General features: G+C 37.4%; 4 protein-coding genes across 7 annotated transcripts; 1 reads left to right on the forward strand and 3 right to left on the reverse strand.

Moving 5' to 3' along the window:
- Window positions 1-22,026: 22,026 nt before the first annotated feature.
- Window positions 22,027-26,681, reverse strand: MKKS (MKKS centrosomal shuttling protein). The gene is made up of 4 exons (XM_075035462.1): window positions 25,691-26,681; window positions 24,997-25,172; window positions 24,184-24,294; window positions 22,027-23,683 (listed from the first exon to the last, which is right to left on the reverse strand). The coding sequence occupies exons 1-4, from the start codon at window positions 26,679-26,681 to the stop codon at window positions 23,243-23,245; spliced, it is 1,719 nt and encodes a 572-aa protein (XP_074891563.1). The 3' UTR covers window positions 22,027-23,242.
- LOC142034367 (uncharacterized) lies at window positions 26,676-27,082 on the reverse strand. Its single transcript, XM_075035469.1, has one exon. It carries the CDS (start codon window positions 27,080-27,082, stop codon window positions 26,930-26,932), a length of 153 nt encoding a protein of 50 aa, XP_074891570.1. The 3' UTR covers window positions 26,676-26,929.
- Window positions 26,676-29,782, reverse strand: LOC142034366 (uncharacterized). The gene is made up of 3 exons (XM_075035468.1): window positions 29,578-29,782; window positions 28,096-28,321; window positions 26,676-27,132 (listed from the first exon to the last, which is right to left on the reverse strand). Exons 1-2 carry the CDS (start codon window positions 29,775-29,777, stop codon window positions 28,117-28,119), a joined length of 405 nt encoding a protein of 134 aa, XP_074891569.1. The 5' UTR covers window positions 29,778-29,782; the 3' UTR covers window positions 26,676-27,132; window positions 28,096-28,116.
- A 58-nt stretch (window positions 29,783-29,840) lies between these two features.
- Window positions 29,841-111,335, forward strand: SLX4IP (SLX4 interacting protein). 4 transcript variants are annotated; one of them, XM_075035467.1, is made up of 10 exons: window positions 29,841-30,021; window positions 31,281-31,462; window positions 35,672-35,844; window positions 36,519-36,567; window positions 71,491-71,580; window positions 74,891-75,014; window positions 92,051-92,128; window positions 94,856-94,944; window positions 107,905-108,011; window positions 109,508-111,335. In XM_075035467.1, the coding sequence occupies exons 4-10, from the start codon at window positions 36,541-36,543 to the stop codon at window positions 110,322-110,324; spliced, it is 1,332 nt and encodes a 443-aa protein (XP_074891568.1). In that variant the 5' UTR covers window positions 29,841-30,021; window positions 31,281-31,462; window positions 35,672-35,844; window positions 36,519-36,540; the 3' UTR covers window positions 110,325-111,335. The 4 variants fall into 4 exon arrangements, with proteins under 4 accessions (XP_074891568.1, XP_074891564.1, XP_074891567.1 ...); XM_075035463.1 differs by lacking the exon at window positions 35,672-35,844; XM_075035466.1 differs by lacking the exon at window positions 35,672-35,844 and having other exon boundaries at window positions 30,014-30,147.
- The last annotated feature ends 4,411 nt before the right edge of the window (window positions 111,336-115,746 follow it).

A 115,746-nucleotide genomic window follows, 5' to 3' on the forward strand; every position in this document is an offset into this window, starting at 1 on the left:
AAGAGGTGCAAGATCTGTAATACTCAAAGAAGGGGCTCTGAAGTAGCAGACTGAAATTCAACAATTTCTGTGGGAGTACAGCCTGAGCTCTTAGCTCTTGCTGGCTCCACCTGAGGAACGTATGTTCATTCAGGTGTTCACTGCCATTTAGGAGAGCTCCCATTCTCTGAATGCCAGGAGGCACCTCCTGACAGCACAGGTAAAAAAAAAAGCCAGCAAAAATCCCCTCAACATACACCCCCCTCGCCCCCATACTCTTCCAATTTGCAGAAATTTCTGTGACCCCCCCCCCCACTCACTCTCAGGGAAACAAATAGGATCTCTGGATAGGCATTGGATTTGGCCATGCAGAGATGCAAGGACACACCACGCACCACAATCTGCACTCCCCCAGAGATGTGCTTGTCAGGATTTGTTTTAGAAGTCTCTGATGCAGACTAAGGGCTCTGCCCGTCTTGGCACATCAGCTCTTTGCTTTCAGTGCTGGCTCTCCCAGACACCATGTCTACTTGTGTCGTTGTAGCCTCTGGAGACAGAGGGCTGAGGAGCAAGTCCGGCAGTGCACCCCATGGCTTTCTGCTGCAGCCTTGCCCTGGAGGGCTGCAGCCCTCAGGGATGAACGGAGACCGATGGCTCTGCACACCCTGACTTGACCTCCTCCGAGCTCTGTGCACCACATGCCATCCAGCGGACTGCTAGCCATTAAGGGCTGAGCTGGAAGTGCTGAAGCAAGATTGTTAATGCCGCTCTTCAGGGAAGTGCTGGATTAGCCCAGATTAGCATCTGACATTGTGATTGCACATAATGAATTATGTAAAATGGTCCTGTTGGTGTAAAGCAGATGTACTACCACATGACTTCAGCTGCAGGCACAGCCAGGAATAAAACAGAGTGGATTCAGTTAGGGGGAGGATTAAAAAAATAAAATAAAACAACAAAACAAACAGATTCCATATACTTCCCAACATGCACTGTATCATATTGCTTATTCCAATGATATTTGAAAACAACAACACAATGATTTCAGCATGGAAAGCAAGAGAGAGTTCACCACTTACAATTAGGGGAAGCAGTTTTCCTTTGCCTCTCTCTTCACAGTTACATGACTCAAGAAACACCAAATGAGCCTCCAGGAACAGCAATCAACTATAGCCACTCTTGAAGAGATGCTGAAGATACAGTCTAATCATTTTCCATTTAAACAAAAATGCTTTCACCTAATAAGATTAGTCTATGCATTTTGATAACATGCTTCCCTTCAGAGTTAAGCCTTCTATCAACTTAAACGAACCCAACTTCCAATTAGAAAAAACAGCACAGAGACATTCATCAGCCAGCAAGAATAAATATGGGAAAATTAACCACCAGGAAGAAGGGAAGACAGGACAGCTAATGTTTTCAAAACAAACATAAATTAGATTAATTTAGATTGAAGTGTAGCCAACATCCCCTTTAGATATTACACATGAAAACACTAATATTTGGGGAATATGACCCCACAGTCCAGTGACATCAGACATTTCTTACCACAGGCAAACTTCACAAGAGCAAGTGCTAACTGATGTAAAAATATACGATGAATAGTTTGTCTGCACTGACTAGATAAAATGGCAAAGGCAGCTAGATACTCTGTAGAGTCAGTGAATGTAAAATCATGTCACTTAAGCATTCAGAGAAGAGCCCTTCCCTTCTACTGACAGTTTTGGTGGATGGACCACTCAGAGACCTCCCCAGTTGCTGACCACTACCAAGATTTCCATTCCTGAGCAACCTCATAAATGACCTTGCCAAACCACAGTCACCAGGCCCTCTAAAGCTTATACTTTAGGTCCACCACTGTCTGGGTTTAAGCTGAGGCACAGAACTGAAAATACATTAATATCACTCATGCATTATGTGTTGTCAAAGGAGAAAAGATAGACACCCATCTTTACCTTCTGTGATGCTGCTGCACTACCCAGCAGCAGGAAAAGTGAGAACTTGCTGCGTGTTTGCCAGATATAAGTGGCAGGGCTTTAGGGGAGTGTACTGAAGTGGTTCTAGCCCTTCTGGAGAGAGATTCCTCGCTGTGAAAAGGATGCACACCCTCCACTAGGAAATTCACCTACTGATCACACCAGAATCAAACCTCTTCCTGCTCTTTCAGCACTTACATTCAGCCACTAGATGAGATACACGGACTGAGACCCCACTGCCAGCCATATGCACACATCATTCTTCTATTCCCTTGCATTATACAATTTACTACTAATGCTAGTCATTTAGATAAGGTCAGTTTGTAGATGAAGAACAACGAAAAAATGTGAGGCTGGTGGGAAGAATACAGAAATAAAAAGACTTAGTGCTTGCTTTGTTCAGTCTGCGCTTCATGCTAATGGGAGATATCAGAGGAGAATCCAAGAGAGGCTCTAGAGATTTCATCCCAGCCCAGCTGACAATTTAGACTTGATCACACATACTTTGCAGTATGTTTATACATATTACCTGGCACAGTACTACAATAAAAGCATAACGTGGCAGAAACGAACTAATGGCTAACTAGCATGGGGAACAATGCCAGCATCAACACAGCAGCTGTTAACCAGCCAGGAAGCTGGTTAAACAGCAATAATCCTATATTGCTATCTCACATCTGTGATAGTTTTAGCACATGCAAAGCACTACCAAAAAAAAAATAAAAATATATATCTCAAAGAGAATGTTCAACAATCTGAGCAAGACAAAGCCTTCATATCTGTCTGTTAACATAAATTGTGACAATGAACTATTTTTTCCGCTCCTTCAAAACCATAGGTTTTGGATTTGTTTTTTCCCTTTTAAATTAACTGTTTTCAGAAGAATGTATTTTATATTTTCAAAGTAACCTTCATCCCCTGTATGGGTATGGAAGAGGAAATAGAGAGTATTATTAATGCTGCTCAGTTCAGAATCTAGATATTTGCCTGAAAAAAAATAATAGTACTTTGAGAAAAGATTTATGAACAAGCAAATCAAATGGCACAGAAGTCACCTAGAAATGTATGCTGCAACATTTCATATTGGAGCATTCTGAGCTGCCTATGAGCTCTGTACATTTGGGTGATTTTCACTGAAATTCAGCACACTATGCTGCAGGCAGGGAAGCATGCCAATGATTTTATTTTTAAGATACAAGCAGCTACATGACCCATTTATGCCTTCAACAACTAGCAACTCCCTTAAAAGAGGAAAAACAAACAAACAGACAAAAACCCCACCAGTGCAGATTTGAGTACCTGTCCTGTGTTTTGCTTTCTACCCTTGCCACACAGATGATGTGGAAAAGCAGCAAGGATTGATAGCGGACAGCTACTGAGATCTGGCTGTTTTCCTTCTTCGTTCTTCTGTTTTTAATCTCCTTGTGTCCAGAAGAAAAAGTGAAAGACTATGAGAGAATCTAGTTTGTTAACTGCCAAATAAATCAGCATGTGCCTATTATTTGACAAGGCCCTAACAAAACCAGATCTTATCTGACAGCATCAGGATAACAATGGCGTTCGTGATCCCCTCCAAAACAGCAGGGTCCTCTTCTACCCCCGTACCTCCCAGTTATTGCTTTGGCTGCATGTCAGTCAGCTGGTTCTCTTACCGCAGAGATGGCAGAGGTCTCAGGAGCCCATTATTTATATAACACTACAGTGGAGAACAGGCTGTTCCTTAGGCTTCCTGTGGCTCACACTTCCAGGAAGAATTGTACTCACTGCCCACGGGAAAGAAGAAAAGTGGCTTGTCCAATTCCTCAAGCTGGGATGGACATGGAAAAGTTGGAAAGTGTGAGGGCTGCGGGTTGGGGGAAAAAAAAAAAAAAATTAAAACCCCCACAGCAGCTACAGAGCTAATAGACATGACCAACTGCGCTATGGGAATCTAAGTCTCACTACACACATCAGTGGGGAAAGCAAATGTGCTCCTTATGCTTTTCTGGGACAAAATTAATCATGACTCCCCAGCTGAGTCCCTTAGCATACACACTAATCTAACCTACACTTTTTAAACCAATACTAGTCATGTCAAACCTTTAAACCCCCTCCAATGCTCCCCTCCCCCATTTATTATAAAGTAGACCAAAAGATTGTTTTTGTGGTTACAGTTTTTCATCTGCTTGGAAACTGTCAGATTCATATTTTCAAGTTTCTCTGTACCTCAATCAGTAGTGCAGGTAAGCTTATTTCCACTGCTTCAAGACAGAAATCTCAAGAGTTAAATTTTGTGTATCTTCCAAGTTAAATCAATATATCTGATTATTTAACACTGCAGTAGAGGAGTACTCCAGTCTTCCTAGACAAGAACAGTGGACACTTGCACCATGATTTACAAGGAATTAACCAGACGCACATTAAAACTGCCACTGCCAAAGGGCAGAACTGCTTGTGGCTGTTTATGCACGCTCCAAAACCCCAGAGGACGCTCAAGATCGGTAAATGGGCATTAATGTAAGAGTATCTTTGCAGAATTTAAGGTTACAGATTATCCCAAACCTAGGGATTTGGGACAGGTTTCTTGCTGTATGATGCCTGCATTTGTCCTCTCTTGCACATATAATATCCTCACTGTAATTCTATTAGCTGCACAAGCACACATGTAAAGGAAGAGCTAGGCCTTATTTATGATCCAAATATGTCAAATATAACATCACATTTTTGAGCAGATTAATAAAAGAGTACTTATTTGATTTTCCACTATACTTCTGTAGAGATTATTTGGACTCAACTTGAGATTAACACTTCATGATGGCTGCTTCTCTTGAGTAGAGCTCCAAGTAAAAAACATTTATATACATACATATACATTCATATATACGAAAGCATATTAAAATGTAAAAATTAGGAAGGCCATTGCAGTGTATGGCTTCTCAGGAATGCATTTGGCTGATGTTGTGAAAACTGACAGGACAAGATGAAACAAGGCTAAAGTAAAACAGTCCAACTGAAAGTGAGGGAACCCTCCTAAAATGAAAAGAATCTGAATTAATTCACTTATTACTTCTTGGAGGTTGATTTGGATCTTTACCATTAGTTCCTATCCTAAGCAGCCAGGCTTTTTTTTTTTTTACCTGAGTTCAGCAACTCTGATTTTTTTTTTTTGTTTGATTGATTGCAAAGGGAAATTTCTTAAAGAATTTCTTTTTTAAAGACTAGTGAAATACCTCATCCAAACTCACAAATTCCCCAATTTCCTAATACAGATCTCAGACTCAGTGTTCATCCTCTATCCTAACTCTCAGAGCAGTCTTATGTTCAGAGGCCTTCTGGTGGTCCACACCCTACAGTCACAGTTGTGAAAAGTTGCTTACTGCCTCAAATGTTGCTATGAATAAAATTAAAACCACCTGCATGATATTTCCCTATCAGGCTCTTCCAGCAACTTTCTACTGCATTTGCCACTATAATGGTTAAGAGGCAGCCTTCCTAGGAGCAACAATATACATGCACGATGGGCGTCTGAGAATCCAGATCGTTCAGAATCCTGAACATCACTTGAAGCAGTTCCCTAAAAAGATCAAGGGACATAAAGATCAGTACAACAGGGCTTGGACTAATAACAGTCAATCCACTACTGGGATGAAGAGAATCAGATCTTCAGAGAAGCTCTAACAATTTTTTCAGGCTTTCTATACTGCTGAATGTCTTTCGCAAAGTCGGAATAACGCAAAGAGGAAAAGGAGGACACTGACTCTGGATTCAAGATAGGAAGCACCAAAGTCCTGAAATACAGACAAAACACCTTAGTCACTTTAGAGAAGGAACTGTAGGATTTAAAAATATGTGTCTAAATTCATAAGGTCACCGACAGAGGATTATTTTGGAAAATTTTACTTGAAAAGCTTAGATTGATCTGGATAGAAAGCAGAAGCAACATAGGTAACCAGCTGTAAGAAATAAAGACTGAAGCATACTCAACAGCCATTTCTCCAATAAATCAATGGGCCAGAAATCCTGGTAATTTATTCTGTGATTGCCCAGGAGTTTTTGTGTTCCTGGGGATGCAAGCCAAGGAATTTTGGGGTCTTTGTGCATAGCAGCCTGAACAAAGAATTCCCTCTGTGTTTGTAAGTGTGTGTCGTGGTTTAACCCCAGCCAGCAACTAAGCACCACGCAGCTGCTCACTCACTCCCCCCCCACCCAGTGGGATGAGGGAGAAAATCAGGAAAAAGAAGTAAAACTCGTGGGTTGAGATAAGAACGGTTTAATAGAACAGAAAGGAAGAAACTAATAATGATAATGATAACACTAATAAAATGACAACTGTAGTAATAAAAGGATTGGAATGTACAAATGATGCACAGGGCAATTGCTCACCACCTGCCGACCGACACCCAGCTAGTCCCCGAGCGGCGATTCCCTGCCCCCACTTCCCAGTTCCTAAACTAGATGGGACATCCCATGGTGTGGAATACACCATTGGCCAGTTTGGGTCAGGTGCCCTGGTTGTGTCCCGTCCCAACTTCTTGTGCCCCTCCAGCTTTCTCACTGGCTGGGCATGAGAAGCTGAAAAATCCTTGACTATAGTCTAAACACTATTTAGCAACAACTGAAAACATCAGTGTTATCAACATTCTTCGCATACTGAACTCAAAACATAGCACTGTACCAGCTACTGGGAAGACAGTTAACTCTATCCCAGCTGAAACTAGGACAGTGTGCTTGCTCTTCTTTGCTGTTTTGAGATGGAAGAACAGAATGGAAGTTAATAGCATAGGCTGTGGCACAAATTATTTTGTTAAATCGTCTCCAGCTAACAAAACCATCCTTGCTTTGGCTGGCTAAACCTAGAAATCTCTTGATCAACTACTGGACCTAAGCACACTAAGGAGTCCTGTGAACAGCAAAACTAAGACAATTCTCTGTCCTGCAATCTCTGACTACTCCTTCTATTCCTGTACAATTCTGTTCTCCACAAATTTCTTGCTTGACTTTTAAACAGAATTATACCAAGATTTTCCATTAACTTCAAATATACCTATGAAATATCTTAAAAAAAATAATCCTTGTAATTGCTATATAATAACTTAAGGCAGACACTTAATACTCTTATTGAGTAACCTTTAATTTAATGAGCCCATCTGAAGTGTCTAAACACTCAAATTCCATAGCACCAGTTCTTTTCCTCAAAAACCCTGCAGTAATCCTATTTTCATCATATCCTTGGGAGATCAAGTAATGTTTCATTGTATTTTAACCTAAAACACACTCTGAAAACGAAGATATCACAAAGCAATAGCCTCAAATGGATTCAATCAAGTTCCTGCAGTGAAACTAGTTTAGGTAATGATTACTTTAATCTTATCTATAATTCTTTCACATTGAGCACTCATTTGCTCTGTGCTACTAAAACAACAACAAAAAGACTTCGGTATTTTGTTTTGCTTTTCTTCTTTGTCCAAAACTCCCATATTTTCATTACAAGAACACTTCAGTAACTAAAATACATTTTATTCCCCAGAATGCTTTCTTTTAGCAAGCAGATTATAGTGTTCAATTCTGAAAGCTGGTTAAATAGTTTATCTCTGTCAATTCTGCCCTTAAGATTCCCATATTAATTAACTAAGCTGGTGGAATGAGATGCCCAGGTAAAGTGCAAAGACACTGCTGACACAATACACCAATACAGAAGACATCCAAGCACGGGATCAGCTACAGTCATAAGACACCCTAGGACCACTGGCAAAGGAGAAGCACCCACAGAGAAAACATGCAAGAAATTGGAGAGTAAGAGTGCTTATTTTTTCAGAGGAAACTGTCTGTTGTCTGGCCTGGCTAGCTCCAAGAGAAGTGAGAAAGATCAGCAGGGACAACCTGTCAGCAAGCAAAGAGGATGGGAGTACATAGGAAGGCCACTAACCACTTAACAGCCAACACCTTCCTATTCACAGTAAGCCTAAGACACCCACTAGCCTGTGCAGAGAGCTTCACTAGCTCACCCCACCCAGAGCTTACATCAAGTAATCAAAATATATCAGAACCAAGAGGACTGCCTAGATGTGAATTGACAAAAATACAATGACGAGCATAGCTCTAGGCCAGCCACAGAGGTGCAGAAGCACTTGTGCTGTTGAGTCACAGCAACAGGGAGTTGTGAGTAGGTGTGAAGCAGCTAGAAAACCACAAACCTACCACAGGATGATGATTGTCAGAGATGACTCATGATTTTTTGCTATAAAACAGTTTGTGACTAGTGCAAAAATCTGAACGCTGCCATTTTTTTTAAAAAGATAATGCTTGGCACCTTTTGGAGATAAGGTCCCTTTGGCTATGGCAGGTGACTATAAAGTCAGTGTCACTTTACCTGTGAAATACAGGTGCTCAAGATGACTCAATGTGAGATGTCTTAACAGGACTTACAGCTCATGACCAGCTATTTCCTTTGTAATAAATATGCAAATTTAAGTGCTGAACCACCGTAACGAGTACCTATTGAAGTGACCCCAAACTTTTTATAGTATGCAAAGATCCATTTTAAAACAGAGAACAAATGATGGGTTACATGGAAGGGATTTGCTTGAGCCATGACAATGCTATGTAGTGAGATGCTGCGCGTTATATGGCACTGCTCCAAGACTATATGATTATCCTTAACATGACAGAAGCACTGAACACTCATGTAACTCAGTCTTCTGAATGTCATGACACTTCTGGCTGTGCAATTCAAATAAGTACCAACAGACAAGCATTAAAGAAAGAAGTTTCTCAATTTCCCTAAGTACACAGACCACATCCCTGGCTTTTTGCTACTGGAGATCACTCCTGCTGATCTCACAGAAAAGAAAGTCATTCCCCACACTCTCCATGCCCTATCAAGATTAGGACAGACCAATAGGTGAATCTAGCAAATATATTAGAAAATAAAATAATGGGATCAGAATATTTTCAGACATAGTCCAGGACACATTTGTTTGTATAAGGAAAGCAAGTTTAAAATTTTGTCTTAAAAACAGAAATCCTGAGACACAGTCATGGCCAGATATGGAGGGGAAAGTGATGTGTTTACTAATTTTAAATATAAAACTTACCATACAGACCAATATAGTGCCTGGCACCCCAAAACAATACACTAGCTCGACCTTATGAAAAAAAAAAAAAAAAAGATAGTATTCATACCCCACTCAGCCATTATGGAAAGAACTATTTCCATTCATCCTGGACACACTAGTAAAGTCGAAAATTCAAACCAACCTGGATGTCTAGCTTTTCTGCTTTTAAAACCACAGAAGAAGAATGGTTTTTTACATAGATCTCGGAAGAACAGTAGCATCTGGACACATTGTGCATGACTACATATATTGCTTTTACCCACTGAAAAGGTAAAAAAAAAAAAAGACTAGACATTTCATAAAATGCTTTTAAGCCATCAGGACATCTAGGATACTAGATTTGTTGAAACATATGGCATAACAGTACCTCCTAAACAGAGGTATTTATTAAAGAAAGTGGTTATAAATATAGATCCAAATAAACACTTTCAATGTGAGTAAGACTCCAGCTTCAGCTCCTTTGTTTATCCAGACTAGCTCTTCCTTAGAACACTGTATACCACACAGATAGCTAATAGCTAAATACAGATCATTACAGAGCACCATTATTGTTAGCTTAAAACTGACTTCACACTTTCCCCTAAGGTTATCTGCTTTGGCTCCCTTTTTCAAGAACAATTCTTGCCCATCACGTCATGCCCCCAATGTCACTTTTAGCATGCTGACTATTCTTCTCTAACTTAATCCATTTCACTTGGGGGGGGGGGGGGGGAAGAGCACACACACCCCCCCCAAAATCACCAAAGAACCCAGGAATCCAAACCACTGTTTATTTCAAAGGGGATAATGAGAAAGAGAAAGGATAGACTGACTGCTGTCATGGGCAATGGCCTGAAGAGCTCTCTTCAATGAGCAGACATGGCACAGTGGTCAAGGTTAACAACCCCAATGGGTTGACCCACACCTACTATACAATGGACTGAAACATCTAGGAATTAGCTGTTGAAATCCTCAATTTATAGCACAGCATTGTTTTAGTGTCAGTCATCACTTATTTGCATTAAAAGGCAGTGCATTAAACTGTTGTAGTTCAGCAACAAAAGCACAGGGGCTGGCAAGATTGCTGCAGGGTTTGACCTCTCTTTGGTCTTGCTATTCCTTCCCATCAGCCAGAACCAGATATAGAGAATCCAAGTTCAACAGCTTGTTCTTTAAAAGATTTGCCATGAGTCTTGCATATTTCACTTGCCAGTTTTGTGAACCAACATAAGCAACACTGCAGTGTTTCACTGGTGTATTGGGGGTGGGGGACAAACGCTGCTAAGGCCTGAGCTGCTCTGGAAATAGGTATGTCCAATACCAAGAGAAACGTAAAATGTACATTTGCAACCTAACTTTATCACCATTCCAAATTTCATACGCGTTTTGTGCAAATTAAACCACAGGATTGGGAGTAAGGTGTCTGCCTTACCACAGCAGCCTGACTGCAGTCCCATGACAGTGTTGCAGCAAGACAGAGTAATTGATGACTTAGTCTTATCATAGCAACCAATTTTTTTTATTTTTTTTACTTTGCTAAAATGGGATTGGGTTTGGAAGAATTGGACACCTGCCACTTTCTGTCCTTCACTTATTGCCCATCTGCAGCCGACAAAAGTGTTAAAGTATACAAATAGCAGAGGGAAGAAAAGCAGCAAAAGCAGAGAAGCAGATATTTAATTTGCATAGTTACTCCAGACAAAAATTCACCAAAAGGCACAGATTTCCTCTCTCTTATGCTTGTTTCCCTAGTCCAACAATTTGCCAAAAAGCTACTTCTAGAAGACTGGGGCTTCTCCTTCTCATCCTTGATATCAAGGACATCTCAAAGGTTTCAACCTTTACTGCAACATGAACTTCAGTATTAACTTCACACATAGGTATAGGAAAACTGACACATGTAGAGCTGCAAAATCCCAATGTCCAGATCAAATGAACACTTACTCTTTAATTTATAAGGATGAGGATGTAAAGCAGAAAATCTCAGGCCCTCTGTAGACAAGACATGAGTTTAGGGCTCATGAGACAAAAGATCAAATACCACCTCTTCTCACCTAAGGTGTGACCGACAGCATCTTAAATTAGGCCTCCTCTTCTCATCTATCTGGAAGCCGCATCTCTCCACACCTGCTCTGTTTTAAGGATTACCTAACAATGTGAGCCTGACTCTGCTCTTTATTTTATATGCAGACAGTTCTGACTGAAGAATAGTTTTTTTGCTTTGCTTTTTTATTTAAAAAGAGGAAACACACATGGGTTTTTTTCCTCTCAGAAGACTCAGCCTGGTAGTTAGGGCACTCCCATGGACTGTGGGATGCTGTCACACAGCACAAGGATTTTAACAAGATTCTCAGGTGAATGCCCTAACCAGTAGAATATCAACTACACTCAAGTGGGTGTCTCCTAACTTCCTTCATCCCCATTTAAAAAAAAAAAAAAAAAAAGACAAATAAGGCTTATTTTACTCTATTTGTTATCACAACAGGAAACAAGTCCAAAGCTAAGTCCCCAATGTATGTTAAAAGATCTGTTAAATTCAGTTTGTGGTCTCTTACTACTAGCACTTACTTTATGAATAATTCAAGGATGCTCCTGCCGCAGAGGACAGTACTCCATCATGGGTGGTTTGTCCAGCCTACACTGTACTTTGCAGTTGTATTTTTTAATCTGTGTTTTGCATGCCTGTAACAACTTAGTGCGTTGGTTTACTCAGAGCAATGTGACCACATGGACATGAGGAACCTAAACCATTTTAAATACTTGCTATTACAGAATAGCTAACCAGTCTGGAGTACATTTACTATTAAGTAAGTTCCCTAGGCAACTTCACCCGTAAATCTTTTGTATTCTTAAATCTTTTTATTATGACTGTTACCATCTGATTCCGCGAGCTATAGAAGAGATGGTATTCAGTATGGGTGGGCAGAAGAACAGGGACACCTAGAGAATTCAAGAATAGGAATGCCCATCTTTCAGATTTCTTACCCTGCTGTCTCACAATAAATCTGTTTTGATCTTAAGCTCAGCCCTCCTGCTCTGTCCCCAAAGCAGATAAAAGTGACCTCCATGATCTCATGATTCTTATGAGCAAAGCAGAGCCTGAAAATCTCTCCCTAAAGCATGACCCAGGGCCTCAGAGACAATCCATATAAACACTTTTGTATCTCACCCTGCCATTTCGGTGTTTTCACCATGAATTTTAGGTACTGGTGTTAGTCAGAACTAGCCCAAGCAAGGCTCAGCCCTAGACATACTCCTTTGCAGATCTGAAATAGCAATTGAGCATCTGCTTGCGTTGTCCCCTTATTTTCTTTTGAGCCAGATTTTTAAACAGTTGCTCCAAATACAGACATACCTAAAGAAACACGCATTTAGGCATAACTGAGAAATAGTCCTAACAGTGCCTGTTAAAACGGACAATCTAGATGCAGCCTGACCCAGAAAGTCCTTAAGCTGCGGATTGCTAGAAGCTAAAAGAACAGTCCAGGAGAGTTCTTGCTGTTCTTCCCTCAGCACTTAAATGCCACTGTAGAGAATAAAGATAATTGTATCTCATCTGAGACTGGGCTTACATTGTCTCATCATCAGTCATCTTTTTTGAGGACAGGGACCATCTTTTTGGCCTGTACCTTGTTTTGTGCCTTCTGTACTCAAACAGTGTCAAGGAACAGACCAAATTCTCAACATGGTGGTAGGGAAATGACACTTTTCCACGCTCCTAGGACAATGAGGAGACAAAAGTCTCCTTGACATTCTTGAGTTCTGGCCCAAATTTTGAATATTTCCCTTTTAAAAAAACTGGAATAAAATAAGATTTAGTTTTTCTTACCATACAAGTCACTGTAATCCTCCCATTAAAAAAGGAGAAAAAAAAAAAAAAAAAGAAAAGCTTAACACATCAGACAAAAATAAAAGCGCTAGCTTTTGAAAAGGCAAAAATCTCAACTGCAGCTCTTGCAAGCTAAGCTGAGTGCACAGCACTACAACATCATCCTCCTGGTGCACTGTTTAAGGCCAAAAGAAACCAGTGTTTGTATGAGCTCTGGGAACACAGCAGTTCCTGCACCTACCATCTGGCTGAAGGTGAGAATCTCTTTGGAAGACACTTTTCACACAAAATCTCCAGGTTCTCCAAGGTCTACACACAAAGCACAGCCTGCCATACTCCAATGGTTACCAGAACCACACAGACCTATGACTGTCTTCAAATTCATCACACTAAGAACCTTCTGTTGAGGTAATTTTCTTCAACTCAATTTATTATCATCCTGTCCCTGAGGATTCTGCCAGGAAGAGGCTGAAGCACAGCGCTTCTGCATCTGGATGTCTCCTTATGGCAAAAAGTTAATATTTAAGTGACTTGCCCACAACAAAGATAAGCATCACGTTCAGCTGGACTTCTACTGATAGCCAGATCCCCAGGTAGGACCAATCCTTCCTTCCTAACTGTGACAGCTGCAGAGAGTATGCCTGTGTAGGAATTTCAATCAATTCTTGATTAAACATTACTGAATGCAAGTGACAAGCATATTGGACATAGTTTACCCATCTTTACCAAATAAAGTTCAAGCTTATATACACAATGCAGTAATTTTTTTTTTCAGTTATTCTTTTCACTAAAAGCACAGTAAAGACCATAGTGTACTCACCACACAAACTATTCTATGTTTTTATTACCTGGAAATATCAATCTAATTCTCTGTTCAGGGAGCTTTTCTACACAATTATGATAAAACTGAGCATTTTCTCCCCGCCCCCCCCCCCCCCCCGAAAATAATCTTTTGGCCCGTGGCTCCAAATCTACTTGCTCCTCTGCATTTTTTGGCTGTTTTTTAAATTGTATTTATTACAGCTATGGAATTGATTTTATGCCTTACAATTACTGCTGGGTTTGCCACTCACTATGCCTAGTCATCATTTAGGCTGGCAAATATTCTCTATCTGGAGGTATAAATATAAATACAGATAAGTAAGAAAGACTCGCAATTCTAGCAAGAGCAAGCCAGCGATGGATTGAAGGCAAAACTCATAGTAAGCCAGGCAGCCTTGCCACAAGGCCTCGCAGCAGAAAAAAGAAATATATGATTTCCAAAGCAGATTTGCACTTTTATTTTGAATCCTTTAATATCACCTGCCTGGCACCTTGCAACAACTGCTATGTATGACCAAAGCATCGTGGCAAATAAACTCCTATTTCCCAATAATACAGGTAGTCCTTCTAAGGCTGGTAGGCATATTCAAGAGAGGTTAATATTAACCTGTTAAAAAGGTAACTATCTGCAACACCTTTCACTATGCAATGCTTCAGGCAAAATGTCTGTCAGCAAAATGCAAAATCACCTCTGTTTTATCTCAGAGGTAAAACTATTGCTAGCAAATCTAGATGAAATGTTAAGCCTCGTTTTTTTTGTTCAGTTCACATGGACACCTCTCTTGAAGACCAGGCATTTCATAGTCAACAATTATGTCCCGAAAATTTTCAGACACTGCTCATAGGCACTTTAAGGAACTGTCAAGAACCACTCAAGGAATTCCCCCCCTCCCCAATCTTGTCTAATGCCCAAAAGTAATTCTTACAATCAAGCTCAGGTCTTTTCAATCACTTAATGGAGTTGTGGATTTAAAAGAGGAAACAAAAAAGGGAAAAGACAACCAAGTTCTTCTGTTCCCATCCCTCTCAAAATATCACAAGATTCAAAAAATCAGGGTTTAAAGGTGGAAGGGAAAAATCAGTTACTTAAAATACCAAGACCTAGTAACAAAATTCAGATTGTTCACATACTGGAACAGAGGTTGTATGTGCTTGCAAAGCTTTTAAAACAGCAGAAATTTTAATATTACTAAAATCCATGTCTCGGGAGAGAAACTAATAATTGAGGATTGAACTTACAGGTAAACAAAAAATTTGCACTTTTGTGCAGTGCCAAAGACATCTACAACTCCTAAGCTTCTGTCTTCTGTAACAACACAGGCTCATTAAGTCTAATTTTCTTAAAACAGAATGATGTGGGCTATACTGTTATTTTAATTTAAAAAAAAAAATCAAAACCACCACAGTTCTTTTCCTGTAAAGTGCATTTTGATATTGTAAAACTTTTTTTCTTTTCTTCCCCCAATGCAGGAACAACTCCATCTTCCTTCCCCTACAGGCACTAGATTTAGACAGATGTAGTCCTAGGTGACTTTATGCCCATAAGAGTGTTAAGCAACTAAAAGTAACCTATAAGAAACAAATAGCTTGCTTTCTCCTCTTGTGTCTTTAGAGCCAATAGCAAGGTAGGCTTTAGATCCCTACCAGTGTGCAAAACCAACCAAAACCACCCACACACTGAAAACCACATTCTCAAGATTACACTGAGTACTCACAGCATCTACTACGGAGTTTGTGGATGCTTATGATTCTCTTTGTGATGCAGGAACCTAATTTTGCCACCTTGCCATGAGATTTTTGGCCTATATTTTGCAGCATGCACTGCATATAAAGTCATACAAGATGTACATACTTAAATCAGCACTACTATAAGAACCTTAAGACTTTCATTCTGGGCTCCTACACATACAAATTTTTAACTAATTTAGCAATTATGACCAAGCTATGAACACTGAAGTGAACTGCTCAAACTATTTGCTGCAGTTTGCTTAAAGTATTAACTTTATCCTGAGCTTAAGAATTGTAATGCAATCTTAAAGCGATTGCTTAGAACAATTCAGCCATGCAACTGTATATTTTTCTCAGTTAATAAATAATCCCACTGTCTTAAACATAAGCCATGCATTAGAGAAAGGTATGTGTTGCTACTCATTGCCCACATCTCTTCATAAATTGGTTCCACCCCATGCCAACATTAACAGATCCAATGGAGACAGTCAAGAAACAGTGTTTCTCTAGTACATAAAACAGCAATCCATGGTTAACCTCAGAAATTCTGTAGTGTATCGTATCTATTCCTTTACACACACTATATTAAACATAAGCAATAATGTCATGCACGAGTTATTCTTGTACAGGAGCAAATTCTTCTCTGGCCCACATAGAGAAAGACTGGAGTGACATCTGCTGTTTCACATGCAGTTTTAGGAACAATATTTTTCATTTAGCAACCATTTTGATTAAGCAGATGCAGTGGATCATCTTAACACCTAAAACCAGGATGCATATGCACTGACACTCGTCTCATAATACTGCTATTCTGTTGAACACTGATATGAAGAAGTCCTTGAAGAGATTTTACATTCACAAAGACATCAAGTGCATACAGGTTTTCTTAGTTGACACTATAATATTTCAGTAGTCAAAGGAGGATTTTACAGAGCAATTTTCATTATTAAAAATCTAAACTTATTTCTTTGATGCTTTGCTCTGGTGATGAATACTTTATTTGGAAAGGCCTGCACCATACCAATAAAAAAAAAAAAAAAGACAACTGGATTATTCAATGCAGGGTTCAAGTATTGCAGCTTCTTAGCACTTGGTATTACATTCTTCTAATTCCTCTAATTACCAACACATATAAAACAGTTTATTTCAAAGGTAAGAGACAGCAGGGACATCTTCAACTGTCTTAGCTACTGCCTGATTAATCATGTTTCAGCTGAGAGCAACTTTCAATTAGAAATGTTCCAGGCTGGGGAACATTAACACATTTGAGTGGCCAGACCAAAAACTTCAGTGCCTGTGAATAATACTGAAAAAGCATGATTTACAGACAAATTAATGTTTATAAGTAAAGCATCATGACAGGACAGTTCAAGGCCTGATTCAGTGAAGATATGTGGGACAAACACAAAGTACAGAAGTCATTGCAACACTGATCACAGAATTACATGGCACTTCAGCAATACAGGCACAATTTCAGGAGATGCTTTCTAGGATCGTGATTTTAAATACCCAAAATGAACTCAGGTACAAATTAAAAAAAAAAAATCAATCTAATTTTTCTTTTCTCAACTCCATTTGCTAACCCCAACAAAGAAAAACAGGAGGCCACTGTTAAGGCCTGTAAAACCAAGTGAGGAATTTGTCCTACCTTTGTTAGTTACAGAAGAAATATTTACTTGCTTCATTAAAAATGAAGCAATAGAAAGCAAAAAACAACAAAAAAGGCTGGCATAAACACACAGCCATGCAACACACACTCCTCTTTAGTAGGGACTGTGCTGGTGCAAAGTAAATATAGAAAAACTCACTTTTTGGAGTCACCTTATGGATTGGAACAGGCCACAAGTTGATCCTCTGTCTGTATCACATGCTCATATCCTCAGACCACGCTTAAGGAGGCTTTTATGGGTGTGGGTAGCTGGTCTTCCCATCTGAACTCCAGCCAGGGAGCTCCACACGAAGTGGCTCTTGGGCCATTCCCCTTCTCAAAGATACTGGGAAGTCATCTCAGCCTTCCCAGAAAGCACTCTGAACCCTTGCTTCTCCACAGGTAGGTCCTAGTGACCTGCCTCTTCGGGGAGGATGGCACCCTGCCACACCTGCCCTAAATAACAGCCATCAGCAACCACACCTTTACACCATCCACATCCAACAGAAATTGGGTTTTTCTTTGCTCCTGCCTGTTTTTTGAGGTCAACCCTTTTGGCTGGTTGATCTCCAGGGGTAGCACATGTCCCTCCTGAAGCACTCACCACACAAGCAAAATCTCTTTTTCCCAGCACCTTCTCCAGGATTAGGCTTTGCTAACATCTCTAGTGCTCTTCCTTGGCTCTTCCCCCTCCCCAAGTTTCTTTAAAATCAGCAATTTTTCCACATCCTTCGACAGAGAGTGCTCACAAAATGACCTCCCGTGAGGTATTTCAGAGGTGTCAGCAGGAGGGGCTGTGCAGCCTCTGTGGGGAGAGGCTGGTTCCGGCAGCTGCACCACAGGGCACGGCACAGCCCCTCAGCCATGCCAGCAGCACCTCTGCATAAACAGATTTAAGAAAGGGCAAGCCACCACTTGGCAGTGAGGAATGAGGGGGAGAAGTGTGCAAAACTCAGGGGGAGAAGGTTTATCTCAACCCAGGAGGTTTTTCATCCTGTTTTCTCCCTCTGTTCTGTTGAGGTGGGGAGAGAGCGAGCAGCTGGGTAGGTGCCTGGCAGCTGGCCATGGACAACCCACAGAGATTCACCTGCAAAAGCACACTCGTAATCCAATCAAACATACCAGAAACCCTAAGACAAACCCTGCTAGAGCTTAGGGTCTGCTAGCACAAGAACAAGGAGTAATAAATGAGGATGTAATAGCTTTCCATCTGCCTCTTAAAGTCACAAAGTCTTTCAAGAACTGGGAACTACCACAGTCCCTACAATTCCCTGAAAATCAGTCATCACCATCCATCAGCAGAGGATCCTGCATGCCCCCCCGCCCCCAAGTGAGTCTTTCCAAGTCACTGCTACAGACTAAGGAACTCATTTTTAAATCAGCCTCCCATTTTTTTTACCCAATACTCAGCAGGTGTAACAGATCAGACTAACAATATCATAAGCCTTAAAGGAAAAGATACAAAGGATGGCTTTTAAAGATTATAAAGAGAGGTGATTCAGCTTCTCTACTTGTAAAAAGACTTAACAATTTATACAGGTATTGATAAGGAATAGCTGTTGATGTTGTGGTATGCTGCCACACAAATGCTTAGCAGACAACATGTAGTAGCGTTACAATAATAAGCAGGTAGCATTTAATGTGTACGTGAAGAGAGCTGACGTTGTCAGGACAGAAAATAACAAAAGACACTAGCAATCAGTTTGCAGAAGCCAGACAGTATATAGCTAGGGCCTTCAAGGCACATGATGAAAGCTTGAATTAAAAGGTTTTCATGTGCAAGCAGATTTGAAAGTTCAGGTTTACAAAGATGTTTGTAGTAAGGTATGAAAATAAAATTTTGCAGGAGATATGTCTACAAGACATTTATATATGCTTAATGTACATCTAGGTCAAGAATAAAGGAAGTCAGCACAGTTAAAGATACAAAGTGCCCAGCCCAATCCTGGAACCTATTCTGCAATTAATTTTATTGGTGTCTGGACTAATGACATGGTAGCTCTATTTACATATGCTGTGACTACATTTCTGCTTCCAGCATAAAGAATAAATCTGTATATACTTTTGAGCTTATAATGTGCATGACTAATTTATACAGTGCAATGTATATAGACAAATAGTAAAGGTATTTCTTAACTGAGAATTTAAGATCACAGTGTTACTGGCCAAAAAGTTATTTACTAGTACCGTGCAACTTGTCTCTGCTGAGAAGCAGGTAGAAATAACTTGTATTTACATTACTGGATGAAAGCTACTAAAATTCTTGAAATAAACATTGTAATGTGACTAGCAACTGACTTCTCAAAAAGCCTGTCTGCACAGATTACGAGCATGCTGGAGGCAGTCTCTGCAATAAGAACAGACTGTTTCTGCATCTGCAGAGCAGTAGTAAACGCAAATCCTGTTAAGTTCTTCCTATGACATTGACTGACTCATGGATATTGATTTTTCTGAGATTGAAGAGTGTAGTGCTTACATGACTCAGTTCACGTGGCACTGCTGAAAATGTGACAAATACTACATTTTACTACTCAGTACAGTGAAATAAGGGCACAAGTAAAATTCAAAAGTTCAGGTTTTGGGTAAGGTGAATTGTTTTGTACATGCTCTACTGTGCTTACAATATTCCAGGCAGTGTTTTTCTTAGAAGCTTTGACAACAATAAATACTCTCTTCCCTTACTGGGACAGATGTAACACTATAACAGCTGATTAGCCTAAAAATGGCCCAAACACTTCTGAAAAAAAAAAAAAACAAACCAAAAACCAACCCCCAAAAACCCACCAGTGTTACGCTACCAATATAGTAAGGTTAGGTTTCCCAAACTCCTAAATCTGTTTCTACCCTGTCTTCAAGGATTAGCATCATATGAACACCTGGTCTGAAATACATGCAGAGCACAGACTCTGAAGACATACATGACACAGTAAGGATTGCTGAGGTGTCTGACAACTCTCGTCTTGAAGTTCAAACATTCCTGCACAGGGCTTTAAAGTCACATTTCTCTGGGTGCGTGTACTGAAGATGTAAGGCAATAAAATTAGGTTCCTGTTAGCAACAGTACTATCCTGTTGCCGAAATTTCAGAGAAAAAGAAAATGCATCCAGGTTCAATATACAGGGAGAACAGGGAAGTTTTACCTTGCAGGGTAGTCTAGGGAGTCTACATAAATCCTAGCCGAAGTTCCCTCAGTGAAGTGACTACAATATTTTAGCAAGGATTTGAGTTTGCTTTGAATTAGCTATTTCTTTGATCCTGTGCAGCAAGTAGTTTTCACTTTACATATGGATCTTACTTAGAACTCTTCACCCACAAATTTCCATGCCTTAAGACAACTTATCTTTTTTCCCATTTTATAGATAGGAAAATAGACAGAAAAATACTTCAGATATGGCTCAGAGTAACTCTACAAATTCACAGATCAGTAGCAGAATCAGTGAAAAGCAAGCATTCTGCAGTCTTTGTCAATGCCAAAACAGTAATGTTTAATGGTATGTCTACTTGAAATAGGACGCAGTAGTAGAGATACTAAAGATCCCTAAATTAATCAGCGTTTTCAGGTCTTCTTCACTTTGAAGTTTTAAATACCAAATGGGAACTGAAATACTGAACAAAAACTGAAATACTGAACTGAGGAGCAACTATATTAAAATGCCATCTTACTTAAATATGCTGACCTGAGTGATTATAATATCAGCACTTCTTTTCACTCCTGCTAGGCCTGGAGCACTAACACAGCTGAAAAGGCTGGATATGAATGGTCTTACTTCTTGTGCATTACCAGTAGAATTATTAAAATTGAAATTAATAGCCTCTGAGCAATCTGTGGAAGTCAACAGACACGACTGAGGTCATGATCAGAAAACACCTGTCTCTTAATAATACTTACGTAATACTAATTTTTCCCACTGAACAAACTTTAAATTCCAAGAGGAGCAGGAATAAAAACATAGTGGCTTCTCAGAGGACTTAAATGGGGATATTTCATTTTGCCAATTTCAAGACACGGGGGAAAACCCACCATTTTTGCACCTAAGTTTTATGAGGAAACATGGGAGTTCAGCAAAGTTATTTTTAAGCTGCTCTTGGATTGAGAGTCAAAATTCTATTTACATGCATTTTAAACAGTATCCAAAGTTATATTCCTCCTATGTTACCCATTAACAACAGGGTAACACTAACCACTAAAGGTTCAGGCAGACTGTAGCACAACTGAGAACTGAACCTGAACTGCCCATAAGCAGCAGTACCAGCTGCTTATTTATACTTTTCAGTCACACTGGGAGACAAAAATTCATTGTTATTAAAACTATCTATATATGAAACAATCTTTGGTTCAGGTATAAATGAATTTTTACCTACTCACCAAAAATCAATTTTATTTTTTTTTTTTCACAATTTTCTAATGTCCAATTTTCTTAAAACTTGGGGGGGGCGGGGGGGATATGATCAGAACTAATAACCATTTTATAGCAGCTGTGAACCAACCTTCAGATACCAAGACAAAAGAACACTAGCAACTACTTCTACTTATGTTGTTTTAATTTTCACTTCAGAGCTGTAGTCACTAAACTCAACATTTTTGCACTGCATAACAAGCTGCTATTATAGGAAGTAAAATACTCTAATTCAACACTCTTAGAGACTCATAATTAGATGAAGTATTACCAAGATTCTTCTGTGCCTTAAGATATACACCATCATTTGGCTTCATTATTGCTGACGTTTTCATATGGTTTATGGTACATGGGAGGATCAAGATATGAAAGCAGCCTTTTTAGTAACCAACTTTGAACAGGCTCCATCTCAACCCTTGTAACATTCTTCCACAAATTCCCAAAGGATGCCTTAAAGCACTGAAGCAATCATTTCAGGTCATAAAAAGATAAAGAACTTTAACTTTTCATTTTTTTCCAGCGAGAAAATGATTATTTATGCTCTTAAAATAAAAAGGACTTTGTACAAAAGGTCTGGAAAGATCTGGTTTTAATTACATATTTCAAAACTGAGTTATACAAAACAATTCTACTGCTTATAGTCAGTAAGTATATTAAAAACTTAAGAGACCAGGAAACAAATAAGCAGACTAGTCTATAACTAACTCGGATGTTTTCTGGAAAAGCATGTCATGAGCAATTTGTCCCTTGTGACTGAAAACAGAGGGAAAAGAAAAGGGGCAAAGAAAATGAGTTTAAGCAAGAAACTGTAACATCCCTTTTGATCTTGCATGCAAGCTGAAAATGAGAAAAAGTTTCGATCATTCAGTCCACAATTTTATTTAAAGATCAAAACAAGCCTGAGCAGCTTAAAGCCTTACTTCATTAAAAGAAAAGAAGCTATGCACAAAGAGTTAATTGAATGGTGAGACATTCTTTCTTGCAGCTTTGCTTAAATGATAGAAACATCATTATTTATAAACTCTCCTGTATTCCACAGAAGACAATGAAGGTCCACTTTACGGAAGTTTTTTTCCACGCACATTCTTTTCAAATTTTCTTTTACCTACCTGCTACCTTGAGATCTCCAGACTAAGTATTAATAACATGCTAAATAAATTACATATATGAATTAAAATCTTCCAGCCATTTAGAAACAGCAACTGCTTATAGTATATGGTGACAAGAGCTTCAGAACAAAATTTTGAAAACAAGCAGCTCATGATATTTGCTAAGGAAAGCCTTCTTTTTTACCTACAAAATTAAAAATACCAGTGATAAAGTTCTGCTGCAATATGAAAGCCTGTTTGAATGTGTAAAGCTTTTGCTGAGACTACATAAATTCTAATCTATAACGTGTTTTCTCAGCAAATGAACCCATTTTTCCCATTCCTTTGAAGATGCTACAGAGCTAACAAACATCCAAAACTTTGCTTAATCCAAAGGGAATATCAAAGCGTCATTCATTCTTTTGAATACACTAACTTGAATACTCCTAAGTCATATGTTATTATGATTCATCATATATTTGGCTAATCATTTAACAGTTCCTAGCAAAATGTTAAACATTTGAAAATGCTTGAGGGCACAGTAGAGTAACAATCAGAAGAGTACTTAATGGCCAACTGTTTGATTTTAAATTTCTGTCTGTTGTCCATATTCTAACCATTAAAAGTATCTTAACGTGTTATATATTACTCTGCTTTCAATTAAGTATCTTGCTGTGCAACACAATTCACATAAGATCAGAACTAATTTTGATCTTCAATTACATATGAGAGATCCAAAATAAGATTGGCTGTCTCCAGAGCTACTTGTAGGCCGTTACACTTTGCAGCAAAACAGTCCAATGTGAGAAAGTCAGCAAACTTTACTGACGGCTCTTTAGGGCAGCCCTGTGCAATAGGACAGCCAAATTGGCCTTGCAAAAGCCTCCAGTTGAGGTTCTCAGTGTTACCATTAATCCCACAGCCACATTTTGAAACTACATCTGACCAATTAGACACAGAGGAAAACCCTGATGGAACAAACCAACAGTGTCCATAAAACATGTCCGTAAGAATTTCTCCATCATCGTGATTCAGGGAGCAAGCTACAGACTCCAGGGAACGGCAAAAACCATCAGCAACCAATTGGTATTGTGTCCGAGAACAATCTATTTCTTTAAAACTGCTGGTGGACAGACTATAACTCTAAAACAAAACAAAACAAAACCAGGAGAACAGAAAATTAGAACAGCATTACAGAAATAATTCTAATCAAACATATATTGTACTGTTGTGTTTTTGTTTTTTCCCCCAAACAGATGGTTCAGTCCTAACTAAAAAAAATTGCTCATGTGATTATTCCACAACAGGAAAGATTTCTAGGCAAGTCAAAGCTGAGTTCTGCACGACTATCTTTCAATATAAAAATTCTACACATTTTTATTTTAAGACTTAAAAAACGAGCACTTAGTATAATACATACCTAAAGAAAGATTAACAAGTACAAATACAGTATTAACAAGTCTGAAAGATGTAATTAGCACTGACTGCTTCAAAGAAATCCCTTTGTTTTATACTAGTAGTCAGACAACAAAAATGCAACCTTAATCTAGAAAAGATAAGTGTTTTAACTTTAGGAGTGATTCTACATAAATTCTTGTTTGCTAAGTATATTAAGCAGCTTTAAAAAACCTTGTCTTACATACCTTGTGTCTTATGTATGAAGCAAGGTGAGTTTCTGTACAGCCACCTCCTAATAATGCCAAAGGTTCCTTGATTGTTAACTGTAACACATGTTCTGCAGTTTCACAGATGCGCTGAAAACCATACAGATTTGTCATTTAGACATACCATGATTAATAGGACTTGCCCCATTGAAAAAACCACTGGAATAAAATTTTCAGTAGTTTCTGGTACAGACTTCAAAAACTTGAATTACGTGTGGATATAAAGCTGCTGAGTGACTTCCAAAACCATGTTCACTTAATGAGAGATTGTCTTTATTTGTCCACACTCAGTATAGAAAAGCAGAAATAAAAAGCAGCTGTATTTTATTCCTTCTTTTTGCAAAACAGGGTTATATATAAGAAGTCAATCAGTATCAATGACATTTCTAGAGCAATTATTCAACGCAAAACTACGCTTGACTACCATTGCAAGTATTGCTGCTGGCCTTTTGCTGGGGCAATTTTTATTTTATGCTCTCATAGACCAAGTAATGAGAATAAAAAAGTTTATCCAGCACTGGTCCCAAGAACAGGTGAAAAATGTTTCTGCCTTTAAGCAAGTATTAAAATAGAGGCATTAAATTAACATGACCACTTCAAGGAATTTGAAATTCTGGAAACAAGGGCATTTCTGAATTGTTTTCTTGAAATTGTACATCTACACTCTAACTAAACTTCATTTATGTACTGAAAAATCACTTTTTTAAACTCATCATATCTATATTTCTCACAACTTTATTTTTCTATTAGAAACATAATTTTTCAAAAAAGATTTCAAGGAAACTTGCCTACCTTCAATTCATCCCATGCTGTTTCATTTCTGTTACAGAGTATCAAGCTGCAGACAACTGTGTCATTAGGAATTAGATGCACAAAATGTTTTGAAGCAAAACTCTCAACGCACACATCTTTCAAACTGCCATAACAACTAGGAGACAATGAATGTATGGAAGCTATAGGCTTTGAACCTGTCCAATTAAGAAAAGCAGAGAACATACATATTGCTGCGATCAGAACAGCTATCTGTTGTGTTTCATAATGCATGCACTTTTTTCCTCTTGGCTTTTTAAATTACATTTATTCAATACCTAACATTTCAATCTACTCAGGAAATCACAAACAGAAACCAACAAGTTTTTGAAGTACAAGACTTAGTGATAGTTTAAGATTAAAAAAAGTAATTGTTTTATTCTTATTAGACAAGAATTTAAAAATAATCTACATTTGCAGTTATTATAATTAGATATTCCTCATGCATCAGTTAGTAATCACGTGCAATATGCCATCATTAGAGCCTGCAAAAGACCAGTTTCACCTTAAAAAATGGTTTTCAGACTAGAAAAGAACAACTCTTGCTCAGCTGCTAAGGTAGGATACAGACAGAAATAAGAGAATCCTTACTCTGCAATGACACCAACCTAGATAGGTTTTCATTACGATATGAACATTAAGGGCAACTGATTAGTACAGAAAACTTTCTTGTTACCTGTCATCCGACTCACGGGTTCCATCAGAGATAGCCCGGCTCTGTCCACAGTGATGACATGGCTCTCTTTCAGATACTGTTTTAAGGATGGATGGATAACTTTCTGGCACACTACAACGCCAACCTCATCATTGATCAGCTGCTTTCCTACATTAAGCAACTGATTCAGCTCTGACATTTCAAGAGAAATTCCATGATGGACTGTTATAGTTCCTTCTTCAGGGTTGAAGAGGTCTCCTGACATGGACACAGAGAAAAGTGCTATCTTGATCATGTTTGAACAAGTTCTTTTGATGGTAAGTGGTTCTGCCAACTGAATTTCTGGTGTTTCTATCAGTAGTCCAGGAAGAACTGTAGAATCCACAACTCTTCTACCTTTCACAGGTACTATTACACACTTCCCTAAAACAGCATTAGTCTCAACACAACATGGAATAGTAAACATAAAAGCCTTTAAAATCAGCATGGTGAGATGATCAACTTCTGGTTTATTAAGCATGCAAGCAGGTTTGCTTGTTAATACGCTACGCACCAAACAAAGAAGTGTCTCAACACTGCTAAAATCCACGGATACTCGGCAACCACAGGCCTCAGATTTGAGGTAGTCCATACATAAACTCAAAAGATGCTTGCTTATTTTAATGACAGTGCAAGATGCAACATTTAGGCTTTTAAAATTTTCAATCAAACTACAGCAAAGAATGGCAGTAAATAAGCCACAGTCACTGAAGCAGGATATATGGTTCTGTACAGAGGCCATCAAAACCCTTAATAGGGGATGGCTGACAGAAAGATGACCGAGTATAGCTGAAGATTGTGAAGTTGTACAAACATAGCCTCCAACACCATTGTGGAGATGTTTGAGCCTACCAGCAGGACCATAGCAAGATTTTAATATTCCACTTAGCAGAGACAGTGACTGACTCAGCGTATCTCTCGTTAAAGGTTCACTAATAAATAATGGAGGCTTTTTAGCTTCAAGACGAGACATTTTCAAAGTAAGATTTTAATTCTTGCTAACAAAACAGATCTTATTTTTACTTGGATCTATAATTCATAACACTTTTAAAATTTAAAGCAGTACATTTTAATTCTTTGCAGCTAAGGATTATGATTTTAAATGTGAAACAGTATATACAGTACAGTAACAACATTGCTATGACTGCTCATGATCTACCTCTTACAATGAGGCTTAAATCCTATCATGAAATTGATACATAATGACAGCAGTAAGCTATTTCATTCATGACTATCTCGTTTTTTAGCTTCTGAATGTGACTGAACAGATTTTTTTGCGACAAAGTTTACAAGCATGCTTCCAAAATGGACACCTATAAGTGACAGTCCTGCCACAAGCAGAAAGTTCTTTCTACTCCAGCTAGCTTTCTTCATCTCTTCTTCTGGCAACACTCACAGACGGAAAGCTTCAAAGCTAGTTACACCTACAATAACAACCAGAAAGGTATTAGGATAATCTTCTAGCAATATTGCATAGTTTGAACTACTATTTTATTTTTCACCAAAAAACTCATGTAAGGACAAATACCAAACTATAATGCTATTTAATTGAGAAAACCTATTAATATTATATATAACACAAGCATATAGGTCAAATTATACATGTTTGTCAATAACTTCAATTCTGACCACCAGTTTATATACTGTTTTACCTGTAGGTCTGTAAGTAACAGGCCACTATAAACTGTACTTAATTGTATGAATGTGTCAAAACTGTAGCAATGTTAAGCTGTTTTTACTCATGAACAAAAGAACTGAACTACAGCATTGCTTCCCAGGCAACCACTTCAGAAACAAAAGCTTTTAATATTCAAACAACTTTAAGAAATCCCTGCCTCTGAAATAAAGGTTTCTTACTTCAAGATGCCCCGGATACACAATTTTTTTCAGTTCTTAAACACTTCAAAACTTAAAGGTATATATAATTACATTGCTATGTAAATGTACAGTATTTAGACTTCTCTCATACTTCAGTTTCTTTTCTATTGTAATCACCATCCCTACTAACAACACAGAATATGTTACTATATGAAGTCACAATTATTTCTGAGCGGTTCTGAACCTGAAAGGATACTCCTGCAGACCCAGACAAGAGAGTTTGACTATTGCCTTCAAGTTATTGGAGTTGTTTTTTTTTAAATATCTTTAAGACTTATAATACCATCACTTAATTGATCCTATCACATAGGATTTAGCAGTAGTTTTTTTGAGATGTATGATGCATTTTTTGGCTCCATGTAACTACCAGATTAACTCAGTTGCAAAAAAAGAATAAAATTCTGGAAGACTAAAGTTAGAGTAGCAAGACTGCATCTGTTAGAAAATTCTCATTTAATTGACTCATCTCCTGCCTCAAAGATACAGATACAACTAATTAGGCAACTTACCCACAATACATAGCACTAATGCTATTTTTCTTTATTTTTGTGATCACTTTGCATCACATATGCCACAATCCCAGGTTCTGGAACAAAGTCCTCTGTCTTCACTTGGAAAATAGGACTGGACTTGATGTAAAACCACCCCCAGTGCACCAGCCCAAGGCTAGTTCCCATAACAATCAGAACTTTGTAGTCCTTCCAGATGGTTTTAAGACTCATTGCAAACTGGCATCTACATAAGTAAAGAGAATTTATTATTTTAAATATATTCTAGAAATCCTGGTTTTACTCTACAATAATAGCACAGAGCAGATAAATCTGAGCATTAATATCTTTAATTACAGTGCAGCGGATAATTAAAACACAAAATGACAAAAGGAAGTCTTACTTTATGAACTTAAAAAGAAAAAAGGCTATAAAAATAACCTCAATTCAGACATCTTGAAATGTTAATTGCTACATTTGCATTGAGCTTTGGCATGCTAAACCTTAAAGCTTTGTTAGTTTGTTATGTTTATCTAATTACAAATGTTACTGCTTCAGATGGTAAGTATTTGAAGTCTAAAACAAAGCAGTTTCAAAATACACCATTTTCTTTTTTCCCCATAGTTAATAAAATTCAATGACTAACCGAGCTTGTAACAGAATATGGAACTTTTACCTCGCAGGCCAAACAAGCTGCAGTGTTTCTTACATCACTTGATGTTGGCCAGAGAAGCAGGTATGCCTGACTATCTTAGCCCTTGATCTTTAGGGGCTACAACAGTATCGGTACAAACACAATAAATTCACTTTTATTTAAAAAGAATGTGTAGAAGTCTACTTTCCACAGGGTTTCAATAATAAGTACCTACTATAGGAAACAAAGGTACATATACTCAGGCTTTATATCAAAGTAACATCTTGGTTTCAACAGCTACAAAGGTACAACTCGGAGAGTAAATGTTCCTGCACCTGCCCAAATTCGTCCACCTGACAGGCGTAACGTGTCCTACTAAGTCCCTCTCCATCATGCTGTGGAGAATTCACAGCTTCACACCACTTGGCACGCAAGACAAAGCGGACTCTAAAGCCGCAGAGCCCACCGGTACGCGTGAGGCAGCCGCACTCCGGCTGCGAACGGCTGAGGAGACGCTGAAGCGAGTGGCTGCGGCCCGGCCCAAGCCACCCGTCCTCTGACGGGCGGGCCAGCCGCAGGGACCCCACCGCCCTCAGTCACGCCGCGACGTGTCCCCAGCCGACCTTCCCCTCTATCCCGTGTCCCAGCGACCTTGCAGCGCGGACGCCTGAGGGGGGCAGTGGCTCTCCTCTGGCCAGAGATGTCTGAGGAGAATCGGCGCGGCGGGAGGGACCGGAGTGAGGAAGGAAGGGGGACGGCGCACCTGGGGCTCCTCTGCCCTCTCCTCACGCAGACAAGAAGCGTGACGAAGGTGACGAAGGTGATGAAGGCGCTGCCCAGCCGCCCCCAGCAGCCCTCCCGGCGCTCACCTGGGCTCTCGCCCCGGGAGGCGAGGACAGGACTCAACCGCCGGCGCCTCAGCGGAACAGGCCCCGAGCCGCGCACCCTTCCCTGGACGTTTTAACCCCCAACGACAAGACACGGCGTCGCGCGGCCCGGAAGTGCGGCGCGCGCCGCGCCTCCCCGGAGCTGAGACTAGCGCGGGGGCGTTCCTCCTCTCGCCCGCCATTGGATAAGCTCCCGCCCCCGTCACGTGGCCATGAGATGCGCTCGCTCTCTCGCGGGGCCCCGGTTGGCTTCAGCCACCCGCGTGCGGCTGCCCTGGCGGCCATTTTGTGTTCGGGCAGCGTCAGGGTAGGGCAGGGTGGCGGCCATTTTGGATAGGGGAGAAGAAGCTCGTGCTCGGCAGCCATCTTGCTTGGGGGCAGAGGAGCCGTTAGAACGGCTGGAGGCAGGCGCGGCGCAGGGAGGAGGTACGGCGCGACTACAGCGGCAGCCTTCTCGCCGCCCGGCTGGGACCCTCAGCCGGGCGGCTCTCGGGAGAGAGCGGCCGCGCCTCGGTCTTCAGTCTCGCTTTCCTCTCTAGATAAATGTGCGAGGTGATGTCCTAGTAGAGCGGCGGCGGCGCTAGCCGGCTCCCGCCGCGCCTCCCTCAGGCGCCACCTCGGCTGCTTCCCTCCTGCGCCGCCCCTCGCATCAGCACCCCCTCCCGGCCCGGCGAGGTGCGAGCCGCTAAAGCACCGGCCAGGCTTAAAAATATGTCTGTCTGATTTTTCTTCCTTTCTTAATTCCTGTTGCAGTCACTCCGCGTTACTTCTGCGCGCGCCTTGGCTGAGCCTTCCTGCAGGTGGGCGGTGTTGCCCTGACCAAAAGAAGTTCAAGAAAACTTTGTTGCCTGACCTCTTCTCAATTTTTTCCTTAGTTCTTCTATTCTACGTGTTTTCTGTATTCGCTCTTCTTGCTCCCCCCACTCCTGCAATTGCTGTCGAGAATATTTTGTATCATATTAATGCGTTAATGGATGGGTTTATTTTTAATTTTGTGCATAGTCACAGAGTTTACAACTGTAATCAAAAGACAAGTTTTAAATGCCTAGTCTCCATACAGAAAGGAGTATAATGTTCATTGAATTCAGCTGTTCCACAAAACTTAAAAAAAAAAAAAAGCCATTCAGTAATGCAAAAAGATAATAGTCAGCACCTGTCTGTAATAAGCACTCTGATGTTCCTCAGAATCTCTCATTCCTCTAGTTCTGTATGGTTGTGTGGTGAATGGCTAACATTTTTGAAAGTGAATTGTTGAACTTTAAAGGTGAATTGGCAGTTCACGAATGAAGGAATGTAGATGTCAACGAGCTAAAAATATGTTAACTTGCTGGAAGAGTAGTTTCTAAAGGTTAAGTGAACAAATTTGCAACAGTGGGCCTAAAAATCCTGAAATTGCAAAATGCAAAGATTTTGGTATGTCTTTTCAGAACTACGAACACTTTACTAAATATGCGAGTAGCTGAGTATTACACTGCTCATCCCATTGCTTACTGTCAGCTCTCAGAAACTGACTAGTGCCGGGTCTGGGCTGGACAGGGTTTGGCTCCAATACCCAAGGACTGGAAAGTTCAGAAAAATTCTCTTTTATGTTGTGACAGTTAATTTTGAACTACAAAAATAGTTAATATTAACTTATTCTAGAGTTCCTTAATTAGCATTTGTGTGTTTGTTTCTGCCTTTTTCAGGTGCCCACCTCTCCTCCACACATGGTAAAGGCACCCAAAGATGGGCAGTGTGTAAATGGTTTGCAGCCATTGTGTTAGAAGCTACTGTATCTTCAAGTGGCCATGTGCAACAGGAATTTTCAGTTTCTCATTCCTGCTGAGTTCTAAATTCCCTCACCACAGGAAGCTATTTCTTTGCTAAGGTAAGATGCTCTTCATCAGCTGGCAGAAAACACTTCAGCTTGCTGTCAGGGAGGCCATGTTTCCTGGTTTCTCCCGAGTGTCTACCATTCCACTTAACATCAAATTTAAGAAAGAATGATATTCTGCCACATAATTTTTGAAGCGTGTCTCACTCTAGCTACAGGGAACCTATGTGTTTAATTCTAGATCATGTTTCCTTATATAGACTGTCTATCAAAAATCCAGATGTTGTAATACTACAAATACCATATACATTTTTTTAAAATGTACAAATATATATAGTTTCTGAGAGGCATTTTTCTGCCTTATTGGTTTATCTTCGCCTTTCCTTACGTGCAGTTTCCTTAGAGGTTCACGTTAGTTTGCAGTAGATATGGTATTCAATCAAACAAAGTCTTCTTACCAGATAGCAGCAATTGTAATAGATCTGTGTTTCTTGTGGTTTTTTTTTTTCAACAGAGAAAAAGGCAGAGTGTTTTGGGGCTTGCTGTTTTTTTTAATTTGTACAATTCATGGGTTTTTTTCCTCATTTTCTGACATCTTAGTATTGGGTATTTTTTCATCTGTGACAGTTCAGTGACTTTCCTGATGGTTCACACATTAGGTGTATTCTTTTTTGATTTCTAAGAATTTGCTTACACTTATTCTGTCTGCTGTATTTCCTTTGTCTTATCTTTATGGTCAATGCAAAGAATGGGGTAATTGGCAAACTCCCAAAGTCAGCTTACTCCCATGAAGAGCAAATTGAACCAAAGGTAACTTTTCATATGCATCTTTTTTTTTTCTTCTTCTATTATTTTGTAAATTGGATTTGGAGAGGATTTCTGCCTGCCAGCAGTTCTTCTCTTATCAGTAGTAGCAGACTTGTTGCAACAGTAGTATTCTGGATGGCAAATTGTTACAAAAAAGAGATCCGTGATGCCAGGATAAAGTTCAGCTGATTCATCTATGTGCTTTGTTCTCAAGCAGGACATGAACATTTGGAGAAGAGATGATGCTCTGGCATGTTTTGTTGCAACTCTTCTTCATATTATTGCTACTGTAAGGATTAATGAGAAAACATCAGCAGTCCAAATATTGTTCTCCAGATCACAGGCTGACATCACCATCATGAATTGTATGCCATATGCAGCTCAAAAATTATGTATAATCTAGGTAAACTATGTTCTTGGAAGCATGAAGCAAAGTACCTTGTGTTCTACCATATCCCAAGGTACAGGTAATTCTGTGTAAATGTTAGGTTTGTTCAATATTGTCATTGCTGTTGTAGGAGCTCTTAGTTGATGGTGCATTCCACAGCAAATTGTGTTTGTAATTACAGATTTCCTAACTTCAGGCTATGATTCTAGCTGCTTGGAGAAGAGACTAGCATTTAACGCTCTTCTGCTTTTTGCTGTTTCTTGCCTACTGTTTTTCCTATTTTTTCTTTTTTTTTTTTTTTTTTGGGTTGGGGGGAGGAGGTAGGGATCGTTAGTAAAGTTCTAGATACTAGCCTTTCATTAAACTTAAAAATCCAATCCTGAAATGCTACTGAGACTTTTTTTTAAAGAGAATCTGTTGAGTTGTACATGCCCAGGTTTTGAGATGTTTTGAAAGGAATGTGATGTAATTTACTATTTGCTTTTTGTTCTTTTGCATGATGGGGTGGGTAGTTCTTCCTTGGAGTTCTTGAACACCAAGAATACAGTCTTGTACACCATTACAAGGAATTGAGAAGTGCAGTTGGTTTTCACTTGGTGGCTGCCATTTCCCTTTAGCATCTCTTCTGACCTGGTTCTAGCAGCTGCTGTTTCAAGAATTTCTGCATTTTATCTCCTACTAAGATTCTTTTTATAGTTGTTCTACTGTGTTTATTTCTATAGAGTAGCACCTTACTACCTGACTGAATCGAAACATAAAGTCACAAGTAGTCCAGAGCACTGTTCCTTACATTGTGTTTCTCGAAATTACTATCAGTAAAGTTGACAGAATTTACTCCAATAAGATAGAAAAGTTTCTAGGGCTGTTTTGTGCAAGGGAGAATGATAGTCATGTGGCATGAGTCATGGTATTGCAGCTTCTGTCTGCATGACTGTTATCTGGAAATTCAATTTGCTCTATATAACTTTCTGCTTACTATTACTGTGCAGCTGATAAAAGCTCTAACTTTGAGCTTTTTCAGAACATAGTTGAAACATTTTATTAACTACAATAAAGTTCATTTTCAGTAGTTACTTGCAGAAGGGTTCTCAGTTCAAACTCATTTTAACCTGGTTACAGTAACAACCAGGTTTTACTTCTCACTGTTTACGATCCTTCTACTGTTTCTGTTTCTTCCTGCTTGGATATTGATATGATACATGGAAAAAAATCATTGAAGTAATTGGGAGGTTTTTTTGAGCCAATACATGGAATTGTGCCCTTGTTACTTTCACATTTTCTTATCGTTGTTTTGAAACCTTAGATCTCAGCATTTGGATATTTGGAATGACAGCACTCCATGGAAGTGTTTGTTTAATTCAAAATGATTACTGTTGAATCTTAAGATCAAAATTTTCTGTGCTATGCTATGTAGTTGTAAAGTAGGTCTTTATCTTGTTTTGCACTTTTTTGAAGTTAAATAAGGATAACGACTGCATTTTGAAATGTGTGAGTGTAGTGCCTGAGACACATATCGCCAACCTGACTTGTGTCCTGAAATTTTGACAGCTCTATCGCAGTACTTTACAATTACTTGAAGTATGCAGTGAGAAATGGGTATGACTTCCTGCATTGTTCTTGTTTTCCTATATCATCTTTTACAAAACTGACTAGATTTGTCCATCTTATTAAGAGACTAATCCTTTAGGAAACTTTAGAGTGTAAAAGGCAGCTCTATTCTCAATGTAGTTTCTGTTGCAGTTTGCCTATTGCAGGCAGCAGCTACTAGCACTTGTTTTCTTCTTGATTTTGAAGCTTGAAGTGTATTGTTTGGGTACTCTGTCTTCTGCCGGTATAGTGAGACCCTTGTTCACCTGTTTTTCTGTCAAATCCAAGTCTCTTCCTTGTCAGTTGCCTCTGTTCCTATCCTGGGTGAAAATAGAATGTATCTTAATTTTTTTTTTATTCCTGGGTTTTTGTAGATACTGATTTGGTACAAGAGGGGCCATTCCATGTGTCTTCTGAATCCCAACATTGTGGGGTTAGCTGGAAGGCCTTAATGAATTTAACCTAATTTTTTGCCTTCTGAGAAGTGAATGTTTAGCTCCCATTTATGTGGAGAATGATGAACTTCCCCAGTAGTTTCAGTGCTGTGACCGTAATTGTTGTCAGTTTGGGAGAAAAAAAACCAAAACAAACACTTAAACTGAAATCAGTGTGGAAGAGGACTAGACTTGTGGTTTGGCTTGCAAACCAACTTGAAGCTTGTAGTCATTTGAGTGAGATACAGTGTTGTTCTAAGGAGGGGCGGGGAGAATCTTAGCAATTGATCAAAGGTTTCTTCTTGCACCCCAGGGAGGGCGTGTTTAACTTCCAGCACAAATTAATGCTTCCTGAGTTACTTGCAATAGTCTGAGGCAGGGTCAGGGTCTGTGCAGCTAAACGTACTTCACTTAATATCCCAAATTAAGCAATCTTAATTCCTGTTTGGGATAAGCAAGAGAAGAGCGTGTCCAAAGCTCACTTTACTTCTGTGCAACCACAGTAATGCCCAGGTCATGTTGCTTTATGCATGTAGTAGTCTAAAATTTTAAATATACATAATGTGTGTCTGTGTATATGTGTGTGTATATATATATATACACACATGCGCATACTAGGTGCAGCAGAAGCCATAGCTTCTTATTTAAAAAAAAAAAAAAAGTGACTGTGCTTTGTTCTTGAACTGTTTTAAACTCTGATACCACTGATTACCAGAACTGCAGGTAGTGAACGGGTGTCTCAGTTCTGAATTTTGCTTACTGCTGGTTGGTCTGAAAGCAAATTTTGAAATTTGCTTAGTGTTGCTGAGCCCCTGTTAAGAGAGCATGATGGAGGATATTATTTCTATAGGGCCACTGATGTATGCAGGCTGTTGTGGGCTCCCTAGCTAAGTAGAAATGGAGTATCCACAAGATAGGAAGGGATGAACTTTACGTAGAGAGGTTCGAGGACTCTCTTGACTAGATCAGGTATTATTTAATGTATTAAGGTTGTTCTTTCTTGAAAACAATACCTTTTTAAATTTTGTGTGTTTTATTTCCTTTTAGAATCATAGAATCATTTAGGTTGGAAAAGACCTTCAAGATCGAGTCCAACCATCATCCATGCCCACTAAACCATGTTATGGAGTACCCCATCTACACACTTTTTGAATACCTCCAGGGATGGTGACTCAACCACTTCCCTGGGCAGCCTGTTCCAGTGTCTGACAACCCTTCCAGTAAAGAATTTTTTCCTAATATCTAACCTAATCTCCCTTGCTGCAGCTTGAGGCCATTTCCTCTCATTCTATCTCCAGCCACCTAACAGAAGAGACCATCACCCACCTCACTACCACCTCCCTTCAGGTAGTTGTAGAGAGCTATAAGGTCTCCCCTCAGCCTCCTCTTCTCTAGACTAAACAGCCCCAGCTCCCTCAGCCACTCCTCATAAGACTTTTCTTCATTCTTTCTTTAAGCTATGTGAAGAGGTTTTATGTGAAGCTATTATTTTGAAAGAGAAACTAGGCTAGAGGCCGTATACAAAGGGACCAGTGATTGAGACAGTAGTAAAGGAATATTCCAGGTTTAGTTTGCTGCTCTCTGAAAAGCTTCTTGAGGATCTTAGGTGGGTTTATCTTTGTCTTGGTACTGGTCTGAAAAATAGTTCTAATTTTGTATTTCATGTGTTGCGTGCTAAGTGCCTGAACAGTTACGAGGTTCACTAAAATAAACCAACACAGGTAGCTAAGTAATTCTCATTTAAATAAGAGTTTCCCCAGTTTTTTTTAAAGCAGAGTGTAGGGTTTGACGAAGAGCAATAATGAAAAAAATGAGTAATAGATTTTAAAAATCCTCGGTGTAGAGATCTGAGTTTTTCTCTAGTGCTGATCACTTTTAATTTATATTTTTATAGGACCAGCTGACACTGACCTATCATGGCATCCAACAAATTTGTCATTAAGGTAAGTAGATGTCATAGGTTTCATTAAAAAAAAAAGTAGTCTGTAATACTGCTTAGAATATGTCTACGTTGATTTTGAAAGTTAATGATGAAGAGGTGCATCCTTCAGGCTTCTGGTCATAGCAGTGTATTTTGTATCTGCTTTTCTCTGTCTTTGGAAGCAAACTTCTTGAATTGCTGCTGTATCAGGGCAGAATGTGTCTGAGGTCAGCTGAAGATTAAAATTGTATAGCTACAAGTGGTTAGTTGTATAGTTAGAATTTGAAACTGCATGAATTCTCAGTACAACAGTATTTGCCACCTGAAATAAAATTTAGGGTTGATTCTTCTCTTACTGTAACCTTGCAATATTATTCATGTACTTCCCAGATAAGCTAAGAGTTCCTGGTTTAAGGTGTAGCAATGTTCTTAAAGTATTTATCACACTTGACTTTTTATTTGCATCTTTTTTTGCCTCTTTTCCCATTTTCAGGGATTAGTTGTCTTACATCCAGTAAAATGCCATTGCAGTTTACTCTATAAACAGTTTCTGACTTTTGGTTATGTATCTGAACAGTAATGCTTTTCAAAACATTCTGTAATAAATATAGTGCTTCATAATCTTCTACCATAACTATATCAGCTTATCAATAAATAAAAGCAATTGTTCAGTAAAAATTGTGAAACCTTCTGTTTTGACCTTCTCTCTTGTTTCTCTGTTCCTGTATGTCTAGGGTAGTTTTGGTGATGCATACATTTCAGAGTGATTAGCACAATATATTACTCTCTTGGAAATGTTTTTTCTAGTAGTTTTCTTAACAGGAGAGACTTTTTCCTCTGTGTATTAGCTTGTGTGTTTTGGAGGGCAGCTACAAAAATTTCCTGACTGATGAGGCTGTGGAAGCTGTTGAAGCTTGGTTTTGTGGGTAACCAACCTGTTCAACAAGCAGACCAAACAATTTGTGTGTGCTGTGTTCTTTTCCAAGGAAAACTGCTGTCATTTAGTGGGGCATTTGCTTTAATTTTTTTGCTGTTTAACATGATTGTAAACCTTAAATTGACAGTATCACGTCTATACTACTCACTGCTTCTGAATTCATATAGGAGTTAGGAGAAATATCCTTGATTTTGAGCACATTTTAACTGATACTCTGAGCTACATGCCACTGATGTGGGTAACAACAGGAGCTGAGGCTGAAGGCATGGTTTTTCTCAGCTGAGAACTCTTGATATTGTTGATATTACTGTAAGTGCCCAAGAAAACAAGTGGTGCAAGTTGAAATATCTTCACTAGATAAAAAGCCTTAAGATATTTGATTACTGACCTGTATTATTACAGCTTGCTGATTCAGCACAGGCACTTTACTGGTCTTCAGCATGTACCCTGGCAATCACTAAGTAATTTAACATCGCTGACTATCTGAGCAAATGGATAGGTTTTCATTGAGCATGCATTTCTAGGTGAGCAATATCACAAATAAAACTTTTGGGAGTGTCAATGACATACAACTTTATTTTCTTTCTGATAGTATTTTAGAAATGAGAGTAAGTTTTTGCATTTACCAAATGCTGAAAATTAACTTTGCCTTGACTAAAATGTATCAAATATATAATGTGAATATGTGAAAAGCTGATTGAAATTCACTTTGTGCACAGATGCGTAATGTTTTACTTGTTAGATCAGGGATTTTGTGCGTGAATTTTTGCTGCTTTACATTCACTGGATTTGTATTTAACGTGAATATTCCCTTTCTAAAGACTGTTCAACTTTCACATAAATTTTTCAAGGAAGATCCCTGTGCAGAAGATTCTCCATTAAAAGGCAGAAAATACTCTCACTCCTCTCTGCAAGGGGAGTATAGGAAATACTATATACTTTCTTCTAGGTTCCTCATGTTTGAAATTGATAGGGGTATTTTACTGAGTCTGAAAATGTTTCATGCGTGCCTCATCTTCTACATTCTCTACTTTTAAGTTTTTAGATTTTGTAAGCATGTGTATGTTAATCTTTTTGGCAAGAGAATGAAAAGTACAGCTTATCAGTCTTTCAAGTCTTAGCTGACTGGAACGTAATTAAGAGGAAAACACAATGTGTTTAATGGCTTCGCTTCTTAACAATGTATTTTATATGAGAATCTCTGTACCTCCAATGTAATGGTCAATTATTTTCAGTAGAGGGAGTAGTTGGCCTATTTTTCAAAGGCGAGCCTAAGCTTGGTTTTATTGGCAATTAAGAGCGATTGAAATAAAATAATTGATGCAGTAAAATAGCTTTAAGCCTTAATACAAAAACTACAGTTAGGTCCTAAACACACTTTCTTCACTTGCCGAGTGGCTGGATGCCATAGTGTTCTGATGTGCAATAGATAATATTTTATGCAAGTTAATTTGATCAGCAATTTTCAATTTTAGGGCATATTGATACTTCATAAAATGGTGCATGGTAAAATACCCCCAAATCTGGAAAACAAGACACATGAATTTAATTAAGCTTTCTCTGTATGTTGCAAAAATATTTCATTGCTGTTCTGAGAAATAAATCTTAACTTTAATTGGTGAGGCTTAAAGCAAAATCATGAACTCTATATGGATTTGAAAAATAATATCACTAGGGCCTTGTTTAAAACTTTGGACAAACTAGAAAGAATTGCTCTTGCAGAATTGTGTAAATTGACTTTATTCATGCCAAACTGCAGAACTAAATATAGTAATTTTTATGGCTGTAACAGAAAAATTTCATTTACTGTTTTCTGCAATTCATTCATTTGCCAAACACTGAAGACTTTAAGTTGTTACTAAATTTCAATAGCTCAGCTCAAAGGGAAGCTTTTTTTTACTTTGCTGTTTCCTGCTTTGAGAAATGAAGATCTCTGTTCCGTCTGAGATTTGTAAGCCTTTGCTAGCACATATCTTAGATTAAGATAATTATAGTTTCAGTGTTCCCTCAGGTCATCCAGCACACTGCAATCGATTTTTCAGCAGTGTTCCTTGTTATCAATTTAAATTATTGCATGCAGGAAGTGTATATGAAATTTTTTGGTCCTTCCTCCTTCAAACTTTTTGCTTGCTTTAAATTGCAAGTTCCTTTGAAGCAGTGAGCATATTTTTCTTTTTTGTATTGAAAGCAAAGATGGAAGTACTGGAAATGATTGGACAGAAAAATGACAGTACGACTGTAATGTGGTCAATTTTCCCCTTCATTTTGCTTGTGTATGTATCCTTTACTTTTTTTATGTTGATGTATCTTAATGTAATCATTAAGATACTGATTTATAACCAAAGGCATCTTAACATCTGTCTTCGAATATCTTAGAAGTGCTCTGTGAAAGAAAATGTACATAGAAAGAATGTTGATTGTAGGCCCTAACAGTAGGTAGAAGGAAACGGAAAGGTATCTTCCTGTCAGACAATATGCTAGTATGTACTTACAGCACAAGTACATATGGGTCATTTTCGGGTCTGCTCACAGGCCTGTAGAAGGTATTATTGTGTTTGGTCTGGAAGAAGAAAATGAGCAGTTTATTTTGAAGGGGTCTTTTTTGATATTTCCATGTGTGTTTAAATATGTTAATAGATTTCCAGTGCTAAAGCTTCACCATGTTTCTGGCCGTTGCAGTGCTTTCTTTTTTTAGCTACCAGTTGAACTGTAATACAGTGATAGTATGTCAACAAAGATTGCTGTATCAGATATGTCTGTTTGGATGATTCTTAGGTGACATCTAAGGGAGCTAGGCAGATTAAAGTTCACATTTCTGTGAAGTATGTCCATTGAATTAGCTGATCAATATTTTTGTAAATATCTTGCCCTGTGAGAAAGTGGTGTGTTTGCTGCTGCTTGTGGGTTGTTTGGAGAGAATAAAACCAGGGAGATGAGCAGGTTTCTTATCTAATTTTTAAATTTTCTCTGATCCCATATAATGAGTAATGGAGGATAGTAAATGCATTTTACTGCTATATTAAGTCCATAGATGCATGAATGCAGTGCTCTAAAGTGGAGAGTGAGAATAAGGAATGCTGTTTTGTGTTTAAAATATTTTTTTCATATGTTGTGACAGCTCAGAGTTACTACAAACTGATACTACAGATGCTTTTTTTACATACATAGTTTTGGTCTTGTTAGCATACTGATTTTTAGTTTGAGAGCTAGGTTTTATTAGATAGTGCTTGGTTGAAATGACTAATAAATACAATATTTTCTGATGTCCGTTTTGTTTTCCCCATTGCAAAACTAAGACATTTGTACATAAAACTCCTGTAGTTGGAGTACTCACAAATGTTTCAATAGAAATGTGTTAAGATTAGGTGTTCTGTGATTAGATAGAATTTGTAAAGTATTTTAAATCTTAAAAGGAAGGTACTAGTGTTCTCCAAACTGATTAAAGGTTGTTGAATTTTAAATATACTGTATGCTCTTATATTTGCTTTTGGGGTCTTTAAAAATTAAGAAATAGCTATATTAACCATTAAATAGTGGTTTTCTAGAGATGGAGTTCTCCTAAAGTGGCATTGCTCAGAACAACTATAAATACAGGTGGTTGGAACTGTTATTATCAAATAGCATCATACACTTCACTGAGCTGTGATGTTCATTTCTGTATGAATGCATAAAATATGATACTTATCTAAAAGGGCTTAAAAATCTTAAAGAAGATGATAAAAAGGGACTGTGGGGGAGTATGGTTTAAAATAGGAAGTAGAAAACAATAATAGTGGATGGAGGGACATCTATTTACTTCTCTTTCTTAATGCTGCATTTAATTCCCAGTTTCATGGGACCAGATATGGAATGACTAAAGTGATGAGTAAATAAGTTCCAGAAGAAAGAAAAGAGGAAGCTGGGGAGGGGGGGGGGGGGGGGGAAATTAAGTGTACGATCTAATTCTAAACCTCCTGGAGTCAATGGAAGTTTCCTCGCTGACCTCAGAGGATTAATTTTCAAGCCTAAGGAAATGATGAGTGGATGAAGGAGTTGAGAGATTAAAGTGTTAGCAGAAGGAGAAAGGAATAGGAAGCCAGAGGGATAAACATCAATAGTGGAAACACTGCTTTCACGGGGGATCACTTCAAATAAAGAATAAAAGGATGGTTCAACTTGCATTACTTTTTCTGGTAAATCAGATAAATCTGATTAGTTTTAAAAGTACCATTTGTGCCAGAAAATCAGGTTTTTGCTAACTGTGAACACTATACTACTGTAGCAGTGATATGGGATTCTAAATACACACCATACCAAGTAATACTAATTAGTAATTAATTCAAAGATGTAATGTCCATGATATTTGCCATATGCCTTACTTCTGACCAGCACTACCATATTTTACACCTCCACTGTTCTGCTTCTTTGGAGATCTTGGTGGTGCTGCCTGATTGACCTCTGAGTCTAGCAGTGAAGAAGGAAGGGATGGGAAACTTAGAAGCAGGCTTCAATCTCTTTGAGTCCAACAAAACATCAGGGCTTAGCAGACATGCTGCATGGGGTCACTGAATGTCTTTAGGTCCTGGGAGAGGCTTCAACTTGTGCTGTAGGTGAAATTCTTCAATTCTTTCCAGTGAGTTCATATGGAGGTTAGTAGGCTGGGAGGTAAAGGGATCCATGTTTCATATAGTACCTGTTAATGTCGTGTACAAACAGTTTAATGATGCAGTGATGCAGTTTTTGCTCTTGATGTTAGTATCATGAAAATTTAATATAAAAATTTTCATATTGTTTCATGTGGCCTCTCCCCACCCTGGACAATGTAGATGGATTCTGATATGTGGAAGAGACACAAGTGTGTTCTGACTGGACTATGGAGTAAAATGGAGGAGACTGACAACACATTTTTATTCTTTCCCTGTGTTTCATCCATGTGGTTCACAACTTCCTTAAAAGGAGTCTATTTTTAAAAGCAAAATTATTGCTTTCTTTTCAATTCTCAAATAAAAGCTTCGTTTCTGGACATTTTGTGTTCACTGCAGCACTTACTCAACTGTGACTTTGCAGTATTTTTCTTGACTCAACAGCCAAACTTTTCCTTAAATAATGGTACCACAGGACATGGCACCCTATTCAGTATTCTGCTGCAGTCATGGCTAAGCATGAGTGCTAATGACGCTCAACTGTTGTGAAAACCCTTTAAACTGCTGATAAAATGATGACTCATGGTCACCTTATGAAAACAGATTCATTACCATGACTCCAGAAACTTTAGATCCCATGTGTTTCACTTCCCACACTAGTTCTTCTAAAAGGGATGACGATGCAGTTTTTTTCTAACAGTTGACAGCTGCTCAATGAAGCTGTGACAATGTGGTTGGCAAAAACTATAAATTCCAGACTTTTTTAATAATAGTTTAAGGAACTAAAAATCTGTATGAGCTGTGAAGAAGTCACCAACATTATTTGCAGTGTTACTTGGAGTGTTTTCTAATTAACTATACATTTTAGATTTCATTTACCACTACTGAATTAAGTTCTTTTTAAAGTGGATCTGACCCAAATCTCACTGAAGTCAATGGGCTTTGGATCAGAGCCTGTAGGAGTATATTGCTAGCACACTGTAGCTTAACTAAGGACATACTAATTTATTTCAAAACCAACCTTCCTCAGTTCGGTTTATCTGTCTTTTTTAAACGCAGTCTGTTTGTTTATAATGTCAATGTCTAAAGAAGTTAGGTTGGAAAAATATTGAAAAGTGATACAGCCAAATAATAAAATATAAATCAGTTTTCCAATATGAAAAGAGTAAAATGAAAACCCCTGTGTTGTTGGCTTGTGATTACCCAAGGGCTGTGAAAAGATGGATAAAGTGAAAATAGAACTGTGAAAAAACATTAAATTGGACTTTAAGTGTGTATGATTCTATGTTATAAAGCAGAAAAAGGTTCTTGACAAGTTATTGAATGTAGGGTAGTGTGGGATGGTTCACTCTTAAATGATCAGGAGTTCGACTGGTGATTTTTGTCTTACGCTAGTTTCCCTCTTTTGATTGGAAATATTTCTAACTTGAAATGCTGTGAGACACCATGCTTAAGAGAATCAAAATATTAAGTGATTTCAAATGTGTATGATTGAAACTTTTGCTAGAATGGATAATGTTGGTGTGTGTATGGGACCAATATAAAAATATTATTTTTTCTTTCTTTTTAAACAGATGTTGACTAAGTAAAATTCATGCTTCAAAATTAAACATGCAGACTCCTACAATTTCTTTAGTTCTGTCTCCATTTCTGTTTGTTTTTTTCCATTTATTTTCCAGCTGACTAATTTCAAACTTATATGATGGACAGCATGTATTTATTCTGTGCTAAAAAACGGGACTCATCTAATTGGAAAAAGAATGGGTCTGATCAGAATTGAATATTACTTTCAGATAGTGAGGAAAAAAAAGCCAGAAACAAGATAAATTTCTTAGATGCTATAATATCAGTCATACAAACTATGTCAACAAATTATGTATGGGAAAGTCATGGCTTGTTTTTGTGGTGCTGGGTTTTTTTTTTTCCCCTGAATCCTTCTCTGCTATTTTCATCACCACGAGCAGTGTGGTAATGAAGAGGCAAAAAGTTGCAGATTTAATAAAGAAATTTAGTAATAATGTCAGAAACACATTTGAAAAACAAGCTACAATATGGAGTGAAGTGGTACCTTAATTGACAAAAAAGAACTACTACAGAAGGCAAGTTCTGTAGAGTTTGTCCATATTCTAGCCCTTCTGCTGTTATGCATTGTTCTATCCTTCTGTTTTTTAACGGAATCTGTCTACTTTTGCCTCTGTGTGATATTGCTTGGCCAATGAAGAGAAAGAATATATAATGAATAAAAATCAGATTAGCTGTGTAGGTTCATTTAGTCATACAAAGAAATGGTAAATGAAGATAGGTCTTGCCAAGCCATGGTGTCTATACCTTTGTAGATCAAGCTAACCTATTTTTTATTTCCCTGCTTCATAGAGTGCAGTATTTTTAATGAGGCCTACACAAAAGACAACTCTGCCTTCTTACCTCAAAAGAGTATTTGTAGTGGAGAGATTTTGATTTGGGAAAGTGAGGAAAGAATAGTTTGTGGTCTAGATCATGTGCAGACAGGTTTGAACCAGAATCTCAACTTCAGTGATTTGAGTGATGATCTTTTCCTGTTGGCTGTGTATACTTTGCTAGGGAAGTATGGTCCATTTATGAAGCCTTAAGAGCAAGCGTCGTCTGTCTTGGTTTCATACTTTCTCTGCTATCCATGTGTTTTACAGACGGATCCTCTTGCATGAAATGCTGAATCAACAAGCTTCAGCAAAACAAAGATTTTATTCCTTTTTCTATGTCACTTGCCATGTACACATTAAATAGCATTCAAGTGGAGAATCTATAAAGATGTTGCATCAAATGCACATTGAAGAATAATTAGTTGTTAGTCTTGAGGGAGAGCAAGGAAAAGAGCAGGGGTAAGGAAGAATGGCATATCACTGATTTCCATGTAACAAAATGTGACACAGGCACAAGAATTTTTTCTCAGCAGTTTTCATATTGTTGGTGACTCTATCCTCATTTTGCTCTAAAAACATGTGCAATAACTAAACTAAGCTCTATCCCATGTGCAAGGTTCACTTTGCACAGCCCTGCTTAGTTTCCAGGAAGTAGTAAGGTGCCTGGCATATCTGACACCACTCAGCTGGTGAAACAATAGTTTATATAAGATACAGTTAAATACAGCCTTTCAAGTTCAAGCCAATGTTCTCCTATTTTAAACTCAGCGGGTCGTCTTTGTTCATTGAATATACCAGTGATTTAATAGCACTCATAATTAACCAAATATACATGGTTGTGGTTTATCCTGCTTTGTATCATACAGATAAAGGCTGATAGAAGAGAAGTATATAGCTTTGAACATAAAGTATTTGCTGAACTAAAGAGTTGGGAAAGAGCTAAGTCTTCGGCCATTAAAGAGGATCTGTTCAATGTCGAGATCCTAGGATTTGACAGTCAGTGGAGTCATGCAGTATATAACTTTTCCTTCTTTATTTTGACATTCCTACAGTCCAAAAATAGGAAGGAGAGTAATACAAGTAGCACTACCATAGTGCATTCTCTTGCCATAATAAGGTAATCTTCAGTAATAGAAAACAAACTTATAAAGGGTTATTCCCTTTGTGGTATTGTCTGCAAGTCTCTGGTTCTTATTTTGCTGGGTGTTAAACTGTCACATAGTCGCAGTCCATGTCTTGGTGAATTTACAAATAATTTAGATGATAGGAGTAAGTCTGACACATCAAAAGTTGAAAATGAAGCCCACAATTTAAAAAAGCAATCAACCAGAACATATTCTCACTTCAAACAAGTGCTGAGTACTGAGTGTTTGTAGTAGACTATGAAATAGACTGAATATTAGTGACTGGTGATTACATCATTGGGTGCTATGGGTGTCCCAGTGGAGAGAAATCTTACAGAAGGATTTGGAATAAAAGAACAACACTGGTTTATAGATTTCTTCAGAAAATTGTTAGAATTTGTCATTAGTTTTAAATCTTTATACGTCAATTTACACGTCTTTCACAGAATTGAATTGAGTATTTTATTTTGCTTTTATTCTTTGGTGAAAACAGAGGGTGCTGTTTAGAGATGATCTTAAAAGACTTAAAAAAAAGTTAAGGAAAGTGTTTCTTTGCCTATATCCCTTCTTCACCCTGATAATTGGCAGGAATTGTGATTTGATTTGCAGAATGTTTGGAGGGTACAACTAGGGGTACTTGCTGATTATGAATTGAAAAGAGATTTAATTACAGATGCCCAGCATATTCTATATAGTTCACAAAACTCTTGTCTAATTTGAAGCCATTTTCTGTAGGGCTATTGGAGATGGTTCATATGTCATCGTTGTAATTGTTGTTGTTTTAGAGAGGCCTACATTATTAAACATGTAGGAACTGTTGGGATTTAGTCTGGTTTTGTAAATTCCTATTTGAATTGATACAAATAAAACCGATACAAATTTTGGGAGGGAAAAATCCAGTGATGAAGAACACAATAAAAAATACTCTAAGTTCAGAAGTGTAATGATATTCAGCTATCATTAGAACTTACTTCTTTGTTAGATTATCTTTTGCAAGCAGCAAGAAATCTCACAGTATATCAAGCTGTAGAAAATCACTTAAAGCTCTGTTGTTGGTAGCCAGCGTTGTGACAGAGTGAGGCAACTGTTGTTCATGTACCATTATGCGACAGCATTTCTACTGTAAGCTGAGAAAATGAAGGTGGCAAAATACTTTCCTGATTTTTAAGTTGGGTAGGCCATTCGATCTATGACAAAGTGTTATGGGTACCACTGATGATCACAGACTGTTAAAACATAATAGAAAGTTTGATCTTCACCATGGACTACAAATTCAAAACTAGTTTAGAAGGTGAAAATACTTCTGGAATTACCAGCAGCATTACTTGTTATGTTCCTTGGAGACCCACATATAAGCAGAGCCTTGCTTCACATTCTGTTGCTCTGCCAATTTGGTATTCCTCCTTTGTATGAGTCACCAGGAAGAGTAGATTGTCAAACACTTCAGCTTTTCTTATTAAGAAGCAAAAAGTGGAGAACCTCAGTATCACTATTAACTCTCATTAGCTGTGGGCTCTTACATGGACCTTTTTGAGATGATGCCTGAATAGTAATACAGAGCTGTGCCTACTCTTCAGAGAGTACAGGTGTTCCTGAAGTAACTTCAGCTTGTATCTTCCTTCTAAGTATTTCTGTTCCATGTACGAAGTGGTTGTGACTTTAACACCAGACTTTATCTACATAGATAGTAGTGACTTTAAATTGATGCAAATGGTAGTTTCAGAATAGGCAACATAATGGTATTTAAGAGGGTGGGCTCATTCACCATGAACATCTACTTTATAGTTATGCCCAAATCAAAATCCTCACTGCTGCTGATGGCTGTCATCATATTGGTACTTGATTTTGAAATATTACTTCTTTCTCTTTGGATTGCCACACAGATTTAGTGGTTAAACCTTGATCAGTAAGTGGCATGCTTGTTTCTCTAATTTGACCATCTGTGAAATCAGTTCAGTGATCCTCAAGATGTTTAGATTAGTTCCCTTGTCTTTCCAGTAACAGTTCAGACCTCTTCAAAAAGTCAGTATGCTACATGTTTAAATGTTATAGTAAGACATTAGTCAAATCTATTAATGTAATGTAGTTTAAATGTGATGCTATCTATTATTAGTGTGGTGAAAAACAGCAAGGTGTTTTTTCAAGTTCTGTTGTGGGCTGCATGATGGAGGTTCCCATGTATTTAAGGTGAAGATTCCAGACTTTTCCACAAAGTGGAAAGACTATGAAAATTCTGTTCTGTGAGAGCTCATTCTCAGCAGCAAACATCTCCTTTGCTTTTATTTTCATGTTTATAACAGCACCTCATAGGGACTTGCAAATTGGACAGAACTAGGGGAAGAAAGAGTAAAAAAAGCGGCAGGGTCGTGGAACAGGTTGTGGAAGGTCAAAGTCGGATGGGGGAAGCAACTTCGGAGAAGCTTTCACTTGTGTAAGTGCTGTTGAATAGCAGGGGTGTATGTTTAACTTTTTAAATTGTGCATAAACTGCAGATTATAAGCATGAAAACACAATAACACGCCACTAATATTCTAAGGAACAGATTGCATGTGAACAGGTGAGGGGATTGGAATGATTATGCTGCTACCTAAACGGAAAGAAAATCTGTCACTGAATACTTGTGTATTCTGGAGTTTCTTCCTGTGACTTCCATAGGAAGCTTCTGCAATCTGGTGTTACACAAAATAAATCCTGAGGCCTGCCTTTGTTGTTTGCAGCTGTCTTCAACCAATCCATTAATGTTTCTGGACTAGACCAAAAGCTGAATGTTTACAAATAATTCCACACTGAAGAAGTGCATAGTGTAAAGCTTTGTTTAGCTAAAAATAAATAAATTAAAAGAAATGAATTGTTAAAAGAGCCCAGTCGTGGTGGGATACATTTCTTGCATTCCTCCTTTGATGCAAGATGAAGTTTGACCTGATTGGTCAGGTCTAGCTGGCCAATGGCATAAAAGCAGCAGGCACTAAAATACTTCCTCCATGTTAGGGATGGAGGAAGCGGCTCCCGGGCCGTGAGTGCGATGGACGGCGACCCCCCGCTGGTGGGTGCGGGCCGCTGCCGGGGCGGAGCGGGGGGAGGCTTCAGCACCCGGCCCGGCTCGGACAGCGGCTCTCCGCCCTGCGCGGCCGCGGGCGCCTTCCCCGGCGGTGGGAGGGCTGGCCCGCTGCCTGGACTTGGTCCCACTTCCCACCTGGCTGGCCGGTGTGGACGCGGGAATCGAGTGATGCTGCTTGGTTTCTTCCTCCCTGGTACAGTTTAGTTCACTAGGCGCGCTCTTCAAAGTCAGAGGGATGGAAAGCAGTGTTAGTTCATCTCAGTTCTGCCTAGTTACAGAGCCATACTGCTTCCCATGAGGAAACTCAGAAGAACCCCTTTCAAGGGTCATTTACTGTTTGTTTTTATAGTGAACTACCCTTCATACATGTTTCGTTTCTAATGACTTCTTGATCATTTTTCTGATTTGGGAAGTAGACTTTTAAAGACTTCTGGTGATGTGTTTATTTTTCTTAAATGCTTACAGAACAGAGACACAACCTCCTGAGGCATGTGTGTCTCAAATGGAATTAGAATGGTCCCACAGTGTTAATTCTGTTCATTCATTATATCGCTTGAGTTTTTCTCTTCTAACTTTAATCCTGTAATTTTAGAGAAGAAAGTATTTTGAAGAACCTTGGTTTCCATGCACACATTAAAAATACCAACAGGGTATAAGGATATGGAAAGCTTAATAGGTGATTTCTCCTTCACCTTCCCGTATATGCAAATGAACATTAGGGAAAACAAAGGCAAATAGAACCAGAAACCTGTCTTTCACCTTTTTACACCCACATTCTTGATAACAACCTTGTACTTTCAATCTGTCTTTTTTTCAATGACATCTTAGAAATTTCAGCCATAGGTACGTGGGGTTCACAGATATGTGCTAGCAAGATGATGGCCTTTGCTTTTTATGGCTGGCTGTGGGAGGAAATCTCAATTAGTGTGAAAAATATTGAGAATTCTTGTATTGAGTGATTGAAGAAAATATTTTTGATTTATACTGCATACTTGCCTTTTAAAGTTGTATGTTTTATTGCTTGACATAGAATGGGAAGATGGGACAGCTTGATACGCTTTGGCTATGGCAATCTTTAGATATAAGTGTGTGAATGATAACGCTACTAATTGATGTCCCTGTGTTGCAGATAGCTTGCATCTTTTTTTCCTTAATGGTTTCACAGTGCTCTCCTCAGTAAATGATGAGAGCAGTAGGGCTTTATTTTTTATTAAAAAAAAAAAAAAAAAAATTACCGCTAGTTGCAGAACACTTTCTAGTGATTTCTAAGTAAATTAGCAACAGCAATTCACAGCAGCAATATGCTGTAAAATTTTTTCAGCAAAAATCTGCTAAAAATAAGCAAATTAGAGATTTAAGACATACATGTACTACAGCTGTGATATAATAGTTACAGTTGTAATGAAAATTAGTATAATTTAATACATCTTGCATGCAAAGAGAATATGAGTGAAGGTACCATAGTTTCAGGATGTCTTGGTTTTTAACGATGATGATGTTTGCTATTTTTAATTTCTTGATTGTTTTTTCCAAATTCTTTCCCTTTCTAATCAATGTAAAGGGAAGAAAACTTAACTCTTGTGAAGTACGAGTCCTCTGTTTACTTTTAGAAAAGCTTTGTTTCAATTTATTTATTAATTAATTTTATAAAATGGGGTAAAGATGTAGGTATGTGTGTTGTAATGCTCATTTTAAAAAACTTAAATCTCTAATATTGACAGCCTGGCATTCATTGTAATTATAATAGGTTATTTCATGCTGTTTCTCTTTATATTCATGGTTATGATACTGAAATGTTAAGACCACACACAGACAACAAGGTCTCTAGCCACTTACGCATGTAAACAGTCTGGCTTTTTACAAAGTGGAAAAATATTTCTTGTGCAGTATTTTAACATGATCAGCATGTTGAGGCTCAATTTGCAACTGTGTCAACATTTCTTTGGCTGTAACCATTAATTCTGTAGCCTCTTGATAATATGTAAAATGTGAAACTGGTTTGTTTACTACTGGGATGTGTCAGCAATTACTGTCTGCATTTAGCTTAGTACTTTCAAATAGATAGTAGATCAAAGAATTATTTTGCATCATCATTCCGGTTTTACTAAAACAAAGGATTACTTTTTTTTTCAGCAGTCTTTGGACTCTTTAACGGGACATTGGAGCAATAAATTTCATAAATACTGTTCTTATACATGTTTGATGTTAGTAGGCACAGGTACAATATATTAAATAAGATTCTGCACCTACTATTTTACATGAATTTAGCTATAGAGGCAGGAAAGTACACCTCTCAGGCCTTGGTTATCATGAGACCTGGCATGGCTAGGATTTTTTGTTTTGTTTAATTTTTTGTGATTAATGTATGTTTTCAGCATTCTTATGGCCATTAGGAGCTGCAAGTGCAGTGGTTGTGCAATATTATCTAAGTGCCGTATCATCTTCATCACAAAGAGTTGTGAAAACTACCAGTTCTGATAGACTGTTCTTCATTTGTTTATAGTATGGAGCTAGTAAGAGTAAGATGGCATAGAAGCACTTTTATGGACATCATATCTAGTCAAATAATAAATATTTGTTTTTATATATGGTGTCTCTTATCTCTGTTCTCAAAGTCTTTATTAATGTATTTATTAATTTAATTTCAGTGTATCTTTGAGGTTTTACAGGTAACAAAAAACCCCAAACAAACCCCAGAACTTATTAGACAATAAGACAACAACAATTAGACAATAACAGCATAGTATAGAATGGCCACCAATCCATACTTTAAAAATCTCAAAATACAGACAGAATTGCAATATGGATGAGCTGAATTATTGGGGGGAAATTCAGTTTTAGAAATAGTCAGCTGATAGAATAAGCTAGTATATGAAACTCTTAAAAGGCAAACCTGTATTTTTAAAGTCGCTATTATAAAGTATTTAATAAATGTGTCACTATTACTATAGGAGGTTAGTAAAGCTTTCAGTTTGTAGATCACTGTCTTTTCATTTTTAAGACTTAAATGCTCTGCTGCTTAAATTCCGTTACCATTACTACTCAGACCAGATGTTTTGTAAGTGCTAGAATTTGAATGAATCTTTTGCCCAGTAAAAACCAAACATACCATTCTCCCAAACAGCATATGAACAAAGAAAATCAATGTGTTTCATCATTCCTGTTCAGCTATCTGGCCTAGCTTCATTTCCTTTGATGGAAAAATGATAAATATAAATTACAAAGTGAGGCAGCAAATGATTTTTATCTGTTAGTTAAAACTAAATTCTTGACACCAGTTCTGTTTTCCAAGATTTTAAACATTTAACTTAAATTGTGAATTTTGTGCAAATAATTTGTTTAGTACAGTAATTGGAACAGAGTATTTTTTCCAGAACCAGTAGATCTTATTCTAGCTGCATGTTATAGCACAGTAAAGGAGCTCCTTTAAAACTGTTCCTAACCATTTTGGTTCCCACCCCTGCCTCCAAAAAGTCAACTGACAACATGTTTGGCCTCCTCAACATATATACATCCTGTATAGTGTTTATATAATGTTTCTAAATTAATGTGTATCTTAATACATATATTTAAAAAGAAGTTAATTTTTTACTTGCTGTTTCCCTGTAAATGGCAGATTTTGGACATACCAGCTATGTATTGTAGTCTTTTGAATGGTAACAAATCACAGACTTTAAGAAGGGACAGTAATTGTAAGTTGAGTTTTGTGATGAGCCCTTTGGCATTGGTTTGGAAATCTCCCCACCAAGTTGTACACATCTGGGAAAATCAGTTTATATTTATTGAGTAGATTCAATTTTTGGTTCAGAAACCCCTCTACTGAGAGTGAATCTCCTGTGATATTATTGGCCACCACTGGACTGGAGATGAGAAGGGTGAAGATGGCGTCTATGTAATTTGAAAGTAAAGAAGAGAAAGGGTGGGATGACTTACTTAAAACAAAAAAAACCCCAACAACAGCAAAAAGCAAAAAAACCCAAACCTGCTGAAGATCCTTATTACTTATAGGGCAGAGACTGGGGGTGGCTGGCATGAAAATGGGCTACAGGGATTCAGTAGTTTGGGTGAGGAACAGAGACTGACTGTTCTGAGAGCAGTGGAGCAGGAGTGAGGAAAAAATTACCGGTGGACGTCAACACTGGAGCAGGGATGTGCAGGTAGTGTCAAACTGAAAGCTGAACTAAAAGGTTCATTGGAGAGGAGGTTAGGAACAGGGCAATAGTCTCCCGCTTGCCCTTCCCTTTTCCAAAGTATGGAGCAGGGGGAGTAAAACAGAAATTGGTAATGGCTCAATAATGAGATGAGGATTAAGAGTAGTAAATGATTTCAAACTGATGGAAAATCAAATTGGTCAAAAGACTGGTTTTGGCAGCTTGAAATAGGGAAGAGATTAGGAATATCCAGATGCTGGAAAGTGTAGGTTTTGGTGGGTGATGAGGACAATTGTCTGCTTTAAAGTCTATGCTCTCCTTTGCACCCTGGAAGGAGAACCTAAGGCCCCTGAAGTGAAGCAAAGTTGCAAAATGTTTTAGCCTTCAGTACTAATCCAAAGAAAGGATGATGGTTTACTGTAGGTTAATTGTATTGGTTCAATTGGCGGAGACTTCTGCGGTGCTTCCAATCCTGCTAATTTCCCTGTGGGAGTCAACGTGTCACCATATGGTAGATTTTCCTTAATCAGTTTTCCACCTGCCCTTACCAAGGTCATATTCAGAAACTGTGTAACTTAACAAATCTACCTGCAGTCATCTAGGAGCATGTATGATGTCCTTGGTCTGTTTTGAAGTCTTTCTGCAGTATATTTGTGATTGTGGTTTTAGTATTACTGCTTCACTGTGTGCATTTTTCTTATGAAGAGATGAACAGTATCTGTGTAAAGCTGGGAAAAAGTTCACTTCAGTGTGGTATTCTTACAGGAGCAAGTCTTTAGAGGTGTACTTAACTGGAACATAGGTAAGCTATTCCAGGGGTCCATTTTTCAAGACATTGTTAGAAACGTCAGACCTGTTCTTGAACATTTATCTCCTAGCAATTTCTACTTTTAATCAGTTAATGGCAAATAAAATTAATTTGGATAATCTCCGCATTTGCAGTAGTATAGAAAGACACTACTTCTTTTAAAAAAACAACAAATCAACCCCCCTTTAAAACAGGAAATCTGTATGAATAGATTGTTTTAATTTTGCTTTTATTATGTTTTTGTCATCTATAGAAGATCTAACGTTTTATCAAAAAAGTGTGTATTTCTCTTAATGGCTTTTAAACACGTATATTTGCCTGAATGGTTCAGAAAAGCTATGTTGATAAAGTTGGAGATTTTTGGTAGGTTGTTATTTTTCATTGTTTTTTCTGAAGCATCAGATGTAAAGTTTTGGTCTGTGAAAGACTTTTCACTGAATACTATCAGTTACTAACTTTTTTTTTTTTGCTAGTCATGCTTATTCAGCTGTTCATGAATTACTGTATAATTTCAAGATGATGTAACTCTTGTTAAGCTCAGGATGACTTTTTAGCTATTAACTTTTACTGTAACTGTTTCAGAGTAATCTTCAGCCTAATGAAGGAGGGTTGAAAGCCATATTGAAAAACTTGAAAGCCAGCAAGATTTGGAGCATCTAGCGCTTTTATCATGTGACAATCATTAATATTAATGAACTAAAATGTTTATACACCCTGGTCTCTAGTGTTCTTTTTGATGTTAATTACTTAACAGTAGATCACATAAATTCATTCTTGGTGTCAGACAAGTAAGGAAATATTTCCTTTTCATTTAACTGTGTCCCTTAGCAACATAGTAGGTCTTATTAGTTGATTAATAACATGTATTTTTGCTGTGTTTGCTATATACAAATGTTTGTCTTTCTGTCTTTTTAAAAAGCTCTGTGTGGACCTTTGTTACTAAGTTCAAGCAAAAAATAATAAAGATGTAAATACATGGCTATATGTAAGTATAATTAAGCTTAACAACATTCTCGAACATGTTAAAGCAAAGTGGTTTTTTTTGTCTTCCTCTTACTAATGTGAATCAGATAGAAGGGACAGTATGTTCACTTGTTCCTGTCTCTGTGGTACTCTGCGTTCCTGACATCCAGGAACTGTAATCTGTCATGTGCTGTCATCTCTGTTTCTTCATTCCTTTTAACAAAGACAGTTGTGAGGCTAGCATACTATCAATAGTTTTTTAATTAAAAAAAGAGCTGTTGCTTTCTAAGGGGTAATTCCATCTCAATCTGTAATGTAGGGTTTTTTTCTGTTGAAATCCATGGAAAAACATTAGGATTTTTTTACTTAATTCATAAAGTATACTCTTTCCTGCTTGGCTCTTTAAAAAGGGTGCAGATGTGTAGGAAGTGAAAACTTAGCCATAGCAGTCTAGCTTTGCAGATAGTGTTGAAGACCCTTAGTTGGCATAGTTGTATCAGCCATTGTCTTTGATAGGTGATTTTTCCAGCATGTGAGAGTTCATCCTGTGGTTTTGTTCCTATGATTTTCACGCTTACAATTGTATGATAGCTGTAGCTTTTTTTAAAACCAATGAAATCATGTTATATTAGTAGCATGTATCATCATGTATTTTAATATAAAATTTATGAGTACTGGTAGGCATTGCTTAAGTTGTATCAGAAATGTTACTGCTGTGTACAAAGAGGCCTTTCCGTCTTGTCAGCCTGTCTTTTTGACCTTTGTGGGTTTCCAATAACAGGGGTACAGGTGAATATTGTAACAGGAAGAAAAGAAACTTTCTGACCTGTAATATGATCTGTCTGTTTGAAGAATGCTTCATAGATCTGTTTATCTACTGCCCACAGAGGGTAAAACCTTTACACAGGATGCTACTGTTGCACTGCCTTTAGAAGAAAGGGGACGTGTATTCCCTGAAAATGACCCTGAAATTCATGGCTGAATGTCTTGAGCAAAATGCAAGTGGATTTATTCTATTGAAGCTGATTACAAAGCTTTAAAATGTTAGAGTTGCATGGTTTCTGGGATTATTACTCATCTTATTCAACTGTTTTAAAAATTTAATCAGGAAGGTGAAACTTTTGCTGGATCTGCTAGTTTTTACGTATCGCCAAGTTCAAAGATCCTGAAGGATACGTTTTGTCCTCAAGTACAACAAATTGTCTCTAAGTGTGTGTCTGTAAACCTTTTCTGCATCTATGCAGAGATGTTACAATGGCAGAATTTGGCCTTGTCTTTTAAAATCTATTCTTTTCCGTTGCTGCTACTATTGTTGGTATCCTTTGTTTCTGTAGCTGAGATGGGTTTTTTAATGACATTTAAAAAAAATTACTTTTTTTTCTTCAGCAGCTGTAACCAGAAATACATAATAGGAATCTTTATTTGTTAAAAGGGATTGTGAAAACAAGCTAATTAAACATAATGCAGTGTTATAAAGACTGTAGTATTTACTGCTTCTGTCTTATGCCAAATTGATCTTTAGTTCTACAGTTTCTATATGAGTAAAAGTGCTATTGACAGATACGGTTTACCTATGTAGATTCATGGAGAATTTTCTTCTAAAACCTCCAACACTTTATTGTAATACTAAACTGTAAGGATATTTAAAGCAGTTATTATTTAATTTCCCATGCATATTGAGTGAGAGTGCTTTTGAAAAATCCCTGAAAAGCAGACCTAAATACAAATCTTGTAACCTGCCAGAGTCTTTTCCATTTAAATTTTAATGTTACATTTCTTTCATACTTTTGTGTTTCCTTTGAAAGAAAAACTTTCCCAGATGGCCATTGGAGGGTACTGAATGTGACCAGTAATTTTATGTAAGCATTTAGGTTCATAGCTGCTGTCAAAATTCCTTATTTGGGTATTGGATCCTTTGCAAAGGGTTTTTCATTTTTTACCACTATCTTTACACTATTAAATGAATGCAAGTTGAGGGTAAGATTATCTGCAAGGTCATAGTGAAACTTAAAGCATGATGGACAAAGTATACTTACCGAGGTTGGAACTAGAAATAAACACACAAAGGAAAGTATATGACCATACTGATAGTTATAAATTAAGTGTCAAGGTTTCAAATCTGGGAAAGTATCATCAGAATTTATAAAGTTCTATTTAAATAGTCCATTCTCCTCACTTCAGACATCTGTTGCTGGTTATTGTTTGAGTGACCACCACGTACATTATACAAAAAGGAATGTGTTTTTTGTAAGATCTCTGCTAATGTGGCAGATAAAATCCCAGTGTTTGATAGCAGTGCCAAAGGGCAAAGAGGTGCTGAACAATATTCCTCATCTTTACCATAACTTTCCTTCCTGGAAAAACAGGCTTTGACAGTGGGAAAATGAAGACCAAGATAAGGAGAGGTGGAAAGAGGCTTGGGAACTGAGAGTGATATAGACCAGAACTGTACTTCAGCAAGCAGGGGAAAAAGTCTTCTCTTATGTTGATGAACCAATAATTATTTTTTTGTTGATTACAAGTTTGAGTTATATCTCTTTGCTATGGTAATAAATTAAAAGGACTAGCAAGTTAAGAAACATTTGTTTTTGTTGGCATGTAATGTAAACTGGGCCTAGTTTTTTACAGCTCTGGCAACTGATCGTTGACTTTTTTTAAAGAAAAATGCACTATTTTTATTAATGCAAAATGCTGTATCACTCTCAGAATTTCATTTTTCAGAGGAGTAAAAACAAAATGATGAAAATTATTTACCCTTATGGGATACGAAGTAGTTGATAGTGATGATTGTCTTGTTTATTGATTATGAGCATCAAATTGCAATGCAGCAGGTAGAGACATTTGCGTGTAAACTGTATTTCTTTCTCCCTTACAAAGCTAAGCAGGTATATGGAGGTTGTGGAAAACTGTACTGCAGACATGTTAAGTAAATCAATTTTAGTTTTCCATTTTAACATATTGCTGGATAGACATTGCAATTAAGCAAGATTTAATTCAGCTAGGTGACATCTTAGGTGCTTGTTATAGGTGGTATACCTTACTTTACTGACCTGCTTTCTTCTGTCAGTTTTACTATAGCACTCACCCGTTTAGAAGATGCATTAAGCAGGAATTGTGACCTTGGCAGGCATGGAGAAAGTCTTGAATGATGAACTTAAACTCATGAAAAAAGTCATGAAGCATTAGGAGACCTATGGCAATTTTTTGCGATAGACTTACTGATACAGCAAGGAGAAAAAGAATCTAATAAATGTAGAAATATATGTATCTTTTGCTAGAAAGTGATAAAAATAAAAAAATGTTAAGGGGCTGTGTTACACAAGATTTTCATCTTCTGTACAGAAGGCGAGTCTTTTTTTCAGCAGTTTGGTTCAGTATGGGGGGAGTCTGGGAGACGAGTGAAGCAGAATTAGTTTCCTGAGGGGGAAAGCACTAGCTTGAGCATGATTCTGTCTCTCTATTTGTACACAACAGAAGAGGGTACTCAGATGCATTTGTAGAGTTTTGCTGTTTTCTAAGATGTCATTAAAAAGCTGACATTTTTGAAACATACACATTAACTTTGGAAACTAATTTTCCAGTTTCATAGTGTTCTTAGCTGCAAAAGAAACAATGGGTTTTAATATAGTTGCCTATTTTAGTTAGTTGGTACTCTGCACTGGAATAAGTACACAGAAAGCCAGATTTTAGCATACGTGTGAATAATAAACTTTGGCAAATTGTGTTCTTTTTAAATTGCCCTAGTTCCATGTATTTGAGAGTGCCTCATATGATAGGACTAGAAGGTTGTCAGATCAATGTCTAACATCTGTAGGAGGCAAATTAGCACAAACGCCATTAAGGCAGAATGAATGGATATATACAGATTTGTGTAGTACATTGGGAAAGTCAGAACCCCCATTGTAAAGAGTAGTCATGCATCACAGCCTCCTGGCTTCTTTACAGGAACTGAGAGTGTAAGGAACAGGAAAATGTGGTTGCTATAACCCATTTTGATTCTTCAAAAGTGATTGACAGGGTGCTTCACCAAAGTTGCTTTAAGTGAGCTGAAATAGAAGGTCCTTACATAGATTACCTGACTAAAGGATAAAGGGAGATGGAGGCAGTACTGGACATAGATTGCCTGACTGAAGGATAAAGGGAGATGGAGGCAGTACTGGAGTGAAACGGGGTACTCCGGGGTGGACACCGTTCAGATTTGTAAATGACCTAAGAAGGGAGCTGAATAACAAAGGCTTGACAATGAAGTACTGCAAAAAATCTCAGACCATTGACTGACTGGTCAATAAAATGACAGATGAATAGGTAAATTCCACGTATGTGGGAGTAAGGGAGAATTATTCCAAACTTACAGATACAGGTGATGGGTCCTGCACACAGAACCACCACACAGGAATGACTTCTTAAAGTTTATAATATTTTCTGAAAGCATCAACTCAATTCACAGTAGCATTTTAAAAAGGAAAGTCAACCTGCGGCATTAGTAGGAACGGAATGAAGAAAACGTAAGTAATACCATCACTGTGCCATGGTACAAACTGAGGGCACATCTACTTTTTAAGCACTGTGTATGCTTATAGTTCTGCTTAGTGGAACTAAGAGAATGAGCAAGATGTGGAACTTCTTCAGTATAAAGAACAATTTAATGCTTTTCAGCCTGGAAGAGAGAAAGCTGGAGGTGGGGGGGTGGGGAACAATAGTGGTCTATTAAGTCATGGATGGCGGGAAGAGATTAATAAGAAATGACTGTTTGTTCTAATTTAACAACCAAGGGCATGTAATTAAACCAACGTGATAATTTGAAATGAACTAGAAGATACACTTCCTCATGCACGTGTGGTTGGTTTTTGGAACTGCTCGCCACAGGATATTGTGGAAGCAAAAATTCACTTGGTTTTATAAACCAGTTTAACAAATTTTGGGAGAAAACAATCACTGATGACTTCTAAATACAGATACAGCCTATGGGATAGAAACGCCCGGAATCTTGTGTTGCTGAATGTCTAATACATCGACTGAGGAAAGTATCATTATTTGCTTATCTTTTTTAACCTTTTCCTGTAGACATAAACTACTAGGCACTGTCAGAGCATATGGGTCATTTTGGACCTTTGGATTGACCCAATATAACTTTTTATGTATTTAAATTGTACATTTTGTTACATAAAATCAACACTATTTATCACTTTAAATGATTTTAATGTTTTCCATGTGTTAGGATTGCTGCTAATTATCACTGGAACTTAACTTTTATAAACATAATTGTGGGAAATATTTCCCACATATTCCCAATTAGTAACATAATCCATGGGAAATTTGAAAAAAAAATGGCTTTGAAATTAAAAGCTTCAACTTTTTTTAAATGCATTCCCAAATATCAGTTGAAATCCTAGGTACTGATAGTCCTTTTTAACATTACTAAAATTATGTCCATTTTTTCTTTGAGACAACAGCTTTTTTGATCTAAGTGAAATAGGTAATTATTTGTTGAGAATAATTCAGTCTTCGCCATTTGCCACCTCCCAGTTTTAAAATAGGACTTATCTGAAATCTGGGGAGCATGTTGTTTCTATTATACTTCATGATAGGTGAAAATGAGCAATGTGTTAACCATACTGTCTGTACATTGTTTTAAAAACAAGTGTTTTCCCTTGGGTTTTCATTACTTAATTGACCACATGTGAATATAATACCTATCAATGCACTTAGTGTGAAAAAGAATTATAGAAACTGACAAAAACAGTTATAGATTAAACTATACTTCTGTAAAGTATACACAGTTTGTTTCTTTCCATGTCCATTAAATATTTGTTTTCATGTTAAAAGCAATCCCACTTAGTTTGGATATTCTTTTCCCCTAGTGGAAGAGACTTGAGTTGGTTAACTCATTTTACAAATCTTTAGAAGAAAAATGGTAGGCATGTGCCCCCCCAACCTGAGAAACTGAGTTGTAGAAAGAGGAATATTTGCAGAAGGATTCACTTTTTTTTTTGTTACAGTCTTTTAATGTGCCTGCTAGGTGCATGTAAATACTGATTAATGTGTATGGTTGAATGCTGTACACACCTGTCTTTGTTATAGGTATGTGATGTGTTACTGGGTGCCTCCTGAAGGCCTGATGTTAGAATGGTCAGGTGTACTTTTTCAGCTGCATCTGATGTAAGTTAAGAACTACTCATCCACCACCTGCTTTTCATTGCCCTATTCTCCTACCAGAGGTTACCACTTCTTAAGTTCGTTAGGAGAGATACATGAGCAGTCCCACCTTATTTATTTCTGTCAAGCTCAGTACGTTTTAGTATGCATTTTAAAATAGATGTTATATCAAGACTGGTTTAGTTAGGGGATAGTTACACCTGTTCACTTCTGGAAGAAGTAAGATGGTGGCAGAATGGGCAAGGACAGACAAATGGAGAAATAGCTTCCTTAGCAGGTTAAGTTTTAGTCTAAGCAGCCTTTCTGGTGACAAACACCTCCACCAGGAATCAGTGGTACGTTTCACAACTCATTCTTGCTTGTCGCTAACTCTTCAGTGTTGAACTGTGTTAATATTTTACATATTTTTATAAATCAGTTGTTGCTCCTATTCCTTTTATGTCCATTTTTCTTTTTATTTATGCACAAAGTCTGTCTATTATATATTCTGTTGAATGCCAGATGAAAACATTTTTTTCCCTTGGACATTAAAAAAAAAAAAAAATCTTTTGTTTTCCAGCTGGTAATTCCTTAAGGTTTTTGCTGATCTCTTTCCATTTTGAAATACCATGTATTATCCATCCATTTGATTCTGCTTTTTCAGCAGTAAGATTTAGAGCATCACTTGTTGATTTGAAAGGCTCATCTGTTTCTTCCCTTGTACTTTTGTAGATAAAGCATTGATTATTTTGTTGAGCTTTCCTCTGCTTTGTTGACTAGATATGCTCCCAATAAAGAGAAGGGTTTTGTCCAAAGGGTGTCACTTTTGTAATATGCCTTTTTCAGAAGTGGATCACTTTTGTCTTACATTATTTCTGAAAAAAACTTTCATGCAGTTCTGAAACTTTCCTGGCTTAGCTTTGTTTCAAAGACAAATTAGTTAAAATACAGAGTTAAAAAGTACTTTTTTTTCACTTGGAAAATGTAACGTTTCAACCATTTAAGCAAATTTAACAATATTGAGAAATTTGGCTTTCTAGTCCTTTTTTGCAAATAAAAAATACTTTTGCTTTATGTATTTGTCTTAAAGTCTGAGCATGTGTAATCAATGTATCTTTAATCTGTTAAATTATTTTGGCATAAAGATTTAACATCTGCAAATATTTTATATTGAAACATGGACTGCAGATGTTTGGTTTGGTTTTCTGTTGCCTCCTGCTTCCCTCTTCAGTAGCTGCATGCTGCGGTAGGTAACATCTTCATGAGAGGAAGGGAAGTAAGTAAATTTTAGGGCAGGTGAGACCTTATCTCTTAGTATAAAAAGGAGTCAGAGGCTTTGTGAAATAATTGCAAAGTTGGGGAACGTGGAACAATTTCCTGTGCCGGACCAGCCCTCACTTCCCCGTTCTGTTTTTGTGAGAGGGAAGTCAGCCCATCCCTGCAGCTGTTGTACAATAAATTCAAGAAATATGTTACTGGATGCATCATATGCTTGAGAACTGCTGCACCCTTCATCTTAGTAATGTGCATGTTACCTTACCAAACAAACATTGTGGTTTATCTCTTCGTCAACTTACGAGAATTTTGTAAAATGTGTTTTCCATGCTATCCAATGGCTGCTGAATTTATTTCCTCTGACAGAGTTTACAGCAAAAGATACTGAGGGTGGTGTCTTTTTACCCTAATTTTTATTGCGCTTAATTTTCTAGTCATGACTAGCATATGCAGAAACACATGAAATCAGGTGGTACATTACTCCAATGTAAGCTCCTTAGCTGTCCTGTATGGTTCTTCTTTTCATATGCTTAACAAATACATCAGTAGCTTGCCAATGCATACCTGGTGATCTTTTGTTTATAAAGTTTGGCTTATTAATATTAAAATATAGCATGTATGTGAAAACCTGTGAAAATTATTTAACAGGTTAAAAGTCTGAAAAAGGCCCTCAAGCCTTTTTAATACTGGCTGTAATTTCTTCAGAAAATTATATTGTCACTTTACAGTTCGTGATTTTTAGGTTTGTTGGAAGCTTTAGTCATCCCTGCTGTTTCTTAGCAGGACTTTAAGCAAGCCTTTTTTGAACCTCTAATTATTCTAGTTGTTTTAAGCAATCACTAGACCTGTGATAGTAACTAAATTGAATTTCAAATTTAGCTATTTCTATGAGGAGCTATTGAAGAAGCTGGTAGTGAACTAGGTACTTCTCTGATCTACGGTGCAGAAATAAAAGGGAGTAACTATCATTGTTAGAATTACCAGTTCTCAATACTTAATGTGATGATACCTATTACTGTAGTATCTGATCATTACAAAATGAATGATTCAGACATGCAGAGCTTTTTGTACAGGGTGCATACTAGTTCCTTTGTCTTTCCACCTGGGTAAGAAACTAAATCCCAGCACTTTCTAGAACCACAAAGGATGTTCCAAATTCCAGTTCAGTACAGCAGTGATGAGGCCATTCTTCTTGTCATGAATCACTTTCATAATACCAAACTTTTATTGGTGATAACTTAGGGTGAGAGCTAGGTAAGGTAGCTCTAATCTTTATCTGCACCCACTTACCAAAGACCAGGTGATACATAACAATGTGTTATCCTGTGGCACTCTACTGGTGTGTCCAAGCCCTAGGAATTGTCCTTAAAATTTATGATTAAGAATTAATTACGTTTAGATAGATTGTGAGTATGTTCAGCTATCCAGTTAATATGGCCTCTCACCCTCCACAACCCAAAGTGTCGTAAGTGCAGGTTGCTGCTGAGATTAGTATTTCTTCATCTCTTGCTACCTATGATTTAAAAAATACCATAGTTTTTATAATAATATTTTACGACATAAGGGTGAAAGCAGCTTGTTGGAATTCAAGATAATAACAAGATAATTTGAGATAAATACTGTGCTGCTATTTCTGTTTTTCTGGATCAGTTCTGACACAGGCAGGGACACGGTATATATCCTTTCAAAACAATGTTGAGATTGCACTGTTACTTGGAGACTTTGCCCTGAAGAAAAACTTGCTTTTTTGCAATTGTTTGAGCTCCAGCTTCATGGCTCCTTTCAATATGTGGGCTACAAAACCTCATACAGAACTGGGATCAGACCAGCACAGATTGACAACCTAAATTAAGCTTAATTCTCTCATGCAATTTAGGCCTCTTTTTCAACATTGTACCTGGTTGAGCAGTTCTCTGAGACCAGTTGAGATGTTTAGATTAAGTAATTACTGCTTAGCCTGACTGTGGGTGATGAACTGAAGGGCTCTGTTGGCACTGAAGCATTCTGATGTCGCTAAAAACATGCAGGTCCTTTACCTTGGCAGATACTTAGGGTGTTCTTTAAGGAGTTGTCTTCATTAATTTATTTTAATCTGTTGATTTGGGTGGATCTCTCACAATTAGGTGCTTTAACAACAGCGTAATAGTCCTTAATTTGAAAGTCTTCCAGTATCATATGCAGCTCTATCGGATTTGAAACTACTTGGATTTCTTTACATTTTTCTAAGGGTTGAATCATTCACAAGTATTTTTTGTTTTCTTTTTCTCCATCATTTCTCATGTTTAATATCCTGTCCATCTGCATGTTTTAAGAGTCTTAAATATCACCTTGATGTTGCATCCTAGTTTCTTGTTGTGTTCTCAGACCACATTTCTCAAAAGCTTGTTCTGAAGGCTTGTTCTCTGCTTGCACGTCTTTGCTTGGCATGGGAACCCCTGAATGCAATTGTAATGCGCCTATAGCTCATTGACTGACTTTTCAGATAACTGCTTCTGTTCTTCCACTAAAACACCAGAAAGTTAAATACTCCTCTCTTTAGAAATTTCTCATACATAAACTATACTCCTAAAAAAGTAAGCCAACCACTTGCGAAAGATTACTTAGATACAGCTTGTATTCAGGTTGTAAGAGGGGGAATTTCCTCCCTGCTTTTGGAAAGTCTGAATCCATTTTAGGTTGTCCAGGGATTCCTGCTGAATCTGTGTGTAATGTAGTACAGCTTAGAGGATAGATCTTCAAGTTAGACCCCCTCGTGCAATTGCTGTTGATCTATTGCTCCCTTTTTACTGTTGCAGAGTGATCCTATCGATTTTTGAAAGCAGGGGACTAAAAAGATCTAGGCAATGTTAGTTGATGGCTATAATCCTTCTTTAACAAGACCAGCTATTTGTCAAAACTGTTCTACAGCTCTAGTAAATAAAATAGAATGCCATTTGAGATTTCTGAAGGGCAGCCTTGTTGTTTGCCGGATGATCACAGAACTGCAATACACAGCCCAGGTACTGTAAAGTTTTCTGAAACATAGCAGAGCTCAGTTTGTTGGCATGAGTTTCTGGTTACTCTTCCAGTTGTGCACATCTTCCATCTTTTCCCCTTTTTGTGATCTGAGATCCTGTAGTCCCATTTTGTATCCAGTACAAGCAGCTGTGAATTCCCTAATAATATAGTGAATGGCTCAGTGTTGAGGATGGGTTTGGGTTACAGCTTATCTCCTCAGAGCCATGCAATATTTATAACAAACTACAAGCTTTGCAAAATTTCCAGAACCAGTTATCCAGAAAACAGAAAAGGTTTAAAAGTGGACTAGACTTTTTTTTTTTTGTGGACATTTGCTTCTTATTGAGCATTCTGAAGAATGGACTTGTATCATAAATTCCTCGAGGGTTTCTGCTTATGGCTCCTTCTGGAGTCTTCTCTCTGTTCTGCTCTTTTTCTGAATCAGCTGGTGAGAAATCCTTATATAATCACCAGTTCCTCTGGTTAGGTGACCTTCTGATTAATCTCATGACGGTAAAACCAATCACTGGTGACCTGTTGGTTTCTAAACACTCTCCTGAAATTCCAAATTGAAAAATTACCTTGCTTTGAACAGTAGCTAAAGAGGCACTATTTCTGTGCAACTTGACTGTATGGTGGAAGAACCCCCCCCCCCCCCCAACCAAACCCTGGAGATTCTGGAAAAATACGTGGAAAAGCTATGCACATACCAAATTGTAACTTTATCTACTTAAAAAGAATGAGAAAGGTACAATGCCAGGTGTCACGAAAACTCCTTTGCTCCCCTATAGCCATCAGCAGTGGTGGTGGCATAAATAGCTATCCTGACTCGTGTTTATGCAGGTTGAGGCATTTGACTAATGGAAAAGTGTGTCCTACATTTTGGAAAACTCTGTATATTACCTTGAATCATAGTGCTCCTAGATATGCTTGTAAATGAAAGGCAAATTAATTTTGTATAATGACAAATATATTTCCTGTGCTGTATGCTCACTTGCTTAAATGATTTTTGCCTGTTGCTATTGCTGTAGAAGAGAAAAAGTCAAAATACTGAAAAACATTGGTGCTAAATGTATAAACAAAAGGAAGACGTATCACTTTCTCCAACATAAGAAGGACATAGACCTGTGGGAGCAAGTCCAGAGGAGGGCCACAAAGATGATGAGGGGGCTGGAGTACCTCGCCTATGAAGACAGGCTGAGAGAGTTGGGGTTGTTCAGCCTGGAGAAGAAAAGGTTCCAGCAAGACCTTATAGAAACCTTCCAGTACCTAACGGGGCCTACAGGAAAGCTGGAGAGGGACTTTTTACAAGGGCATGTAGTGCTAGGATAAGGGTAGTGGCTTTAAACTGAAAGAGGGTAGATTTAGATTAGATGCAAGGAAGAAGTTCTTCACTATGGGGGTCGTTGAGGCACTGGACCAGGTTGCCCAGAGAGGTTGTGGATGCCCCATCCCTGGCAGTGTTCAAGGCCAGGTTGGATGGGGCTTTGAGCAACCTGGTCTAGTGGAAGGTGTCCCTGCCCGTGGCAGGGGGCTTGGAACTAGATAATCTTTAAGGTCCCTTCCAACCCAAACCATTCTATGAATCTATGAATTATGTCTTTGGAAGCCCTTTTCAGCATTGTGACATTTTTGAGTGGTTGTTGGGATCTAGTCTATTTTTTTGAACTATTGACATCATCTGAGTATGGAATAGAATTATCACTGTAACTAAATATTGCACCTTTCAGGGAAGAGATCACATTAGAAAGAAATAGTCCCTATATGCTTAGCCTGGAAAGCTAAAGTTTTACAGTGTTGGGCATGCTTCTCTCCCAGTGGAACTGCGAAATGTGTTTCAAAATCATCTTTAATTAAAATTTATTATAAATGTCGTGGTTTAACCCCAGCCAGCAACTAAGCACCATGCAGCCGCTCACTCACTCCCCCCCATCCAGTGGGATGGGGGAGAAAATTGGGAAAAAAGAAGTAAAACTCGTGGGTTGAGATAAGAACGGTTTAATAGAACAGAAGAAACTAATAATGATAATACTAATAAAATGACAACAGTAATAATAAAAGGATTGGAATGTACAAATGATGCGCAGGGCAATTGCTCACCACCCGCTGACCGACACCCTGCCAGTCCCCGAGCAGCGATTCCCCGCCCCCACTCCCCAGTTCCTAAACTAGATGGGACGTCCCATGGTATGGAATACACCGTTGGCCACTTTGGGTCAGGTGCCCTGGTTGTGTCCTGTGCCAACTTCTTGTGCCCTGGCTGGGCATGAGAAGCTGAAAAATCCCTGACTTTAGTATAAACACTACTGAGCAACAACTGAAAACATCAGTGTTATCAACATTCTTTGCATACTGAACTCAAAACATAGCACTGTACCAGCTACTAGGAAGACAGTTAACTCTATCCCAGCTGAAACCAGGACAATAAACAAAGTAAGGCTTATAGGGAAAGGTACTGTCTTTCTGTAGACCAATTAATGTAACAAACTCCCCAAGCTTTTAGTACTACAAAGACCATTCTGATCTGAAGCAGAGGCAGCCAACTTCAAGCTAACTGCTACTGTTATACTGATGGTGTCACCTATGTTTGCAGCTGTCCTTCTGGAAAGTGAAAGCGTGAGTGACAGTTGCAGCTTGCCTCCTTCCCACCCACCCCCAAGAGCTAGCCGAACTATCATATGTTTCCTTTTCAACTAAGCATCAATTAATTCTGACCCTACAGCCCGCATCTGTAGAATAATCACAGAAATAGGAAATGCTAATATGTGTCTTGGGAGGCTGGCTCTCCAGTCCTGTCTGGTTTAATGATACAGCACATTTGGAATTATGTAACTGAATACAAACTCATCATGCTTATTCCCAGCATCCCAAGTATTTTTGTTTATAATGACTGTTACACTATTTAAAGTAATGCAATTTAAAGAAATAGAAGTACCCATGTAGGAGCATCCTGATTGTAAAGATGAGTATATCAATAAAAATTGTTTGGGTTTATCTGCTTATTGGGGGATTTGAGATAATAATCCACCATCTAATATGTGCTTATCCAGGGTCAAGATTTTAACAGGTTATGAGCAAATAACTTTCTTTGACTGACTTACTACTTTGCATTGGTATGCATTCTGTTTGTTACGTCTGGTTATCTTTTCCATTTGCAGAATCTATGAAGTGTTTGATGTATTTGTATAAACAGTTTGATTCCTGAAAATATGTTCTGAATCAGATGCCATTATTGTACAACAGTAGACTAACAACATTCTGAGATCATTTAAAGCCCTTTGTTTAATAACACACTGAATGTTATTAGACTGTTAGAGTAAGTATGTTAACATTAAAAACCAGCTTGTAAAAATGAAGACTTTTCACATTCTAGAATTATGGAGGATATCAAATTGGTGCATCTGTTTGTCTTTAATTTTTCAGTGAAATGTTTTTCTACTGATTCTTGACAAAAGTATTTCCTTTCAAATCAGGTGTTCGGGTTTCAGTTTTGACAATTGCACCTCTAGAAATCATTTCCAGTGCAAATTTTGAGATTGAAAACATAAAATTAAAAATTTCTGTTCTTTTTGTTTGCCTTTCAGTACCTAGGTGTCACAGATTGCTTCTTGTAGCCACAATGACTGCAAACGCTTAATTTCCTCTAAAATAAAAGCTAGTATTTTCATGGAATTGCATGTCTTCAGAATAAAAATAAAAATTATTTAGAAACTTTTATAAGATCATCAAACTGCCAATATAAACAGTATAAATTTTTCTTCCACTTCCCTCTGTTCCCCACAATTACTTGTATTGGAATTTAGTCTGTCCAGAGAACTCTTCCTTTGCTGCTGGAGCAGCCAAAGCTGTACTGAGCTGCTTGGTGTAAATATCAGACATAAAGCTGTACTGTGTGAAGGCATATAAAGTATAAATGCAGGTGTAGGGTATACAATGTATTGTATAATTTGAGAGTGCAAAGAAGCCTGCATAGGAGCTGTTGCTTATATCATGTTCAGGACTTAGGAAAAATAGGAGGTAAAAAGAGCCAGAAAGATCTGTGCTTGTATTCTCTTATTCCCCATATTCCTCTTTGTCTGTGACAGTTATGCTTCCCTGTGTTCTGTCCCAAAGCTATTCTAATTGAGTGGCAAAACTGTTGGCTTTTGGATGTTGAAATAGTTCCAGGTATGCTGTCTACAAGAAGAGTGCTCCAAAACTCAGAGGGATATAAATCTTCCATTGTGAAAGCTTGTCTGTTACAAGGATTTATGCATTATTCATATCTATTTGTTTTTCTTTGAAGTACTACAAATGTTTGGTATGTTTGGTCTGTTTGTAATATTTTTAAGATAATATTGAACTGTTCTGTTATATAGTTTCAAATATGGTTCGTTATTTTCTTTTTTTCAGTTGTTTCAAGATTGGCAAATGAGACAAATGTTGCCATTCAAAAGAAAATAATTACTAACATTATCTCTCCTTGAAACACAGGTCTATAGTTTGCATCTCTATCTACATATAAAGTTTCTGTAGTCAATAGAAATGATGCAAGTTAACATGTAGCATTTGATAATTTGACTTTTCTTGATGTATCAAATACTTGTTCATTGTTAAAGTGCTGAACCATGAATAATTTACTGACTTTATAATATGCAGTGTCTCCTAACTTTGAAGTTCAGTAGTCAACTCATAAGTTTGCTGGAGATGACTCATGATTCACCAGAGATTTTTGAGAGATATTTTGTCATCAATTTAAAGCTTGGAGAGGTTTGCTGTTGCAGCCATCTGGTAATTCTTGGTTCTCTGGAGGAAAGAGAAGCCTTTTGATAAAACAGATCAAAGCATTCTGCTCTTTCAGTGACTGATATCTATAAGTAACTTAGAAATTTCTCAAAATGATTTCACAATGGCGGTTTCATTTGCTAAACTTTTGTGTTCTAGTTACAATACAATATTGGTCATGAACTATATTTTAATTATATTTAAGTAATTATTTAAATACTTCTGTTCATGGATAATTTACAGATCTAAGTGTTTTGTAAACCCAGAAATTTCTAATTTACCAAATATGCTGTCATGATTAATAAAAATGATGCTAAATCTTGTCTGTACTAACTGTACGGGTAAGGGTACTCTCAAAGACTGTACTTCTGCTGTACCATAAGCCTAAGTCATAGATGTACCTCTTAGACTGTAGGAGATGTACAACTATGGTGTAAAAATATATATCATACTGTTTCTAGAGCTAACTCTGTTAGCAGTTAGAATTCTGGTGTGGCATTTGCAGATGTTTGGCAGTGAAGAGCAAATACGGAGAGAGGGAGTTAAGACAGGAAGTGTGTGCTGCAGCATCCACTTGAAATGAGACCAGTCTAATGCTGGATTGTACATACGCATTTGAGATTTGTCTGCAATCAGGATGTTGTTTCTATTCCATCGGATATTCCGGTTGTGCAGTTGCCATGACCACACAGGTCCAGTCTTCTCAAAGAGTGAGTTTATTGCATCACAAGTGCAGCACAAGCAGCCAAAACAGAATGATGAAATTGGCTTTTACCTTGCAAGTTTTTTAGCTAAAGGATGTCTGAGTGAGATTCAGTGCTGTGTAATAGTAGAAGAAAGGGAAAGCATTAGTTTTTAATGCACCGTATCTCTGTGCATGAAAAAAATCAGTATTTTTTTGCTAGAGGTGAGTTAGTGTACGGCGGAACTAAGGAGATGTGTTTGTGCTGTTCACTCTTCCTTACATTAGAAGGTCCTTGTAATGACTGATGTACTGATGAAAGAAAATAATTAAACCTCATATGTCACACTATCCTCAATTAAAGCCTATCAAGGAATTTTAGAAATAGTTGATGTGTCTTGGGATGTAGCCTGTATCATCCTAACAACTACATATAGTGATTATTAATAGACTAGCCTTATTATCATTTAACTATTCAAAGTATAGTATTGGCTAAATGATGGATGTCAATGACTATTAGGTATTTACCACAAGTTCTTCAAATTTGCTGTTCTTTACATTAGGTAGTTTGGAGAGAGGAAAATACTTCTAGAGAGGCTGAGTTTTTAAGGACTTAATAAATTTAAAATGCATATTAGACAACCAATATGGTACTAAATTCTCAGAAAATAGAGGGATGGGAGTTCGGTGAAGGAATAGCTAATTTTTCACACCTTAAAATTTGCTTGAACTCAGGTTTAAAAGTGGCATCTAGATAGTAGAAGAAAATTCCATGTACTTGTGCTTTTTATTGTTTAAACTTTTCAGTGAGCCATCCAAGATATGTCTGGTGCTCTTGTTTCTCATTAAGCCCACAAACAATGGTAAATTTTTAATTCCATACTTCATAATCTTCCACAGTTTTATGTTCTGCCTGCTGAATCTCTGAATCAGATGCATATGCTTACCTGATTGTTTACCTCCTTGTCTGCTTGACATGTGCTTCCTAGCAGCTACAGTTGAACTTTTTTTTTCTTTGTTTTTTTTTCAGTGTGGGAACTTTGCTGTTTTGGTGGATGTTCGTATTTTGCCTCAAGGCTCCAGTAAAGACACCAGCTGGTTTTCACATCATGAGAAAGAGGTACAACAAATATCAATTCTACTTCAAAAGCATGTAGCTGCAGGAAAAAAGTTGGATTGCCTTGAACTGTTCAGAATTTTTCAGTGTTATGAGAATATTGCTAGTTACACCTAACCATCAACAGTTGCTGTGGGACCCCTAAGTCAACCATGTGTGCTTTTTGAGTCACTAATGACCACTTTCAATTTGCCTTTTCATTTTTAAACTCCATGTGTGTGCATACATGCATGTGTGGAGGCTGTTTTGATTCTTCTAACTTAATTTTAAAAACTTATTTCTCATGAATGCTTGTAAATTATCCAGAGTGATATGAAACAAATTGTGACATGTATCATTTTTGCAGAGCTTTTTGGTGAAATATCTTTCTATTGTTTTTTCTCGTTCCAAGAAGTGTGAATTATGTTGCGTTTAGAGAGTGCACGAAAACATAATGAATGTGCATGATAAACTATAGTAGAACCATTGTATCTTATGAAAAGAAACTCCCAATCTTTTTTTTTTTTTAAAGTGTATCATTTGTATTTCCTGACAACAGATGAAATTTTGGAAAATCAGTGCATCAGTGACCAGCAAAATTATGAATGTAACTTTCATCAGATTCTGTGTGATTTCTGTTACAATCTTGTGATGAGTTGCGGGTGGGAGTTTTCCCCTGTTTAAGTCTGTGTGGGAACTTGAGAAGTTCCCTATTGAAAATGAATGCAGGACATGTTTCAAATGCCTCTGGAATTTCCCGCAAGTCTCCGTTATGGTAATTTTCAGCAGATAGCTTTCCTAATAATGGCATAATTAACTTGTCACTGCAGAGCATCCCCGTATGTCTCAAAGTAATACGTTTAAATAAAATTAAAAGAAGCAATAAATTAATATCCTGAGGGAGCGAAAGCAGAATATTTAACAGCATGTGGTTCATCCGATTTGTGCTTTATTAAGCAGAGAAAGAAGAAAATAGGGGGAAATCTTTCAGACTACTTTTTTCTGACTAAATTAATACTCATTACCCCTTCTATTTATAACCAGTTTTACTGTCCTGGTTATCTGACTTTTAAGTGTTTTCAAAATGTATTTTGTAAGATTGCCAAAACAAAAGATACGAATTTCAGGAAATTAGATCATGATTGATTTAATCAAGAGGCATGACAGGGCAGCATTCATTACATTTCTGTGACTGCACATTTTGAGTGAAGTAAAAAGGTTGCATATTTTCGACAACCGAGAAGTGTGATTCCAATAGCTTTACAATTCACTTCCTGAAAGTCTATGCAGAATCTTTGTTAAAGTGGGAAGAAAAAGGTCAGTAAGGTATTATAGGCAAATTATGCCTACTTTTTTTTTTATGAGAGCTTTTATATATTCATCACAAGCAGTTTTGTACATTTTTGTTGTTTCCAAATTCTGGAAAATACTAATGGTGGTACAGCCCTCTGCTTGTCTGTAGCAAAAGCAGATACCTCTTAGACCCCTTGTAACACAAACACTATTTCTGTTGATCCCCTGCTTACCCTGGGTGAAAGTCAGCGTCTGCTGTTTGTAACAAATGGAGCCTGGTGACATGGTCCCAGGCAGAAGTAGAGAGCAGTGCTGGCCTGTCAGCTGCCAGCTCCTGCTTGGAGCATGGGTTGTGTAGAGCAGGCTGGGAACTAAATGAGTGCCCATCAGCATGAGGCTGGTGTAAGAAAGTATAGTGCATGTTGTCTAGCTAAGCATTGTAGAGGCCAGTTTGCACACTGCTGTACCATGTGTTATATAGAGGGTCATCTTGGGATTGCTGCAAGATGCAAATTGAGGCATTTGGGAACTTTTGTCTCTCTCTGCCCTTCAAATTTCCCTGCCCTTTCTGTCCTATCTCTTTTCCCCCTGGAATAATAAAGTTGAAGTTTCATCTTTGTGCTTTGAGAAACATGTATTAAACTGATTTCTATTCATGTCATTGCTATGATCTCTCCATATAGAAGGTCTCAGTTACAAGCGCTTTTTAGCAGTGGAAACTACGTAGAGATGATTCTCTTGAAGCCTGTTCTTGTTTATGCTTTCTTAAATATAGGTCTGTATAGTTCTTTGTGGAGAACCATTTAAATAATATTTCCATAAGCACAACAACTAAAATATTTTCCATGTAAATTAAGGAAGTGCGTGGTAATCTTTATTGTTGCAGAAGGAACAAAATGCACACAATGTTTCCGCAGCTTTGTAGACCTTTTCGTTCTAACCTGAATGCATAGTCCTGTGAAAGAATGCATAATGAGATCACTTTAATGAGTTAAACAGAAGAATAAGTAAATACAGTATTTTATAATTGTACTTTTCAAGCAGAAAGGAAAATGTATTTCTTACTGTAAGGAGAAAATACTGTTTGAGGTTGACCAATATATGTGCATTGCTTTCATTTAGAGTAATATGTTAAAAATTTGTTGCTCTGCATACTTTCTAGATTAATCAAAAGTAAATTTTAAGCCAAGATATTTTAGTTTAGATAGTACTAATATAATTTTGTCTGTTATCCAAGCACTGTAAAAAGGTAAAAGATGTTTTTTTGTGCCACAAAGTATCATTTCTGTGAGCACATAGTTATGCACAATGGAAAATGAGAATACTGAGGGGAAAAGTCTCAAATATGTGTGTAAGTATTAATCTGAAAATTTATTCTGGTATTCAAGAGATTAATTTTTTGCTTTTACTCAATTTTTTTCTATCATTCTTCTGGCTGAAGGGTTTGTTCTTGAGTTGTATGTGGTTTTTATTGTGCTTTGCTGAAGAAAATATGAAAGATACAGACGGTTGTGTTTAGAAGCAGAAAAATATAAATGAACTAGAGAAATTAGGTTGCTGTGACCTAATTAGCTCTGAGTCTTCCCCCCAAAATTACACTGAATTGAACTAAAATATCCTTTGTGGTGTATAAGGATTCTTGCAGAGAAATAGCATGTTGACAATTCCTGGGATGATTTTTACTCATATTTTGCTTAAATACCTAATGTTATGATACATTTTTAACATGTATTTTTCCTACTTTGCCTACAAATGAAACTAATTTGCTGTTTAAAAATTATTAGTATCATAATATAATGTATTTCATCTGCCAAGTGAGAATTTCATAATGTCCTTCCTTTCTTCTTTTGTAACAAAATTGTTTGACCCCCCCCATTAATTTCCTAAATTGTGCATGCTTCACCTCTATGTAATACCTCAGTACTTAATTGCAGATAATGTTTTTCATTTTTATGTGATTTTATTTGTATTGATTTCTTCTGTGTGTCTGTGGGCATGTATGTAACTGTAGATCTAAATAGGCCAATGGTTACTCTTGCAGGAGGTCTGCATGCTGCTAGAAGAAGTTGTTGCTTCCAGGGTCAAACACTACTTGGAAGCGCCTAAACAACGTGGTCAATGGAAATCAATGGAACATGCACCATCTGGTCCTTTGTTTCTTACTGGTAAAATAAATTCTTTAAGTTATTGTGAGATAAAGTAAGATAAAGTATGGTGGAAACTGCTGTTCTTTATTTTTTCCATGAGAAATTTGCCATTGGGAAAGCCAGTAAGCCTGAAACAGCTGGTGTTTGGGTCTGAAATTACTTATGTTACTTAGCTGTGTTACTGAAAAAAGAAAGTGGGTTTTAATTTTCTGTGTTGCTGAAAAATGAGCATAACGCTTGTACTATTAGTATGAGAGCCTATCATTAGAATTAAAAATAATAATTGGTATAATCCTGGGTCCTCCAAAATTGATGGAAATCTTGCTGGTTTGTTAAGTCTCCTTTCCACTTGAACATTTAGTTTAGAAGTTTCTTATTTAAAATAATGTCCCTCTTCTGACCATCTCTTCTGTCTCAAAAAGTTGCTATGATGTGATAAACAGCATTTGTCATTTCACTGGTGTTACTGTAGGTTTGGCAGTAGCATCAGTGACCTTGGGGGTAGTGACTGTGCAGAAGAGAACAGTAGCATTAAGAGCATTTATCCAATTGGAACTTTTTTTGGTGTGTGTGAGGGTGGTGAGACTAATAGGTGCAATTTCAGTACGTGCATGTTTGAAACTACAGATAATGATCACTATAGCTTGTGCTCTAATGTTAAATCAGCTTTGGGGCTAAATGGCTTGCCAGTTTTTGTTTAATGTTATTTCACTAGCTGTTGTGGTCATCGTGGTGGGTTTTAAAGTTGATAGGCTCATCTGTTGGAGTTATATCACACAAACAATTTATTTTAAAATAGTTCTTAGGAAATAATGACTTTTTTTATTACCAGGCTGGAGCATGTTATAAACTTGTCACAGAAAAGAAGGGCTGCAATAGTAAAGCCTTGGGTTGGCTACGGTTTTTCACATTTCCTTAAATATACTGATATAGATCTCTACTGAAATATGAATTCCACAATGAATGTAATTACATACTTGCAATGTACAATCAGTATACTGATAGAAATTTTTTAATTCAGTGTCTATTATGTTAACAAATTTAATTCTGAACAAATACTTTGCCTCTCAAAATGTTTTCAGTTATTGAAAAGGTATATTCCTGTAGAATTCTAGTTGATGGTTGCAGCTTTAAACACTATAGTAATGAGTGTTTTTAATAAAGCAAATGCAGGTTAAATACTGTATGGTTGGCTTATTATTGCAAAATTTTAGGCATATGTGGGAGCTGGATTGTCATGGCATGACAAGAAGGTTTTTTTCCACCCACAAGAACACAATAGCGCATAAGGAAAAGTGCTTCAGGACACTAAAGGATTTTCAAACCCTTTTTTTCCTTGCAAGCTGTAACTACATTTTATCCCTTTAAAATATTATCAATGTTTATAAAACACATGAACTTTCAGACCCCCGTACTTTTCTGGTTTTGAGTGAACAAACAATTTTCTTACAGTGAAAGCAGAGGGACATTACAGAGGGTGGGATCAGAATTTCTGAGATTTGTTCAGGTTTTTCTGTGTTCTCTTTTACAGAGTGATAGTTTTTAATATTTATTTTTTTAAAGTTTGCTACCTCAGTAAAAAGTAGGTTTTCAAAAACAATTATGTTGTAAGATAAAACTGCCTGACATAATAACTGTTTTTATATATGCAGACAGTTGCAACACTAATTTGAGGGTGTTTGTGAGATTTTAGGGTCTTATGTTTTCTTTTATATCATGAACTTTTCAGTAAAAATACTGGTATGCTGTCCCAGGGTTGTGAACTGATCTTCTGCTTCCTGAAAATGAAAAACTTAAGGATGTGCATTTGAGGAGGTCATCAGTAAGATTTGTGACAGTTTTAGATTAAAGAATATTTACTTTGGATGAGGCAGAATTACTGTTCCATCAGTTTTCTGCAGTTATTCTCACTGTCGTTAATTAACACTAAAGAAATAAAGGAAGAAAACAGTCCGTGATAACGAACATTCATGTTGAACTTAATTTTCAAATCCATCTCTTTCCTCTTCTCTCAGCCTGCTTTGCTCAGGGCTGTAATTTGTAAGAAAGGAGTGCTTTGTTCAAGTCCAAGAATCAAGTTTATTCAAGTTACATTCAAGTTTGTTCTTACCTGAGAAGGAAATAACAGAATAGATGGGTGTTCACTGGAGAAACTGGGACCTACCTCTAAGGGACTGACCCTTTTAGGTGAGCCACAAGAACATGGCTCCAAAACCTCTTGTGTTTTTCCTTCCTCTCTAGGATCACAGGTTCTGTTTGTAGAGTACAGTGATATGTTTTTGTGTTTTTTCATGAACAGGCTAAGTGCAAGATATCTGGCCAGTGTTTGGCTGATAGTGTTTTGTAGCATGGAAAGAAATGCACAAACTTGGTATGTGGCTAACTACATACACATAATGTAGGTGCTGCTGGTGAAATTAAGCTTTCAGCTATTGTTGCATTTGGAGGTTATTAAAAGTTTTTGAGCTCGTCAGACTGATGTGGTTTCTTTTGGTCAAAGTTATGCAACTCTGTCTAGCATTTCACTGCTGTAAAACCTCCTCTATTGTAAGGAAGAGTGTGTATCTATAGAAGGAACATTAAGATGCTTATTAGCTGGTTATTTACTGCTTCAAGTATCCCAGGTCAGTGTTCCACCCCATTTGAACTTGCGTCTTTTCAGGTCAATTTTAATTGGTTTGCTGTCCACATTGCAGGATGTATTCAAAATCTATTAGAATCAGAATTATCAGACCAGCATTAGTACGATTTCAAGCTACCTCTAATATCAAAGCATGTTATATTAGGATTTTCTTCAGAAACAGAAGCCAAGCTACCTTACTTTGATAAGCAGATCTCGTCCTGCTGTCTAGATCTGTTGAGCAGAGAAGGCTGTTGTTAAGCTGGTTACTGCAACTATTTTGAAGAGAAAATTTTCACCTATCACAAATTCTTTGTAGTATTAATATTATATTATGTTTACTATTAGTATTATTTAATACCACCTTACAGTTTTGTGGCACATAATATAAATATCCATGCATGTTACTTGTTAATTTACATTTCTTTTTCATTTAAGTTACACCCACACGGCAGTGTGTGGTGGGTCGCATACCATCTCATTAGGAAATCTGTGGGTGTTACACACAGGAGAAGAAAGAAAGAAAGAAAGAATGGAAAAATGAGAAAAAGTAGCCAAGACAAGCAAGTTCTTCCTATTCTTCCTTCTGTCTGAACAATTTCCCCACCCCTCCCAAATGGCCAGTATGAACAATATGCCAAAGTAAGCTTTAATTTAGTCTTTGGACATAGGCTTTGGTATAAACTCTCTGTTTCCTGTGTTTAATTAATGTCCAAATGTGTTTGACTTTGGTTTGTTTTTGGTTTTTTTTTAAGAGAAAATTAATATGGGGTAGATTTTCAAAGATTTAATTTTGCCTGGATCCAATCTGCATGGCCAAAATCATGCAAGAAAGGCATCGATCAGGTATGGTTTGCTTGCATTATTTGATGTTCAATGAATGTAAGCCATCCGATAACAAAGTCCATGTATTAGTGAATTTGCCTTGTTAAAAAACCCCCACTACTTCACTTTACAAATGTATAATCTTTAAAGTTAGAACTTATGTTTTTATATATATGCACCATGCTTTTTCACTTTGCACCACTTGTGCTATTCAATAACATGTACTGGGTTTTAGTGATGTCAAGCATGTTAGTGTGTCATAATGCTCACCTACTGTAGACTTAAGCTAAAAGCAGAGCCTGTTTTTTTGTGTTCTGCAGAAGGTGGCTGGTTTTGATTAAGACCAATGAGAATTAAATAACAAGAAACTATAAAGAGGACAGAGTGCAGATATTAAATACAGGAGAATGACAAAGGGAGGACTGTGGCAAATTAAGGAAGAAGGCAAAGTTTATGTGGGCACAGACAAAACAAAAAGGAGGATGCGGAAAGAAAATATGTCTGGTAGAAATGTCCATGTTTGAAATGGAAGGAAGGAAGAAGGTATCTCATAAACTGACCTTCTTCCCCCTCTTGAGGGAGGAAAAAGTTAACTATGTTTATCCTACAAGTAATTTTCAGATCTTTTCTCATTCCTTCCCTAGCATCCATGTTGTTTTTCTTGGCTTAAGGGTGAAACATTTTTGCTCTGATTTCAGATCTTTTTATTGTACAGTCTCTTCTACAGTGAGAATAATTAGCATGCTGTCACATGGCACAATGAGCTCCCAGCTTGATTTTATCTGCTTTTTTTTGGGATTGTGTATCTTTTTTTTTTTATATTTTTAACCTAGTTTTCTAAGGAAATGGGGCTTATTGTGACCATGTTTTCTCTGTGTGTGTCTGTCCACCTTTTACCCCTGTTGCTTTTTGCAAATGTGATTCAACTTTATTAACAGGTAGAAGTCTCAGACATTAAGTTTTTAGACATTAACTTCTGATAAGCTTACTAAAATGGGAAACTGGAAGAAGTACAAGCGCTATTAAGAATAGTTCAGCCATACAAAGATCTGGAGCCAAAGTTTACATCTTATTTAGTATAAAAAGTGCATGAGATGCAATTTAATAAGAAAATACATTTCTGTTCCTAATGAAACTATTTGTTTGGCTCCTGTAAGCTCACAAAAATATACAATAATTCACGATGGTAAATACTCCAAATTGTTCTGGCCTTGCATTTTAGTTTGAGCATTATGATATTTTTAAGGAAAACACCCTTTTCAGACTGCCCTAGTTTGCTTTAGGAGTGTTCGCTATTACTGTAGAACATGAATTGTGTAAGACGTTCATAGGGTATATTCCACGTTACAATCCTGTAGCAGCAAAATTGATTTATTCCCACCTTCCCAGCTGTTAACTCTTACTCCTTTGCTATAAACAGTGTTTTGTTTCGTTTTAGCTAGAATAATTTTACCTATCTTGCTTAAAGAGCAACTCCCCAAAAATTTGATGGGTGCAACTGGAGGGAAAGTAAGCTATGGCAGATAAGCTACCATAGGGGACTGAGAAGGACAGAAGTCTTTTAAATTAACTTTGATGTTTGCAGTTGCACATCATAATTTCTGTCTCTCAAAAGAATTATATTGCAGCTTCTTTACAGTGGACTCATTTATGATTTGTGGCCAAGTCCTGCAGACCTTCGTGAACTTTAAACTTACATTCATCTGTCTGTGAAAACAGAGCCTCATAGCTCCCTGAAGTATGCAGTAACTTATGCGAGAACTTATGAAAAATGTTTTGATTAGTATCTTGTATTTCCTGTATTTGCCTTAGATTACTTTTTTCCATTTTTTACAGCCAGATAATGGGGAATAAAGGCATCTTTTTTCACGAAAACATTTTTCTTCTAGAAGATCAAGTTTATATATCTGATTTTTTTGTTGTTCTTTTCTCAGGGTAGAGGATATTTGACAAGAACAAAAAACCCGTACTTACGCACTGTTTGGGTATCTTCTTTTTAGGAATTTTTTTTCTTACCTTAGATTATAATAGAATAGAATTGGGAAAAACTCCAAGAAGGGCAACAAAGATGATCCAAGATGAGGAAATACAATACAGGGAACGTGCCAAATAAGGGGAACGTGCCAAATAAGGGGAATATGCCAAATACGGGGAACAGTTAAGTGTGCTAGGACTCTTCAGCCTGGAAAAGATAGGAATTAGGAGGAACATAAGAGAGATCTACAAAATCGTTTCTGATCTCATTCTCTTCCAATTTGAGAACAAGAGGGCATCAAATGAAGGTATTGGAAGTGCCATGGTAGTTAGCAGAACTGTGGAACTCTTTGTCAAAGGATAATGGGTATGATAAAAGCTTACACTGAGTCCACAAGAACATGGGAGAGTAATCCAGGGAGGGTACAGAATTCACAGATCTCCTGTGGTTCAATAAAGGCCTGACCTGAGAGTGCTTGGATTCTGGGAGAGTATTGGGAAAATAATCACATGCACTTCGCTCTTGTATTTAGTCTCCCCTTGGAGCCAGTTAGAGCAACTTCTACATGCAAGGCATTTAGCTATGTGGACCTTTGATCTTACCCAGTGTGGCCTTTCTTATCATGGTACTTTTCTGGAAAGAGCCTGCACTATAAGCTGAAAACTCATTAGTATGTCGGAGAGGGTCACTGTGTTTCAAAGATTGTCAGAGAAAGTTCTGCACTTTCTAGATTGAAGGACCTACCTTTGTCTTCCTGTTATTACACTGATACTTGCAGAGACTTCAGCAATTGCTGTCCCTGTCTTACATGGGACATTTGCAGCTGCAGCACCAGGTGGGTTGAATGCCTTCTCCTTATTTTACATCTTCCCTAGTTGCAGCTCTCATGTGAAGTTATTTATGGTCTTGGATAGGAAATGAAATAGTGTATTTATTTTAAAGATACCCTTAATAAAGTGGTTTATGTAGTTAGTATTGTATTGAAAAGCAATATTTATTGAAAACAACAGGAGAATTGTTTAATTTGGTGTATTTTTGTGAAAAGAAATAATTTGGTGTTGGTTTTGAAAACAGCCTTGACCTCTAATCTTTAATTACTGTCTGCCTTGGTTAATTCTGTTTCTTTCTCTTGCTTCCATCTCTTGCTTCCATCTTTTGTTTGTCTGTTGTTTCCATATGATTCTTTTCATCATGTGTATTTACAAAGTGGAATTATTCTCCTCTTTCAGTTTATCAAAGCTGGCTAGAAGTTAATAGGCAATTAGTATCTATCAGCTAAAAATGAAGTTTAGGATACTAGTTTGATGCAGATGTTGCAAGTTAGGCAAGATGAACCCTACCTTTAATTTCTGATTTGATATTCACTTGAGAATATCAAAGTGACTCTCATCTAGGCCAGGGAACATACAGCTACCTTTTGAAACAGCCCTTAGCATCTGTTTGTCCCAACTGGGAATTCAGCATTTTTTGAATCCTCACAGAGTGATTTTGAAATCTGTCCTTAAGCGCTTACCATTTCTTATTTGACTGCCTGATTCTTCTTTAGTAACATCTGTTCCTCTTGAAGGTACTCTTTCTTGTGTGCTCTGTATAGTTTTTTAAAGCTTCTGTAGTCACTTGGAAGCAGGAATGCAGAGGATAGGATATCAGTGTACAGCTTCTATGGACCTATTTAAGCATTATGCACAGCTGGAATAGGTAGCAGATAAGTTTGGGGTTTTTTGAGTGCTTACTGTTTCAGTTGAAATCTTCTGAATAATAAATTTGACTTTAAATTATCATCCTTTGTGAACATGGCAAATAGGATTTCTTCTAGAAGCATTTTATAGGTTCTGTGGTCTGCATTTAATGCTCAAATTCCTTGTGTTGGAATGTCTAAAATACCAGAGAAGAAATTATTTGGTCAGTATGGTAGACCTGACTTTCCTTAGCTGTCTGACCTTTACAAATATGTGTATAGGATAGCTCGAAGACTGTGCTGCCTGGAATATGCTGCAGATAGTGAGGGCAGTTTAGCATAATAGGTGCATTCTGCTGAAGTGTTTGCAAATAATGTCTGAATCTGGTTGTATCTTCTGTGTTTGGCTAAATTTTTAATGTAGTATTGAGTACACCTTTAGGATTTAATTTTTTCAGCTTGGGTATGTATGATTGCATATATCACTTGCTAACATACATAGTGTGTTGTGTTGTTTAGGTGCATACCAGGTCTACCTCTTGCATGTTACAAAAACCACATATGCTGCATTCCTGTTGTGCTTGTTGTCCCTGTGCAGATAATGCTGTGTCTGTGTGTGGCTGTGGTGGCTGTGCATTTGGGACTTCTGAAAAAAACTCTGAAAATCTCTGTGTTACTGGGGCAGAGATTCTCTGTTTTTAGACCTAAGTAGTCTTGTTGGGCAGTAATAGGAGTCATGAGATTGCTGGCATGTTTTAGCAGGCATGTAAGCATTTACATCAGGACCATTGTCAGCATCTTGGGTTTGAGGGTTTTTTTTAATTACTGCACGGTAGGGGGAAAATAGCTTGATTTAGTAAAAACCCCAGAAACCCCAAACCAAACCCTACTATGAAAATACAGGTAATGAAAGTGGATGAAAAAGGATATGTGATTTCTAAGGGGAAAAGAAAAACTGCATCTGTTTTTTTAAAAATTAGCTAGGTTTGATAGCTTCTTTTTCTTTTTTTTTTTTAATTAATTCAACTGTATATTAAATGAGATAAAAAATAAGGATTTGATTTTTATTTTGAGATGAAATGTCAGGTTCCTTTTCTTAAAAAAAAAAAGTTAAGTATGCTTTATTAAATGTTTCTAAAGAGAGCAATATTGTTTTGGTTACAATGTAAGCAAGAAAGAATAGGGATTTGAAATAAAACCTAAAAGAAATATGATTTCCCTAGAAATGTTTGGAGGAATTTACTTAATTGCAACCAGAAGTTTGACCTGGAAGTGTAACGTTTTGACCTTTTAGCTGTCTGGTTTCCTAAATGTGTTGTTTTGCTCTCTTTAAACTGTGAGAAAATCTGTTTTACACATCTTTAACTCTTGCATTCCCTAAAAGTCTCAATATAAAAGTCCCCAAACTATCACCAGCAGTCCAAGAAAAACAAAAATTGTCATTACATTTTAAGAAAATCATTATACCTATGTGTTGAACATTGAAGTCCTTTCTGTTTTCATTATAACTGGAAGTAATTGTGGGTGTAATTTCATGGTTAAATATGAATGGGAATTTCTTTTAAACTTTCCATGTTACCCTATTACACAATAATACTCTCCTTTGTTCTGTTGTTCTTAAATGTCATTAACATATGACAAAGGTAGAGAGAAAATACAGATTTTTAAATTGCAAACATTTTTGTGGGTTTATTTATATTTGGAAAATTTTTATGAGGCTTTACAGAAGTCTGTGCAGATAGAGATGGAGGGCTAATTCCTGAAAAAAGTTATGCATACTTTCTTTGCATAAGTAGTTCAGTGAGAGCAGTTATGTGCATTTGGTTCACCATTGAAGGTACTAGATATGTTGTATTTATTACACACTTGAGTATTTCTATTTACTACAAAGGGACAAGTGACAGACCATAAACAAAACTACACCAGCAAAGCTTTGCAGGGCCCGGGCTTTAATTTATTAAAAATGTGTAGAAGTAAATAAACATTTAGTAGTGCAGCAAATAAATACTTGAGGAGGAAAAAAAGTCCAGTGCAATCTTGAATATACATTGTGGGCATAGTAACAGAACTTGAGGTATTCCATCAACTTCAAACAGATAAGAGATATTCCAATGCAAAGCAAATTACATTTATTCAGAGAGATACATTCCAGCTGTGAAATATTCACTATACAAATCTATGGAAAACAAAGTTGTTTAAATGACGAAGCTTGCTTTAGAAAGGATAGAACGTGACCGTCTTGTATTTGTTTACGGAGTATCTTTCTCTTATTCTTTTAATTAAGATAGTTTTCTTTTTTTGTGTGTGCCTGTGTGTGTGTCATAGCATATGGGCAATGCCTGTCTGTTGTTTTCTGTTGTCTTCCCATGGCACAAGACAGGTTCATGGGTTTTGGTCTTTTATATAAAAGACCTTAAATTTGGTATTTAATATTGAGAAAGAGGATGTTCTGTTTACTTTTTTTTGCACTTAGCATCTGTTACACTGATGCTAGAAACTGCAGGATACTGAGCTGCGTAATTCAGGTGGACCCTTACAACACTGCACTCCTGAGTAAGCTAAAATGAGCAGTTTTTTACAAACCATTTTGCAGTCGGTCTCCAGCTCTTTGTACCACAACAAGCACCTGCTTCACTGGTGGAGCTGAGTGGCGCTGATCAGATGATCACAATCATGGGTCATTCTCGGTCTTTTTGGTGGTATCCTCTTTGCATCAGAGCTTGTGAGAGCAGAAAGAAATTGAGTTATTTGGAAATAGAGCCTTTCAGCAGCTGACTTAATTATGGTCTATTTCCCAGCATTTAAAAAGAGAAAATACAGAAGTCTCCATTGTGGTGACTTTCCACCTATTTGCTATGCTCCAGAATTTTCTTATATTCTGAGTTGTTATAAACCTGGCAAGAGCCTGTTGTGTGAAAAGACAAAAACCCGTGAAACTCTGGCACAACTTGCTTTATTCAGACAACAGTGTGAAATGTGTGCTGGTTCAAGTCCACACTTGTCTCTTAGAACTCACTTTCTTTTGAAGTGTTCTCTAGATGATAGGGTAGAAGAAAAGAGGAGTCATGACCATCAGTATCTACCTCTTAGCTCCACTGGGCTATCCTAACAGGAGTCCTCAAAAAAGAAAGTCAGGAACATCTATTACTGCTATACAATAAGATCAGCTTTGAAGAAACTACCTTTTCGTGTTCATGCCATCTTTTTAAAGTTCTGCTGAAGATACCTGCTACTAGCTTTTCTTTCCCTCTCATTCTGTCCCATCATGTCTCCAGTGGCAGTCTGTTGGGCTTTTTTCACCAAACCCCTAGGTTTTGTAGCCATGTGATGCAATATATTCCTGACATTTTTAGTGACGCCTAGACACCTTGTTATTAGTAGAAGATGAAATTCTTGTCAGCTGTGGTAGCTATAGGGCTAAAACCCTTTCTTCTCGGGGCAGAAGTTTAGCAGAAGTTACATCCTATTGCCAGGGAAAAAAATAAAGCCTGGAGACCTGTGAAGGATTTGGTTGACTTTATTTGAAAATCTTTCAGCATCATAGTATTGGCACCCACGATAATGTTGTTCTAATGAACAATAAGGGGAACCAGTCATGTCTCTTAAATTCTGAAAGGCTCATTTCCACATTTTCATTGAGTTTTTGTGCTAGAAGAGACTTTGCTTTGTAGAGATTCCTGACATTTAAAATACAAAATCCTCACTTTCAAGTATTTCATGGCATCAAAAAATTTCGTGAAGCTCATGGATATCCTTAAGGAAAAAAAACACAGAGACAGTAGGCTGAAAGGATGTATTTTTTGAAAGAGGCATGTGTTTTAAAGGCCACTGTATGCATTCCCTAGTGCCCTGGAAGTCAAACTTGTCACCATCACAGTGTCTGTGTTTCATTTTAGCTAGATTCTACCTTACTTTTATCACTGCGAGGAATTCAGTAATGTAAGTAAGTGACGTTGCTCCATTTGGATACAGCTGTGTCTGGCCACTTTGGGGGAGGTGCTCAGCTTGATGTGCCAGTGTGGCATCAGACAGTTTTTAACGAAGTTGCTGCTTCATGGAGATACAGCCACTTTGAAGAGACTTTAGATTCTCCTCTGTTGCTGACTTGTCAGACAGCGTTTACCATAGGGTTTGTTTTCCAGTTCTTTCTGCCTTTTGGCTGGTAGCGACAGATGCCTTTCTCAGCCTTTCTCTCAGTTGTCGGGCTCGTTCCAGTGGTTAAAGAAGTCCAGGCATGTAGCTTCCTCTGGAATACAGTTTGTATGCTCAAAACAGTGAGGATTCATAAATAGCTTTCAGTTCATGTGTTAATGCCCATCACAATTAATAAAACGGTCATTGAGTCTGAGATCAAGAAAAGGGTGAAATCAAATCTTGTCTCCTATTAGAAGACAGTTGTCTCTAATAATGCTACATGGACCATCAAATATATTGCTTTATGTTTATCTGTTTGAATGCATTAGCAGGTGGTGCTAGCTATTATTGCTTATACCTTATGAATGGATATTGAGAGACTCTATCTTAAGGGCTGTTTTCCAGGACTGGATCAGCCTGCATCTCCATCTCAAGTATTACTGAGGGGAAGATGGTCTTTTTCCTTCAGAGCTGGTGTGTTCTCAGGACCACCATCTGGCGCATTTATCATCTTGCGGCCAGATGGTCTCATACATGCTTTTCTTCTCTGTTCTTTCCTCCAGAATACCCATGACAAGCAGGATAAGAAATACCTTATCCTGGATCCAGTTTGGCCAGTATAGTTATGATTTTGGAGTGAATTCCACACCTTTCTTGCTAGACGAGAGCCCTACAACCCTACTCTTGGATTTCATAAAATGTCTCAGTCCAGTTTCACTGTTAATGATTCATATTCTAAAGGTTTTAGTGTGCCATGTCCAGCTATCAATGTTCTGATAGCAGAGAGGATTCTTCTAGGTGTATCTCATCCTGTCTTGATCAAATTCATTTAAAGTTTAATGTCTTTATTCCAGTCAGGGACCCTGTTCCCTGATAGGAACTAAATCTTGTCCCCACATCTTCGATGGGACAGATCTCTCACTTATTTGTGTTGGCAACTGGCCTGTGTTCAGAAGTTTTAGCAGATAGAAGAATAGTACTAATACTAATAAAATTGTGAAACAGTAAGGAGAAGAAAATCAGTAATCTGTTTTTGTCTATGCTTGGTTTAAGCTGACTGTAAGGCACCCTGGAAAAAGACAGAGGCAGATTACGTCACTGAATTTATTTACAAGTATTAGAGTTTGCAAAATCAGATCCTGCAGCAATACTCAATACTGCACCCAAGTCATGGTTTGGTTTTGGTTTGGGTTTTTTTTCAGTCCCAATTTTATGTATCTAAATTTAATGGCCTGAATGTTTTTTCTTCAGTATTAAACATTTTTTAAAAGTTTATGGGCTTTATTTTACATTGATCAGTACACATTTTCCTGTGTACTTGCTTGTGATTATCGCTTGAAATAATGAAAATTTTAAAAAATCATATAAAAATTCTTTGAACTGAAGGCATAATAGATGGAAAGAATGGATGCCATCCTGAGCTGTTTGAGTTGTTCTGAAACCCACTATTTGGTGTATAAAAATTTGCAGTAGGTGAAGACGCTTGTTGTCATTAACTATGAAGTTGATTTTTTTTTTGAAGTGTGTGTGTGTTGTGTGTGTCTGAGATGATACCGAAATTCTGTACCCATTCCAAACACCAGAAAAGGCTCAGGAAGTCTTGATGGCTTTTTGTATCTGGTGTCTTGCATCTGCTGTCCCTGGCCTATCCTAGATTCGGGCTTAAACTTACATGCCAATGTTTGGGTTTGAATCTCTTCTAAGAAAATTAGAAATGGCAACTTACTCTGGAGTACATGCTATGAATATGAACATTTGTTTGGGGGAAGAAAAGCTGCATGATTAACAGTAGGTTTAGAATAAAATGTTCCTTTTGGTTTTGTTTACAAACAATCAGGAATTTGGATTTGGTGGTGAAGAATTTTAAGTGGAGAAATATGACTGCTAAAAAGCAGTGTAATAATATGTCTGTAGAGCACTTTGAAGATGAAAAGCTCTATATACTGTAAACATTATTACTAGTATAGCTTAATCTGTATGGAATAATTAGCGTAAGCAAAATGTAGATTATTTTTTTTTAATGTACAATATAGTGTTTCAGAAAGTCTAATGCACCTATGTATTTACTTTCACAGTGTAACATAAGAAATTCATCCTCTTATTTTTTTAATACCTGTGTGTTGCAATGATTTACTTTGTTGTTACTTTCCAAACACAGAGGCAGTCCTAATCCAGAACAACCTGTCAGAAATGTGAAACGTCTAGGGTGAGAGGAAAAAATAGGTGTTTTTTAAAGATGATATAAAAATACTCTGCAATGACAAATAGGTGCCTGTCAGATATGGAAATATTTGGGGGGCAATCAGCCTCCTTAGGCTTGTACCGTAACTTTGGAGAAGACCTGCCTGAATTTAGTTACAGAGCCATGCAGGTGCCAGATTGTGCTGGGAAGTGAACACCTGCCAGGCTGCTCCAGATAACTCAGCAGCTCAGAGGCATTTTCCCAGGCTCCCAGATGAATGGTCCATAATAGCCGTGGGAGAGGGCTTCCCACTGCTCCACGCTGTACCACAGCCTCTTCTTGGCAGCCTCCTGGAAGTGCAAGTCAGCTTGGCTGCGACTCCTTTGGAAAACAAGTGTTGCTGGATAGTCTTACAGTAAAGAGTCAGTGTCTGATACTTCCTCCCAGTGTTGTGGGACTATGAAATATAACAAGCAGGGCAAATTACCATTCCCTTAAAAGGCAGCTCTCACTGGTGCATATTTCAGCTGAAACTGAACTGTGGCTTTTCTAGAACCACTTTTATTCAGTCCCATTTTGGGCTTCAGGGTCTATTTATTTTGTTGGGTTGGGGTTTCTTGTTTTGGTGGTGGTGTTTTTTTTTCTTGTTTGTTTTTGAAACCTGGTTCTGATGATTTAGGTGGACAGTTTTGAAGTAAGAAAAACAAAACTCCAAATCACTAACAACAATTTTATTTCTCCTTCTGCGGTGGTAATCTACACATGGAGCTTTGTCTATGTTGCATGATGAAGAGGAGACTGAAGATTGGGCCAAATAGGTTGTCTGAGCCTGAGATCTGTGAACTTTCTCTCTACATTACTAGCTCATAACACTGTATGTAGCTTGAGGTTAAAACTTCTATGGTGTGCTTAAAAGGAGTTAGTAATGGATCATTTGGTATGTATCAGTTGGTCCCTCCTTCCAGATACCATGAACAGCAGCTTTTGGTCCTTGCTGAGTATATGCTGGCCATCTTCCCTAGAGCATAATCTAGAGCTTGCCCAAAGCCAACATTAGTATATGCTACTATATAAACAGCATTGATGGTGGACAAGTCTGGAATTGAGAACAGACTTAGACTCATGCTGAGTAACTGTGTAGAAAGTTTAAAAAGCTGCAAGTTGCATGAGGTTATCAAATAAGAAGGTTTTCTTGTGGGGCTTAGTTTCTTATTTCATGTAGCAGAATAGTTGATTGGATAATATATTTTCCCTTGAAGGAAGCAGAAAGAGGATATCACAGTTTTAATAGTTCTGCAGTAACTCTGGCAACTTCAAAACTAGGGAAGTTTTGCATGCTCCAGCTGACTATGGTTTAGATCAGATGTCACACACAAGAGAGTTTCAAAACGTTTGATGAGCATAGCTGCATGATACTTTTGAAATACAGGTATCTTGAATGTAATGCATCTTAAAATTTTCTCATGGTTAGCAATAAGTAACAGAAAATCATCTGTTCAGACTTTTTCAGCAAAGTCAAGTAGTAAATAGTCATGGAAACTAAAATTATTGTCTGGTGCTAGTCCCTTCGGGCTGAGCTCATTAGCTCAGGTGCAACTCCCTGTGAAGGCTTTATAAGACTTTGAGACTTGAGCTGACACTGCAAAAATAGTGTAGAGGTGTCTTGATCTCTTACGTAATTATTTATTTTGTTAGACTTGAGGTAGGTGTTCTCTTCCAGAGAACAGTAGCTAGCCGAATCAAGGGCCTTTAAGAGGAATTTGAAACTTTGTTCAGGCCATTAGTCAATCAAATATGATTAAACACTTAGCCTCTCGGAGAATACCAGGATAGCAAGAAAGATAAACGGATATACATGTCACTGATTCATAAAAGAATTTCAGGAATGAAGTATTGTGCTTTTCCCTGTGAAAAGCAAAAAAATTCACTTTTTCATGTTAAGTTCCTCTCAAGAAAAATACATTTGGAATATCCCAGACAAATGGAGGTGGAAAACCTCTTTTATTATTTACTCTCTGTTTGAAGATTTGTTTGCAAAGTTGTACTTTTAGGAATGTTACTTTTTCAGTGTTACAGAGGTCACAGTGGAAGATGGTATTATCACGCTAATAACTTATTTATATACAGGGCAGATTCTTTGATTTGTCTAACCCTAGTACAATGTTAAAGAATTGTGGATGCCAAACTGGAAATAGCTAAAAGTAATTTTCTTTAATTGTGCTCATAAATATACAGTTAATAAAGCTGGTGGATTACATCCAAATTTTTCTCTAGCGCTCATCATTTTTAAGGGATGGTTCAACTTGTCACATCTTGACTTGATCTCTAAAGGGAAGTCAAATTTTGGGTATCTTCCTGAGGGGAAGGAAAAAAGATGGCTGATAAATTTCAAAGGGATTGATTGTGATCGATAACTGTAGTTCTTAATGAGAGGTGATGCTGAACAGCACTTGATGGTGAGCTCCAGGAGATCTTGTACAAGTAGGAGAGCTGTAGACTGTGCAGGAGAGGACATGCATTTAGAGGCTTATACTTAGAAATAAGGCATGCCTTGGCATTTGCTCAGTAGAGATCGAGACTGGAACAAACAAGCTTTCCTTACTTCTTTTTAAATGGCTAGATTAGAAGAACAACAGTAGCAGTTTATTTTCTAACTTTTCTGTGGTAATTGCACCTAGGGTATCTGACTGTCTTGGAAGCAACAATAATTGTATGTCTTGCAAAACCCATCAGAGTTAGGGGAAATACAACTAACCCTCTTTTGCACATTCATTTTAGTGAGGTGTACAGAGAGACCATGGAGGAGATGTCACAGATGCTGACTTCTTTCAATTTCAGTGGGAGTTAGGTTGCTAAATACCTTTATGAATCAAGTCCTAACCGATTTATTCAGGGTCATTTTGGAATTTAAGTAGAACAAAAGTAAAAGCTGATTTCCTTAGCTGTAGTCTAATAGTTTCTTTGCTGTAATATAATCCTTTCTGTCCTTTTCTTATGCTCCTGGTGCACAAGGATTTCTGTCATTCTCAGGAACAGAAACAGAAGAGCCTCTGTGTACGTTACAGGTATCTGCTGGGTCAGCCAGGCTAGCTCTGTCTAATTGTAGATACTGAGAAGTTCAGATGTATGCATTTCTCACTTAGTTCAGTGGCATTGTAGATAATTAAGACCTTTCATGTTTGTTTGTTTTATAGCCAGCATTTTTTCTATCAGGTTTGAGTATGTCACCTTTCTCTAGAAGGCAGTTAAGTAAATGGTCATCTGCAGTGTTCTTGTAGAGTATGTATGAAACCACTGTAGTGAATAGGACTCTAGCCTTTTGGACTAGTGACTGTGACACTAGGCTACTACATCTCTGATCAATGAACTGATTTAAATTTATTTCTGCGCTTGGAGACCAGAACTTGGTGGTTAGTAATTTGTTTAGATTTTTCCCTTGTTTCAGATACTGATTTCTTGAGACCTCAGTATGAGCAGTTTCTTTTTAAAAATATTTCTTTAAGGTTACGCTTTCATTTGTATTCTTGAGCTGCTGCTGCTGCTTTCTCTCTATCCTATCTTTGCAGATGTGCAACACTTTGAGACTAGAATGCCCAAGATACCCTTATACTTACTATTATCCCTTTGTTTTATGTTGCAGCCAACAGTTTTCACATTACTGCCTACTTTATGAAGAGATGGGTTAATCTCCGTTGTGCTGTAGGGAAACATTATCGTGGTAAGAAATGATTTTCTTATAGCGTTACTTAGAACTTTGCATTTCTGGGAGGAAAAAAGGGAACATAAACTAATACTTTGTCAGATTTTGGTCTACTTAATAAAAATTTCTTTCAGACCTTGGTTCTGGGTTTGTTTTTTTGTTTGTTTGGTTGGGTTTTTCCCCCCCCCGAGGATGTTTCCTAAAAAAAGAGAAGTGTTTCTTAGCATATGATGGATTTTTTTAAAACTTAATTTTGAATTTGTGTATGCCTTGCCCCAGGGTAATCAGCTAAGCCACACCAAATTCTTTAAGTATAATGAGACTCAGCATTTTACTGAGTCTCTGCAGGGTGAATCAACCAGAGGTTGCAGTATGAATCACTTCATTATTGCTCGAGTGTCTTGTGACATCAACTGTACAGTACAAGTGTATGCAAGAAAAGGCTTTCATTCACCTCAATTCTATAAAACCTTTACATAGGTGATGTCATTGGATCAGATTTTTTTTCATGTTTTCTCAAGCCAGCATGCTCTGAAAGGAAGTGATATCAATCCTGTCCCGCCAACAGCAATAAAAAGGAGCTATAATGATCACTGCCCTTTGTGTTGACCTTTTTGTATTCAAAAAAAGCAAAATAAATCAATTAGGTGTGCTTAAAAATACTGAATACTTGAATGCATATTTTTAAAGAATTTCTTATTTTTATAGGAATTCATTATCTTAAAAAATGTTTAAATCTCTCTTCAAATGCTAACTAGTTTTCTAAGTCCATATTGGTTGAAAAGATTGCAGTTTTGATTTTAAATATTTCATCAAACTTGTTCTCCCAGCCTCCTGGAAGAATACTTAGAATAGAATAGCAGAGTGTCTGCTCAACACTGGTTTCTGTGTATTAAATTTGAACTTTTCTTAAGCATCAATGAATACCTAACGATACTTTCATTTTGTTAGCCAGAAAGTGAGATTGTTATAAAATGCAACAATAAAAATGTCTAACTGTAACTTGCTCTGCTAGTGCTGCCAAAAAGAGAGGCTGTGATGCTGCAGTCAAAACTTTGCTTTCACATGAAGTTCCTAACAAGAAAGGAACTTCATTTTCCTGGGTTTCGCTCCCAATAAATAGCAAAATAACCACATATCCTAAAAAAAAAATTATATATTTGGCACCAATATTTCCTTTCTGTAAGATATACCTAGTACTTCAGAGAGAAAAAGTAGACATTTAGCCTAATAGAAGAAGAATCTTGCATACTTCAGTCCATGATGCTCACTCAATATCTAAAGTAAACTTACTTAAGGGGTTATTATTGGAACCCCACATAACAAATTCAGTCCTTGCAAAGTTGTCCAGCTTTTCTTTTGTAGCCCATTTGGAAGATGTCCGTAGACTGCTTGCAGTTTGAAAGCCATTGTACTAAACCTTTGCAGGTGGCTTTTCAGGACTTGAGGATACAAGCAGAGAAAGAATAGCCTGGACATAAGGCACAGCATGAATACTTCCTTGGAGACAGTTTTGCTAACAAAGTGATCATTTCTGAAAGGATTATGAAAGGCTCATATTCATTATCAAATTGGAGTAGCTTAACAAGCTACTGCACCAATACAGATGCATCTGAGGTCTCTGTGTATGCTTTTTCAACCAATGGCAAATGCAAGGTAATCTGTTTCAACATCCCCATCTTTCACTGTAATGACTCTAGAAAAGTCACTGCTGGTACTCACTCAGAGGGATTTGTCAGATACTAATGGAGATATGCTGTTGGTGAAGAAGCAGTACCTTGTAGAGAGGCAGTCAGCCATATGGATGACCTGAGCATCACATGTGCACATCATGCCTATACTCAATTCATTGTGAGGAGATACTGTACCAAAAAAATCTATGAGGTTAACCTTGTGTTTTTTCTGCATGCCTTGTCTCTTTCTTGTCCCAGAGAACAGGGTGTTAGGGCTTGTTTTTGAAGTATAACAAACTTTAAAAATTAGTAACTCTCTTTTTGTAAAACCAAACCAAACCAAAAACCAAGAACAAAAAAATTGAGCTGAAAATATGAAGAGGGAAATCTGGAAATAAACTGATACGTAAAATAACAAAATATCCAGCTATGCTCTTTTCATAGCATTGCTAGGTACTGAATAAAGCTTTGTCTGGTCTATTCTAATCTGAGAACCCTTCATTTTTAATCATTTGTAAATAGAAACTTTGTTGTGTTCACAGCAAACCATGCGATCTTGACTAAAATACGTAATTCGGTAGCAGTTAACCAATTTGTTTAATGACTTCAAAAATCACTGTACTCAGTTTGAAACAGCCTTATGCTGCATTTTTATGCCAAGTCCTGATTGAATATGTTGTGCTGTATTTCAAACATAATTTACAGCTTTTGTGATGAAAAGACTCATCACCAGAATAGCACAAAAGAAATCATCATTAAGTGGTTTGTCTGTTGGTTCTGTCTGGTATATTTTTCCAGGGGTGTAGGTGGACTAATTTGCAGCAATGACTATCTCTTGGGAACTAGGCTTACTCTTAGTGATTTTTTTGAATGGTTTAAAAAAGCAAAACAAAAGGAGGGATGGTAAGACAGTAGGTAAGAAACTAGTGGAGCCCATGAAGTGAGTTAGTGTGCAATCTAAAAAAAAAAATTATTTTGTTTACTAAAATAGCATGTATATATGTTGTCATTATGTCTGGTTTTGAATATGGTTATAATTTTTGTAATCTCCTGTTAAATTATTTTTTTATAGACCTCCGTGTGTTTCCAGACAGATTTATAGTTTGTGTCAGTAAACTTGAATCTAATTCAAGTGCTTGGACATGTGAAAATGGTGTATTGGTATGTACAAAACTGTTCTATAAATTTTTCTTGGTTATTTTATAGTGGTAAGATGAATGTTTATGTATAGATGTAGTTATTCACATACATGTGACTGTCATCTTGGAACCAGAAAGTCACATTAGCAGTTGGGTCAAAGTATTCAAAAGGACATCCTGAAGTGAGTCTGAAACAGACTAAAATGGGAAATTTTGGAAGCTCAGCATTTTCTGAGCCACATAAGGCTCAGAGAAAAAGACCATGTGTTTAGAAAGCTAGGTATGATTTTAGCACCTTGATTTAAGGATCTTTTTTTCCTGTATATTTTGTCCTTGTAACATTTTACTTTCCAGAATTATAACGGGGCAGTTTTTAATGTCCATGAGTTTTTTGTATGTTTTCTTAGCACTTGTTCTGCAAAACAACTCAAATGGATCAGTGCTAGCCCTGCTGGGAAAAAAAAAATGCCTAAACATTTATGGAGAAAAAGGCGCTGGTGTGTAGTTAAATACCATAAACAATTCTACTTAAATATTTCATCCTGAAGGCTTTATCAGGGTCAAAGGCTTATGAATTTTATGCTGCAGTTAACTGCTGATTGTCTCAGGAGTGCTCACATTGACCCAGGTGGCCTGTTATATGGCAGGCAGTGTCTTCTGTGCTCACAGTAAGAGTCAGAATTACACACTGAGGTCTATGTATATTTTAGTAGTTTATCTTGATGTATGAAAGCATATTTGACCCTTGGAAAAAAAGGTTTTCTTCTACTGATTCAACTTAGTATTTTTTTAATATCAAGCAGGGTGTTTTTATTATACTAAATGCAGATTTTATTATCTTGATTCCTAGGTTTGTGAGTATCCTTAAATGTCAAAGGATCAAGCAAATGTTTTTCTCTCTCTCGGAAAAAAATCTAACTGCTTTAGAAGTACTTTTCTATTTTAAAAATTATTACTTTCTTGGTATTGTCTTGAAAACTACTTAGATGCTTTAGGTAGAAAATCCTGTCTCTGCATTTTGACTGAGAAATAATGATCTTTTCTTTTTTTTCTTGCTTAAGTATCTCTTAAAAGATATCCAGTTCCCCCATTTGGTATTTTTAATCTTTCCATAAAATAAAAGATGAGAATTTTCTTTAGTTTCTTTCACATGATTCTGTCTAGTAAGGAGAAGGCAAATTAAAAATATAATGTTATGGACTTTAGCTCGACTGTTTCAAAATTTGATCTTGATCTATGGAAACTCCTTGTTTAAAAAAAAAAAAACCTCTTAGTGGGATCATAACCTATTCAATAAAGTCTTGGGAGTTTGCTTTACTTACAGATGCAATACTTGTGCATAGAACTGGCTGGAACATTCAGTGTAATATGTTGGTAGGAGAGCATAAGATAAAGTTATCCCTAAGCCATCTTCCCTGATTTGAAAAACTAACAAGATGTGAACAGACCCTCAACAAATGTGATGGAGTATCTTTTTAATTCTTACCACTCTAACTTAAAGGGTCCAGTCCAGACTGTTGATCAAGAGTTTCTACAGCACATTAGTACTGAATTTATATACTCCAATACTTTGCCAAACTGGGGGAGTGTTTGATTGCTACTGAGAGGTAATTTCAAGGTTTTGGCACTCCGTAAGTAAAGGCTAAGGATCTGCACTTTGTGTGTGTACTTTTCTCTATGCAATTTAGCAGCGAGTATGCTTGAACTCTAAACTATGCTACAAAAGACCACCCAGAAGACCTTTCCGTTGAAATACTCCAGTGTATTCTGTCATGGGCTAAAAATGAGGCATATGTTTTGTTTTCCTCTGTATGTTGTTTGGGTTTGAATAATTTCATAATGTTGAATGCAAGTTCTTCTAAATGTTTAATCAGCTCATGCCATTTGTTTTGAGGGCCTATCTGTGTTTTATAAAAGGAGTTGACTATATGTTAACGGAGACTTTGTCACTTTTCAGTGTTGCTGAATGTCACTGCAATTAACTTAGTCAAGACTTAACAATCTTTTTTTTTTAAACTGCTTTTATGCTGGTTTATGGTTTGGGTCAAGCTTTCATTCCTGAGTTCTGTCAAGACAAGTCAGGCTCAATGCCCTGCTTTCCTATTATTTGGAACCAGGTTTGTGTCAGCCTGATACACATTTCTTTCACTCACTGCAATTCTCTCTTTCTTCACCTACCTTCAGCACTTTATTCTTTGCCATTTCACTGACTTTTAGGCTAGTGTCTGTATCTCTGAAATAGACTGTGCTTAAACGAAGAGTTTCAAGGGATGTAGCCAGATCCAAAATGAAATTCTTCTGTCCTACATCTTAGGAAAGATCATAATTAGATTGCTTTTGAGATATTCACGAGTACAAACCTTAGCATCAATTGCTGAGAGAAGCAATTTCAAGCCTTCTGTGATGCATCTTGTAAGACCAAGGAAAAGGTGGATTAGGCAGTCTCTGTCAAATTAGCTTTAAGCATAAACTAATAGAAGATTTGAGAGCACTTCTAAGGAGTAGAGCTGAAATAAAATAGAATAAAACCTACTGATATGTAATCTTCTATTTTCTAGAATCTATTTAGAAGCAGGTGTTTCTGTGGTCATATCTAAAGATCAGGCTGCAGGCAGTAATAATAATTATGGAAGAAGGGAAATCTCTATTAAAGAAACAATACAGCAAGTTATTGAAAATACATAAGCAAATTGGAAATCTCAAGGAAAAGATGGAAGAATAGCCTGGCTGGTTAATGCTAAGTTTAAACATAAAACCATTGTTTCCTGTTTTGTCAAACTACATTTGTAATCTTGAATAGTTTTATCTTGAAAAGACGACAGTTTTGGGAACATGACAAAAGAGGAAACCCAGGGAAATATATAAGAGCTCTGGAGAGATTAGTCATCTTTGTCAATGGTGACATTTTCTTAATGATTATTATGTAGAGAGCTAAAATGGAAAGTTGGAAATGGGTTATCTGAAGAAAAAGTGGAAATGGAAATGGGTGGAAAGCTTACTGGAGGCTTGTGAGCATTTGAAAATGTGCTAACAATGGAGTATTCATTGATAACCACATTGGCTTTATACTAGAATCTATGAGAGGAAGCAGTTGTAGGGAAAGCATGAAGGAGGTTAAGCTAATGATGATATTAAAGTGGAAAGTCAAAATTACCATTCATGTGAAATCAGAAAAGAAAGTGGGGAGTAGGAGATCCTATCTTGATGAAAAAGATCTCAGGGTTTCCACCGAGCCTTAAGTTACAGAGAATATTATACAAAAATAAAGATTCTTTCCCAAACAGAATATTACTCTTAAAAAAGCCAACCAAACAAAAAACCCTGCATAGGTACACAAGGAGAAGAAAAGTGTTAAAGATATGCCCAGTGATTTTTAAATCCCCAACAGAAAACTAAAAGCAAACTTTTTAAATCCCCAACAGAGACATAAAAAACCAAACTATTTCATCTTCTTCATACATGTCTGACTTTATAAATTGTGTCATTGTAACAAACTTCAGGTACATTAGAGAATTCTCTTTCTTAAAACTCATAAGAGCATAAATGACATGATTTGCTTGGATTTCGATCATGCTGGAAAGAGGCTTCTGGTTCTTTCATGAAAACATGTACACTTAGCTGTAATTAACAGGAGACAACATTAGAGTATATGCTGCTGGAATAGTGTGTCTATTGGAAGGTAGAATGAAAACTGTATTCAGAAAGCAGCAATTTGTAAAGATCAGTAGAAGACTTTATGTGGAATTTAGTTATCTTAGATACTTTAAAGAGTATTTTATTAAGTGATATCAGATTGGGTAGGGGAAGAAGGAAATGCTGTGAAATACGATTGCACAATTCACACTGTGTAAGTGCTAATCTTGGCATGGCACTCTGTGTGTGTGTGTGTATATATATATGTATATAAAAAAAAATTAGAGTTAAACTGCTGTAATGGTGGGCTACTACTGAAAAGGTCAGTCCACATCCCCCTCTAGTTCCAGCTACATATTCCTTTCCTTTCTGGTTACAATGGAGCAAGTGATTCTTCAGTTGAGAATGAATTAGTTCATTGACTTGATCCAGCAGAAAATTATTTATTTGTGAAGTTTCTCTGTTTTTTATTGGAGGATTAGCTTGCTGTCATGTCAATTCACTGAACCAACTCATCCTGTACCCGCACAGTTGCCAATTGTGACACAAAAAATGTTGCAGGAGCATGTATCTAGGATTTGGATGAAGAGAGCAGGGCCATCCCTTTAGGTAGCAGCTGAGTTACCCTGGTTTGGAAGTAACATCCAAAACACACATTAATGTTACATTTTTTGTAATACTTGTTGATGGCTTTTTATTTCATTATCCTTTTTTAAATTTCATAAAATCTAGTTTTCATGTGTTTTCAGATAATATGCTTAATTTTTTTCAGTCATTATAGGAAACATAACTAGAGGAAAACAATATTAAGCTGTAGTTTGGTAACTACTAACCCTGTATGAACAGGGTTCACTACTTTTTTCAAAAAGGTAGAGGCGGAAACTGCACACTAATGAACCCTTTCCAAATGCCACATAGTGGAACAAGTAAGGAATTGCTTTTCTCCTTGGTGAGTTTCACTTCTGACATTTCAAGCTTCTATCACTTTTTTTCTACTCATCCTTTGTATTCTGCTCAAGCTGATGCAAGACTGATGATACTGAAACATGCAGTCCCTCCTGCCCTCTTTTCCCTTCTCTTAGCCATGCATTTTTGTCCTTGGTGTCTGTCAGTACTGGCATGTGTGGGGAGCTGGGTTAATTCATTGATCCCTCTGAGAACCAGGGGCTTTTTTGGTTTTGAGGGGGTTTTTTTTGTTTGCATGGTTAGCTTTCAGCTGGATCACTTCAGTCAGACTTACTGCATGGCTGCATAAACGCTAGTGTTGATACAAAGACTTGGCAGGACCGTGTGTTGGGTAAGGGTGAGTTTTCCCTTTCAGTGTTAGGATAGCTTTAAATTAGCTTGAATCATAAGACTGCTTTCTCTGAGAAACTACATCACAAAGTAATGATACTAATGTCTTTGACTTGGTCATAAAGAAGAAAGCTATGGCAGTTTTACAGTATTCCCTTTTGTCTCAGCTGTCGGGCTCTTCTCCTTGGAGATTACCACTCCTATAGCAGAGTTTGCCAAAAGGGCTGTGTGCCTGCATCTCATCTTGCTGCATATCACAGTCTTGTGAGTTCATGCAAACCAAACTTCCCTGGTTTTTAAGCTGGTGCATTGAATTGCTGGTGGGAGCAGCTGGGGTGGGTGTGTGTGTGCTCCCTTCTGCCAACTCTGCAGTGGGGGTAGGAACCTCCTGCAAAAGCGGAGGGAGGATACCTGAGAGCAGTAATGTGAATTGCCTCAATGAGATTTGTCTGAACTTGTCTTACTTTGTTCTTATAGCTTACAAACTGTCTGATTTATTTTCTGCATGGCAAAAGTCTAATAGCTGTCTGCTGTTTGTTATATTAATGATCCAGAGAAGTGGACAAATGATGAAATGAAATGTGACACAATTATTTCAATTAGCTAAGACTGGAAAAGGCTGTGGAGAATTTCAGAGAAACCTCACAGAGCTGGGTAGAGGGGGGCATTAGGACTGTAAATGAAAATCATCTGTTGATAAATGCACAGTATTTTTACTGAAAAGAGCAATTACAGTGTTCATGCATACTGGTGAGTGAATTAACTGTACAATCTCTGGAAAAAGACCAAGATATTGCTACAAGGAACTGATGTGAAAATCTTTGTTCTGTAGCATTATTTATCTGAAAAGCAGACAGAATATTAGAATATATATGGAATGAAATAAAAAGTATTACTTAAATTGTCTTAAAGCCAGTAAGTTTAATACATCTTCAATAAAAGATTATGTACCTCTCATTACACAAAATCCAGATGAAGGATAGCAGAAATACAAAAGGTCCTGTTACTGCAGTATAAATGATTAAGTACATAAAATGATTTCCATGTGAAGCAATCTTCAAAAACTAGGGACAAATTGAGTAATCTTTTACTGATTTTGGTAGTTGCTTCTCATATGAGTGCTCCAGTTGATTTAAAAGTAACTTCTTAGCAGCATTCACAAGATCTCATTTGTCAAAGCCTTGTGGTTATTTAAGATATTATCATCTGTCATCATCCTTTCACCTCCCTCATTTTCCTCTCTGCTCTCACTCTCTTGCTGTCACAGCTTATGCTGGTGGTTAATGCGGATTTGAGCTAAGATTCTGGACTTTGCACTGGATGATGTTCTTTCCTCTCCGCAGACTTTGAGAGGATGGGCACCTCCAGCAAAGGTGCAGAGTGGAAGGCTGGCAGTGATAATGTTTAAAGCTACAGTGAGCTAAAGGTTTTATTTAGCTGCTGTATATCTGTGAGATTTTAATGACTCTAGAAGTTAAAAAGGTTTAAATTACTTCAGGTTTTGATAATAAGTCTCTGTATTCCTGTTGGGCAAAGAATACTTGATGGATTTATTTTTTAAAATTGTTTTAAAGAGCAATCCTTTCCTTAGCCTTCAGCAGGAATCTGTTACGACTAATAGGAATTTCATAACTTGACTGAACAGTAAGCTGAAATATATGATGGTAAAGTTCATGGAAGGATTTTTGAACAATTTGTAATCATTTGAAATTATTTGGAGGGACAGATCCCCAGTGTGAGCTCAGAAATCTTGGGGGCTTTGGGAGTAGTGGTATCTGTTTTGGAAACCAAGCTAAAACATTGACTAAATTGTTGAACAGCAATTATCTCCTGGGCAGTTCAGTTCTGCCTATTTTCCATATTTTGCTTCTGTATAACCAGCAGATCAAGAGTATTAGTTATTCTTTCCAAGATCTCCTACAGTTGTTAAACACTATTGTAATTGTTTAAAGAGAACAGTTGTTTTTTAAAATTGATGTATTCTTTTCCAGATTTTTTTTCTGTAAGAATTGAAGTTTTAAGTATACATCATGTACTATAAGTAGTGTTCTGTTATGTCACATAACCCATGCTATATCTGGAAAGATAAATACAAAGCTTACTTCAGTATTACTAATAGCTGTTTAGACATCTGTACTGGTGAGCTGGTTTCAGCTGGGGGGGAGTGAGTGAGTGGCTGCGTGGTGCTTAGTTGCTGGCTGGTGTTAAACCACGACAACTGGTTAACTCTGATATCCATTTAGGTTTGGTAGGCAGATAGAGGATTCTGTCAGACTGTTAAAAGCTGTAGTACAGGATTGCAGGAGTGCCTTGCTTTTTCAGATATTCATGTGACAATTGAGTAGTAGATTCCTTCCCTCATGGTTTTAAGTTGGGGAAAGGGGTTGAGCTCCGCATAAAATTGCTATCTTCTTATTTTATAAAAAAGTCTTTAAAGTATAAAACGTGTATCTTGCATGCATGTCCTCTTTCATAACTACTGGATGCAGGAACCTTAAAATTGATGGGAAGGGCTAGCTAAATATGCATGCTTTTAAGACATTGGTTTTCTTTAAAAAATTAAAAATTCAGCATTAATATGCTTTACATTTTTCTTCAGTGTCATTGAGAGAAGTTATTTTGGTTGAAAAGCTATTGTCTTTTTGTCCATTTCTTATCAGTGGACACTTTCTCTGAAGATAGAATCTGAGTCTTGTAGCATCAGTATATGAAATCAGAATGATAAATAGCTCAATTACTTAACATTAATTTTAACGCTTTTTGCCTTCAAGCAAATACACAGAATGTATCATATGCTTCTCAGTAGGTAAATAAATTGTTTTTTTCAGGAGCACCTTCTGTGGCTTTAGAAAGTGTTATCTACGTTCTCGCAATCTGTGTTACAAATGTGTATCAATTTTTAAAAAGGCCCCCGTGCAACTTTAGTTTTTTTATGAAATATCACATTTTATTTGTTTATGCCATTTGCAGCTTATTAGGAATTTTTCTATTTTCTATTATCGAGCAAGCGTTCAAATGCAAATCTAGAGAACTCTGAATTTCCTACATTCAGGATAGTCTGGGATTCCTGCTATTTGTAAAATATGATTAAAATCCACACAAAAGACTTCAAAAGCAAGAAGGCATTTTCCTCATAGAAGTAATTTGCTTTAAGCTAATCTGATGATGCTTTGGGGACCTTTGGAGTTGCCAGGACTTATGTTATCGAGTGAGAAACCCGGGTTCACACCTTGCGTTTTGAGAAAGTGGAATGTGTGTCACAGGGGCTTGTAACAGATTGGGCCAACTCTTGGACTAAATAGTACAGACCATAGAGACTCTTGACAAGCAAAATCTTAATAGTTAAGATCCATGGTGTCAAAACAAAATGAATTTTGGTAGTAGATAATGAAGACTGTACTGATCCATAAGTTAGATTTTACTTTCTGTGCTAGGACACAGGTAGGTTATACAGTTCTGCTTCTCACTGGAGAGATGGAGTTTTCTCTGGTTGTTTTTCCGATTTCAATCTTGAAAAGAATGTCTTTTTCAAAACCATCAGCATTTCTTAAAAATACCTATTTCAAATTAAAATTCAGTACTCCCATGTCTAACATAGAATGATCCTTAATGTTTTTTACTGGAACTTACTGACATATAGAGTCCTTCTTAAAATGTAGAGCATAGTCTGCAAGTCCAATCAAGGAACTGTATTTCAGTTTAAGAATAATATCCATTCTGTACTTGGACAACATCTATGAATGTTTTATGATGTGGTGGGAGTTCCTAAGTAGAATTGCTAGGACAGATACATCACTACATTGGAAACGCTGAAAAATTTGCATTGTGAAATTGTGGGAAGCTTTTCCTTCATGTGGGATGGGAGAGGGCAGAAGACTAGACCCAAAGTCCTGTCTCTGTTGATTTTCTGTCACTTAGATGATAGTATCTGATTCGTCCTTCACTGACAAGCCTTGTCACTTGCTTTAGGAGCCCTTTTCCATTTATCAGATTGGAAAGAGTCCTGTATGACCTCTCTGATCTGCCAATCATCTACTAGAACAGTTTTGAGACCTAAAGGTTATCTTAGATGGTTGAGCTCATGATACTACTTAGAGTGACATTAAGAGAAATCATGCAATTGCACACTCACATAAAGCTCCCCTAAATAACTGTTTCTGTCTGATTCCTTTTACTAATTTTAATTTTATTAATTTGTGTATGCCTGGGATAATACTTTATTCCATTGCTTCGTCTACATTATTATATTCAGAGTCCCCTCCCGTATGGCTCTCTGATACTAAATTTGATTTATTGGACCCATTGATGTTTTCTATTAAGTATTTTTTGATGAGCAAGTTGAGCCACATTGATAAATGCAATTCAGAAACAATGTGGGTTTTTTTTATTGTGTGTGGTGGGGGGGTTTTTGTTAACCAGACACAAAATTTAATTATCCCTTAGTGTTACTTTATTGGTGCATAAGCATGTGCAACTGTTATCTGAGCATAGTAAGAGACAACTAGAAAGTATGAAACAAAACAAGAGGCAGGAAGGGGGGCAGCATTGTTCACTTTGGAAATTTTTCTTTCAGCCCAGCATCCCAAACCCTAGACTGAAAGGAAAAAAAATAAAAATCAATATTTGTATGAATATTATTGTCAGGCTGAAAAGGCCAAACCTTTCACTCTTCTTCAGGATAATGAGTTGTAAGGATTCTTCACAAGTGCACATCCATGAGTAGTTCTTTTACAGGTATTTAATGCTGTATTGCTGAACTCAGCTGTCCTGGAGAGAGCTGCAGATGACAGTCACCACTTTTACATTTCTGAGGGCTTCTTTTTCATTTTGAGTGAGATAGTAAGTTGATTAAGATATGAAAGACTGAATTTTCAATTTGATAAGCCTTAGAGCAAGTATATTGTGTGCCTAACAGTCATGTTTCTCTGTAGGTCTTAATAGAGTGTTTTTCCCAGACATTTCTTTGGATAAGTACTAAGGATCTTAAAATCAGGTTTGGAGAGGCCAATATTATGAGCAGGTAGGGTAGTAAGACTTTGTAAGCTTAATTTCTGCAGACCCTCCTTTGCTGAGTTTTAGTGACAAAAAGGGGTGAGTTTACCCTAGGATTTTAAGAGCACATATTTCTAATAGAACTTGGCAGTTCAAGGGCTAAAGAAGCATTTTAATCTTTCATGCCCACCCAGTCTCTATACAAATGTAAATATGTCTGTCTTTAACAATTTGCCAAGAAATGTGGTTTTAATTTGTTAGCAGCAATCCCACTCCCTGCAGCAGTTTCAGAGTCAAGTCACAAGTCTGGCGGTGCTTTGACGTTTTTCTCTGTCATGGTGTCATTGTTTATATGATGTCTGCTTCTGCTGTCCTCCTTTTTATGCCTGGAATATTTTTCTTTAATTATTTCACTGCCTAAAAGGAATTTGGGATTACTAGACAGGATGAGAGCAGATTAGCTTTTTTTCTTTCTTTAACAAGTCCTGAAGTTCCCATAGGAAATAAATAGTATTCCCAAAACAGACAGTGGTTTTTTATTTTTTTTAATTAACTAAAATTATTAAGTCTAATAAAGAAAATAAAGGAAGTATCACCAATAATGGCTAAGTGTCTTAGTAGTATATGGAGTGCCCATTGTTGTTATTTATGACTCTCTTTGCCTTCTATTGTGGACTTATTCCAGCCTTAGGGAGTTTACATCACTCCTAATAGCAAAAGGCTCTCTGGTTCCCACAGAGTCTTTCAAAGACTGACTCATATGCCTTATGTTAATTGTTCAGCTCTCAAAATACAGCACTTACAGGGTGTGGTTCCAAGGGGAAAATCTACTGTACTTAGAGGGCATGTTCAGAAGTGTTTCACATATAAATCATTTTGATTTTTAATTTTTTTAATGCCTTAACCCTTTTCTGTCACTGCTTCATGTGATAAGTTATTTGAAGACAAAATAAAAGGTTGACGGTGGCATAGTGAGGGAATGTGTTAGCCCTTCAACTCTGGACCATTAACTCCAGTCTGACTCAACTCACAAGTGACATGGCTTCGTCATCTTAGCCTCTCCCCAGGGTCTGCTCTTCACACCTTAACATGAGTGTACACTCCAGGCAATGATCATGCACTGCTTATAATCAGATGTAAGTTTGAACTGAGGTTTATTGCTTATCTGCGGTAGTGAGTATGTATGGACAGGAACTGTCCCCAGTTCTCCTCTGGATTTTGTATAAAGTGCTACATTCCACCCATTGCTTACCACATCTACAAGAATTGCCTTTGCATACTGACGATCCTGTCAGTCTGCTGTGTTGATGGCTTCAGCTGAGGACTGAAGACGATTCAATAGAATTAGCCTTACCAGTTACCATAAAGCAGAACAAGGACAGTTCAACTGCTTCTGCTTACGCTCCTGTTCTCTGACCAAGTAAGAGTGCTCTCCAGATGCTTTCATGCAGAATGATTGTGCAAGATCATTCAGTCTGACTTGTATGAACATTACTGGAAATCAGAACAGTTTTTACAGACTTTACAGTTAAGAGTCTGTGCCTTCTCTTAAAATTAACAAAGCTCTTGAGTATCTTAATAATATTCCTTTATTTAATAGTATACAAAACATGAAAATGTAGTTAGTCACATTAGGGGAGTCCATACCTCTAACAAAAGTAGAAGCAGCAATTAATCCCTCAGATTAAACTAGTTAGGCTTGATTTCTGAGGTTGAAATCACATTGCATGTATGTCCCATGTGTTTTCTGCCTACTATAAACACATGTGTTGCAGCATTAGTGGACAGAACTTCATGCATCTATCAGTACACACACAAAAACGTTTGCGTAACTTGCCTCTGAAAAGAGGGTGCAAAACAGCTGTAGTTTTTTAAACTGTCGAAATGGCTTTATTTGTTTGCCTGACTACACTTTCTGCTTACAAAACAGGAAGTTGTTTTCATTGGCTTACTTTTCTGGAAAGAGCAGTGAGGTTTACCCCCTCTCCTTTAAAATAGAAATAAAAATGGGCAGGGCTTAATCCCCTAGAAGTGGCAAGTTCCTGAGGGGTGTTCCAGGCAGCGGTAATGTACATGCTTTGGCCTTGCACCTCTGCAGTCTTTCTCAACTTTCTCCAGTTCTTTTGTACCACCTGGCTCCAGTGTGCTAGCTTTACAGTGCAGAGCAAGAAACGGTATAAATAAGCACTCCTTCCATTTGATGAGCCCCATTCAGCAGTTGCATCATGCAGGCTGATGATGAAAAATGCTATCAAAGAAAAGGAGATGCAAAAAGCCTCTTCTCTTCTTGACTTTGCAACATTTTTTTCTCTCTTCTCCGTAGCCTCAGAGATAATACTTTTTTAAAGTATGTGGTAGTTAATAGTGAAGTCAGCAAATGGCCCTTCTCTCATTGAGATTGTTTCATTGTGAAAGGAAATGCTCACAGCTTGAAGAAAAAGAGCATTTTCTTTCCCTCCCTCTCGCCCCAATCTTGTATTATATAAAACCATGGTGCTTCTGTTAGCTGAGACCAGAAAGAATTCCCCTGTTGTCCTGTAGGAGCCAACCACTACAAGCTGTGAGCATTTGAATGTTAGTAATAAAAGTTTTAACCCTTGCCTTCTTAAATGAGCAAATAATACTGTATATTTTTTGTAAGTATGGAAAAATTATGGGAATTCTTCTGAGAATAAGTGTATAGACCACTGCGCCAGTCAGTCTCTTCAGAAAAAAAGCTGACAAATATGCTCCTGTCTGCAAGAGAGATTCCTGGCATTTGTCACAGTTTGAGCCACAAAGATGTCAAATATTTGCCAGCAGTTTCCTCAGATGGTTTGGAAAGCTGCGTCCTTTACGTTACAGTCTTGTTTGTTTGCGGTATATTTTAGCATGTGAAAGGAGAGGGAACTGACTAGACTCGCAAATATTAAAAGATTAAAAATAATGCTGTTTCTCTTAGACTGCTCAGATCAAAATAATAAAGAACATCTGTAAGTCTTAGTATTATAAATGGAGTTTTATGTTGAATAATCATAGCTTGATGTGTCGTGTTTTAAACCTGTTTTTTCTTTTGGAGCAGAAAGAACTTTCCAATGGGACGTCTGAATATTTTACTGAATCTGTGGAGAACAAGAAGCTTAAGATTAGTCTGAATGAACAAATAAAGCAAGACATCTTGAAAGAAATGTATGTCACTATTCTTTCTAAGGTGTTAAATTTATAATCTGGTAAATTTGGGTAAATAGCCTATGTAATAACATTTCAAATCATATAAACTCCTTTACAAAAGATTATTTTAAATTACTAAGAAACTACTACTCTAGTATGAATAAGCACATAAAATGATCATTGTTGTTTTGTACGGCATGAAAAAAGCTATTACAACCCACATAGATATCTCCCATAGCACTAGGCAGAATCAGAATAGGGTGGTTTTTCCTTGAATGAAGCTCTGAGCCAAAATAAATATGGGATGTTTGGTGAAAAACACTTTGCAAATATACTTTTTGTTCATTTTGAGAGTCTGCAATGTACCACGATATTAGGCTGGATCTTTGGTCATAATTAAAGAGTGTCCTTGGTGTAGTGGATGGGGAGGGTTAGTTGGTCAGCTGAACATTTTACTGGTCCTCTGCTGTGCCAGGATGCCATTCTTACTTGCACAAGTTGCCAGTAGCCCCAAATCAACTGTGGAATCAGGGATTTGCTGTGAACCCTGGCAACTTTTCTTTTTACCCATGTTGTCTCATCTGTGTTGTCTTTAGAAGTGAGATTAGATTTGGAAGTATGCCAGCTCTACCTATTTTGGAAGAGCCCTCTTTCTGAAGAGTTAGATATGCCGACCTGGGAACTGCTTGGCATCAGCAGAGCAGCAGAAAGCGGTCTCAGCATGGGATGATCTATAGTAATATCTTTAGACTCAAAATCTTACATAGGCAGCTTCAGTACCTGTGCATAAAGTTCATCTTGCAGCCTATGTGAAATCTAGATTTGTAGGTAACATTCTGCTAAGGAGTGTTTATGTACTGACACTCTATCAGGTCCCTTGTGATCCCATTTTCCTGTAGAATTCCTTTTAGAGTATCATCTACTTGCATTACCTAAGTCCTTCCCAGATGAATGGGCTTGATACTAGATGAGTAGTGGTTAACTTTAAAGTAATGCTTTGAAATGTCCTGGGAAAAATTCCAGAGGAACATTCTAAAATAGAGATTAGAAACTCTCACACAGAGATGCGTATGCTGCCTCTCCCTGCCTGCCCCCCTCTATTCTTTAGATATACATTATGCATGTGAATATATGGGAATGGTTTGAAATAATTTAGGCACTGATGAAATACTATTTTATCTAGCCAGTTTGGGAAGGAATTCAATATACTTATGCTGTGTTGACCTTTAACATCTGTAATGAATCCAGTTCTGCCTCTTGGAATAGAACGTGAACTCCTTCATGGCTTAGTCATTAATAAATAGGGTTCCCCTAGTGCAGTGGAAATCAGATGGATAATGCTTGATATTATCCACACTAGACAAACATTACTGCTTGTCAAGATGATATACAGGGTTTTTTTCCACATTCAGAAAGAGGGTTGCCATAGTGGTGTTTCAGAGTTTGTAAGAAGGGCAGATTGAGGCAGGGAAGATTCTTTTTTAATTAAAAAAAAAAAATCCTTTTTATTGCAGTGTGAAAAGGACAAAACCAAGGAAGAGTAGCACAAGCAAACCTCAAATCAGCAAGGACTCCAAGAAAGTGTATCTTGGCTCAGTGGACTCGCAGACAGGGAACAGAAAGAACGACTGTCAAACTTCTCTCAGTCCTCAGTCTGAAGTGAAATGTAGGAGTACAGGACTGCTAAAGGACTGCATAAATACAGCTGAGAGCAACTTAGAGCTTCCTGTTTTAGAGCTGGAAAGTTATGTTAATCAGAAACAGCCAGATGATGTTAGCAGCCAGCAAAAACCTCACTCTGTGGAGTGGTTGAAGTCGAGTTTTCTAAGTGAAAACTGTCCTTGTAGCTCTGAGTCAGCAGCGCTAGGTCCAAAACAAAGTCAAGAAGTGACCAAAACAGAGGCTCAACAAAAGAGCTGTGGTGCAGAAGAGAAGTTAAAGCATTTCAAAAAAGTATCCTCTGAAGGGACTCCTTTAATTCCTAGCAATACAGAAATGAGCAAGTGCAATGATGATTGTTCAGGTCTGTTCCTGGATGAGAAGACCCCACTTAGTTCCAGTTTGTTTTCTAACAAAAACATGATAAAGACTGTGTCTGATGAGGAGTCACTAGCTTTGAGAAAAAACCTCTCCCGGCCTCTTTCTGTGAGAAACAATATAGTGCGGACAAGCCAAAATGAGCCAAGTGCAACCACTGAAGAATTGCCTGTGATGCCATCATCTTGTTTAGAACTGCAGCCTGTATCTTCAGAGAAGCTTATCCAAAAAAGAAAAAAAGAAGTTGAAAATGGTCTCAAGAAGTTAAAACTGAGAAGGCTTAAGAAGTCATAAAGTCTGATATATTACCTTGATGGCATGGGTGGACAGCCAAATTTGCATTTGGAAAGCATGTGCAAAAAGTAGGAAGCAATTCAAAATAATGAAAAATAATAAAAATACAAAGTCAAAATTAGATATAACTTTTTAAGAAAATTTAGTTAACTAAGCATCTTAGTCATTGGGAACTGTAATGAAGGTAATTCTTTAGTAATTCTAAGTCTTTAGGAATTAGACATTTATGTTGTATGAAGCACTGTAATGTTTGTAGAAAGAAAAATCTCATATACTAAGCAAAATTTTAGATCTATCGATGTTTTAGTATTAAAAAGTCATATCAGCTGATGACAGCAAACATTAACATCACTTGTGATCTGTTAGCAGCTGCAGTTATTCAGTGCTTTGCTTGTTTCTTTATTTTAGTAAAAATTAATGCTTTCTCTGTGTTAGGAAGTTCATGATTTATTCACATGATCTTTACAACAGTAAGGTGAATTGAGATTATTTCAAATAAATCTTTAACCAGGATTTAATGTTGCTGATAATTTAAGGCCTACCTTTTCAGTGAGGTTTCAAAATAACTATAGTTTCTGCTTGTGCAGTTTTGATACGAACGTTTATTTCTAACCAGAGTTGTGGATACAAGTGATCGTGCATTCCATCTTTGGAAAAAATGAAGATTGGTTTTATATATGTGGTCACCTGGATGTGTGCAAACATTGCTATTGGGAAAAGTTCATACATAAACATGCATATGCATCTTCACGCATTCATGTTTCAAAATCAGGTGTTGTTTGTGTGCAAGGGCAACACACTGTTTATCATGTGTTAGTAATACCCGAGTTATTTGTTATTTTAAGATAGAGGTAATTTTTAATTGCACAGTGCTTTTTCATGCTGCTTTTGTGACTTACATGCTGCTTTTGTAACTTACATGCTAATGAGCTAAAGAAATGTAACTTTTTATTTCATGCTTATGTTTTTAAATGTTTAAAATAAAATTATAAGCAATTGTCTTTGATCATTCTCTTAAAATCAGTGTGGCCACAGACGTTTTATGTGAAGCATTTTGAAAAATCTTACTTACAAATACTTAACAACTGTGGATATCCTCATTTAGGTTAAGAAGAAGATTCACATCCATCAGCCTTAGAGTTGATAATACAATTCAGGTCCTTATGAGAGTTAGCAACTTGGCAGTTGACAGCAAGATACTGTCAGTTTAACAGCATCTTTCTGCTATAAATAATTTCTGCTTTTGCTATAAATGAAAAAGATCCTGTGTGCCTGCTAGAAGACATTTTCTTTTTTCTTTCAGCCTGTTTGTGTGATGTTTCTCACAGTGATTTGCAGTAAGATTGCTAATGCTTACCAATCTTCAGGGTCTGCACAAAGGTCTTTCCTACTAACAGCAAAACCCAGGCTGCAAATGAACCTGGGTTTGGAGGAAGAATGGCCTGAGGTATGTTTACTGCTGTCTTTTGTATGGACTCGAGATACTGGGCCAGGAAGGGAGTAAAAAACACCTTTTGGATCAACTTAAAAGAGGTATAAGTATGTTTAATTAAGTATTTATCAGAAAAATAAGAGTAATTAAAATAGAATAACTTGATAGTTTATATTAAAGTCTTAGTGTAGATTTTCTGAGTGGCTTCTTTAAGTTCTCACTGTGAATAAAAACTGATAATAAATAATATACATAAAATAATAATATAAATAAACTGATAAAAAATGGTACAAGCATATATTCTAGACTGCAGTTTTAAATTTCCGTTATTTTTACTTTGATTTTCCTTGGATGTTTGTGATGATGTTCTTGATTGAAGCAGGTACCTGTGGGAGAGGTTTAGATGATTATGCAGTAACAGCCACATGCTGAGTTTATAAAGTCACTTCAGTTCTTTTCATTTTGTTTTGGTTAGGAAAAAGACCTTATGCATGCTTTTGCAAACTGGCGAACACACTGATGGTATCTGTGAAAATTGTGGATGGTCTTGAGCAAGGCCTCCCCAAGCTATTACTGCTAACAGTTTGGATTCTGAAGCTTCCTTTCCTATTGCCTCTCTCCTCTCCTAATCCATTTCAGTCAAGTATTAGAAACCAGAGGGCAACCACATATAGTTTGTATCATCATATATACTGTTGTTATATATAGTTCAACCTTAATTACAATTTAGTTTTAATCTTAACTGAATAACATACCTGCATACACCTTACAAATGAATGTCATACATTTATAGGGGGCTTGGGTAGATTAAACCATTGTCTATGTAGATAAGAACACTTGATTCTTCCTTTAGGCTGTTTTGTTATGTTGGTTAAAATGCTGTTTTCCATCACCTCACTGATAGCATGGGAACATCCTCCTTTTAAAACAGTCATCGTGCAACAACAAGAAATGTAGGGCTAGATCAAATGAAGGTGTTAGAGCCTAGACAGAAGAAACAAATACAAGCGGACTTTCTCAAAAGTGCATAGTTGCATCATTCTCACTGTAATGACTGACTTGTTAGATTCCTATGCTCTTTGTAGCTGTGTATTTAGAGCTTAGTTACTTGGATCCTCTCAGAAATGCAGTTATTCAGGGAAAAAAGCTTTGAATTCATGGTCATTTCTGGATTTTAGATGGTGTCACTGCTCAAAACTGCTCTTTCTTTTGCCTGTGCAGCAGGACTCTTCTAGAAGTTTCCCTTTTGCAAACCTTGTGGGTGCTTTACGTGGTGCTGTGACATCCAGGCTGTATTGTTACCATGTCTCTGTTACCTCTGTACTTTAAGCACAAGGTCATCTTCTCAGGCTTTGTGTTTATCAACAATCCACCTGCACCCAGATGACTGGCAGAGGTGTGGTCTGACATGCTCTTGAACCACAAACCTGATTTCCTAAATCAGGTTTAGGGGGAAAAAAAAAAGCAAGCTGGAAGCTGAGCTAGAGTAAAATTAGCAGTTTGCAAGCCTTGGCTGTGGCTTTCTATTACCAATTTGCTTCTGAGCAGCATTAGCATACCTTTCTGTTAAAAGTAATAAATATTTAAGGCTCTGTTCTGAAACTGCCATTGAAGCACAGAAACAGTTTCTTTTTTGTGTGTTTGTTATGTTGTTTTTTTTCATTTTCATAGCTTCTTTGAACTCTTCTGAAATATGTGTAGATCTGAGACTGGCTAAAGCCCACAATGCAGAGCTCACATTGAAAAATACATGTTTGTCTTCATAAGAAATAACTGTCTATTCCAAACCAGCCAGCTTTGTGGTTTGTTTTGGGTGTTTTTTTTAATGAATATCTGGTTAATTTGGTCTGTGCTGTTTGTTGATAGTCAAACAGTCCTTTCCTAGCCAAACACTTTCTAATGTGTGCGGACTATCGTTTCCATTATTCTTTATATCAAAGTAGCTAAAAATATTTGTTTAGTGAACTTTTGTGTTTAAACACACATCAAAAGCTAGACCAGCCTTTTACGTATTTATTTATAAAGAGGAAGCAGGATGATGTAAAGTCTCCCTTGCCCAGTGTTGATCGGTAGGAAGGTTTTAACTATCGCAAGAGTTATTTTGAGTAATAAGCTTTCTGCTAGTTCTGATATTATCTGTCAGGTTGTCATTCTGCATACAAGGGTCTAGAGTGTATGTTAAGTGTGTTATTACAATTGTGTAGCCACGTTTCTGTGTTACGCTTGGCTTAAATAATTCAAGAGCACCTGTTTCTAACAAAAAAGGAGAATTTTAAGAACCAAAACTTTCCTTGCTGCAGAAAGTTTTGACCAAGCGAGGTGTTAAGTAGCCTTCAGAAGGCGTTTATTTTGTCAGTGTGAACTTCCTTCCCTCTCAGCGCTCTGCATGTGGGTCTCATTGGCTGAGTTTTAATTGATGTTTTTATATCTTCATTTCATTGGCTTTTGAGTGGAAAATGGATCCTTTTTTAAGGAAAAAGTTGGAGAAAAGAATTTTTTGTTTGCAATTGGAATCAGAAAGATGTAAAACGTAGTTAGACTATCCCAGATTGCATGTTATGCGTAGTTATCTCTTTGCCTATATCAGTATCTAATAAAAAGTTTCATACTTTATTAAAACACTCTAATGCAGGCGTGAGCAAACAGAGTTAATAGTATCAAGAGTCTTTTAGCCAGCAGTGGGAAGTGTGGGTTGGCCTCAGAAATTAGCTTTAATAAAAGGCACTCCTCACTTCTTTGCTTGCTGCTTTTTTCTTCTCTAATAAGCATTAGCTAGGATCCAAAAACCTTTGTGAACAAGAAGATGTGGGATGGGGGAATAGCAGCACATGGAGCCTTTCATCAAAGGGATATCAAAGCATTCTGCAGCTGAACCTGGGAGGGATATGAATATGCTTATTTTGACATTTGGGGCAGCACTGAGGGTAAGCAATTTCTTCTAGGTGAAGCAAGCTGGTTAAGGAACTCGTACTGCAAACTCTTCCATCAACTCGTTCAAATATTTTTGAACACGGTTCTCCCATCTTGTTCACCTTTTTTTACCAGATAATTAAAATGGAACCTGGTAGCACGTGACCTTGTCCTTTCCACAGTGGCAAAAGGTGACATTTTTAGACGGGGACTTTTTGTTTGTTTGTTTGGTGGTGTTGGCCTATGCTGAGAAATCGTAACGGTTGTGCAAATGATGTCGTGTCACAGGGCATTTCAGCTGTAACCTGGAAATCACCCAGGGAATTAACCTCCACCATCCTACCTCCTTTACTATCCATTTCAGTTATTCCAGAGCTGGGAAATGGTTCCTGTGAGAGCTGACAACTCACCTTTTTTGAATGAGTATTTCGCTCATTTGCTCCCATTCTGTGAAAGTTCGATCCTTTAGTATAACTGAGACATAGTACCTTGGTAGCAGGAATTGGTAATCTAGCTCCATGACTACTTTACTTGCTGCCAGAAAAACTGTCTTTTTGATTTATGCATCAGATCTTTAAAGAAAGGTGTCTTGAGCTATAATTCTAGAGATGGGCATGCCCCTTTTTAATATTAATATGATCTCATAGTACTAGAATGAAAAGAATAGAGTCTTATTTCTCCACCCTGTAGAGAAACTGGTTAAAACAGTTTGCACATCACAGAGAAGGCACTCACTGGAAGATCTGGGCTGGAACTCTGGTCTGACACCCTGTCTGATACCACATCGCTCCAGTACTGCCCCAGTGCTAGGTAAGCCATCTGCTGAACCTCCATCCGGTGGCCAGCAGACCATACAGAACCTTCACCACTTTCCGCCTCCACACCCCCAGAAATTGGAATTAATCATTGCACAGCTATTTTGCTGTTTTTTCCCGCTTTGGGGAATAACAGCTAACCTTTAAAAGCAAACTCTGTGTGCACTGGTGAACAGTAACTATGATGGCCGCTGGTGTAAATACTGAAAAAGAGGAAGTTAAAAAATTCTTAAATACACTTAAATATTCTTGCTCCGTTTAGAAG

The sequence above is a fragment of the Buteo buteo genome, chromosome 9 (assembly GCF_964188355.1).
Source record: "Buteo buteo chromosome 9, bButBut1.hap1.1, whole genome shotgun sequence".
Lineage (NCBI taxonomy): Eukaryota > Metazoa > Chordata > Aves > Accipitriformes > Accipitridae > Buteo > Buteo buteo.

Bases quoted from the DNA above. Each gene is read 5' to 3' on its own strand.
- MKKS (XM_075035462.1), bottom strand. From the start codon at position 26,681: ATGTCTCGTCTTGAAGCTAAAAAGCCTCCATTATTTATTAGTGAACCT. The intron at 25,173-25,690 runs GTAACAAGAAAG...TTAATTGGACAG, and splicing joins ACCCGTGAGTCGGATGACAG to GTTCAAAGCCTATAGCTTCC. The intron at 23,684-24,183 runs GTATGTAAGACA...GTTTTGTTTTAG, and splicing joins CTTCATACATAAGACACAAG to AGTTATAGTCTGTCCACCAG.
- LOC142034367 (XM_075035469.1), bottom strand. From the start codon at position 27,082: ATGAAGAAAGCTAGCTGGAGTAGAAAGAACTTTCTGCTTGTGGCAGGA.
- LOC142034366 (XM_075035468.1), bottom strand. From the start codon at position 29,777: ATGGCGGGCGAGAGGAGGAACGCCCCCGCGCTAGTCTCAGCTCCGGGG. The intron at 28,322-29,577 runs GTGAGCGCCGGG...TTACTTATGTAG, and splicing joins CTCCCGGGGCGAGAGCCCAG to ATGCCAGTTTGCAATGAGTC.
- SLX4IP (XM_075035467.1), top strand. From the start codon at position 36,541: ATGGCATCCAACAAATTTGTCATTAAG. The intron at 71,581-74,890 runs GTACAACAAATA...TTACTCTTGCAG, and splicing joins TTTCACATCATGAGAAAGAG to GAGGTCTGCATGCTGCTAGA. The intron at 92,129-94,855 runs GTAAGAAATGAT...ATTTTTTTATAG, and splicing joins TGTAGGGAAACATTATCGTG to ACCTCCGTGTGTTTCCAGAC.